General features: G+C 41.7%; 2 protein-coding genes and 1 long non-coding RNA gene across 6 annotated transcripts in view; all 3 read right to left on the reverse strand.

The window, feature by feature from the left end:
* ubxn4 (UBX domain protein 4) overlaps positions 1-6,139 on the reverse strand; it is a 137,342-nt gene extending 131,203 nt beyond the window's left edge. Inside the window, exons 1-2 of the mRNA XM_030428494.1 lie at positions 5,899-6,139; positions 4,980-5,082 (exon numbers count right to left, since the gene is read on the reverse strand). Coding sequence (XP_030284354.1) covers positions 4,980-5,082; positions 5,899-5,980 — 185 coding nt within the window. The 5' untranslated portion in view covers positions 5,981-6,139. The remainder of the gene's footprint in view (positions 1-4,979; positions 5,083-5,898) is intronic.
* Positions 6,140-32,644: 26,505 nt separating this feature from the next.
* Positions 32,645-111,036, reverse strand: mmadhcb (metabolism of cobalamin associated Db). 4 transcript variants are annotated; one of them, XM_030428086.1, is made up of 8 exons: positions 110,814-111,035; positions 110,343-110,401; positions 96,070-96,214; positions 93,728-93,945; positions 67,794-67,893; positions 63,158-63,288; positions 57,756-57,842; positions 32,645-33,386 (listed from the first exon to the last, which is right to left on the reverse strand). In XM_030428086.1, the coding sequence occupies exons 2-8, from the start codon at positions 110,370-110,372 to the stop codon at positions 33,192-33,194; spliced, it is 906 nt and encodes a 301-aa protein (XP_030283946.1). In that variant the 5' UTR covers positions 110,373-110,401; positions 110,814-111,035; the 3' UTR covers positions 32,645-33,191. The 4 variants fall into 4 exon arrangements, with proteins under 4 accessions (XP_030283946.1, XP_030283949.1, XP_030283947.1 ...); XM_030428087.1 differs by having other exon boundaries at positions 32,946-33,386; positions 110,352-110,401; positions 110,814-111,034; XM_030428089.1 differs by lacking the exon at positions 57,756-57,842 and having other exon boundaries at positions 110,814-111,036.
* A 4,283-nt stretch (positions 111,037-115,319) lies between these two features.
* On the reverse strand, positions 115,320-128,549 carry LOC115588487 (uncharacterized). Its single transcript, XR_003985369.1, has 2 exons — positions 127,542-128,549; positions 115,320-115,985 (listed from the first exon to the last, which is right to left on the reverse strand). It is a non-coding gene; the product is annotated as an uncharacterized LOC115588487 (long non-coding RNA).
* Between the last annotated feature and the right edge of the window lie 15,630 nt (positions 128,550-144,179).

Below are 144,179 nucleotides of genomic sequence, written 5' to 3' on the forward strand. Positions count from 1 at the left end.
CGCCGTTACCGACAAATAAATGTGGCGCGTTATAAACTGAAGCTACTCACTGAACACATAGCAGCCTCACACACACACAAACTAGCAGAGCTAAGCTGCAGCTATGGCGTGTCCGGAGGGAAAGTTGGCGATTTCAAAGTAGAAGTAAAGACTAGAGCTGCACAATATATTGTTTGAGCATCGTCATCGCAATGTACGTGTGCGAAATAGTCACATCGCAGGGTGATGTAGGAGGCAAATAAACTCATCTAGTTTCAAGGGTACCTGAAACACACTGTGCATGCAGACTCTGCATGCGCAGTGATCCACCAAACACATTAGTTCTTAATCAGTGTGCCGAAGCAGACCATGCCCCTGGACATGGAGTGAGTCGCTAGTAACAACATTGAAAAATGAGCAACAAACAAGAGAAAATCACCAAAAACGAAGACTTGGTGCCAAAAAGAAAAGCAATGTCAATGATCTGGAATTATTTCTGCTACAAGAAGGATGAAATTGATCAAACACGTGTTCTGTGTCGGCAGTGCCTTACATCTGTTGCCACAACCAGAGGTATCACAACTAATTAGTTTGACCATTTACGTCGGTACCACACAGCTTGCGTGACATTTAGCTCAGTTGGTAGAGTGAGCGTCCCATGCGCTGAGGCTCTGCAGCGGACCTGGGTTCGACTCCCGGCCTGGGTCCCTTTGCTGCGTGTCACTCCCCCTCTCTCTCGCCCTGTTTCCTGTCACCCTTTTCAACTGTACTGTCAATAAAGCCATAAAGGCTAAAAATACTTTTAAAAAAAGAGCAAAAAATTTTACTTTGTCACTTTCTAGGATGCATGATGGTTTAGGTTTGAGGATCTGCAGTGCCAGCTTGCTGTATCAATTGCCACACTGGTGCATCTCTACAACAGAGCTGCTTGGTTCTGTGTGAACAAACAATGGTGGACAACATTATGCTGCCTGTAAATTCATCTAGCATGACTGATTTGAGAGTGTGTTAGTGCTGGTCTGGGGAGGCATACCCTTGGAGGGTCGCAGAGACATCCATTAGGCTCGATGTCACAGTCAACCGACTGCAGTACCAATTCTTAGCGTGATAGTCAAATTTTACACAAGTGCCCAAGGTCCCAGGTTGGACTCTAACCCTGGGCGGCTGCAGCGAGGGGAAAGCCTCTGTACATGGGATACCAACTCTACTAACTGGGCTAATAGGTGACCCAGGTTTCACAAATTAAAAAGACACTTTGCTTTAGATTTTGTCTTTTTCGAGGGAATCCATGACATGAACTAAGAGATGCACATTTGCAGGAACAATGTAATTTTCCTCAGCTGGTGACATTGTGTTCATTAGCAGGGTTATCGGAAAATTGACTGACACCTCCTGCTTAAAACCAGAGTTCAGAAGGATCGTGAGGCATCGCTTTCACGGTCTGTATTCATATTGAAAATCAAGATCAAGCAAGCTTTTGCCATTCTGCTCCACGGGAGGTTTCTGTCCTCCCTGAGTTCACCTTAGGACACATGCGTTACCGTCAATGTCAATTTAAAATCACACCTCATATGAACTTATATGTACAAAGGCCTCAAGAGCCCCCTTGCTGTTGGGCAGGCACATAGAAACCTCCAGGATGATGCACTTGGTGAATGTGCAACATTTTTTATGCACATGTGACAACAGCGCTGCTACAGCTCCATCCTCGGGGAAACACTGCCAACAGAAAAAGCTGGAGAAATAAGAAACTGCAAACTTGTGTAAAATAAATTAAAACCATACCCCCCGCCAATTATTTATGAGGACTTAATTTGCAAAAAAGAAAAAACCATAATGCAAAAAACCAAAAACCTGACTGATACTACCTGGAGGGCGCACACTAGGGCTGTCCGATAAATTATATTTTCATCGTCGCGGGTGCTGCCGTGGCCCCTCTCCCGTCCCAAAGCACTCACAGGCGACCCAGTCCTCACTCAGCAGTCCCTCCCAGCTGTAGTCAGAGCTGGAGGAGATGTTCACCTCTCTGTGTCCATAATGCCAATTGCGCAAGTGCGAAGTGACCGCTGGCTGATCTAAATGTAAAAATGTTTCTGTCTAAAATAAGTCACTGCACTAATAAGTTTATTTGTAGTTCAACCAACCTCCATCGATACCTACAATACAACCATAAAGACCTACAGAACAATTCAAAACTATCGTTAGCCGTTAATGGTAGTTAATGATAACGTTAGTTAGATTAAACTTCATTAAAAGTTCCAACTTTCTTTTTATTAAACATTTTATTTATATAACATTTAAATATGATACTCGTCTGATAGTATCAGAGGCGCAGTATTGGCAAACTGAACCAGTGTGAATAGATGAGCTGGCTGCGCATATGGAGGTCGTGTCTATCGGATGGTCCCTCAATCAACTTACTACAGAGAAATGTCCCACAAAGCAACGTTACAGAACCAAACTGGGGTAACGCAGTTACTGTAACTGTCTTTGGCAACGAGGAAAAAAATACCACAGCTGTACGTGGAGAAGCGTCTGTCCTCCCGCCTGTCCTACCTACTCCTCGTCACATTTATGCCCGAAAAACAGCGTCTGTCACCAGCAAAAAACTTTAACTCACAGTGTTTGTGATGAAAAAAAATCTCCACGACCGTCAGCCCGCCAGACCGAGACTTCAGTGAACTTTCCCCCAGAAAAAGCCTCCATCTACATGAGTGAGGGAGTCAGACAACGACCAGTTTACTAATGGCAATTATGTAATTATGTAATTTATAGTGAAAAACGTAACTTTGTCACTTTCTTGGATGTTTGGTGGGTCAGGATCTCAATCACTCCTCCTTGAACCGGCACCTTATCGTGGTGGAGGGGTTTGAGCACCCGAATGATCCTAGGAGCTATGTTGTCCGGGGCTTAATGCCCCTGGTAGGGTCTCCCAAGGCAAACAGGTCCTAGGTGACGGGTCAGACTAAGATCGGTTCACTCGCCCCTGATGAAAGCAAGAATACCAAGGACGTGCACGTCGCCCGGATCGGCGTCACCGGGGCCCCACCCTGGAGCCAGGCCTGGGGTTGGGGCTCGCAGGCGGGCGCCTGGTGGCCGGGTCTCTGCGCACGGGACCCGGCCGGGGGCAGCCCGAACGAGCAACGTGGGCCCGCCCTCCCGTGGGCTAACCACTCGCGGGAGGGTTCAGAAGGGGCCGGTGCAGAGGGATATGGGTGGCAGTCGTGGGCGGGGGCCATGGCGGCCCAATCCCCGGATGGTGACTCTAGCCATGGGGACATGGAATGTCACCTCACTGGGGGGGAAAGAGCCTGAGCTGGTGCGGGAGGTTGAGCGGTACCGACTAGATATAGTCGGGCTCACCTCCACGCACAGCCTGGGCTCTGGAACCCAACTCCTTGAGAGAGGCTGGACTCTCTTCTACTCTGGAGTTGCCCGTGGCGAGAGGCGGCGAGCTGGTGTGGGCTTGCTTATAGCCCCCCAGCTCAGCCGCCATGTGTTGGAGTTCTCCCCGGTGAACGAGAGGGTCGTTTCCCTGCGCCTTCGGGTCGGGGATAGGACTCTCACCGTTGTCTCGGCTTATGGGCCGAACAGCGGTGCAGAGTACCCGGCCTTCTTGGAGTCCCTGGGAGGGGTACTGGAGAGTGCTCCAACCGGGGACTCCGTCGTTCTCCTGGGGGACTTCAACGCCCACGTGGGCGATGACAGTGTTACCTGGAGGGGTGTGATTGGGAGGAACAGCCTCCCCGATCTGAACCCGAGTGGTGTTTTGTTACCGGACTTCTGTGCTAGTCACAGTTTGTCCACAACGAACACCATGTTCAAGCATAAGGGTGTCCATTTGTGCACGTGGCACCAGGACACCCTAGGCTGGAGATCAATGATCGACTTTGTGGTCGTGTCATTTGACCTCCGGCCGTATGTCTTGGACACTCGGGTGAAGAGAGGGGCTGAGCTGTCAACTGATCACCACCTGGTGGTGAGTTGGATCCGCTGGCGGGGGAGGAAGCTGGACAGACCTGGCAGGCCCAAACCTATCGTGAGGGTCTGCTGGGAACGTCTGGCAGAACCCTCTGCCAGGGAGATCTTTAACTCCCACCTCCGGGAGAGCTTTGACCAGATCCCGAGGGAGGCTGGGGACATTGAGTCCGAATGGACCATGTTCTCCACCTCCATTGTTGACGCGGCTGTCCGGAGCTGTGGCCGTAAGGTCTCCGGTGCCTGTCGCGGCGGCAATCCCCGAACCCGGTGGTGGACCCCGAAAGTAAGGGTTGCTGTACTGCGTCCACCAAACAACTTTTTTCTTGTCTCAACCTCTACAGCAAGAACTTGGATGTATGGCATTTTTTTTTTTGCCCTTTTTTTTGCTGAGTTTTCTGTGATCAAGTTCATGCAGTCAGTGTGAATGTATATTAGTTAGGGGCGTTTCACTCACTATTTAAAGGTATGGTAAAGTATGGGCTTTAACATTTGCAAAAGGTGTGAAAATGGAGTAATATAAAATCTTGTAATTTATTTGCATTTCTGTAATGAGTTTTAACACTTGGAAAAAAGAAAAAAGTTTTTTTTTTTTAAGTTTCAAGGAAATTGAAATAATCTTTCTTGGTGAAATCTACAGTCAAAATAGGATAGAAAAGTAGGTTTTTCAGCTCCAAAGCTATATTTTGCATGACCTGTGGGACATTTTTTATGCCGGACCAAATAGTTTCTAACTGTGATAGAACTACATCAATACCTCAATAAGATTGTTCATTTGAATCTTTTATTTTCTTATTTTTTGGATTATTGTAACAATTCTACATCAACTATTAATGTGAATACATGTTGCCAAGTAGGCCTATTCTTAGGGTTTTTGAATGTATGGGAATAATTTCAACCCAACCCGATGACAAATAAGTAATTTGGTGACACTATAATACAAAAAATATATAGTGTAATAATATAAAAAAGTTATGAATTCTGGGTGAGTTCACATAGAATGACCCTTAAGACATGAGTACCTCTTAGCATCAACTTTGATAGCCACACAACAGTTCTGTGCCGCCTCTGAAACACTGTCCTCCTCCCAGCTGGACATCAACTGCGCTGACTGTTCATCTTCCCCTGAGAACAGCACAGCACAGTTCAGAATCAGAATACTTTATTATTAATCCCCGGGGGGAAATTGTTTTTGTTCCAGATGCTCCATGCAAAGTAGAAACAGAAATATAGCATGAATGGAAACAAGAGACATTAAGTTATAAATAAAACAATTAAGTAGACAATAAAATAAAATAATAATAATAATGATAACATTATTACAGTTACGTTATTTAATTGCAATACATATAGTTTGTATCAAGCCATTTTCTCAAAAGTTGGATAGCTTAAAGCTGAAGTTGTGAAACAGCTATAGGTAAATGCATTAATGAAATAACAAAAAAATGGCATTTTTATTCATCTTACTAAAATGTTATTAATAGGCCATAATTTGAAGTGTGAAACGACTTTTCTCATCCTGTTTATAATGTCACATCAACAAGCGATTTGTTATACATTTTGCTGGATGGCCAAAATCAATTAGCATGTGCTTTTTTGGCGTTAGATTAATCTGGATAGGCTATTTGGGACACTAGGCGCAGTTGTATGACACTGCCATTTCTACTTTTAACAACATCACATAGGCCACTAACCAGCACTAATAACAACATGTTATTGTTCACGTTACATCATTCTCGAGTGTGTTGTGTTTTCTTGACATTATCCTCACTGAGTATTTTAATCACTTTATTCAGTGAATATATTTTGTTGGCTGGCTAAAGGCTTAGCATAGCAACCACGTCTAAAAGGCTAGCATGCTAACGCTATCGTTTCGATAACACTTGGTGCCAATGCACGGTAGAGTTAGCTGGCTGGCTAGTAGAAAAAGAGATAACCCACCTGAAATGACAACGACAAACACGCAACTCTGCTGTTTAGCCGAAATTATTGCATCGGGAATTGAGCCCTCAAACCAAAGCATTTTTACAAGCGGTGATATCTGTCCCTGGTTTTGTGACGATGTTTACCAGCGAAGCTACGTCAATTCATTAAACGAAGCTGCTTCTTTCTATTTCCTAACCTGGACACTGAGCACTGTGCTGATCTGCTGCACAGTGATAGGGGCTCAGACACTTCTTCTTCGAATGTCGTTTCGGCAAACTGTGCGCTACGAAGCGTAGTGGCGCCCTCCACTGTCAATTATTGGTCACTTCATTTCATGTCCGAGTGTACAAGCCAGTACACAAATCTACAGTACAGAAATCTATAGAAGGGTGGAAGAGGGGGGTTATGAAACATTCGGCGCTTTGGGATTTCTGGATTTCACAAACATGGAATTAGAGTCTACTACTACTTTCGTAGTTAACTAGCAAAATTATAGCCATTGTAAATTTTACGCGATTAAGGGGAAACATGGCAGGTAAAAACATCGTTTTTTATGCACTGGTCAATTATGAGATTTTGGGTCAATTTGCTTCCATAACATGTCTCTTTCAGACTAGTGGAAAGAAAACATCCGAAATACAATACATATGCTTAAAGGCCGTTTTCTCAAAATGAGTTTTTTCTCATACTCTGAGCCAAAAATCTGCACTTCAGTAGCACCTATACACCAAACTTTCCAGTTTTATTCCTATCTATATTCTGAAGGTTTTAACAGAGGGGTTTGTTCATATATATTCATAGCCTGATTTATATAACATTTTATTCCTAAAAACAGCGCGAAAATGGTTATTTTATGGCTGTTGACAGTTTTTTATGATTTATGGAGTGATAAAAAGAGATATTCAAAATTCCCTCTGTACAAACCATTGGCTATAATATGTCAACAAAATGAAAAAATATTTTTGAACCTGGCTTTAGAGGTTTAGAGCAGTCCCCTCTGTTGTTTAGAGGGGAGACTGCAATAACTTCAGGTCATGTGACATCGGATGTGGCGCAGAAACCACTCCCATCCAGGTCATCGTGGACACATTTTAACCAGCATGCATCACGATTTAGGCAGCGCTGCGCAGCGCCTATTGACTTGAAATTTGACACAGAAGTCCAGCTCCATGTGCTCTACAAAAAAGCCTCTTGGACCATAAAGCTCCGCCTACTTAGATTTTTTGCCAATTAGCATAATGTGTAAAACAGTAAAATGAATAGAACTTTTGAAAGATTGACTCTATCAACACCAAATTTGGTATACGGGGATATATTCGGGGGGATGAAAAGACACATTTCTACTATAAATGAGCCAGATTGGTCAAAAAACATGGCCGCCACGGACCAATGTATTTTTGCAATGGGCTAGGCTTAGAAATGATTGGCCATAACTCCCACACCCTATCATCACAAAACGTGGTGGGTAGGTTCACATCTGTACTGGGAATCTGCCTACCAAAGCATGTTGAACTCAACCTATAGGGGGCGCTATAAATGCTACACATGCGTATCTCATAGACCATTGAATGGAATTTTACCAAATTTGGTATGCATACTCTAGGGACGAGTATTAAGTAATATCTTGGGCGGGGGGGGCGGGGCTTGGTTATTATTTGTTGTCTGCCGCTTGAGCCCAAATTCCCGTGAGCTGGAATGGGCCAGAAACTTGAAACTTGGCCCAAAGATTGGAAATGATGTGCATCAACTTTTATAAAAATATGAGCCCAGTCAGCCAGATGGTTTAATTAAGGCTTGAAAATGTGTTTTTGGGAAAGCCACGGCCCTCACACCGTAAGTCTGATTGACTTGAAATTTGACACAGAAGTCCAGCTCGATGTGCTCTACAAAAAAGCCTCTTGGACCATGAAGCTCCGCCTACCAAGATTTTTTTGCCAATTTGCATAATGTGAAAAACAGTAAAATGAATAGAACTTTTGAAAGTTTGACTCTATCAACACCAAGTTTGGTATACAGCTTCGGGGGATGAAAAGACACATTTCTATTATAAATGAGCCAGATTGATCAAAAAACATGGCTGCCACGAACCAATGTATTTTCACAATGGGCAGGGCTTAGAAATGATTGGCCATAACTCCCACACCCTTTGCCCTATCATCACAAAACTTGGTGGGTAGGTTCGCCACAAGACCGGAAATCTGCCTACCAAAGCATGTTGAGCTCAACCTACAGGGGACGCTATAGATGCTACACATGTGTATCTCAAAGACCATTGGACGGAATTTCACCAAATTTGGTATGCATGCTCTAGGGGTGAGTATTAACTAATATCTTGAGTGCCATGTTGATAGGTGAAAGTGGGCATGGCCTATTCGTCATTAACCATGATTGTTTGCGTTTTATTAATTTATGGCGAGCTGGAAGGACCCAGAGACACGAAACTTGGTACATTGAGTATAAGGGTGTTTTCACACTTGGTCTCTTTCAGACCTTAAAACGAACTCAGACCGATGACTCAGCATTTTTTGCACATATGTGAACACAACAACCGTACTGAGACCCCTTTTGAAACGAACTGTACTGAGACCTCCTCGGGAGGTGGCCTCAGTGACCTCAGTGACTTTGAAATTGGGTGCATGCTTTAAAGGGACACTGTGCTGTATATTGCAAGGTTTAAAATAAAAACAGATTAGGAATTTCTCCATTAGTGTAACATAACTCAATTATATAGTATGAATATTTGCTAAGGATCTGTTTTGCTTGGTAACCTGAGGAGTTTCGTCTTTGCAGGAGCAATTCTGAAGTATTTTGAAGCCGCAGAACAGGAAGCAGTACTGCTGCCTTCAGCACCAGAGATTGACAAGCAGCTCTCATATGCTGGCAAGGAAGCAGAAATTTTGAGGGGTAGATCTGCTTAGAACACAAGACTCAGATGATACTGATAATCATCACAAAGTGGTGTGATTGTGTTATATAGTTCTGTATGGTTCCTTTAAAGTATTGGTTTTATTGTTGGTTTGTTTTCATTGTTGCATTTTTATTGTATGCTGGTTTATTGTGTTGGTCCTGAAGGGCTTGTGTTACATTTGAAAGGTTCCTTACTACCTTAACAGTATTATTCTTGTTAGTTTTTTTGTTTTTATTGTTTGCATATTGATATGGATGCTGGCTCATTGTGATTTTCTTTTCTAAGTAATAGCCTATTTTATTTTCTCTACAACTTTAACTTTAGTTTTGGGTGTATGTATGTTATATGTTTAATGTCAACTTAAAATAAAATAAAATTGAGGAACACTCCATCAGTTTCTTTTATTGACCTATCAAGGATCCCTATTGTTTACCTTGTATTATCATTTTCTATCAGCTCAACTTACTAGTGTGGGTCAACTTAAGATGTTTGATTTTAATTTGAGAGAGGTTTTCACGACTCTAGCCTGTTTTCCTCTTAAAATGTAATAGATTGTTGCATCTTTATGGATCACCCAAAAAGGGTTAGGAATCTATCCATCGTAGTTTGACAAAATAGGGGCCCCCAAACAGCATCTTGCATAGGGCCCCCAAAAAGACAGAAACGGCCCTGGCAATGTCTGTCTGTCTCTTGAAACATTTTCACAATGTTGTAGAGGCAGCAATTCTGCCAAATAGCAAGCCATGACAGATTAACGTCATGTGATGAAGAAAATTTGACTATTTTTAGAATTAATAATAAATTAGAATTAATAAGAAGGAGTGCAGTGATGGCAGTCGGTGCCCTGTCACACACACACACGTGCAGTGATGGCAGTAGTAGTAGGCTACATCATTTCACTCACCCTGTCACTCTCTCTCTCTCTCCCTCTCTCACACACACACACACACACACACGTGCAGTGAGGGCAGTAGTAGTACATCCTTACACACATACTCACACATACACATTCTCTTCATCACAGTCTGTTATTAGAAAAAAAGCAAGATTTGATATTCTACTATGATTTTTCTACTACAGATATGAACAGCAGCATTGATGATGCCGAAGAGGAAACTGCTGGACCAAGCTCAACTGATCCCCCTGTACCAAATACATTCAGATCTCCTGATGCCAGTACTTCTGCCAGAGCTTCCTGTAGCTCTTCAAAGTCCAATAAGAAGAGTGTCACACAGGAGATAACAAGTCTCATATCTTCTGTCTTGGAGCAACAGAGAAGGGACCACAAGCTTTTCATGCTTAAAGAAGACCAAAGGCTTGAAAGAGAAATGGAGATGTAGAGGGAGCGGTACAGGCTCCACATGGATATGGAGGAGTGGCGAAGGCAGGCACAAATTGAAAGTGACCAGGCGACAATGCGATTAATCGCATAAGTCCTAACCACGGTTGCTACTCAGTCCAACCATCCAACCAACCCAACCAACTCACTTCACAGACTGACACCAGTACAACATACAAACACCATGGCTTCAGGTGGCGATAATGCATCAGAGGTCGACACAGAACAGCCACTGTCCTCAGTTCTTCACGAACTTAATAGGTTTCACTAGCCGGAGAAATTCTTGTAGTTCCTGTTCTTGCAAGTATTTCAGCCATAGATGTTCAAAGTTGTCAGATATGTTGCCTGATATATGTTTGTGACAAAGGTGACCAGATGTGTTTTTCAGTTGTATTTACAATGCACTTTATTTTTGTTGAAAAATGACTGACCTGTGTCATTGATAGGCCAGATAAGCCTTTTTTGTTTCCATAGATTACCATTTATAAAGAAAAGAAAATGTTTATTTTATGTAACTAATATATTTGTCTCATTAATAGGCCAGTTTGCCTTTTTTGTTTACACGGCCAGTTCACAAAATGATGAGCAGATGTCAGTCAGTCAACATACTTTATTTGTTAACATACTGGATGATGAACAAGTTCATACAAGCAATAAAAATTTTGCCTATCATAAACAATGCACATTGTGGCACTGATTAGTAGTTCTGAATGGGCAAGTAGCTTTTCTGTTAACAAGAACAAAATACTGTTAAGTAAAGAAAACTTTTAACTAAATACACAAAACCCATAGCCTAACGAATGCCTATGGCTGGGGGTCAGACGCTTTGCACAAAGTGAAACTATGTAAGTAAGTAAGTCAATTTTTATTATTATTTATTATTTATATAGCACTTTTTTCAAATCAATGTTTGCAAAGTGCTGTACAGGGTACAGTAAACATAAAACAAAAGTAAAACATAATAAAAAACAAGCATAAAAGTAAACAACAAGATAAAGTAAAACAAGCATACATGAACAAATACGTGCCAGGGAAGATTACTGTTCAGTTGTAGGAAATGCAAGACGATAGAGATGGGTTTTAAGAAGTTTTTTGAAGACAATTAGTGATTCAGCTGATCTGACAGAATGGGGTAGACTGTTCCAGAGGGACGGGGCCCTGACGGCAAAGGCGCAGTCACCCTTAGATTTGAGGAGGGACCGGGGTATAGATATGAGGCCTAGGTCGGAGGATCTGAGTGGTCTAGAGGTGGAGTAAGGGTGTAGGAGTTCAGCAATGTAGGGAGGGGCAAGACCATGAAGGGCCTTGTATGTGAGAAGTAGTGTCTTAAAGTCTATTCTGTATTTTACTGGGAGCCAATGAAGGGAAGCAAGAATAGGTGTGATGTGGGATCTGCGATTGGTATTGGTTAATAGTCTGGCTGCAGCGTTTTGCACAAGCTGAAGGCGAGACAGGGCTGCACGATTGAGGCAGGTGAAAAGAGCATTACAGTAGTCAAGGCGAGAGAAAATCAGGGTGTGGATTAGAAGTTCAAGATGGCTGGTTGTTAGCATCGCTTTGATTTTTGAGATGTTCCGGAGTTGGAAAAAGCAGGATTGTACAAGTTTGTTTATGTGTGAGTCAAAGTGTAAATTGTGGTCAAAGATACACCCAGGTTTCTGGAGGAGGGTTTGAGATTGGTGGCTAGGGGGCCGATCGACGGCTTTAGTGCAGGGATGAGATTATTAGGACCAAAGAAGAGAACTTCGGTTTTGTCTGGATTTAACTGAAGAAAGCTGAGAGACATCCAATCCTTGATAGCAGTCAGGCAGTCATGGAGGGTACTGATATTGGCCATGTCATTGTGTTTAAAAGAGAAATAAAGCTGCAGGTCTTCAGCATAATAGTGATGGGATATACAATTGAACTGGCTGATTAAATTGCCCAGAGGTAGCATATACAGTGAGAAAAGGATGGGGCCAAGATTGAACCTTGCGGAACTCCACATATTATAGGTGCAGTTGAGGACATGAAGTTGTCTATGACGACCTGACACGTCCTGTTTGATAGGTAGGAAGAGAACCAGTTAAGTGCAGAGCCTGAGATACCAACCCACTTATTTAGGCGATCGACCATGATTGAGTGATCAATGGTGTCGAAAGCGGCAGTTAAATCAAGCAGAACCAGAATTGAATGTTCGCCCTTGTCAGCCCGCATGAGGATATCGTTTGTCACTCTAAGCAGAGCTGTTTCTGTACTATGAAAATGACGAAAGCCGGATTGAAATTGAAAAGATGGGTCTATAGTTGTTTGGTTGGGTTGGATCAAGGGTGGGTTTTTTCAAGATTGGTTTGATGCTTGCTATCTTAAAGTCATCAGGGACGGAGCCAGAGGTGAGAGAGAGGTTAATAATGGAGAGTAGGCTAGGGCCCAGGGTGGGGAGGACCTCTTTAAGGAATTTGGGGGGCATCACATCTAAGGGGCAGGAGGACAGATGCATGTGAGATACAATGTCAGTGAGATTGTGCAGAGAGATAGGGGAGAAGTCAGACAGAAGAGTAGGACAGTGGACTGGTGAGTCAGTGGAAACTATGGGATTATTAAAATTGGAGCGAATTATGTTAATTTTGTTTAGAAAGGAAGACAGCCAACTTTAACAGTCTAATGGGGAGGAGGCAGATACAGCTGGATGGGCAGGGTTTATAAGCCGGTCAATAGTGCTGAACAGGAACTGTTAAAAGTACCCCATGTTATTTGATTGCAAATAAAATTGTTCTTAAAAAAAAACATCAGCAATACCTCCTCCACGGCCTGTGGGCCTCGGGAGATTGAAGGTCATATAATCCGAAGGACAGAGCTCTATTAGTGGGGAGCAGTCCTCAGGTTTAAGCCAGGTCTCAGTTATTAACAAGAAATCCAGATTATGAAATAGAATAAGATCATGAAGAATAAAAGATTTGTTGGACAGAGATTGTATGTTACACAGCATAAACATAGCTGAAGTGAAGGGATTGACTGTGAGTGAGTTTCTGATGGAAATTTGAGTCACATTGTTAGTGTTATGAGCAGACTGACGGTGATAGACACTTTTAGGAGGTCTGTTATTAATTATAACAGGGATGTGTTGAACTGGAGGAGGATCCGGATCCGCCCGGGAAATGTGAAAGTGGCTGATGCATCAGGCTACTAAACCTACTGATGCTAATGACAAACTCAATTATATAAGTAATCACCACAACCTAGGCCTAAAAAACGACTAAGGATTTAAAATTAGATTTGAGCAAAGTATGATGTAAGTGCCCTGCGAATTTCCTGTCCAGTCCCATGGTCAGGGATGGGCCCACCCCCCTCTATTCCCTCCTCTGTTCCATCAGCCACATCTTCTAAAAGATGTGGCTCCAGTTCTTCCCCTCTGCTCTCACAAATATTGTAAAGTATGCAACAGGCGGTTACCACCTGAGTTATTTTGATGATGTTGTGGTCATTTCATTTCAGTAAGCATCGCCAGCGAGCTTTTAGCCTCCCAAAAGACCCTTCAACACACATTCTTGCTCGACTCAATTTATAGTTGTACCGTCGCTGGTCTTGGGTTAAGCCGTGTCCTTCAGGGTGGGGTTTTTGAACCCATGGCAACAGTGGGTAAGCCGCATCAGCGACTATTGATATAGGGATGCCAACTCCGTGGAATTCTTCAGTCCAGGGTGGGAAGAGTCTGCCAGACTGCCCTTTCTGGAAAAGAGTGGAGTTGGCGAACACTCTAGCGTCATGTACTTTTCCTGGCCAACCAACATTAATGTCCCAGAATTGCAATTTGTGGTCAACAACAGCCTGGAGTATAACTGAGTAGTGACCCTTGCGATTGTAATAGTTGGCTCTGTTGACATGAGGGGCTATGATGGGCACATGTGTGCCATCAATAGCCCCAGCACACTGGGGAAAACCCCATCTATCCCTGAAGCTGTTAACCACATCCCTCAAAGCAGTGCCTCTTGGGACACTGATGAAGCGTGACTTGAGAACATGTACAATGGCAGGGACGGTTTCATGTGTAATCATGCAGGCAGTGGAGAGACCTATACCAAAGAGATGTGAGACTGAACGGTATTCTATATTAGTAGAGAGCCTCCATAATACAACAGCAACGCGGTGCTCCACTGTCAGAGGTACCCTGTACCGAGTTCTCTGCCGCTCAAGATAAGGCCTCAACTGCTTGCAGAGGTAGTGGAAGGTGTCCCTGCCCATCCTGAAATTACGCCTCCAGTCAGTGTCAGTCCAAGCACTTGTGCTCTCCCACCAAATACGAGACCTTGGTTTTGTCCAACAAGCTCTGTTAACAAATGTCAACATTTCAAATGTCAAACACGTCATGCGGTCTGTCTATTTCAGCTCTATATATCTATCTATTTATCTATCTATCTATCTATTCATTCACTAATGCCTACCTTTCAGATGAAAGCTGAAGTGTCAAAAGTGTTGCTATAATCAGATGTTGTCTGATCATTTTTTGTCGCAACAAAGTTCTTCTCCGCCATGCCAGTCTTCTTTTTAGTCTCCTCAATCGCTTTTTGTGCTCATATGTAATCTGGATAACTCTGTTTTCCCAATGAATATGCGCAAATCTAACCAGAAAACACAGGATGGCAAGCATGGCAGCAGACATTTTGTTCCAAGTGAAAACTACCCAGAATTCAGTGCATTGGGGGTCTAAAGTACCAGGTGTGAACAGAAAGGGGACTGAGGCCCCATCAAAGCTGAACTGGACCGAAAAGAGAACCCGGTCCTCTTTACAATGTGAACACAAAAAGAACTGAGTTCTTTTTCTGTTGGTCCACTTTTTGGTCCACTTACAGAGGACTGAGTTTGGTTCGCTTAAAGCGGACTATATGTGAAAACACCCTAAATGACGTCCAAATACTGCTCCAAAAAGTTGATCCCAATCTGTCAGATTGAGGCGCTATAACATAGGGTGTGAACTTCGAAAGGCTCTCCCCGCCAAGCCATAAGTGCTATTGACTTGACATTTTTCATACACAACCTCCTGAGGTCAACCTATAGGGGGTGCTTTAAATGCTACAAATGTATATCTCAAAGACCGTTGGACGGAATTTCACCAAATTTGGTATGCATGCTCTAGGGGCAAGTGTTAACTAACGTCTTGAGTGCCATGTTGATATGTGAAAGTAGGTGTGGCCTATTTGTCATTAACCATCATTGCTTACGTTTTATTGATTTATGGCGAGCTGGAAGGACCCAGAGGCACGAAACTTGGTACGTTGAGTATACATGACGTCCAAATGCTGCTCCAAAAATTTGACCCCGATCCATCAGATGGGGGAGCTATAACAAAGGGTGTAAACTTCGAAAGGCTCTCCCCGCCAAGCCATATGTGCTATTGACTTGAAATTTTTCATACACAACCTCCTGATAGTCCTCTACAAAAAAGCCTCTTGCACCAAGAAAGCCGCTATTACAGATTTTTTGCTAATTTGCAGAACGTTAAAAACTGTAAAATGAATAGAACTTTTGAAAGATTGACTCTATCAACACACAATTTAGTATACGACTTTGGGGGACAAAAAGACAAATTTCTAATATAAATGAGCCAGATTGGTCAAAAAACATGGCCGCCACGGACCAATGTATCTTTGCAATGGGCGGGGCTTAGACATGATTGGTCATAACTCCCACACCCTTTGTCCTATCATCACATGGTGGGTAGGTTCACAACAGGACTGGTAATCTGCCTACCAAAGCATGTTGAGCTTAACGTATAGGGGGCGCTATTATCATGGCTATGTGTTGCACAGAGCTTTGAGGAACACGGCGGCCAATGTCATTGACTGCGGGGGATGAGGGTCAGGGTGGCCGGTTTGGGGCAAAAGGGGTTAGAACCCGCGAATTGCCACTTGCTGCTATATTTGTATATTACTTTTTTCTATTGCTATTTAATATGTCTAGGTTGTTCCTCTTATTTCATTGTGTTGTTATTGTCTCTGTGTGTAATGCTGCTGCTACACCGTAATCTATCTATCTATCTATCTATCTATCTATCTATCTATCTAAACATTTTTTTTTCATGTCATTTCAACACATGCAAGGATGATCAGCTTATATATGTTACATTATTTCAATTTTCACTGAAAAACATTTGGCATAAAAAATAGTTTCCAGTGTTCAAGAGACATCATAATCACATTCACAACTCTCCATAGTGAGGGCCTTAGATGGGTGGGAACTGTTTGAGGTGATGTTATCATGCATAGCAGGAACAGTCTGGTATATGTTGGTAAAACATCACATTGGCATATGTAAGGAATCAAACTGAGGGGATGCCTTTGCAGGCTAGTTGAAACCTAATTTTATTAAATCTGGAAGAGGACAGAAAAGTGCTATGTCATTTTACCAGGTAGTTTTTGAAATGACTGGCAGTTATTTGCCGTGTGGGTAGTATTGCTGTGTGGTTATGTAGGTTGGTAACTACACTTACAGTAAGCAAAAAGAAAGAGGACAAGAGGGCTGACTTTCCTCCTGAAAACCAATTGTTGCAGGAAAGATGCTCACCTGTGGTGTGCTGTTATATTCTTTGATTGGCTGTCTCAGTCTCTTGTTGGAGTTAGCTACCTGCTTGAGCAGTCTAAAGGCAATGCCCTGCCTGCCTGGAGCAAAGTTAAGACAAAGACATGCAAACGGACACTGCAAAGAATCATTAAATAGTTGGTATTGTAATCTTTTTTAAAGCTGGATCTTAATTTTCACTACCCCCAAAATCGTCTTGCCATTATGCACTTAGAATATTAAAGCAGTATAATACATATGTTTGATATATAAAGCAGAAATGTCATACAAAGTCTCTTTGTAATAGTATATTATTTGAAACTGGTGACAAAATGATGACAAAGTTATCAATGTATCCAACAATTTACCTGAATACTTTTTTTACCGATGGAGGGGGACTGCTTTTTCACTTGATTCAGCTGCAGTTCAGTTGGCCTCCCAGGTCACAAGCAGCATCTTTAAGGGGTAGACTGGAAGGTCTCATCCACTTACATTACTTAGACAAAGCCGAACAGGAAAAATCAGATACTGCTGACTGACTCTTTTTCTGTTTTTCTTTTCTGTAGTTACCAACCAGTAAGTCTTACTGTATAAGTTATAAGATAGGCCTGATTAGTGATAATTAATCACACCATATTCAAGTACAGCAGCATTTTCTACACATCAGACAAGTACAAGGTGAGCTAAGTATAACACATTTGCAATGTATTTATTACATTATTCAAGACATTTTCACTGCATACTTATTGCTTTTGGCTTCTGTCAAGCTAGCTCCATCTCCCCTTTCTTCCATCTATCATCTCTTCATATCCATTTTACCATAAAAACAAACAGAACCGCAGGCAATGCTAAATACTCTGCTTTGTGTAAAACACACGTTTAAATGGAATATTAATATACTATACATCTCTTAAGTGAATAGTTTACCGGGTGCTGCCCTGATAACCAATGAGACGTGTCCTTAAGTATGAATTAATATTTTCTCTGCTCTGTCCAAGCATATGGACCATATGTTGACCAATTTGTGTGTAGCCAGCTGAACTCTAGAAGAAATTAAATATATGAATATAAAACCAACAAGCACAGTTATGTTGAACTACCAGCACAGAATTGTTTACAGATTAGACAGCAGTGGACAAAACTAGGTTTGTAGATTTTATCTGTCCATAATGCAGGAGGGAATCAGTCAGCAGGTCAGGACGATGAGATAGTCATGTCCTCTGTGACTAAGGCAAATCTTCAGTGGTAAGACCACAGCCTCACCACACAGATCACAACCTCTGTATAGATGTGATTGAACAAGTATAACATGATTTTGAGTTAATGTGTCAAAGTCTTTTCCTCGCAAGACTAAAGTCTGCATCCACTATTGCTCTCACATCCCTATTGACCCAGAAAAAAAAACAGGAGTGATCCTGGCTTTGTGTCTGGTGCATCAGAAAGGGTTTAGGTCAGGAAATACAACTAGGGAATACATCCTTACAAATTCTTAGACACTGAAAAATATACAATGTCACTTGGCTTTCATTTCTTCTACTATTTCTGTTTTACTACCCTTTTTAAGAGGGGCAAATGCCTAAACTGGGATATCAATTCTCTTATCAAGGCTCTGCAGGGAGTGTGAACCTTTGGATTAAGCAGCAGTCACAGAAAACATTACGGTTTCATATCTTCCATTTAAGGCAATGGTAATCAAACTGCTCCTATCAGGAAGATGGTTCCAAAGTCATAAAGGTCGAACTAACAGACTTATTAACAGCTTCCTTCCACAAGCTGTTAGATTGATGAACTGCTGATCTGGAGCATGTGCAATGATGCACTTCACGAGCCCTTAGTCATAGTTTTAGTTTTAAATGATTGTATTTACATATTGTGTGTTATTTATTATCTTATGTTATTGATCCTGGAGAAACATAATCTCATTGTTGTTGAGCTGCCTTGTTGGTACACAAAATGACAACAAAGCTTTGATTGATTGAATACTTGATATGGTTCACTAAGAAACTTTTCCCTATAAACTAGGATTAATAAGTATCTATTCATTTTGTACTGTATAATCCTAGATGGTTCCATAAAGGTTTACTGTTGGTTAAGATAATTGATGAAGCAATACAATCTAAGAAGGTGTGTACACTTGTGGTTACACACCTTCCTCTCTGATTGTATAGCCTCATCAATCAGTCTTTCAGGAAAGCAACTGAAATGCTCGCTGCACAAACAGGACTTGAGCTGAGCTCTGATAAACTGACTAACATTTGCATATGTGATGTTGTTTCTCCAGATCAGGATGTTGCAAAAAGCTCTAGCAGAGGGAGGGATGGAAGAGGCTGTCTCTGAGTGCTGCTGGCCAGAGAACATACCTTAGCAGAGTCCAGCATTTACACTCCATCACCCTGCTAAAAGAAAGACAAAATTGAAAACATAACAGAGGGACTACTATAATAACCGCCATAACAGCAAAGTCAAAATTACTTGAGTGTGTTACCTATAACCTAAAGGTTTGTTATTATTGGAATCACCAAACAGGCACAGATAAGAATTGTCAAAACCAAACCACAAAAGTGATGAGGGTCAGGGTGCTGCAGTGTAATAGTACTTGATATATATATGTATATATATATATATATATCTATATATATATATATATATATATAGATATATATATATATACATACATACATATATATAATTTGACAGACATATTAACTACAACAACACCACACAATAGCTTTGCATGTGGCTCAGCAAGAAGCTGATTAGATAACATGATCACTGCACAGGTGTGCCTTAGGCTGGCCACAATGAATGGCCACTCTGAAATGTTCACTTTTATTCAGCATCTTGATATGCCACACCTGTGAGGTGGGATGGATTATCTTGGCAAAGGAGAGTGCTCACTAACAAAGATTTAGACAGATTTGTGAACAATATTCGAGAGAAATGGTTCTTTTCTGTACATAGAAAATGTTTTAGATCCTTGAGTTCAGCTTATGAAAAATGGGAGCAAAAACAAGTGTTGCGTTTATATTTTCGTTCAGTGTATGTATATACACATATATGAATATATATAGCCAGGCACATATAAATTCAGTATTCTCAGAGAATACACACTCAACATTAAGATTAGTAAATGATAATTATTTTTTCTATTCTTCATTTGCATATGTTTTTAAGGTAATTAGTAACGGAATACATTTTTAAAGTGAACCTCCCAGTCCTGTATACAGCTTTATATAACAATAGCAATAGATATATGCCGTGAATATTGTTGTTGAGTGAAACTATAGAATTAATTTTGTGTTCATTTGATTGCTGCTATATTGTACTTGTAAAGCTGGTCCGAGATTTCTTTTACAACAAGTAATACTTCAAATCTGTCTTTGAAAATGCACATCTAGAATTCTGCTGGGTCAACCTTATCTAGTTACTGAAAGGGACAAATACATATTTTTTACTGTAATTCTTATCAATTACTGGAAAGAACAGCACCTGCTCCAGTCAATTTCTTAGAACATATGCTGTTGGCTGCCTTTTCCTATGCATGTAACTGTACTCCCTGATTGATAAGTCCCTTATTAATGCAAGATTTGTACCCCGTTAATTGAAGCTTCTCTGTGTCCCAACATACATTGAGTAAACCAGTCATCATTTAAGGACGGCAACCCCTCAACCTGGGTTTGGGGAGATTTTCCGAGAGTCCTTGTTGTTGTACCCCCACTGTTTCTGGAGAATGTCAGAGCTTTGAAGTACACTATATTGCCAAAATTATTTATTAACCCATCCAAATTATTGAAATCATGCCCCCTGTGCAGCAAGTCCAGTCGTGAAATTTTCTCACTCATAAATATTCCACAGTCAACTGTTACCGCCACTGGACTCTGGAGCAGTGGAGACGCGTTCTCTGGAGTGAGGAATCGCACTTCTCCATCTGGCAATCTGATGGATGAGTCTGGGATTGGCGGTTGCCACCCATCCAAACGGTACTTGTCTGACTGCATTGTGCCAAATGTAAAGTTTGGTGGAGGGGGGATTATGATGTGGGCTTGGCCCCTTAGTTCCAGTGTAAAGAACTCTGAATGCTTCAGCATACCAAAAGATGTTGGACAATTCCATGCTCCCAACTTTGTGGGAACTGTTTGGGGATGGCCCCCTCCTGTTTCTTGGCTGTGCACCAGTAAACAAAGCAAGGTCCTTAAAGCTATGGTCTGTAATGTTGTTCAGAAACACATTTTGTTATACTTGGTGAAATGATCCTGCTATCCTGAGAGTAGTCAATAAGTTATGTATTCAGAAAAAGGATCGAAAATAGTTGCAGGACTGAGAAAAATCTGACCAATCCGTGCCAACCGGCCCCGGATAGCACGGATTGGGGGTAGAAGAGGAGGTGCCACTTTCAAATCTTGCTAGCTCTCTTGCTAGCTCTCCAGGATTGTAGACCCTAGCTTTAACCCTCTAAGACCCACTGTTGTAATATTACAACGTTACCTTTAGCCACCCTAAAAAACAATCTGTTATATTTTATCTTGTTTTTTTACCACATTTACATAGTTATTGGGTCCTATTGTTCAGTCTCACAATGCTATTGGATAGTACATTTGTTTATAAGTCCCGCCTCATGGCCATGAACTCACACAACCTCTCATGGTTTCCTTCGGACAACATTGCTTTGTTTCATTGGACTAAATTCATCAGATTCAAGTAAGTAAAATGTCTTTTATATTTTTTTTTGTTGTTATTACAATTTCTAGAACATGTACATATGTAGTTTTTGTAGAACAGATTCATCAAATTTCATTTAGAGCTTGTTATATAATTGTTGTAATATTACAACGTTGGGTGAGTGTGGTAGTCAAAATAGCAGGCCTGTTGCAGTGGGAACAAACAGGTTGTATTCCCTCCACTACACCACTGCCTGAAACAGAGTGTTTTTTTATACATGGACAGTATACATACTACCCTTGTGTTGTGTTCTGATCAGATTTGACTGATTTAAAAGTTTTATCTCTAAAAAAATGTAGGTAATTTGATCAAGCTGACCTAAAATTCCACAACTTTGTCCACAAAGAGGATATCAACAGACAATTCAGTTCTAAGAAAGGTGAACATTTTCCTGAATGTGGATGTGTGGATGTAAGTGGGGGTATGCATGTTTTCCTTTTAGTATGATAATTAGAGGGTATTACAAGCAGTATTGTCATGTCAAGGCAGTATTGTGTGACTTAATGGCTGGTGATTGGGATGCACATTTCTTTTAGCATGATAAGTAGAGAGCATAGGCTAAGCCATTTACATTTACATTTAGGGCATTTAGCAGATGCTTTTGTCCAAAGCGACTTACAATAAGCAGACAGCATTGTCTGCCTGGAAAACATTGGGGAATTCACTATGTGGGAACAGCCAGGCAGGTGCGCCTGCCCAACTGTGACCTTGAAGACGAGAAGAGCTTGAAGAAAAAGGGGAGAGGAAGCGATGACGTCAGAGTGGAGGGGAATCACAACATCTGTGCTGTCAAATGGTCTGACAACAGGGCCATCACACTTGTGTTATCCTTTGCTGGACCTGAACCTGTGCAGAAGATTCAATGCTAGGACAAAGCCAGCAGAAGCTACACTGAACTTGAGAGGCCTTACATTGTTGGTGTCAACATCAAGTACAAGGGAGTTGTGGATTTGTTGGACTCATTTACAGCCAAATAGAGGTTCCCCATCAAATCCCGTCGCTGGTACATGTACATCTTCTGGCACACCATCATCCTCTATCTAGATGTCTAGCAAAGAGACAATGAACAGGTGACAGTTTCAGGCACAGCCAGCATCCTCTCTCATCCTGGTGAACATGGCGCTCCAAACTCCAAAGAGAGGACGACCATCTTCAGGCAAAGGGAGCCCAGCAACAGTGACATCAGGAAGCCCTCTGACTCCTCAGAAGAGACCATCCAAGAGAAGTGCACACCTCCCATTGCAAGGACCTAGTTGCGAATTTCCCAGTGAAGACAGGGAGAGGAAGCTGCAGACACTGCACGAAAGGATACACTAACGTGCAATGCAGCAAGTGTGATGTTCACCTTCGCTTTTCAGAGGACAACAACTGTTTTTGGGACTTTCACTATGAATGAAAGTCAGCCATGAAAAGAAAAAAAGGAATGAAGAAGTCACTAGAAAAAGCTATTTAATAAAAAAATAATAATAATTCTTCATAAAAATATGAATGTGTGATTATTATTAATGTTATATACCTTTATGGGGCTAAGTAAGCAATCAACTCTGCAAATGAACCCTTAGTTGTTCGGAATTGTTGTTCAGAGAACATGAGTACACATACAGAAATTCTGCTCCCACCTAAGCCCAACGTTGCAATATTACAACATTTCTCTAAAAACGTACATAAACATTTTTTTTAAAACTCTTTCATTTCTGCATCAGAGGCCTCCTACAACAACATCTGAAGGGTCAAAAAAATTTTTTTTTAGGTTTTTCTATATTTGGGTCTTACAGGGTTAAACCTTTAAGGTACGCACCAAGAAAAAAGCAGAGGAAAAATTATTTCTTTGCATTTTTTATTCAATTATGATAACAATAACAACAATCAATAGTTTTTTTTAAATTAGACCCTACAGTATTTCTGATACAGTCCTCTACCAAACGGTTGAGACCTCTGTTCATAATTAAAGAACAACATTCAGAATAAGTCAATTTCTTGACCAATAAAAAATCTGAATTTTTTGGATGCCTTTATTCTGCTCTCTCTCTCTCGCTGCTATTGATTGCTCCAAACACATCAAGTGTGTGTGTGTGTGTGTGTGTGTGTGCTGGTGCAAAACTTCACACAAGATTTTATTGGAATTTTTTCTTTTTTTTTTTTCTTTTAATGTCAGTGGAAGAAAAAGAAAACCTCCACTAAGCTCTACAGACACTGCTATGAATATGGTCAGACTACTTTAAACCACTGTGCAGTAAGGTCTTCTTTGTAGAGTTTTAAAGACGATATAAAACAAATAGAACAGATTTGTGACATTTAGCATGTTTGGAGTGTATAGTTTGTGTGTTATATAGTGTTAAGTGTAGTGTGTTTAGTGTGTAGTGGAGGAGGAGACTGCTGAATGTGGAGCAGGCAGTGCAGCTCTTCATTGAGCTGGAGGAGCTCAGGCAGACCTGAGCCTGAGGCACTTATATAACTTTGTAAATTTCAAAAACGTATGCACAAATTTAGTAAACAACAATTTATATTTGCATTATAAGTAATACAAATAGTTCGTTAAGCATATTTTTGGTCTTCACAGTGAAAAAACTACCATTTTCCTACTTAGTCCATGAGCCAGGGCCCCAAATTTGGGCCATCGGTATCATCTGGGGGGACAAAGTCTCATAGTGATTTTTGGGAAGGTATACACCCCAGTACTAGAAAAATCACGATAGCAATGCAGGGGTGGTAGCGAAATCACTTTTTTCAGCTCATGAAGTTACTAACCCCCTAAAATAAATTCCGTTTTTGAAATCTGGTGTATATCTGGTTTAGGCTCATGGTAGGGATATTGTCAATATTCTATAATATGGTGCTTGGTATCGTTGGAAAGGGGACCTTTTAAGCTTTTATTTAAGCCCAGTACTGAATCTGTCTGACAAACACAGACGTCACATGACTTCTTTAAACCAGAAATAACACACATTTTCTCACAATTTCCGCCAAAACTGTATGCTATCTTTTATCCCTGTGGCATGAAAGAACACCAGGGACACAAAACTCAACAACTTCAATACTCAAGGCACTCTGATGATTCAGAAAATGTACCCATACTATTTATTTGTTAGAGAACCAAATTAGACTTGTGCAGCCAGCACAGTCTTTAAAATAGAATGGAGCCAATAGAATGGACAAATAGATTACCCTATTAGTCCAGGGCCAAATGGCCTATTTATTCATGTACAGTTGTAATAAAAAGTAATTGTTTCAATAGTGTTGTCATCATAACACTTGTAAATGGTTTAACAAAATGTTACTATCATATATTTTGATATTCACACACTTTCAGTTAGAATGTCAGAAAGTAGCTCATGCACAGGTTTTTCTTAGTTTTGTGAAAATCGTTGGTTGAGTTGAGTGGTTATAACAACACTATCACCTATGCCATCTTCAATCAACTTCCAATGAGTTGCAGGGATATTAAATGTAAATACAAAATATTTTTTCTCTTGTGCTTGTGAATTGATGGGGAATAGAAAGTGGGAGATTATACCTATAGCTGTACCTGTAACAGTAGCTAATGTTAGCTTGGTGGTTTTTCAAGGCTAGCTATCTAGCAGGCTTGCTAGCTTGCAGGTTAAACAGTGTAACTGTGCGTTCAGACCAAAAGCGCGCAAAGAGGGAAATCCGCCTTGTCTGCCTTGTCCACTCCACCTCAGTCCCTTATGTCGCTTTTGTCACCCTGTTCATTCTTACTTCTAAATCTAAAGGGCCCGCATGCCACTCGCGTTAAACACCACCACAAAACTACTGCTAGCACAGCCCATCCATTTACTGACATTGTTGATCACAGAAAGTTACTTGTTTGAAAGTTACTTGATAAAGTCATTAACTAGCATGCTATCATGCTACGTTGCAATGCTAGTATGCCACAATTTCTCTCCTTTCTTACAAACATATTACACAATTAAAAGCTCTCCAGGCAAACCAACGACTAGACGCATCGGCCGTCTTTAATTGATCCCTATTAGAGTTAAGATTCTCTGCCAGAGCTGAGCCTGACGTCGAGGGCCGGGAACTTGATCAAGCATTTGTCAGGCAGGTGCTAGAAGGAGGACTCAGAAGCAGAGGGGCGAACGGTTCAGACAAGCTTTATTTCAGGACCAACTATCCCCTCGTCAAAAGGAGCAATAAATCAAACAGGCTATAAACACTCTGTGAATCTATGGCAGTCAAACAAGAACAAAAGAAAAGAACAAGAAAAATCACTCTCACGAGGAAAACTAGGACTACCGTCTACACTGATCTAAATAGCAAAATCTTCTTATGAAACCTTAAACAACAAAAATTCACTCACCATGAGGAAAAACAAAAGGCTATCAAAATTAGCTAAACTGCACTGGGCTGAAAAGGATACAAAGAAAAGGCACTCCAACGGAGGCGAGTAAGGCTACAAACAGAAATCTAGCTCAAAAAGGCTGACCAAAAAATTACAAACAAAAGATCACTCTTTCTCAGAGGCAAACAGAAAATCGAGAACAAACTTGAGACTTAGCGTGGCGCTGGCAAGACTTGGAAGGAAGGCTGGATGTACACGGACAGTGACGAACGAAATACTCTGGCGACGAGGACAGGGGAAGACAAAGACTATATACACATGAGGTGGGATGACACAGGTGGAAACAATCAGGGATCAGGGGAGACGCCAGACCGGTGACACAGGAGGAAGGGCAAGTGACCTGAAACGAGAGGAGAGTTACTTTTCAAAATAAAACCGAAAATTCACAGGACAAAAACCCAAGACAAGACATCCCTCACCGCGGTGTGACAGCATTTGTGTGTTGTTTTTTTAATAACTCAAAATAATGAGTGTATTTCCAGCTAGAAAAAGCGCATCTATCTCCTCCCTCCATTTTTGTTTGTGTTTGTGTCGCTGCATGGTGTACACGTGAGTTGACCTCATGTTGAAAAACGTGGCTTGTCACATACGTGACATCACTCCCCGAGACGCAAGAAGAGAGCAAAAATATATATTTTTACTAAGGAAAATGACAAAAATAATAGTAACGCACAGTGACTTGAATAAGTACTTTAATCTGATTACTGGTCTGGAAATATTAACGCGTTTGATTACTTGTTACTGAAAAAAGTGGTCAGCTCAAAATTAGTTAATGTGTCTTTGTCGAGTGTGTTAAGTGCGGCACTTGTTGCATTATTCCTTCAGATAATTCTAAACAGATTAGTTCAAACAACTCGGAATTGTATTTGAGAATGTCAGTTATAACAGCCCACGTATTAACAAATTGTCAGGTTTAAATTGGGCTGGGCTCATAATTACAGTTAATGTGTCGGGCCGGGCCAGGCTTGGACACAACTACATAGGGTCGGGTCAGGCTTGATTTTGTGGGTCTAAGGTCTAATCCCTATACACGAACAGGGTCAAATTTCTCTGGGACCAACCTCACCGAGGGATGACAGCAGAACGACACATCCCCATTGGTTTTTGCATGGCTTTTCCACCTAGACGCATCATAGCTCATTACATAAAGTAGGAGGATTTTAAACTTTTTTTCCCTCATAATCCGCCTATTTTACCCGCCTCCGCCTTCCACTTTCCCTCCTTCTCTGCCTGGCTCCCAATAGAACGTGAATGACTTGAATGAGTGAGTGAATGAGTGAATGGATCATTTTCAGTAACAGTAACTGCTACAGTGCAGGCAAGCTAGCTATCAGTTGGACATCTTCCAACATTTCCAAGAGGATATAAGTGACATCAGGTTAAGCTTATGTTATGATGGGTTGGGTTTAAGTAATATCAAGTAACAAACCTCATGTTTCTTTTTTTCAAAACAATTGTTCATTAACCTGTAATGTTTACATCACCACCCTTGTGATTTATTTTTTAGTTACTGATGGTGGGATTCTCCTGCACAATAGAACTGATCATACACCATGAAACATCAAAAGAAGATGATAAAATCTTTGGCCTTAAAGACTATGAAACCTGGGAAACATTGCTTGACGCAGCCAAAGTGAGAAACTATGCCAGTATTACAGATGTTGCTAAAGACCTTGGAGAAGAAGAAGTCCCAAGAATAACAGAAAATGCCGGAGCCTCTTCACAATGAAAAGAGAGTTAGAGACTCTGAAAAGGAAAGCCACAGAAAAACATTACAGATGAAGCTGGACAGAATAGCTTCTCACAGTAACTAAAAACAAAATCACAAGGGTGGTGATGTAAACATTACAGGTTAATGAACAATTGTGTTGAAAAAATAAAGAAAAGGTTTGTTACTTGACATTGCTTAAACCCAACCCATCATAACATAAGCTTAACCTGATGTCACTTACATCCTCTTAGAAATGTTGGAAGATGTCCAACTGATGTAGCTAGCTAGCCTGCACTGTAGCAGTTACTGTTACACTGTTTAACCCATAGACATATACATAGACACCTCATTGAGCGCTGGACTGTATTGTCGATGTCGCCGCCATATTGGAGGAGGCAGCTCCGCCCTGTGAACTAATATGAGTCAATGGAGTGAACTTTATAATGTGCCTTCTACGAAGTGCCATAAGTTAATGCCCCTCATTTACACATTCACACACGAACGGATATATTCAGGAAACAGAGAGGAACCAAAAACAACGTCTGTAACGTTCTCTGATGATTATGAACGTTAACTACTCCGTATATGTTTAGTATACAGGTCGGCACCAAACCATTGTATAATATTTTTATGAGTGTTTACAGCTGCTGATGTATGTAACGCTGTTACTGTGATGTAACGCTGTTACTGTGATGTGGTTATTATAGACACAGATACAATATTTAACTGTCATGTATCATCACAGTAACAGCACTACATACATCAGCAGCTGTAAACACTCATAAAAATATTATACAATGGTTTGGTGCCGACCTGTATACTAAACATATAAGGTGTAGTTCAGAGGAGGCTTGTCCATAGAGGCAGAGGAGGTTGGTCCTCCTCTATTTTTGAGAGGCAAGAGGAAGATCAATTTTTTTTTAAGAAAGAGTAACTGGTTGAAATAAATCATTACCAAATCTTAGTATCATTTATAAAATATTATATATATATTATATCATTATAAAAAGTTTCTTCTTTGGAAGAAAATCCACCTAAAACGGTTGAACAGCGACAGCTGCAGACGGAGGAGACAGAGCAGTCTGTGAGAGGAGCAGGTAGCAGGAAGGTGGGGGCTAGAGGAGGACGGAGGGGGTCTGTCCTCCGTGGGAGGGATCTCCTTCCATTCACTTAATGCATTTAGGATTTTTTCATGCTGATCTATGATTGGCTAACACACGTAAAATGACGTGCTAAGGGGGGGGACGTCCTCCCTTACCAATCAGCAACCAGAATACAAGGTTGACAGCAGGTTGGTCCAATAACAGTTCCCAAATTTCATTCTCACATTTATACAACCGTAAACAAAAAATACTTCTATGTATTTTACAGCTTTCACTGCCAGCAATGCTCAGACAAGAAATATGGAGTTTTCAGCGATATTAGAATCGGATTCAAAGAAAATATAAGCAAATTTCTGAAAGAAAAAAAACTGTTCGGAGAAATCAGAGAGAAGCAGTCAGAAAGATAATTCATAGTTTTCGTTTCGTTCGTCCTGCTGGAGGACATAACGTTAGCGGCACGACTGGGACACAATACAGAGCAGCAACACAGTTGTTTTGGGCAATTGTGATGAGTGATGAGTGTGATGTACTGTGCTGTCATGGAATATATACATTGACTGCTACAGTAGCACGGTGGGTAGAGCAGTTGCCTGCCACACAGGTGTCTGGGGATCAAATCCCAGAAGGGGTACACATTGGTATTTTTTTTGTCTTGTATATTAGCCCACTGTAGATTATTAGCTGGCTGGGGACACACCGGCCCATGTTAACCGATTGTGTCGTTCACACACAACAGGCAACATCAACAGCCTTTTGCCATTTAATAAAATGTTTTTTATAGAAGTCCTGTAAGTCATTGTTTTATTGCTTAATTTTCATTGAATATAAGAAAGTAGGGATAAGTAGTTGACTTGTATAAAATAACATGACACCGTGGACTGGTTTTCCTCCTGTCCTCTCCAAGCCGCCACTAGTTTAGTTAACGTTTATAATCATCAGAGAACGATACAGACATTTTTGGTTCCTCTCTGTTTCCTTAACATATCCGTACTTGTGTGAATGTGTAAATGGGACACATTAACTTATAGCACTTTGTACAAGCTTTCTGAAGTTCACTCTTCCTCTTCCAGCCTCTTCCAATATGGCGGCGACATTGACATACAGTCCAGCACTCAATGAGGTGTCTATGTATATATGTCTATAGTTTAACCTGCAAGTTAGCAAGCCTGATAGATAGCTAGCCTGCAAAAGACACCAAGCTAACATTAGCTACTGTTACAGGTACAGCTATAGGTATAATCTCCCTCTGTCTACTCCCCATCAATTCACAAGCACAAGAGAAAAAATATTTTGTACTTAAATTTAATACCTGTTGAACTCATTGGAAGTTGATTGAAGATGGCATAGTTGGTAGTGTTGTTATAACCACTCAACTCAACCAATGATCTTTTCACAAAACTGAGAAAAACCTTGTCAAACTGTCAAAATCCATCAACATTTCGTGCATGAGCTACTTTCTGACATTCTAACTGAAAGTGTGTGAATATCAAAATACATGATAGAAACATTTTGTTAAACCACTTTCAAGTATTATGTTGACAACACTATTGAAACGATTACTTTTTATTACAACTGTACATGAATAAATAGGCCATTTGCCCTGGACTAATAGGGTAATCTATTTGTCCATTCTATTGGCTCCATTCTATTTTAAAGACTGTACTGGCTGCACAAGTCTAATTTAGGGCTCTAACAAATAAATAGTATGGGTATATTATACATTTTCTGAATCATCAGAGTGCCTTGAGTATTGAAGTTGTTGAGTTTTGTGTCCCTGGTGTTCTTTCATGCCACAGGGATAAAAGATAGCATACAGTTTGGGCGGAAATTGTGAGAAAATGTGTTTTATTTCTGGTTTAAAGAAGTCATGTGACGTCTGTGTTTGTCAGACAGATTCAGTACTGGGCTTAAATAAAAGCCTAAAAGGTACCCTTTCCAACGATACCAAGCACTGTATTATAGAATATTGACAATATCCCTACCATGAGCCTAAACCAGATATACACCAGATTTTAAAAACGGAATTTATCTTAGGGGGTTAGTAACTTCATGAGCATGAAAAAAGTGATTTCGCTACCACCCCTGCACTGCTATCGTGATTTTTCTAGTACTGGGGTGTATACCTTGCCAAAAAACAATGATAGCATTTGTCCCCCCGATGATACCGGTCAACCCCCCTGGCTCCTGGACTAACTCGGATTTTATGTTTGTGTGATTTTAGGTCCATTGTCTTAATACAGTATGTCAACATAAAATATAGCTGTACAGTCACACATGTGAGGTTGTGCTGAAAATAATGACACCAAACAAGGCAAGGTAAATAGTTTCTAAGGTGAAATATAATGGTAAAATCAAAAATAGTCAAAAATAGCCAATTATACCACAGACCTCAAATTTATTCTTGATATTTACCATATACAGTACAGAAATGGTGAAAAAATTATATTGATAAAATATTTTTCATCAAATATGTAATTTAATAACATTAAATTAATCATTTTAACAACACTAACCCTTTTGTTCATTTAAATAGCTAATTTTATTATAGCTAGTTAGCTAATTAGCTAGCTCCTCTTCCTTTACCATAAAATGACAACTCAACAGTTTGGTAGAGCATGTTTACAAAAAATATTTGACCCTTATAAGACTTATTTTTGTTGAATTAAGTTACATAATTCTGTTTAACAACTCATCTGAAATGATATTTCAACAAAATAGTCTTACTTTTGAAAGTCCCGCCAATATCCGTCATCACAGGACAAGTGAATTTTTGCTGTCACTTCCTGTTTGAAGGAATGCTGAAAAGGGATACTGCTCACAGACACAGTGCCATCTAGTGTTGTTTTTTAGCATTGCACAACTACACCAAACAGTAGAGATGGCTCATTCAGGTTGACTTAAGCTTGATGCATTTATCAATGAAATACAGTGACTTAAAGTGTGGTCCACCAAATGGATGAGTAGTACCTAGACATGGATGAGAAAGTTTGGTGTGGATGAACTTGACTGGCCTGCACAGAGTCCTTACCTCAACCCGATAGAACACCTTTGGGATGAATTAGAGCGGAGACTGAGAGCTAGGCCTTCACGTCCAACATCAGTGTGTGGCCTCACAAATGCGCTTCTGGAAGAATGGTAAAAAATTCTCATAAACACACTCCTAAACCTTGCGGAAAGCCTTCCCAGAAGAGTTGAAGCTGTTATAGCTGCAAAGGTTGGACCGACGTCATATTAAACCCTATAGATTAAGAATGGGATGTGTGAGAAAATTACATAGTCTTCCTTTTGTTATCAAATGTACTGTAAGGACAGGAGGGGGGAGAAAGATTGTCACACTGCCTGAGGTGTCAAAAGAGCCACAGGAGGGGGCACATCCCCACATGGAAAGATACACAAGTTTAGATAAGATGACTTTTGCTGTCCCATCTGTTACATCAAAGGGTCACTGTCCTGGGAAAACAGGATACACCCAAATATCAAAGATTCATTATTCTGTAAAGAAGATGTTTTATGACTGTTGTAAATGAAGGTAACCTCCTCTCTGTTCTGTACTTAAGGGATAACAATTTAGAGTTCGTGAGAGAAGGCTTTAGCCTTCTCTCCACGCTGCGTGTTTCATTAAATGACATCTGATTCATACGCTGAAGTCTGAAGTTCTTCGGAGACTTAGCAACTCTCTACCTCACAAAGGAGAATTTCCACTACAGATGTCACTTCAGTTCATATGCGAGTCAAGGCAGGTGAGTGAATTCTTTTGGCAATATAGTGTATGTTTTATTGTAATTATTTTATAGGTTCTTCTGTGTATCAATGTTGTTGACACCATATCCCCAAACTTAACTTTTTTTTTCTAGTTTTACGTACCCTGTACTTACAGAAATACTTTGAGAATAATCAATTGCTCCTTTCCTGTAAAATCCCAAATTAATACTCCCTTGTTGCCTACAGTTGTAGTACACTATACCTGCATTTAAGTAGCTTTAGGAAACAGTAATATTTTATAGAATGATTAAGCATGAGTTGAAGGAGAGAGGGATAGAAGTTTGATAGGCTCATGATCCTACAAAGAGGGAATCGACCAATTGCAGTGCAGTAAATAAAAACTTTATTCAGATGACAGCAGCATTTCAGTACTTTAGAATCTATAAATATATACATATCAACACTGGAGATGAGCATTTTTCGTGATTTTCATTGACACGTACTTGTTTGAAATTATTTTTAGAGCAGTCGAGTACTGCTCTAAAATTAATCTTCAAATGCATTTTAATAAAAAAATGGAGAATAGGGTCCAAAATGAACACCCAAAAATGTCATTAGGGGTTAAGGTTAGCCTACCTCAATACGAAACAGGGAAAAATTACAATTTATGATGAATTTGTTTTTTGTTTTTTAATCAAGCAAAAAATGTGATTCTGTACGCTTAATAAGTTCTCATGTCCAATTGAGTGCCCAAGTACTCATGCCAATCCCTGATCAATATCAACTTTTACTTATACAAACATGTTATAGAATGTGATGCTCTAAAAGATGGTGGTAATGATGTTATCGACTAAAGTTTTATAATTTTAACAGACATGCATTTTTTAGTTAAATGTTCAGTTCAACTGGCAACCATGTGTCCTTGGGTTTGTTTAGCTGCCCTGGAACTTCTTCATGATAAGGCTATTGGGTAATGCGTTGGTAAATATTACACCCACAAAAACATGTGTCCCCCACAAGGAGTGCCGGATCACTCTGCAGCAGCCAAGGTCCTCAATCTGAAAGCCCAGCTGACGGTATCGGTCGTCTGTCTCAAACAGTGTGTTGTTGGTGTATGAGCCAAAGAACTGCAAATGAAAACACAAACTTATCATATAGTCATTATATAGTTACCTGATCACATCCATCTCCATAGAAATAGCAGGTGCTTGCAACCCATATTTAAAAGATGTCAGGAGGCTGTGTAACTGGTAAAAAAAAAAAAAAAAAGGCACAATAATACTGAAAGGTATGTACAGATGTTGTAGCAACATTTTTATTCCGATGCCTATGATGTCTTTTTCAGGGATGTGCCTGCTTATTTCAGCAAGACGATTCTAAGTCACATGCTGCACATTACAAAAGCGTGGCTACATAATAAAAGAGTGCCAGCTGTAGACCGGCATTCCTGCATTCCAGACCTGGTGCATTATGAAACACAAACTATGAAAACTGAAGCCCCAGGCTGATATCATCAGTCAAGTCATACATCAAGAGACACACAGAGATTTAAAACTTCCACAATTACAGTCCTCGGTTTTCATATGCTTACTGAGTGTTGTTAGAGGAAAAGGTGGTGAAACAAATTGGTTAACATGCCCATGTCCAAACTTTTTTGGGACATGTTGCAGGTATCAAATTTAGAACACGTACATACACCAATCAGGTAGACCATTATGACCACCTGCCTAATATTGTCTTCCTGCCAAAACAGCCCTGACCCATCGAGGCATGGACTCCACTAGACCCCTGAAGGTGTGCTGTGCTATCTGGCACAGTAAGTTGGGAGGTGGGGCCATTATGGATCAGACTTGTTTGTCCAGCGCATCACACATGCTCGACTGGATTGAGATCTGGGGAATTTGAAGGCCACATCAACACCTCAAACTCGTTGTTGTGTTCCTCCATTCCTGAACCATTTTTGCTTTGTGGCATGGCACATTATCCTGCTGAAAAGGCCGCAGCCATCAGGGAATACCGTTTCCGTTAAAGGGTGTACATGGTCTGCAACAATGCTGAGTCTCTGTTTCAACTGGTGTGAAGGTGAGGACCTCGAACTATATGTGTTGATAGGCCAAGTAAAAGCAGACATGATTAATAATTTACACCATGCTTTTCCGTGAATATTCGTCATGTTTGGTGTGCGTTTGGTGCAGGAAGGCCCGGTAAAAACAGGCATTTCTCAGGAGCTTTCCTAATGGTGAAAAAATTGCACCACATCAACCAATCACCAGATGATATGGCAGAGCACGTGATTTTGTTGCTGAGGAACAGGGGGAAGTTGTGGGAGGGCCGGGGGCGAAAGAGAGACAGCGATAGAGACAGCAAGTTTTGTGACATTTAGCATGTTTGGAGTTTATAGTTTGTGTGTTGTGTAGTGTGTTTAGTGTAGTCATTTTTTTGTTTTGTGTGTCATAACAGAAGAGACTGCTCAATGTGGAGCAGACAGTGCAGTTCTTCATTGAGCTGGAAGGGGCTGAGGGAGACCTGAGCCTGAGGCATTGCCTGCATTTAATGTAAATAGTTATATATAACTTTGCAAAATTTTTACACAAGGTTTTGAAATTTACAAACAATTTATATTTGCATTATAAGTTATAAAAATGGTTCATTAAACATGTTTGTGGTTTTCACACAAAAAACATGTTTGCCCCCACACACCGGCCCAACCGTTGGACGTCTGAAGCGTTTGGAGAGACTCGGACGAGGTCGGGAGCAAATATGTTTGGTGTGTTCAGCTGCATCGGAAGCTTTCGGAGCCGCGCGGACGTTGTCGGATCTGACTGAGCATGCGAAGTCTGAGTAGGTGGGCCGTCGGACGTCTGAGCCATTGGATTCTCTGATTGGCGGTGTGCCAGCGAATCAGCGCAGTGTGTGGGAGGGGCGGAATACTGTGTGCGCATTGGTTTTCTACGCACTCCATTCCGTCATTTCTTGTTTTCATGCTTTGGAGTACTGGCACGAGACTAGTTGTTTTTATGTCCGTTCAGGACGAATTAATCTGTGTTCATTTAGTAATGCCTCGCTGCATGTTTAGAATGCAGCTGTTTTTGTCTGAAATAGTTAAGTTTCGTTTTGATCGAAAGTAAGGAGAGTTGCGTGCATAAACCTCTAGTCCAGCGTCTTTAACACTGGAGCCACCGGCTTATTGCATCTCGCGCAAGCGCAGAATGTACACGCTACTGTGGAGCTGGCAGCACGTCGAAGCGGTGTGTTCAATGCGACTTTTGTGCCGAACGTGTCAGACGAGAGGCAACAGAGTGGTCGGATAAGGCAGTTGGATGTCTGGGCGGTGTGTGGGAGCCTTCAAAGATCAGGATCAGACAGAGAGGATCAGACGAGAAAAATGTAACATCATTCCTGTCACAGGGTACCATCTGAGAAACTCAGGAGAATCTTTAATAAACATCATATCCCGGTTTACTTCAAACCTAGCAACACACTAAGGCAGACACTTGTCCACCCTAAAGACAAAACATCCAAGCATAAAGAGTAATGTAGTTTATGCTTTTCACTGCAGCCACGACTGCACAGACAAGGACTGCACAGACAAAACAACCTCTCCATGAAAGAATGGCACAGCACAGGAGGGCCAATTTCTCAGGTCAAGACTCTGCTGTCCACTTACAGGTGAAACTCAATAAAATTAGAATATCATGCAAAAGTTAATTTGTTACAGTAATTCAACTTAAAAGGTGAAATGTATGTACTATATAGACTCATTGCATGCAAAGCGAGATATTTTAAGCCTTTACTTGTTATGATTTTGATGATTATGTCTTGCAGCGTATGAAGACCCCAAATTTAAAATCTCAGAAAATTAGAATATTACATGAAATCAATAACAAAAGGATTTTAAATACAGAAATATCGCCCCCCTGAAAAGTATAATCATGCATATGTACTCAGAACTTGGTTTGGCCCCCTTTTCCATGAATTACTGCCTCAGTGCGGCGTGGCATGGATGCTATCAGCTTGTGGCACTGCTGAGGTGTTATGGAAGACTAGGATGCTTCACTGGCGGCATTCAGCTCTTCTGCATTGTTTGGTTTCATGTCTCATCTTTCTCTTGTCAATGTCCCATAGATTGTTTATGGGGTTCAGGTCAGGTGAGTTTGCTGGCCAATCAAGCACAATAACACAATGGTCATTGAACCAGGTTTTGGTACTTTTGGCAGTATGGGCAGGTGCCAAGTCCTGCTGGAAAATGAAGTCAGCATCTCCATAAAGCTTGTCTGCTGAAGGAAGCATGAAGTGCTCTAAAATGTCCTGGTAGACAGCTGCACTGACTCTGGAGTTAATAAAGCACAGTGGACCAATACCAGCAGATGACATGGCTACCCAAATCAACACAGAATGTGGAAACTTCACACTGGACTTCAAGCATCTTGGATTGTGTGCCTCTCCATTCTTCCTCCAGACTCTGGGACCAAATGAGATGCAAAATTTGCTCTCATCAGAAAAGAGACAGACCAGTTCTTTTTTCTTTAGCTCAGGTAAGATGCTTCTGACGTTGTTTGTTGTTCAGGATAGCTTGCCAAGAGGAGTATGACATTTGAAGCCCATGTCCAGGATCCGTCCGTGTGTGGTGGCTCTTGATGCAGCTCCCCCACACTTTTGAAGGGCCTTTTCCTGACAATCCTCTACAGGCTGCGATCATCCCTGCTGCTTGTGCACCTTTTTCCCTTCAACTTAACTTTCTATTAATGCGCTTTGATACAGCACTTTTAGAACATCCAACTTCTTTTGCAATGACCTGTTGAGGCTATTGTTGAGGGTGTCAATGATGGTTTTCTGCACAACTGTCAGGTCAGCAGTCTTCCCCATGATTGTGAATTTTACTGAACCAGAATGAGAGACCATTAAGGCTCAGGAACCCTTTGCAGGTGTTTTGGATTAATTAGTTGATTAGAGTGTGACAATTTGAGCCTACAATAATGAACCTTTTCAACATATTATAATTTTTCATAAGCTGTAAGCCGTAATCTTCAAAATCATAACAAATAAAGGCTTGAAATATCTCACTTTGCATGTAATGAGTCTATATAATATCATAGTTTTACCTTTTAGGTTGAATTACTGAAATAAATGAACTTTTGCACGATATTCTCATTTTTCAAGTTTCACCTGTACATCTGGAGGAGACAAGTCATTCCTTTGAGGACAACAATGTAAACATCTTGGCCAGAGAAGAAAGATGGTTTGAAAGAGGAGTAAAAGAATCCTTCTTTGTCAAACTGGAATGACCATCTTTGAACAGAGGAGGTGGATTATGACATTACAGTATTGAGTTCCCTCCCCAGACAGCTTAACAACCATTCTCACCTGGGCTCACCTAGCCCTAGCAACCCACATGAAGGCCAGTTGGACCAACGACCCACAAGTGGCCTTAACAACTCTGGAACTTAGAGCTCACATGTGTCCTTAACAGCTTTGTAAGGACACTCCCACACAGAGTTAAACCCTCTGGGGTCGATTGATGCGCCGGCGCGTCAAAATTTCATGTCCGATTTCATGTGACGTACCAGGAAGAATCAGCCTTGTTGCGACTCGGTTCCGTCTTTTTGTGTTGGTGCAGCCTTCAAACTTTATTCAAGTTTTTAAATTGTGTTGATAGGCCAAGTTAAACCAGACATATGATAAATAATGCACGCCACGCTTTTTCGCGAATATTGCCGTCACGTTTGGTGCGCGTTTGGTGCAGGAAGAAGGGAAAAAGACAGGCGATTCTCAACGAAAGTGCATCCAAGAAGGAAATGTTTGCAAAAACAATCACATGACACCCCTTCCTATTGGTCGAAAGGTGTACCGTCTAAACCAATCAAAACATGGCATTTGATTGCTAAGGAAGAGGGAAAAGTTGTGGGAGTGGCGGCGGCAAAAGAGAGGGAGTGATAGTGACGGAGATAGCAATAGTGATAGCAAGATTTGTGATATTTAGCGTGTTTGGAGTGTATACTTAGCGTGTCGTGTAGTGTGTAGGGAAGTGTATTTAGTGTGTTTAGTGTGTAGTGTAGTCGTCTTTTAGTTTTGTGTGCCAAAACAATGAGGCGACTCCTGAATGTGGAGTGGGCAGTGCAGCTCTTCTTTGAGCTGGATGGAGCTGAAGGAGACGCTGAGCCAGAGTCTGGGCCAGAGAGCGAGGACTCTGACGATGAAATAGATGATCCTACGTATGTTTTGGATGAGGAGAGAGAGGAAGAGGAGCCTCCGACGTCCACACAGAGCGCTCCTTGCAGGCCTGCACATCGGAACGGACGGCGCAGCGTGCCCACGAGGTCCAGATCTCCGCTGGCTCAGGCAGCAGAGACACACCCTCGCTCTGAGCCCTGGAAGACAGCGGGGGGATGCTGGCGCTGCCCCAGCAGTGAGCCGGTTTCAGCCAAGGAGAACACCAGGAGTCCAACTAGAGACACTTTCCCCCTACAGTCCAAGAGACCCGTTCTTGTTGTTTTTTGCTACTGATACAGTCAGGACAATCTGCAGCAACACAAACAAAAAGGCTGCAGAAACAATTAGGGTGTAAATATCAGTGGACTGACGTGGAGATTAAAGACTTGTACAAGTTTTTTGGCCTCCTCATATACATGTCATTGGTGTCTCTGCCAAGTCTCCAAGATTACTGGAGACATAATCACATTTTGTCAGTGCCCCTGCCAGCCAAAGTGATGTCCAGAGACAGGTTCAGATCCATATTATGGAACTTCCACCTCAGTGATCCTGAGGAGGATGCACAGAATGACAGAAGGAAGGGGACACCAGGCCATGACAAACTGTTCAGTGTCAGGCCTCTTTATGACGACGTCATCAGTGCTTGCCAGGCTTATTACCACCCGAGGAGAGAGCTGGCGGTGGATGAAAGGATGGTGGCGACGAAGGCAAAAATGGGCATGACACAGTACATGAAAGACAAATCAACGAAATGGGGGATGAAGCTTTTTGTACAGGCTGAGTCGAGCAGTGGCTACAGCCTCAAATTTCAAATCTAAACTGGCAAGACAAATGCTGCAAGTGAGCATAGGCTGTCTTACGATGTGGTGATGTAACTTATCCAGCCATCCTGTCTCGGTACTAGGTACCATATTTACATGGACAACTTCTACAGCAGTCCAAAACTGTTCATGGACCTGGCTGGGATGAAGTTTGGAGCATGTGGCACCTACAGAGACAGCAGAAGGGGATGCCCAAGATGGAGGGCAAATGCTATCACTGAGAAATACGAAAGAGGATCAGAGATGGATCAGAGAGGGGCCACTCGTCTTTGTGCAGTGAATGGACACACGAGAGGTATCTGTGTGCTCCACCATCCATCCTGCTGTTTCAGGTGACACAGTGCAGAGAAGGGTGAAGGATAGAGCTGGGCGCTGGGCTGTGAGAGACATTCCCTGTCCCACACTCATCACGGCCTACAATAAGAATATGGGAGGGGATGACCTGTCCGACCAGCTCATCCAATATTACTCCACCCACAGAAAAACTGTACGCTGGTACAAGACCGTGATGCTGCATTTCCTGGACATTGCGACGACAAATGTATTCATCTTGCACCGGGAGATGAGCATGGGCAGGTGCAGCCTATGATACAGAAAGACTTCATGGTGGAGCTGGTGTGTCAGCTGTGTGGCATGGACAAGACAGGTGTTCCCCAGAGCAGGAGAGCTGAACACATCCCTGTGCCCATTGACACAGCCACTGATCCTGGCCAAAAAGCCACCAAGGGCAGGCTGAGGTGAAAACGCTGCCACCAGGTGGCGAATAAGAGGAGGGACACACCCTGGAGGTGTCAGGACTGTGATGTGCCTCTCTGTCATGTACTGGACAGGAACTGCTTTCTTGAGTGACACAAATAATTTGGTGGCATCCTATTGTGGAACCTGAATATTTTGTAAATAGATTTTTGTACATTTGTAAAAAACGCCTGAGGAATTGCCTGCATTTTAATGTAAATAGTTGTATATAATTTATATAATTAATATAACTGTTGTTTACAAAATTTCTACATAAATTTTGAAGATTACTAATTATATTTGCATTCTAAGTGATGAAAAGGGTTCATTAAACATGCTTGTGGTTTTCACATTAAAAATCTAACTTTTTCCTACTCGGATTTTATGATTTTTGGGTGATTTTAGTATGTTAATACAGTATGTCAAAATGAAATAATAACTGTAAATTCACACAGTTGAGGTTGTGCTGAAAAAAGGGACACCAAACAAGGCAAGATGAACAGTTTTTAAGGTGAAATATATAGGTGAAAATCAAAAGTTGTCAAAAACAGCCAATTATACCCCAGACCCCAGAGGGTTAAAGGACTGCAAACTGCCTTTCATATAGTAAAAACTGATGGGGCCTCGTGGATGAGAGGTGAAACATCTTCAAGAAACTGAAACAAGTCCAGTTGCCGACGATACAGCACTTAGAATTTATCTGATTATAGTTTACAAAGATACAGAAAAGCTAGACTTTCTGTACAGGTGGAGCTGGACTCTTTGTACTGATTATGCATCTATCACATTGTTGAATCCTACTCAGACCTCTAAACATGAGTAGACAACCTTAAGCAGTAGGGATGTCTGATAATATCGGCCCTCCGGCTGAAAATGTTTCTGAATTTCTGAATTAAAAAAAATAAAAATAAAAAATACATAAATATTTTTATATATATATATATATATTAAAATCTATTAAAAAATTTAGCCATCAATACAAGGCTGACTTGCTATCTTGCAAGGATCATACAAGCTGGCTTACATAACATGATAATAACAGCTGTTTAAAGTTTTGTTCCGATTAATTAATTCGGCGCTACCCAAGCCAGCCGTAGTAAGTAACGCACTTCTGGCCATTTTCACAAAAATAAAACACCCGTTGTCCCTTAATTATAAAGAAAACCATAAGGATAGAATTTGCGCTTTTATTTTATAAACAGGAAGCGAACCTCCCCTTGCTATGGCTAACTTGAAACCGCCGTAACTCTGTTTTAAATTCCGCTATCCACCTGTTTCCTCAGAAGCCTATGGGGGCTGCCATGACAGATAACTACTTCCGCCGGCGGTTTTCTGCTTCCGGTTGCCTTGCAACTGCATGATGGCCGCTGCCGCTAAGCTAGCCCTAAACAACTAGCGTTAGGTCATACGTGCTAAATTGTTTTTAAAATGAGCTCAGGTACAACATGTGCTGTTGTTGGTTGCCACAACAATTCAAGTTTTTTCCGCAATGCCTCGTGTAGTACATCACCAACTTAGACAAACTTGTCCGTGCCCTGCGCCCTACACGCCATGCTGAGGAAGGAGGAACGGAGACTAGCGCGGCTCGCGGCTTTGACACTAAAATAAATATTTGGGTTTCTGAATATCTTCCACAGTATAGCTGCTGCATGACTGCATGACTTCCCTGACCCGGCAGTGTCCGAGCAGCCACCTGTCTCCACGACTTAACTTTCCTTCAGCATTATCCACGCTGTATGTTTTGCTTGATTGACACTCTGGCTGGGCGCTACTGCTGCCTTCAGAAATATAAACTCGATGTTAGCTACATCGCTAACGTTGGGCTAATGCCGGGCTAAAGCTTCATGTCATCTGCCCACTCCGTGAGAACTGTCCTTATGACTTATTACAACATCTGTACTGTGTATCCACCTCCGATTTTTATCCATTCTGTCGCTTTCTTTGTGTTTAAAGCCAGTTTTTAGAGCGAGCATGACAGCTACGTTAGCGTAAACACCGAGGTCTGCCAGTTCAACCAGAAGAGCATAACCGAATACCGCTATGAACCATGGGTAAACTCACGAAGTCAGGAATAAGGTGGATAGCGCCGATAACATCAGGTTTTAAAGCTTTTTTGTGTGAGAAAGTAGCCGTTTAGTTCCCCGTTGTGCCGCCAGTTTATCCAAATAACGCTTGTTTGCACATTTGCTCCGACGTGGTGGGAGAAGTCCAGACCAGCCGCACCTGTAGCGGAGCGGCGGAGCAGCACAGCCCGGGTCTGCTGAGGTGATCTGCGGTCAAAACTTCACTGCCATACCAGTAGAAGAACATGACCCGATTAATTTACCTGCAGCTTTTTGGAGATTAAACACGGGCTGGATAGCTTCATTTCGGAAGATAAATGTAGGTATCATAGATGAAAATAAACATTTGTGGCAGCTACGTTAGCTTATTTGAATGAAAAGTGTAAAATGTAAATGGCATCCGACAGTGTGCAGAGAAAACACTGAAACACTGAGAACTGTAACTCAAAGTTACGACCTGCCCCCAAAACTTTCACCTGGTCCCTATTGGCTGTGAGCCCAAAAGCTCTGCCAGGATCACAATGCGGTCACTCCCACTTTAAAGCTCAGGAGACCTCACTGCATGTCGCATTTCCAGGTGGCTAAGTTGTGGAAAGACTCCGTAAAGTAAAGGAGCGCATTCTGAGCCTAGCAAGACAGTCAACGCTGGATTATAATGGGAACAGAGTCTACATATTTCCCGACCTGGCTGAGGATATACTGAAGCAGCGACATCGCTTTGACAGCATTAAGGCTAAATGCAAAACCCTGGGCGTCAGGTACGGATTCCGACATCCTGCAACATCTATTGTGATGGCGAAGGAGGGAGGAGAAACCAAGATGTTTGAGACACCTGAAGCTGTGGAAAGCTACCTGTCTGCTACTGTTGACAACTGGCCGGCTGGACAATAGAGCCATCTCGTATGACATAAAGGAGGAAAGTGGAATGGTTGTGGGATCCACGTCGGACTTTAAAGCGCAGCGTTTTGGGACACTTTATTACATTGTTGAAATATATGTAAAGGAAGCACTTTTGGACTAATGGGGTGAGTAGGAGGTGTACTGTGTTGCACAAACGGGTCAAGGAATAACAACACTGCACAGGGCTTAAAGGGATATTCCGGTGTAAATTTAATCGGTGTAACACACCACCGTGAAACTGTGTTAGACTCCCTCTCGAGAGATCAAGTTAGCAGACCACTAATTTACGGAGTTTTATCAACCGCAGAAACGACCGCATGACAACAATACACTGCAGTAAATGGGTCCAAATATAAACCCCCACCAAAAAGCCACAAATAATGCTCAGAACTGCACCAAACTTCAGCAACAGTACAAATAGGGTCTCAGCACATAGTCCGAGGCATCTAACCTCCGCTAGCTTAGCTGGATTTCCACTGAAAAGAACGGAATTGAGCATTTCTAATCGCACTCGGTAATCGTCGCGTCGGGACTTCCCCGACCCGGAAGCTGATGGAGGAGAGTTGAACTGTTTTTAGCATCCCAATAGCTTCCCTAGCTAAGCTAGCGGAGGTTAGATGCCCCGGACTATGTGCTGAGACCCTATTTGTACTGTTGCTGAAGTTTGGTGCTGTTCTGAGCATTATTTGTGGCTTTTTGGTGGCGGTTTATATTTGGATCCATTTACTGCAGTGTATTGTTGTCTTGCGGACGTTTCTGGGGTTGATAAAACTCCGTAAATTAGCGGTCTGCTAACTTGATTTCTCGAGAGGGAGTGTAACACAGTTTCACGTTGATTTAGACCATGGATTAAACTTACACCGGAATATTCCTTTAAGTAACCCGACGTGAACGTAAATGGTGACGTTTTCACCCTTTGAAGGGAGTGGGGAGGGAGGGAGACAGGAGAAGGGGGAGACAATGTGAGGTTTGTGTCCATGATTATGTTCTTTGTTGAGGCGGTTCAGGGAGCACATTTCTTTGTGACAGATGTTCATGTGGGGCTTAAAGAGATAGTTCGTGTTTTTTGAAGTCGGGTGCATATCTATAGTCGGGTCTGTTCCCTACTACCGTAATCACCGATCAGCGCAGCCTCAGTTTGGAGAAGTAGAGAGCCGCTCCAGCCCAGACGCTCAGCTTTATACTGCAGTGAACCTTGCCCAGATGTAAAGTGCATTTTAAGCACCTAAAACAAGGCTCACCTAAAAGAACCTATAACAGTTCAAGTGTACGTTTTGTAAAGAAAATTCACACTGCTTTACATCACCGTTAGACCACCCTTTGTTTTGGCACTACATTTCTCAACTGTCGAACCTCCGTATCCCTACGCATTAGCGCAGCTGCGGTCTGTGTCTGAAATTGTTAAGTTTCATTTTGATCGAAAGTAAACAGTTGCGTGCATAAAACAAGGATTTGATTGGACAAAGATAAAAAAGCAGGAATGTATACGACAGGGGGGGGGGTGCTGGTAACGCTGTTACTGTGATGATAAATGACACTTAAATATTGAATCTGTGTCTATAATAACTACACCCTGACATGTAAATGTAATTTAAAATTTGGACAACTGACTGCATAATATATGAATCAGAAACAGAAATGCTTTACAGCAGCTCCCGTTCAAAGTCAAGAATATGCAGAAAAATAGTAGTCGTAATAAAAATGATAATAATAATAAAAAACTATATATATGCTGCATATTTATAATAGAAGTCTACTGCAACTGTACTTTTTTTTTACCATTAAATGTTATTTTATACATTATCATATTTTATAATGTTCTGTCATGGAGTACATCACTTCACTGCTAAAAGAAAAGAAAGCAGCTCACTGCTAATCTAATTTATTTTAAAAAAAAAAAAACATCAAGGAAGAAGACGCGACCACTGACACTGCACGATTTTTTTCTTCGCCTTTTTCACGTATCGTGCTTGCTTTCTGTCAGTCATCACACTGATGATCGCCATGGCTCCGGTGCAGCAAACTTTCTGTCTTAAAATATGCAGAGGAAAACTCGGGAGAAGCAGCCGCTAGATGTTTGTCTGTCGACCCCAAGAGAGTGAGAGGTTGGCGAAAAAATAAAACAGAGCTTCACAGCGTCTGTCCGAGGAGGACAGCAACAGGACCAGGCAGCCTGCTGGAGGGAGGAAGAAGGCTAGCAAGGAGCCTGAGATAAACATGCGGGGATGAAGGCTAGCGAGGAGCCTGAGATAAACATGCGGGGATGAAGGCTAGCGAGGAGCCTGAGATAAACATGTGGGGATGAGTTATCAGCAAATGGGCACGGCAGAGAGTGTACGGCAAAATGATCAGGGCGACGGAGAAACAAATGTACGCCACCGTGAGTGACAGCAGAGATGAGGAGTTTGCTACGAGCGCTGGTTGGATAAATCGTGTCCTCCGCCGCACCAACTTAACTGGCAGAAAAACTATTGCCCAGAAGGATGCCAGAGAATTCACCAAGAAGCTGGCGAAGTTTATGACATTTTCATCCCGGATTTTTGTGAGGAGGGAATTAAACGCCTGTCCCAAATATACACCTGGTCTGTTAAAACCTATTGGTGGAAAAAAAAAGAAAGAAAAAAGAAGATTAATGTAAATTGAACGTCTAATTACAGATTTGGAGACAGACTATAAATCAAAATTAGACCCAGAAACGCTGAAGAAAATTATTTCACTTGAAAGTGAATATAATTCAATCCCTTCTAAGAAGACAATCAAAATTCTTAATTAGGTTAAGCAAAAACCTTTTGAATTGACAGACAAACCCCACAAATTACTTGCCCGGCAACTTAGAAAATTACAGGCGATAAGAGCTATACATAGGATCCAGTCAAAGGACGGTCCTATTTCAACCGAAGCCAAAGACTTAAATAACCGTTTGAAAGGAGTGATAAATGCTGCTGCATTAGATATGTTTCTAACAAATGCTAATCTTCCTATGTTAAGTGTGGAGGCTAGGAATTTATTAGAGGGGGATATCAAATTGGAGGAGATAAATTAGGTGATCACTCAGTTGCCTAATATCAAATGTGCGGGACCAGATGGTTTAATGCTGAATTTTACAAGGCATTCCGTGTGACACTCAGTCCCATATTGTTTCGCATGATCAACCATTCCATCCTCCAAGCAGAAGCTACACCAACATTATACAAGGCAAATATAGCTTTAATACCAAAGCCAGGAAGGGATAAGCTAGAGGCCGGTTCCTATCACCCATTGTCCCCTATTCCCATTGAGACTAAAATATTGAGTAAGGTTTTGGCAAATAGACTTAAAAAACATATATATTCAATCATACACAATGATCAAACCGGATTCATGCCAAATATACACATACAATCCAACTTAAGACGTCTTTTCTATATTATTTATAACAAACAGGACACAGAGGCATGTCTGATCTCGTTCGATGCTCAAGGAGCATTTGACCAAATTGAGTGGTCGTATATGTCTTCGACCCTTGAGAAATTTGGAGATAATTTTTTGAATTGGGTGAAAATTTTAGATGCAAAACCAGAGGCTTCAGTAATAACTAATCAGACTGTATCAGATCCTTTTACGTTACACCGCGGGACAAGGCAGGGATGTCCCCTGTCCCCCTACATATTCGCAATAGCTATGGAGCCGCTTGCCATTAGCATTCAGCAAAGTACTGACATAGCTCCTATCACCATAGAGGGTCGAAAACAACATCTTTCGCTATACACAGATGATGTACTGTTGTCTGTAGCCGACCCAGAAACCTCAGTTCCCCCTCTACTAGATCTTCTGGAAACCTTTGGTGCTTTCTCTGGGTTTACAAATTGAAATAAAAGTGAGCTGATGCCTCTTACTGCCAAAATAGAGCAACATTTCCAGGATACAGTCCAATTACAAATAGCATATAACCACATTAAGTACCTGTGAATCATTATTACGAGGAAACCTGAGGATCCGCTGCAAGCAAATTGTCATAAGATGATGGCTGAACTCATGGCGAATGTTGCATTTTGGAAAACACTGCCTCTGTCCATGGTAGGGAAAATTAATGCCGTTAAGATGGTAACACTTCCGCGTTTCCTTTATTTATTGCAATCAATTTCGTCTTTTATACCTTTGAAACTGTTTTTTAAAAATTAGACTCAATAATCATTCTTTTTTTGTGGAACTATGAATCAGTAAGAATAACCAAGAAACACCTAACCAAGTCTAAACTAGAGGGGGGTTTTGGTCTTCCCAACTTTAGAAGATATTATTGGGCAGCCCATCTTCATAATATAGCCTGGTGGAGAGAAACACTGCCAGGAAAGGATATTGAAACCCCAGAGTGGATCTGTATTGAACAGGCCTCCTGTAAGGGGACATCCCTGTGTGCATTGATCAATAGCCCAACCAAAATTGAAACGGCCCTGTATAGTGGAAATATTGTTATTCTAAATACCTTAAATATATGGAAACAGATTAGGCCAAAGCTCAAAATACCTGATACATATTTGAACAGCCCAATATGTAATAATCATGGATTCATACCTGGTATACAAGATAGAGTTTTTACTCGGTGGAAACAGAAGGGTTTAGCGACCATGCGGGATTTCTACGTCACCAGCAGTTTTGGATCATTTACTTAGATTGAAAATAAGTACGACCTTCCACCAAGTGACTTCTTTAGATATTTACAGGTCAGGGATTTTGTTAGGAGACATCTTCCTTACTTTGAATAACTGGATGGATATTGATTCTTTCAGAGCATAAACAAACATAATCCAATAGACCGGGGGGCAATCTTCTTCTATTATTAGATTTTGACTAGTACGAACAATATAAATACAGACAAAATCAAGGATGAATAGGAAAGGGAGATGTCTACCCAGATAGCTGAGGAAACCTGGGAGGAATGTCTTTGCAATGCTAGTAGGTGCTCCATAAATGTCAGACACATATTAATCCAATTCAAGGTCATTCATAGACTACATTTTACAAAAACAAGATCACATAAGATGTATCCAGATGTATCTCCTATATGTGGTACCTTTAAGACATATACACTGATCCACTCTTTGTAGTCTTGTCCAAAAATTCAGCCAAATATTTGACTTTCTGTCCGGAGCGTATGACATCACTCTGAAGCCAGATTCACTGTGTTTTGGGGGTAACACTTAATAAAGCTGATAAATTTCAATCTCAAGCAGTTTTATTTAATATGATCTTGGCAAAAAAGGCCATTCTTAAGATGTTTAAAAGATGAGTTGGTGCCCACTTTTGAGATGTGGCTTAGGGAACCAATGTATTACATCTGGAAGAGCTCAGATATCACTTAAACAAGAAGCCTGAGTTATTTATAAAAATTTGGAACCCAATTAAAACTTTCATGACTATCAATGTTTGATAATCTTATAATTCACCAGTTATTTCTGTTTTCCTAATATACATTTACCTTGCTCACATTAACATCCTTGTATTATTGCGATACAATGTTTGCCTTTGCCCCATGTGCCTAAATGCCTAAGTGCCTTTGCTTCGTAAACATCACCAATATGATATGTCTGTCTTTCTTTGTTAACTTACAACAGTGTCAGAGGAATTTGTATCGTAATGCAGAGGGTACAAGGAGTCTTGGTTTTGTTTGTTTGCCTGTAACTACCCTTCCTTTATGACCACTTGTACTTAGTTCAACATGCTGAGAATTTTGCTTACGCAGTGATTGAGGGGGGTATTCTGCAAGCACAATTTCTGTTTTTTCGACACACATTTGTGTATTATCATCAGTTAAGTACAAATTTGGTTGGTCAGATAACTTTATTTGAACAACGATTAAAGGACCAGCCGTATGAATGTTTACCCTGCTGTAAATGTTTGTTCTCGTTTTGTGGAAAAGCAATGAGCAAATGTTTAAAACTAATTGTAACTTAAATAAAGTTGAAACAACATTTAAAAAAAAAAAAAAAAAGCTGGTGGAATTTCACCTATTATATGATGCAGAGCCTGGTAGAGCAGAAGAGGGCTATAAATGCATTTGCTGATGATTATGGACTCCCTGCAACCCAGAAACTGACAGCAACTCAATGGGGAATTCTGGAGAAGACGATCACCCTACTCCAACCCTTTGAGCAGCTAACCAAGGACATCAGCTCTGTAGAGGCTACTGCTGTAGATGTCATCCCTGCTGTGGTGTCCCTGACCCTGCTGCTTACTACTGCTTACTTACTACTGGAAGCTGTTAGTGATCGCTTTTATTGTGTGCAATTTGAACCTCTTTATGCCATTGCAACCATGGTTGATGCTCGTTTCAAAGATCATTTATTTGACATGGATAAGAAGGAGGGACCACGCAATATGCTTCTGAAAGTGGTGAATCAAATGACCCATGGCAGCAATGGAGAGGCTGCTGGTGGCAGTGCAGATGAGCCAGGCCAGGAGGACCAGGACTGCACTCCTAAGAAGGCCCGAACTAGAAGCTTGAACCTGCGGGACATGTACCAAGAAATCCTCGCAGAGAATGAAGTTGAGAGGCAGAGGTGAGTAATTAATAAACTTTATAGTCAAACTAATTTAATCTGCTGAGTGCTTTACATGAAAATATACATAAAATGAATAAAATAAATATTTGGTTGTCAGTGCATTAAAGAAAAGTAAATAGAAGTGTTTTAAAGAAAAGAAAGAATTCTATTATATAACTATTCATTTACGTTTTTTTGTTTACTCTTTCTTTAGGTGCACGCATACCCGGGAGAGGCCACCCTTCAGAAAGGATGCCCTTTGGAGTACTGGAGGCTCAATCAGGCCCACTTCGCTGTTGTTGCTCGTGTTGCACGCAAGTACCTGACTGCACCCTGCACCAGTGTCGACAGCGAATGGCTGTTCAGCACTGTTGCCCACGTCATTGATGAGAAGCGAAATTGCATACATTGCGACAATGCAGAGATGCTTGTTTTCACACAGAAAAGTCTACCTTTCACATATGAGGACAGGGGGATAAAGAAATAGGCCAGTCATATGGACCAGTCAGCATCAGTCTTCTTGGAGCTTCATTTGTTGCACTTTAAAAGAGGGCTATGTTAACATTTTTGTGCCTTTCTTGTTTTTATTTGCACTATTTTGTTACTCATACAAAAGAGCAGGGCATATTGAGCCCAGTTTATAATTTAATGATTGTATTAATTGCCAAGGTATGGCCAGTTGCTCATTTATTGAACTTGGAATAAAAGAGGACTGTGATTGATTACTACTCTGGACTGAAGATATGCATCTTCCGTGTTTTGATGTTGTCTGTACTGTTGTTTGAGGCAAAATCTTTCTCTATAAAAATGTAAAAAATTATAAATATGGCAGTGCCATATCGCCACTTTTTTCCATAACTTAAGTTGAAGCTGTTCTCTTATTTTGCACAGACAAAGTTTACATTTAGAAAGCCATGTTTCATTTATGTATGCATCCAGTGGGGCATCGCAATAAAATTAGGCATTATGTGTTAATTCCACAACAGGAGATTATGTTCTGTTGTTACCTTAACAGTTTTGGTGTAAAAAGCCTGCATATATCAGTATTGAAAATTAAGAGTTGGACAAATATCTGAATATCTGCAGAAAAGCCAATATCGAGCATCCCTATCAAGCAGTCTTTATAGATTTTTGATACAGTTCCCAACAGCTTGCCTAAAGCCTCTCTATTCACATTTGTGCATGGTGTGGCATGGTTGCAGAACAATGTAAACCTTGGAAAAATAATTTCAACCTGTCAACTAATCTAACTTGCCCTTTTTATTAGTACTAACAAGTGACAGTTTCTGTTGCATCTTGCTGTACTGCACATTAATCGGGAGAACAAAATACTTCATAAAGTAAACTGCTACATTTAGCTGTTCCTGCTTATCAACCTAGTGCTACAAGAATATAAATGTGACCTAAAGATGTGTATATGCTGCCCTCCCCATTAATGGTCGCTGACTCTGAAATCAATTGGGAATGAGCAGATTGTACCGGTGTAATTTGGCTGATAACCTTAGGAGTATTGAGTTCAGTACCCAAGCCTAGTCCAAAGTACGCCTGCTATCGAAATCATGAATTTTTGCTTGGAAAATGTAGTTTTTAAAGTTCCAATTTAAATAAAAAAACAGTGCCGATTTTATCGTTTTTGGAGCGAGCGATGAGCGATTTCAGTGTAGCTGGCTGAATAGTGTTGAGCGACAGTGAGCAAAAAGGCCTGGAGCAGCTTTGAGTGGGAGGAACGAACACCACCATGAGTGATGAGCAGAAATTCTCACTGCTTCTCTGCTCACTTGATCTGTTGTGGCTTGCTCTTCCATGAAATCTCAGGTATAATGCAGAGATACCTTTTTGGACTTTAAAGTTAGGTGTAGTTCTGCAGTGTTGTTGATACGTTTTCCATGTAGTGTGTCCCTGTAACCAACTCAAATAATCATGTGTGGATCATTGAAAATGTAGCAAATTACACCACAAATCTGACAATGTCAGATATAGGGCTGGAGCCGACATGAGTGAAAACAGATTAAAGTTGATCATTCTTGACAGTGGTCACTTTAGTTAGTTAATTCATCAATTCACCAAGTATGTAGCTTTGGTTGTTGAAATGAAATCTGTGTGTCAAGGATTGGTCCTTGATGTGGTTCAAAATAGGACATCATGATGACTCTGACTATGCACACAGATGGTAGAAAATGACAACCAGCTGATTTTTTTTCTTTTTTGACCAGCAGGTTTTCTTTTATCATCGTTTCAAAAAGATTTGTTGTTCACAATTACACATTACAAAGGAACAAATCTATCATTTCCTAAATGCATCCATAATGACTGTGCTGCATCCTTTCACATTTTAATGCTTCAGAGATGCAAGATGCGCACCTATGACTGGTTCTGGGTATTTCAGTTTGCTGATACTAATGCGCATACAATACCAAAATAATACAAGTTTTCATTAACTTACTTTGAGAGATCAAAAAGTGTTATCTGTTAAACACTATTTTGAGTCTAACAAAAGAAGCTAAAGCTATCCAATGTTAAATGCTGTCTAAACAAAAATAGCTGTACAAGAACTTGGTCTAAACAAATGCAGTCTTAATCTGGCAACATTCGACTTAAATCAAAAAGAGACCAGAGCTCGGGAGCTCCGGGACAGAACCAGAAACACAGAAACTTGGGCACATCAGGAGAGAGCCTGAAGAAAAGTCCGCGAGGTAGTTGGACTCTGTGTTGCCCAGAGACGGCCGGCACACGGATCCTACAACGGTATTGTGGCTGGACCGTCCAGTCCCGCCTTCCCGCAGGCTGCTGCCATTACCTTCTCAAATGATATGCAAACCATGCTCTACTTGCCCCTCCCCTCAGGCCCCTCCCTCTCGACGCCAAAACAGTGACAGAAAGTTGAAACTGAAAATCAGTGACTCTGAAAAAATCTGACATTGTAAAAAAATCTGTCACTGAAAAAAAAGTGACATGAAGAAAAAATCTGAAGATTGTCACTGAAAAATACAAAAAAATCCCAATAAAATAAAATGATAAGATTTTCAGATTTGAATTATTTTAGTTTCTTAGTTTCTTTTTTCAGTGCCAATACTTGTTTCAACTGTTTTCAATACAAATGTTTCAATGACAATGTTTCCTTTTTCAGTACTGGTTTTGTTTTTAATGCCAATGTTTTTTTGGATGCCAAATTTTAAAGTCACCGTTCTGGCTCCATAGAAATGGAAGAAAAATTATGAACCAAACTGTTGATACCGATGTTGTGGTTCTAGCTGTGGCAGCAGCTCAAGGTCTAAAGGCAGGGGATGAGCTTTGGTTGGCATTTGGTACTGGAAAGAGTTTACCATACCTAGCAGCCCATGAAATCTCAGCTGCACTTAGGCCTGAGAAGGCATGTGCTCTTCCTGTGTTTCATGCTTTGACCGGCTGTGACACAGTATCAAGCTTTGCTGGCCAGGGGAAAAAGACTGCATGGGCTATGTGGGCTGTCTTTCCAGAGCTTACAAATGCCCTATTAGAATCGTCTTCTGCCCCACATGACATTCTACAGGAGGTAATGGCAATTATTGAAAGTTTTATAATCCTGTTCTATGATCGAACCAACACATCCACAGACATAGACCAAGCTAGAAGGAAGTTATTTGCAAAGAGGCACAATTTGCAGTCAATCCCTCCTACAAAGGCTGTCCTAAAGGAGCATGTTAAGAGGGCAGTCTATCAAGGAGGCCATGTATGGGGTCAGATGCTGGTGTCAACACCAGAGCTTCCTTCTCCTTGTAGATGGGGCTGGTTTATATTGTTTTTTATGTGTTGTTTCTACTCTTTTTTTTACTATTTATCAAGCTTTATTTGCACTGAAATGACTGCACTTAATTTCGTTGTACTTGTTACAATGACAATCAAAATACAATCATTTATTAATTCAATTCATTCATAAAAGGCATCTGAGGGTCATTATGAAGCATTTTGGACATGCCTGCCTGATGCAGGCCAGTCCAGCTATGAACTTATCTCCTGCAAATTTAAGAAGGGTTGTGTTAAGCAGTGTAAGTGCAAAAAAGCTGCCTTAGACTGCACAGCTCTCTGTTACTGTGGAGGAGATTGCTGAGAGTCTTCCTCGATTGACCCCATGTTTGGACAGTTACTATTGTCAGTTAGGCCTATCTTGCATTGTGAACTACCAAATAGGCTAAATACTAAAGTTGCCACTTGAATTCCTAATCATAAAAATGTGTGATTTACCCCAATATCATTCATATCACAGGAATCCATGCAACTTTGAAGCAGTAATTATTTTCAAACCAGTCATGGTGGCCATCTTGAAAAATAACAGCCATCTTGAAATGTATTTGTATCATTCATGTACAAACTCCAAAAAGGTAAATACATGTAGCTAATTATATAATCAATATCATATTTTAATCAACACACAAAAGAAAATTCACATGGAAATGGTAGTCAATGTCAATGTCACAGCCGCCATATTGAAAATTTGCGATGGCCCGATATCAATTTTTTTTTTTGACTGTCTTTGGCTATAAGTGTACCAAATTTCACACTTTTATCACAAAGTGCACGATTCTTTGGAATTTTGCTGTTAAGCCACCCCACTATTATATCCATGCGTTCCCTGAATTGTGTTAAGTCTTGTGATATAACATATGTGATATGTTTTTCTTCCGCATATTCGCGAAATGTCACAAACCTACTTTTTCGAACTCCTCCCAGCCGATTTCACCGATTTGCACGAAACTTTGCACACAGCATCTGTGGACCCTCCTGACAAAAAGTAAACAATACTTAACTTATTAAATAACAACTCCGTGCGGAATTTATTCCAAACAGGAAGTGTTGCATATCTCCACGTTGGTGTGTCCCAATGACATGAAACTCAGGAGAGATCATCAGAGAATGTTAGACATTTTTTTTGGTTCCTATCTGTTTCCTGAATATATCTGTACGTGTGTGAATGTATAAATGAGACATTAACTTATAGCACTTTGTAGAAGAAGCTTCATAAAGTTCACTCCATTGACTCCATTCACAGGGCTGAGCTGCCTGCCCCAATATTGCGGCGACGTTGATGTAAGTTCAGCGCTCAGTGAGGGGTCTATGTGTGATACCTTCAGTTTATTGCCGGGAATAATGACTGTATAAAGTATGGTATGTTTCAAAGGGTCTGATTGTGAGACTGCCCCAAATTCACTACCAGCAGCTCTTCAGAGTGGTTTCATTATGATTCCGGTTAATGTTAGTGCATGTTCGCACTGGATAAAAAGGTACGGCTGATTTGACTAAGGAAACGCAACCCACAGCTGGCTTGACTACAGTACAGATTTCCCGCTGTTTCTGGGAAAAAAAACAAAAAAAAACACAGTCTATGGCACCCACATAAAAGAAAATGAAAATGCAGTTTGGATGATTTATTATTCATTTTATTTATGAGTCAAAAAATGCAGCTATGGGGTGCCGTTTAGCTCAGTAGGTAGAGCGGGCGTCCCATATACAGAGGCTTTGTCCTCGCTGCAGTGGACCCGGGTTCGACTCCCGGCCTGGGTCCCTTTGCTGCATGTCACTCCCCTTCTCTAATCCTGTTTCCTGTCTGAGTCTTCAGCTGTCCTATCAATAAAGCCAAAAAAGGCCAAAAAAAAAAAAAAAAAAAAAAAAATATATATATATATATTGATAAAAAAATGCAGCTATATTCTGAAAATGAAAAAGCATTTGGATTATGGTACAGAGTTGCTTCGATACTCCTTAATGTAGGTGGGGTTGTGAATGGCATTTTTTTTTTTTTGGATGTCACGCCTTTCCCTTTTCCAGCACTTGGAAACAACACTAATGCATTTATTAACTGACTCACTGTGAACTATACTGCACATTGCTGCCCACCTAAATCTAGGTCGCTGCTGAGGACTACAGCCTCCGTACACGAGGCGCAAACGTCACCAGGTGAGCTACCAGAGCGCCTAAGATCTGACATTTACTAGATTGATTTAAGTGGAGAACTAGTGCTTTACTTAAATCAATCTAAAATTAGCTTTTGAAACATTGTAGAACGTTTTCCCTGAAACCTGACTGAAAATGTTTTTATTTGTGTAAATATGCACTGCTGGTTTTTGTTGCATTCATATAGATTCCGGCTGAAAAGTCAGTCATTAGGTTTTGCAAAAACTTGTGGACTCTATGTTAGCTCGAACGCATGTTGACATTAAACATGAAACTTTTCACGAAAATTGTAATGATGGTATTATCATTTGTAATGAAAAAATAGTATTGTAGTGAACTGGACAGACAAAATTCACTATAATCTGGGTAGTTTCCCTCTCAGTGACAACTGACTGTCGGGCAATGCACCGTAGCCTCAAGAAGGACGTCAGGGCCTGGACTGACTCCTGCGTGGACTGCAAACATGCTAAGGTCACACCAAGGTCCCCCTGGCACAGTTCTCTGTGCCTGCGAGGAGGTTTGACCACGTGAACATTGACCTGGTGGGACTACTGCCCCCCTACCAATGGCTGTAAGCCGTAGTACATGTCCATAGACCACATCAAATCTGCTCACCTGGACCTGGACCTGGCATTCCAACCGCCGTTACGGCCGGATCATCTGCCATCCAACATGCTGATGTTTATCCCTGTTAGAGTGAATTCTGGGGGGATGTATGTAGTGACTGGACAGACACAATTCACTATAATCTGGGTAGTTTCCCTCTCACTGACAACTGTATGTTGGACAATGCACCCTAGTAAGCGTCAGTATGTAACCATGGCAACAGAGATTTGGGAGGGGCTAAGTATACTAGCAGTTTTTTGTATAAATAAATAGCTGAGAAATGCAGGACGCAAGATCGAAGTTGTTCGTGTCCATTCGTGTCAAGACTTCTACAGTATTACATTTGAAACAAATGAATATATGATGATAATATTTTGACTAGTGGTTTCAGATTAATAACCCTACTGTATATATTGTTATATGTAATAAATAAAATATCCACAAGTTACAGTGAAATCTTGCATGGCCCTTGCAACCTGACTAAAACACATATCGTGTCTGTGAGGGTTCAAGGCTCAAGGCCTTAGAGGGGACATTGGGATTGGAGACTACAGTTTGTCTCTTTATCCCCTCAATAAAATGCAATTTGTAGCACAGTCAAGTAAAGCTTGATTTATGTTTCATAGATGCATGCCTTACACCGTAGCCTATACCGTAGCCTGATGTGCTACCATCCAGAAATAATACTACAAATCACAGCCACGCAGACCGGCATGACTGTGATTGTTCCCAACCCTCACCCTTGGTAGAATTGCATTTCTAGCTTCTCCTGCTGGAACAATTCCTTACAAAGCAAATTAATTTCTGGATGGACTGAAATTGTACTGATTCAGCAACACAGGTGTTAACAAGACTGATTGACTGACTAACCCACTGACTAAATATGTGGTGAGACCTCTGTGGTCAAGGTTTGATCTGAGAAAAAATAAAAACGATTTTTGAAAATTATCTTGAAGATGTCTTAATTCCACCAAACAAACTACCTTAAAAGATTTGATGAGGGATTCATATTTGATAACAGTATTTGGAACTGCTTCCAGATTCAATAAATGCTATCAAACCCCTTCCTTAAAGGGATATTCCGGCGTAAATTTAATCCATGGTAACACTGAGTAAGATCCCCCCCAAGAGATCAAGTTTCTCGACCGCCTCAGAAAAGACTGCACGATAACAATACACTGCAGTCTATGCCTCCAACCAAGAAACCACCATCAAAAAGCCACTCAAAGCCACAAATAATGCTCAGAACAGCACCCTATTTGTACAGCAATAGTACAAATAGGGTCCCAGCACATAGTTCGAGGCATCAAGCATCTGCTAGCTTTGCTGGATTTCTACTGAAAAGACAACAGAACTCACCACTCTCCTGCAGCAGCTTGCTCTTTGTGGGGAAGCCCTGACGAGTCGATTACCAAGTGCAGTTACAAATGCTCAATTCCGTTCTTTTCTCTGTCAGCTCTCGATAATAACTGTTATAAACTGGTAGATAAGACACATATGACCTTTGATTGCATTTCCAAGGAGTAATAATTATACATTTTTATCCTTGAGCTGCAGAACTCTAATGCACTCGGTAATCGACTCGTCAGGGCTTCCCCACAACGAGCAAGCTGCTGCAGGAGAGTGGTGAGTTGTGTGTTACACCATGGATTAAACTTACACTGGAATATCCTTTTAACTATGTCACCCCTACAATATTAATTGTGGTATCTTACCCCCAAGCCTGAAGATGGTTCAATAAAGTCAGCCCAGAATCCCTCTTTCTGCAGGGCGTAGCAGATCTCCTTTGCTCCATCAACAAACTGCACAGAAGAGGAACAACGTAGTCTCAGTCAGTGACGTCATTATTAGTAATTGTGTTTCACTGATGATTTACTGATTTGATTTTGTCAACAAGTTGGTTGGTTGGTTGGTTGGGTACTCTATTAATCCTTGACAGGAAATTGCTTCATTGCTGCAGCCATTATTAGTCACACATGCATACATACATAAATAAAGTTAAACATACATATATAAGGTTAAAGAACATTCAACCTGTCCCTACAAGGGTCACAAGTGCTAATTAAAAAGTCTCATTGCAGCAGGGAGAAAGGACCTCCTGCTGTGGTCTGACTTGCACCTTGGCATGATCAGTCTTTCACTGAAGGTGCTCCTTTTGATCACCCCCAGTGCATTGAGTGGATGAGAGGGGTTTCTCAAAATTGTCCTCATCTTGGACAGCATCCTGTCTTCTGTCACCTGCTGGACAGTGTCCAGTTTGAAGTTCACCACAGAGCTGGCCTTTTTAATGATTGTATCTACTCTGTTCCTATCTACTGTGCTGTCCCTCCTTTAATAAGACCAGTGATTACTGTGTCGTCAGAACATTTCTGGAGGAAGCATTCACTGGTGTTGTGCTTGAAGTCTGCTGTGTAGATGGTATACAGGAACGGGGCCAGGACAGTCCCTTGTGGTGCCCCTGTGCTGCTCTGGATTGTGTCAGAGACCCCATTCTGAAGGCGTACAAACTGTGGTCTGGAGGATAAATAGTCCAAGCACCATGAGACCAATGATGGGTCCACCTGCATCCCTCTCATCTTCTCGCCTAACAGCCGAGGCTGGATCGTATCAAAGGCACTTGAGAAGTCAAAAAAAGTGAGGGGGGGGCTGTCAAATCTATTGAAGAACCTGTTCAGGTCACTGGACAGATTCTGATCACCGTCCATTGCAGAGCCTCCCTTCTTCTTCATGCCTGTGATGTTTTTCATACCAGCCCACACCTGCTTGCTACCTTCTCGCTGCAGCCGTTTCTCAAGTTGATGGTGATTCACACAGAGCGAAGCATCTCCACCTTTCGCTGTGTAATTGACACAGAAAGCCGGCACTGCGGCTCCTAAAGAGGCGTGACGGTACACGTTATGTTGATGACGTCGTCGGTTCCCGGCTGTCCCCCCTGTAAATCTCAGTCGCAGACATTTTCTAATCATATGGATGCTGTTATAATGCGTAGTGATTGAGATACTGACCCACAAAACATCCTGGAAAGTGACAAAGTTACGTTTTTCGCGCTAGATTACATAATTATACATAATCACCATCAGTAAACAGGACGCTGTCTGACTCCTTCACTCGCGGGGATGGAGGCCGTTTGCTGGGGTAAAGTTCCCTGAAGTCTTGGTCTGGAGGGCTGACGGTTCGTGGTGATTTATTTTCATTACAAACACTTGGTGAGTTAAAGTTTTTGCCGGTGACAGACGCTGTTTTTTTCAGACAGAAATGTGATGAAGAGCTGGGAGGACAGGTGGGAGGACAGACACTTCTCCACGTATAACTGCAGTATTTTTTTCCTCATAAGTTGCCAAAGACAGTTACAGTTACTACGTTACTTTTGTTTGGTCATGTAATGTTGCTTTGCGGGACATTTCTCTTCTAGTTGAATGAAGGATCTGTGTAGTGATCAGACTGTCTGAATCTATAATTCCTTTTTTCTTTGCAAAGTAGCTCTCCGAAGACGTTTGTTTTACACTCAAATTAGCTTGAGGGCTTATTTTTTAGGGTACACTGTGACTGAAACAGGTACGTGTCAAGTGCGCCAACAGGAACAGACAGATCTTATTAAAAGAGAAGCCGTTTTTCGAAATAAAACAACTTTCCGAGTATGATGGTCAATACAACGGAAATAAAATAACGTATTTATTCTTTTTCCGCGCCCCGGTGGTTGGGGACCCCTGGTCTAAATGACATGCCCTCGATACGTGCAGCTGGCTTATCCATTCACACTGGTTCGGTTCGTAAATAATGCGCCCTTGATACTACCTCCAGGGGCAGATCAGTGCCAGAGCGAAATTCCACCCCTCGCCGCCTCTGAGAAATTCACACAGAGGCGAAGGTGGAGAATTGGCACAGGATCCCTGCATCCAAACGGCAGTGAGAATGGGGCTAGTGAGGCAGCCACCTGTCCATCCTAAAGACAAAACACCCAGGCATAAATAGTAATGTATTAATGCTGTTCAACACAGCCAGGACTGCACAGAATGAACGAATGGCAAGAGAAGACAGATGGTTTGAAAGAAAGAACGAAAGAAAGATTTTATTTCAATTATTGGGACCCACAGATGAGGTCATTTATTGTGGATTTCAAAATGGACTCTGAACTGAACTCAGTGTCCCAGAATTCCCCATTCTTCACACCTAGGTGCAAAATTCAGGTTTGATCTACTATTGGTCAGGGTGACGGACCCCCTGCGGATCAGGTAGTCAAAACCCCAGAGCATTCATTGTTCTCCCTCTCTCACTCAACGCCCTCTACTCCTTCAACTTCGGATCTTCAAGGGCTCCTCTCCACCTCCCCCCACGGGGCTGCCTGCCTTTAAGATCCCTTCTTCTGGGCCCAACAAGCTGTGGAGAGCTGCAAGCTGCATTGGCAGCAGGCCCAAAGAACTTCTCCTCACTGCAGCGACACAAGGTCCTGCCAACCTGAGGATCTGAGGAACTCCAAGCAGGTTAGCACCAAGCTGCTATCCTTGCAAAGGAAAGGAGCGACCAGTTTCCTCCTCTGCCGACTTTCATCAAACCTTGCACAGCAAGAACAGCTTGTTCAACATTGGAGCTCAAAATTCTCCTGCGACCACCAGCACCTTCTCTTCAAAGACTGGTAACGTTGAACTGGGCTTAGATAGCAAACCATAGCACGGCTAAGCACAGGAGTTTAAACTCTGGTTGATGTAATGTGTTCAATTTATGTGTTTGTTCAATGTTGTGGTGTTATTGTGACCTCAAGTCAAGTTATTGGTAGTTTGCTTTTCCGGACGGCTAATTCGACATTAGTCGAATTATGCTTCACACAGACTCAGGGTCTCTGCATGCAACTAACCATCTTCTATAACAAGCACACACATTACTTGAGGCTAGAGCATATCACACCCACATGTGATATCATTGACCGCAATTGTTTCTATGTTCTGCCAGGCTGCCAGGCACTCACACACACACACACACAAACACACACTTGTATATAGTACATGTTAGATTGTTTGTTTCCATCTTTGTGTTAAATAAAATACTTTTTAACCTTCTTGCTATCTATTTAATATTGTACAAGAGTGAATGTTGCCAACCTCTACACTGTCAAGAACTCCAAAATCCTTCAACCGTTAATAGCTGTTATGGTAAATTTGGTTGTAGTTATCAAGTTATTCAGTAACCAGAGATATAAACAGTTCAGTACATTTTTATGAGACTGATTTAGTAAAATTGCTATCTTTTCCCTTATTCAAGGGTGGTGCCCCAAGGTGATCCAATGCAAATTGGATCATATTATTTATCATAATTAACAATTGTCCTAAATAATCATCAATTATTATTGATAGCCAAAGTCCCCCTTTTATTGTTGTTAAACACTCCATAACTGGGCCTTGTGTGCCTTGCGAGGCCTAACATAATCATTAATCACTGATGTCTGCACTTGGTGCTTTTACACGTTACATCATTAGTTTATTGTGTTTTTGTGGGCATTCTTAATGCCATTTTGGAGTTAGTGATTCCATGAAAAACAATTAAAAAATGTTGATGACTCAAATCCTTTCAGCCAATAAGCGCTGTCATTATTTTTAGAACACTGCCATGGATAAATAAAGAGAAGACAGAGAGTGACAGAGTATTTCTCTGGTGCTGGGCCTGGGGAATGACTGTATAAAAATGCAACCTTACAACTTTTGTATCTAAAAGAACCTTAGCCTGCATAAAACAAATGACTGTTTCTTGAGAGGACTTTCTAAAGAAAAAGGGAATTTAGATTCATCTTACTGCTTGTATTGATTGATAAAAGAGTAGCTGCTAGGAGTAATATAGAACATTTAAGATGCCATACATCCTTTCTGCCTTGTATTCACGAGTATTGATTGTGGTGGTTTTCAGACTAATTGACATATCAGATACAGGGAGTAATACACTACAAGCTCAAACATGTGAGACGTGACTCGTGAAGGAGGTGGTCCAAGTTTTTTGTGTCCTGATTTGCAACTTAGAAAAACAGAAAGAAAGACAAAATGCTTGTGTGTATGTATTGGGAATTCAGAATACATGTGTATTGACTCTGTATTTTGATTATGGTCAGAGTGCTACTACAGATGACAGCAGAGGAGGGAAGGAGAAAGGAGGCTTGTCTGCTCTCATTGGCTGTAGTTGTTCCTGGCTCACTGACCTGTCAGTGATTCAGCCAGATATTAAACCTGCTAGATATCCAGGAGATGTCAGCAGCACACCTGCAAGCTGTTCCTGAGCGTAGGTAATCTGCCTCTGATGTGATCTTTTTGTCAGTGGTTTAGGCAGTCTGGGTCTCCCATCCACAGTCGCCCTGACCATCCAGGGTACCTCACCCACTTCCAGGGCTTACTCTACACATTGGCAGCTTTTTTTGCTGGCTGATTTGAGGCCAAGGACCCCAATCCACATTTATGATACCTACAGGGTATTTTGGATTTCCTACAGGAGCTGTTCAAGAAAGGTCAGGCTGCATCCAGTCTGGGGGGTTTTGCAGCTGCAATAGCAGCAGATAATTGCTTAGACATGGCTAGGAATCATCTGCTTGTTAAGCACATTTTATGGTAAGACTGCAAGCTGGGGTCCATGGTCATTTGCCAGAAGGTTTTTTTTCTTTGTACAGAGGAACATCTGCACTTTTTGTGTCCTTTGCAAACTCCAGTTTAGCACTGGGGTGTTATAGGGGGTGGATGCTATGTGCCTAACTCCTAAACTTCAATAGCTGTGAATGAGGTGCCAAATAATTTGTTGAGATTAGTTTTAGAGCAAGGTTGGACTCCATAGTGCTTGTACACCAGGGCTGACCAGATTTTGTGGTATACTGTTTTACCAGATACTAAGTGAGGTGTCTAAGCCTTACTTGTTCTTCTTCATATCATCATCATCATCATCATCCTCCTCCTCTTATCCCTTTGAGTATCAGCACAAGTATTAGTAACACAACTTTACTCTATAAAGTCATGAGGTCACCAACCCCATCCTAACTGTATGTAGTATATATAAGCATAACTTTGACCAAGCAGTATGAACTGCCAAACAATAAAAACAGCTCATCTACAGCAGCATCATTACTGCTTGATATATCATAGCAGCTCACCTTTTCAAGCATCTGCTCTCTCTCCTGCTCCACCTCAGAGCACCACGATGTCATATCATTCTGTGTCTTTTGAGTGACTGTGACGACCGTCATTTCAGAATATGGAGCCTCAGGAAACATGGACTGGAAATCTGTTTGTCACATTATCAGGAGACATACACATCAGACAGAAACAACTTATCAGCAATAAGGGCCATTACAGATGCAAGAATTGGCTGGTTTTAAGCATGATCAGGCTTGACCAGCCAACCAATATCAGACATGTCTGATTCATGTTTAAACATATGCCTACCGCCCCCCTGACGGGACACCAGCCCAAACTAAAAGAAAGAATCAAATATTTTCTTCTATTTACCTAATGCGTTTGTTTTCAACTCAGTTTGAGAGTTTTACTTTTGCTGTCCTTTACAGCCATGCTTTCTGAGAATGTTCTCTCCTCTGCTGCCTTAAAGCGAAACTCTCGCCAAAAAGCAACCGAGGCTTTATTTGGGATTGAATATGAGTCAAACCTTCGTGTGAAAGCATAATTACGACGAAAGAGGCACTTTTAAGATTTACCGTAGTTTCGGTTTTGGGCACGTTAATTTTGAACGCAAGACATGCTAGCATCAAAATCGCTATTTTTAGAACACTAAGAAGGCTCGACACAACATGAAACTTTGCTCGTAGCATCACTAGGGTCTCTACTCATGAACAAGAGCATTGAGAACATTGTTTGTGTACAAAGAGTTTATGAAAAAGAAGGTTTTTGAACTACTCACGTTAGCTGCTGCACCTCCTGCGCGTTGCCGTCATGACAAGCAAAAAGTGTCGATCCCCGAGTGCGACCTGACAGGCACGCTTGAGGAGCGGTTCACCATTACTCTCCTGCCTGTCAGGTCGCACTCGGGGATCGACACTTTTTGCCTGTCATGACGGCAACGCGCAGGAGGTGCAGCAGCTAACGTGCAAAGTTTCATGTTGTGTCGAGCCTTCTTAGTGTTCTAAAAATAGCGATTTTGATGCTAGCATGTCTTGCCCCATGCACTCCCGTTCAAAATTAACGTGCCCAAGACCGATACCACGGTAAATCTTAAAAGTGCCTCTTTCGCCGTAATTATGCTTTCACACGAAGGTTTGGCTCATATTCAATCCCAAATAAAGCCTTGGTTGCTTTTTGGCGAGAGTTTCGCTTTAATCAGTCTACGTTTGTATAGCACCAATTCACAACCAAAGTTATCTAATGATGGTTTCCATTTGAAGCAGGTCTAGACCATACTCTTTAATCAATATATTTTTAGAGACCCAACATTTCCACCATGAGCAAGCCATTGGTGAAAGTGGAGAGTAAAACTTTTTTTTTTTAACAGGCAGGAACCTCGACGCAGTACCAGACTTAATGTCTGGTACTGCGTCACAGGCACGAGCAGGCAAAAGCTGAGCAGAGACAGAGACATTACTCCAGTTGACAGCAGGGCTTTAGCTTTTGAAAGTTGTGGTAAAAATTTTACATACACTTGAATTAATAATAGTGATTTACTGTACATGATTAACCAGCAAACCTGCCTTACCTGAACGGTACTGGAGGAAGATGAGAGAGAACAGACCCAACAATTAAGATGAGCTGAAGGCTGCTATCAAAGGAACCTGGGCATAACACCCCAGCAGCGCCACATTGAATGCATAAATGCACATACTTTTCAGAAGGTTGCCATTTCTGTATCATAATTCCTTTTTTCATTATTTTTTTTTTTTGCTTTTATGTAATATTGTAATATTTAATAGACAGTGGTTTTCGATCATGTGGTGTAAACCGTAATCACCTAAATCAGAAAAACAAAAGACTTTAAATATTTCACTTTATGTGTAATGAAAAAAATATATGCACCTGTATATCATGGCAATCTTCAGTCTCATCTGTCTGTGATGGAATGAGAGGAATACAGATTTGAATACGGAACACAGAAATTGAGATTTGAAACAAACCTCATCTTAATAGGGCTTGTTTGACACACCCATTAGACTCCGCCACAAACACTACAATGGGAATGTTAAGAGCTCAGCACTGATCTGAAAGAGCACATTATTGTTTTGAAGTCAGCAACGTCACTTGGAGCCATTTTAAAGCAGTTACAGGTCCCAATATCAACTGTACAAACAGCTGTTTGCAAGTATAAAGTGCATGGCACAATTGTGCCACTGCCACCATCAGGAAGAAAATGCAAACTATCACCTGCTGCTAAGAGAAAATTGGTCAGGATGGTCAAGAATCAACTTAAAACCACAGAAGAGCAAATCTGTAATGAATTAGTAGCTGCTGGAATACAGGTGTCAGTGTCTGGTGTTTTGCATCAACGTTGGTTGAGTGGCTGCCATGCACGACACAGCACAGCACCTTAAAGCTTGACGGAAGTTTGCTACTGATCACATGGGAAAAAAAGGAAAATCCTTCTGGAGAAGGGTTCTGTGGTCAGATGAAAAAAATGTTTAGTTGTTTGGCCAGAGTGAGCAGCAATATGTTTGGAGGCATGAATGTGAGGTCTTTCACTCAAAGAACACTATACCTACCGTCAAGCAGGGAGGTGGTAGTATTATGTTATGGGGCTGTTTTGCTGCCAGTGGAACTGGAAAATAAATGGAATAATGAAGAAGGAGGATTATCTCCAAATTCTTGAGGAAAACATAAAATCATCAGCCAGATGATTGGGTTTTGGGTGCAGCTGGGTTTTCAAATGGGACACTAATTCCAAATACAAATCAGAGGTGGTAAAGGAACTGATCAGGCAGTCTAGAAGTGAGTCCTGCACCCCATCAAGAACATGTGGACTCTGCTGAAGAAACAAGTCGGTGCAAGGACTTCAAAAAATTTAGTCGAATATTACCGATCCTGTCAAGAGGAGTGGTTAAAAATTGAGCCAGAGGGGTGTCAGACACTCGCGTATGGCTATCAAAAGCACCCAACTGAGGTGAAAATAGCTAAGGGATAATTAAATATATATATTTTTTAAAAGATTTTTTTGGGGCATAGACACCTTTATTTGACAGTGGATAGACCAGAAAGGGAAGAGAGATGGGGGGTGTGACATGCAGTACAGGTCCTCCGGCGGGATTCAAACCGGGGTCCACTGCGTTCGTGGCATGCGCTTTAACCACTCTACATATACTACATATATATCAATATAAAAATATAAAAAATATATCAAATTACTGTATGTATTTTTAACACAGCAGATTTGGAAGACCTACAAAACGTCATAAACGTTTTTTGTGACAAAGTGTTTTACTCATTCCATTACAGAAAAATTAGGGTTTTACAAAGCATTGGAACTCGAGATTGCCATTATGTACTGTACATGTTTTTTCACCTTCACCTGTTTCCTTTTAGAAAACATTGTAGCAGGGGGTTTATAAGGTAGCCTATCTGACCTCCTTATCCCCCATCGCCCCTCCCGAGCCCTCCGATCCTCCTCCACTCTCACTCTGACTATACCACCATCCAGACTCAAAACCTTCAGAGACAGAGCCTTCTCCAGAACTGCACCCCGACTTTGGAACTCTCTCCCCCAACCAGTCCGTGACTCTCCCTCACTTACCACATTTAAATCCCGCCTAAAAACCTACCTCTTCTCACAAGCCTACGATCTCCCCTACCCATAACCACCTTCATTCATGCCCTCTCCACCTGACCCGCCCCTCTACACTCTCCTTCCACGCTCCTCACTCATCAGCCCCCCCACCGGTCTTCAATCCATCCCTGCCACCTCTTGACTACAGTTGTACTTGTTTTGTCCATTTGTCTGTACCAGTGTTTTTTCCTCCACGCCCCTCCATTGCTTTTGTTCCCTGTCGTGCTTTGTGTTTTGTTATCTTTGTATGCTATTTGTGTATCATCTTTGTTTGCCATTTGTGTGCCTACCTATGTAAGCGACTTTGGGTCCTTGAAAAGCGCTATATAAATTAAATTAATTATTATTATTATTATTATCTGACGCTGTACATCACTGACGTCATGTTGCACATCATGAATGCACCAGAATTTTTGAGCCATTCGGTCTAATTACCAGAAGTTAGCTGTCTCTGGGAGCAGAGGATATCTTCCGAAGGATATACTGACATGCACGCACACCATCTCAAAGGTAAGAGACAGAGAAGCAGCTCTGGTTTAGGAGTCAGTGAGGGTCGTATTTCTTATCAGACGGTTGGTTGTCTGATTTTTCCCCAGGCGGCATGTATCCTTAGGTAAGATACTGAACCCCAAATTGCGTCAAATGGCTGTTCCATCAGTGTGTGAATAAGTATACCGTGTCAGCACAGAAATATTGTGAGGGGCTTCAGACAGGAGGCGCTGTATCACTACTCATGAGCATGTTGGCACTTTGCATGCCAGGCTCTGCCATGAGTGTATAAATTGTGTGCGAACAAGTGAATCTGAAAAGCACTGCAAGTGTTTTCAGTAGTTGGTTGATAAGAAAGGCACCAGTCCATTTCATTTCCTTCTTAATGCGTTGTTCTTTTTTAATTGTGGTAGTGTAAAGTGTAATTGAGTAATCTTTAAAAGCGCAATATGAATAAAATGTTTTGCTACTATTACAATTATTACTACTACCATTATATTATTTTTACGACGAGGCCATTTATGCAGTGTGCAATGCTGTACCTTTCTTTAGTAGCTCCGGGCAAGACTGTATGGCACACTCCACACTGGAGTACTTTTCAGCTCTACTGACATTCAGAGACAAGGCTGGATCATCTTTTTTCTGTAGTGAGTATACACACACACACACACACACACACACACACAAAAAGAAGCAAACAGGTGTCAGAAGAGCAAGTGAAGAAGCTATTAAATACTACTGTTTGACATTTTGGTTCCCTAACCGTGGCCTCACTTTAAACAGAATTTAATTTGATGAGTTGCATGAGATAATAAAAGCAGCATGAAAAAGTGAGCGGACAGCATGTCCCTTCAACTTCATAGGCACAAACACATACATATACAGTGTTTTCCCTTTTAATTTTTTTTGTAGCAGCAGTGGTCTGAGTGGGTAACCTAGCAAGACTAGGGGGGTCTGGGGGTATGCCCCCCGGAGGAAAATTTTGAAAAATAACTCTTTAAAAAGGTAACTTCTGGTGAGATTCTAGAAAAAAAAAATTCAGAATCAGAATCTAAGACATGAGACAAAATAGTGTAGAAGTTGACACTGCTGCTTGAAAATATGTTAACCTCTTGAGCATTAGAGAACTTTTTTACCATTATTTTCTTTATATTTTTTTTTATGGAAACTGAATCTGTTTCAGAAATCAATGAGCCATCTGACATGGAAGCTACTGAGAAAAAAACATAATTTCTGCATATTAATATTCATATAAAATAGAGGAAGCACAAAAATACATAAAAAACGGTGTGTCTCATTTCTTCAGTTTCGTAATACAATCTGCTGCTGGTTTGGAGTCACTGGGTCACATGACATGGAAGATATTGAAAAAAATTAAAAATTATTTTGTATCAATATATCTATGTTAAATAATTTAATAACGGTCCCTAAATCAGTTTCCAGCAATTCAACATGAGGCTCTGGGAGGTGAGCTAACCATCCTACTGACTGGGCGAACCTCAGTAAAGTCACAGCTGGGAACTGGGTGAATATCCGTCGAATATCCAACCTAAAACTAACTTCATCCCAGTTCGATGAGTTGCCTGTTGCAGCCTTTGAATATGATGACGGGGATTTCAGTCACTCAGCCTAAACGGTGACTTGTTGAAATTACACAAACAGCAGTAATGACAATAATGGTCGATTTCAAGACAACTTAGGGTGTAGTGCTTTCACTGTGTGCAACTTAAATTTGCCATTTTTTTGAGGCGTCGCTAAAAATCCAGTGCCATGCTGCCGCATAATGCATATAGGGGAGACACTGCATATACATATTCATATACACCGATAAGGCATACAATTATGTCACCTGCCTAATATAACTTTTGCTGCCAAAAGAGCCCTGACCCGTTGAGGCATCCAGCTCCCCTAGAACCCTTAAAGTTTGCTGTGGTATCTGACACCAAGATGTTAGCAGCAGATCCTTTAAGTCCTGTAAGTTGCGAGGTGGGGCCTCAATGGATCGGACTTGTTTGTCCAGCACATCACACACATGCTCGATTGGATTGAGATCTGGGGAATTTAAAGGCCAAGTCAATACCTCAAACTCGTTGTTATGCTCATCAAAACATCACCCTTTTTGCTTTGTGGCTAAGCGCATTATCCTGCTAAAAGAGGCCACAGCCATCAGGGAATACTGTTTCCATAAAAAGGGTATATATGGTCTGCAACAATGCTGAGGTAGGTGGTACATCCGGTTGGACGAATGAACGCTGGCGCGGTTTGCTGCCGCTGCTCGCCGATAACTTTTAAACTTTTTAATCTTTTAAACTTTTAAACTCTTCTACTGTTGGACTGTGTAACCAACTCTAAAGTGAGAGACTGATCCGACATCTCTCTCTACATCATTGATGATTCATCTCTGTGAATCTGCGTGTCATTAGCCCACTGCTGCGCTAACATTAGCCCACTGCTTGGCTAATATTAGCCCACTGCTTGGCTAATATTAGCCCACTGCCTCGGCTTTGAGCCCTTTACCTGGTCTGTTCACCAGATTGCCTTAGTCACCTGGGTTGTCATCTACAATGCGGGCTGGTAGACTTTCTATCTGGATCGCTCTCATCTGGTCTCTCCTGTCGCTCCTCCAGCAACCAGTGACAGGACTCCTCCAGTACTCAGCTGCTGAACTCCATCGGATCTGTATTCACCTGCTCAAGCCTCCGCCGGCAACTCGCCTATGTCCGGACATCGCTTTCCTGCCTCGTTGGAGATACATCCATCGCTGATCTAGTCGAAGCTTCCACTTTGACAACTCCAAACCAATGGACCTGGTCCTCCACACGACGCCCTCCGCATAACACCGGCCGGGTTGTTGACTACACAGCGCTAGCCAGCCTTGCTAGGTCGGCTAACGCTACTGGAAAATACGACAACAACCCGGTCCATTTCGGTCTATTAAACATCCACTCACTTACGAACAAGGGGCATCTTGTCCAGGATCTCCCCATTGACCGTAAGTTTGATTTTCTTTGCTTGACCGAGACATGACAACAACTAATGACTTTTCCCAACTCAACGAGTCCACACCCCCTGGGTTTGTTTACACCTCTCAACCTCGTGGCTCCGGCCGTGGTGGAGGTCTCACGATAATTCACAGCGAGAAGTGGAAAGTCCTACCGGCATCTGCTCCTACCTTCAACTCATTTAAATCAACTGTGTGTCAACTTTCTGGTCCTGTTCCTACCATCATTGCAACTGTTTACCGCCCCCCCAAAGCAAATATTAACTTCATCCATGACTTTGCTGCTCTACTTACCCACCTAGCTGCACTTTCCCCAAATGTGATTCTGCTGGGGGACTTCAACATCAATCTCCCTCTGACCCGTGACTTTGCATCCTGTCTTGACAGCTTTGGCTTCCAGCAGCATATTGACTTTCCCACTCACTCAAAGGGTCAAATTTTGGATTTAGTTTGTTGTTCCGGTCTCATTCCTTCCAACTGTATTGCAGATGAACTCCCTATAACTGATCACTCACTCTCTCCTCAACACAGCCCCCACGTGTCATCTCATTCCGTAACTTCAAGAACATTAATCCTGATGCACTTTCTGCTGCCATTAACTGCCTCCTGACCACTCAAATCCATCCACCCCCGACGATTTGGCCTCCCACTACAACGCTCGCTCTCCTGAAAACTAGGTCCGTCTCCCTTTCCACCTCTGCCCCTGGTTCACTTCCGAACTATGACAGATGAAAGCCAAAGGTCGACAGCTTGAACGACTGTACAGTAAAGTCCAAGCCCTCCACCTGTCAGTTAGATCCCCTCCCTACAGTTCTGGTGAAAGCCTGCCTCCCCGCTCTGCCATCATCCACTCCTCACTCTCCACAGGAATTGTTCCTACACTCTTCAAAACCGCTGCCATCACTCCAATACTGAAAAAACCTAGTGCTGACCCTAATAATTATAATAATCTTCGTCCCATCTCCAATCTCCCTTTCCTCTCCAAAATCCTTGAAAAAACTATTGCTTCACAAATTCACCTTCATCTAACCCTTAACAACCTGTACGAACAATTCCAGTCTGGTTTCCGCCCCCTCCATAGCACAGAATCTGCACTGATCAAAATCACAAACGACCTCCTCCTGGCAGCTGATTCTGGTCTACTCACTATTCTCATCCTCCTCGATCTGAATGCGGCCTTCAACACCATCTCTCACACTATCCTCTTTAACAGATTAATCTCCATTGGTATTTCACACACGGCCCTTGCCTGGTTTAAATCCTACCTCTCAGGCCGCACTCAGTTCATCCAACTCCAATCCTTCAGTTCCCACCCGTCTCCTGTCATCTTCTCGTCATCATCTACCTCCTTCCCCTTAGCAATATCTTCCGTAAATACAACATCCATTTTCATTGCTACGTGGATGACAACCAGCTCTACCTCTCCAGCAAACCCAATTCCACTCTCCCACCTTCCTCCCTTACTGACTGCTTCATTGAACTCAAATCATGGTTCTCCTCCAACTTCCTCAAACTAAACAGTGATAAAACTGAATTTCTTCTCATTGATACTAAATCAACCCTTTCAAAAGCTGACAGATTTTTCCTCACCATCGACCATTCCTCTGTCTCCCCATCCCCTCAGGCTAAGAGTCTGGGTGTCATTCTTGACAGCACATTATCCTTCCAATCGCATATCAATAACATCACCCGGTCTGCCTATTTCCATCTACGCAACATTAACCGCCTCCGCCCCTCCCTCTCTCCCCACTCCATTGCCATTCTTGTACACGCCTTGTCACCTTCCGCATTGTTTACTGTAACTTCCTTCTCTTTGGTCTACCTCACAAATGGCTCAGTGACGAATAAGGTTTTAAGTTGACCAAAAATGTAAATAGGTTAAAACTGAGATCAATGTAGTTTTTACCTTTTATGAGGATGTTATGTACTCGTTTTTTAAATTTCATTTTCAAAAAAATGTATTCTATGTGTTTTAATTTAGAGTTACTTGATGACACCAGTCAAAAATGTCCTACTGGATAACGTTAATGAATTTTTTAAAATATTATTATATTAGAACTTTTATGGTCAATAATGCTTCATAAATATGTAAAGAAAGACAGTTGCCAATATTTAAAGCTCAGAAAATGAAACTTAGACAATTCCTTTTTTTCATTATAATGTGTTTGCTATAGACATGACCCTACTCGCTCAAGTTCTCACCTACATTTTAATGCTGCAAAGTGATTCAATCTGCAAAATGTCTGAAAATCCTTAACAGTACTTGGCATCATACTATTATTGTTTTCTCAACTCCATAAAATGAAATTATGCATTTTAAGGCATTTTAATCAGTGTTATCCCACCTGACTGAAATCGTCACTCGGTATGACACCTAATGTTTCCACTTGGAATGTCATCTTTACACAACCTAAATATTATTGATGTTCATCAATTATCCATGTTTACATCAAAGTAACAGCGGGACAGTCGACTCAGGGACACAACCTATTTTAAAAACTTTAAGCAATTTAAAGTGTTCAAATACTAAAAAGTGCTTAAAAATACCATTATTAAAAAGTGCATAAGTTTATGATAATATCACAATAACAATGGAAATTATACAAATAAAAGCATGAAACAGTACTACTGCCAAATATGTGTCATTCTGTATAACAGATGACACTGTGGGGTAACAGAAAATAACTGTTATCCTATATGACAAAATCATTATCCAGTATGACGAAACTCTGTTGGAAACTCAATCAGGCAGTTGTTTTGGCTACCTATAGAAATCTGCAAACCCTCAACATTAAAGTATATAATTTCACATAAAACAAACAAATTTGCATAAAATCAACATTATATATGTTTTTAGCGTTACCCCATATGACACAGGATTTTACAACATAGTGTACCAGTGACTGAAAAGAGTAAATAAAACACATTTCAAGAGAGACTTATTAACCTTTCACTATTGTTTGGGGGTCCTTTCGGGTCTTCCTGACGGCCTAACTTCCTGTCTGATAACGTGTGCCCCATAATGCCCCATAAATTTGATTAACAAGATTGCTTGTTATTCCGGATGACATTGGCTGACATACCAGTTTTGGGACGAGCTGCTCAAAAGCATAACAATCCAATGGATGTCTAATTTTTTGTAACATTTTCATATATCAAAGGCAACACTCATACAATAATGCCTGGGGCAGAGAGTTTTTAATTTATTTTCTTTTAAACTATTTTGTAGCTTTTTTCCATTTCACCATAAGGTCCGGACAGTTATCCGGTATGACATTTTGTGATCATTGTGTCTAATAACTCTTAAACTTTGTAAAACCCTCAATACATGTTCCTATCATTAGATAAGCAGAGATGAATAGATTGAATTAATGTGTTTTTTATTTTAAAAAATTGTGTTTTTACTCCATGAATGTGCTTTGGACATCAAAATTGCACATCACGTCATTGTGCCAAATACCTACATAAACCTCAAATGGTTCAGAACTCTGCAGCTCGGATCATCACCAGAACCCCCTCCATTCACCACATTACCCCTGTTATGCAGCAACTCCACTGGCTCCCAGTCAAACTCCGTATAGACTTCAAAATCCTCCTGTTTACATTCAACGCCCCCTCCATAACCTTTTCCCTTCCTTACCTGTCCGAACTCCTCCACATTGCCACCCCTTCCCGTTCCCTCAGATGTGCCTCCTCTGTCCACCTCTCTGTCACTCCCACCCACCTTGTCACCATGGGGAGCAGGGCTTTCAGCCGCTCTGCCCCCCGACTCTGGAACTCACTGCCACCGGACATCAGGAACCTGGACTCTCTCCCCCTCTTCAAATAAAGACTAAAAACTCACCTTTTCAGAATTACATACCCTCACGTAATTGTCCACATTGTCCTACTCTATTTTTCTTTTACTGTTTCTTTTTAATTATGTAATGTATGGTGTTCCTCGAGTGCCCAGAGAGACTGCCTCCGCCGGCTTGCACTGCCTCCACCGGCTTGCCTTTTTCCCCATAGTGCATTCCTGGTGCTCCCCAGGTAAGCAATGCACCCGCCAATCCACATGATGTAAAAGAAAACGTGATTCTTCAGACCAGGCTACCTTCCTCCATCACTCTGTGGTCAAGTTCTGAAGCGGCAGAATATTGCCCAAAGCTTCACACTGCCTCCGCCGGCTTGCCTTTTTCCCATAGTGCATCCTGGTGCTCCCCAGATAAGCAATGCACCTGGCAATCCACATGATGTAAAAGAAAACGTGATTCATCAGGCCAGGCTACCTTCCTCCATCACTCTGTGGTCAAGTTCTGAAGCTCATGTGCACATTGTTGGCACTTTTGGCAGTGGACAGGGGTAAGCATAGGCACCCTGACTTGTCTGTGGCTATGAAGCTCCATACACAACAAACTGTGATGCACTGTGTATTCTGAAACCTTTATATGAGAACCAGCATTAACTTCTTCAGCAATTTGAGCAACAGTCCACCAACCCCCAATCCACCGCCTAAAGCACCAACAATGGGCACGTGAACATCAGAACTAGCATCTTGCTGCCAGATTCCACAGTACACCTTCAGGGGTCTAGTGGAGTCTATGCCTCAATGGGTCAGGGCTGTTTTGGCAGCAAAAGAGGGACCGATACAATATTAGGTAGGTAGTCATAATGTTATGCCTGATTGGTCTGTCTGTCTGTCTGCGTGTGTGTATGTGTCTATGTGTGTATATATGTGTGTATTAGGGTTGGGCGGTAATACGGTAATACGTTATACCGCGGGGTCTTAAAAATAGCAACGGTATCAGTTTCAATACCGTCATTAAAAAATATGCATGCATACTTATATAGGAGATGAGGATAAAATATTAAATATAATCATTTTCAGGCATTATATAAATTATATGTCCAGGAGCACTTATGTGTGGTTGTCTCCACGTGACAACGTGGAGACGAGAGAGACAGAGAGAGAGAGAGCGAGAAAGATGTCGTTTGGTATGTATGTATGTATGTATGTATGTATGTATGTATGTATGTGTGTGTATGTGTGTATGTGTGTATGGATATTCGACTAGGAGATAAATCGGTAAAATCGAATAGTTCCAGTGTGTGGTTTAAGATGATTTTTAAAAATTTATTTTCACTATAACCTGCTCTGCCGCCGCTCCCCATGCGCTCCCGTAGTTAATAGTGGGCTCCGCCTTCCCCCCGCATTGACTTTCCACAGAGAAACAAACACAACAGCATGCAGCGAGCCAAGAGTTCATTTCTAAAAAGGCACCGTCTCGTCAGTAGTTTTGTTCAGTAGTGTCAGACCTCAAACAAATAACAGTCCGCTGCAAAATTGTTTAAAGGCTATTGTAACTAGAGGCAGCGGACCAACCCATTTATTTCAACCTCTCAAACAGATGCATACATCACAGTGGGACACTTGTTGTTCACTACAAGTTGTACAGGAGTGCTGGAGCCCACAAACATCCGTTATAAAGCAGCCAACATTAGTGGAATCATTTAATCATGTGAATTGAATGATAACAAACCAACCTTTGAACATTTTGAGCTCTCTATCTGAAAATGTAACATTCTAGCTTCATTTAGTAACTAACAATGAGTGATAAACAGGTTATTTAACCCTAGAGGTCAAATGTTTCTACTGTCTGTCTCTCCTTGAATAACCCTCTTTTACCTGAGTGAGAGTATGTTCTGTTTAGGAAGTTTTTCCTTTATGATTTGGTGGGCTGCTCATCCTGTCGGTATTAATCAATGTACACTTAAGCCAGAAGAACTCCCTGCAATCTAGATAAAGAATACATAATAAGAGGAGTACACTGTGTAACCTTACAGAGGTTAAACAGAGGTTTGTATCCATTAGCAAGGCTGAATGGTCAAGAATTTGCAGGAAAAGCTGAATTTTTCAAAAGCTGAAAAGGCAGAAATGCTGAAAAGTAATAAGCTGAATGGGCTAATTAAGTCGAAGTTCATTTTGATAGCTGAACAGTTTCTCCAGCTGAACATAAAGCTGAATGTATGAAGAAGCTGAAAAGGCTGAAAAGCTGAAAAGTAAGAGGGCTGAAAGGGCTTTAAACAGTTTCTCTGGCTGCACATGCACGGCACATGTTGAAAATGCCCTCATAGGAAAGAATGGGAAAACTCCTGTGATTTTTCAAAAACATGTAATAGCAAAATATTTAAATACTAAGTAACAAGAGTCACTGCTAAACTCTGTGATGTCTTTTATATGTCTGTAGAGTGAAAAATTAGGTAAAAGAGACAAAACAGATTTAGGCTGAAAATTAACACTAGCCATTTTTATACTGGGCAGGAAGCCACCAATTTGGTGTCTTTTTTGCGGCTAGGTCCGTGGATTCAGACAGAAGGAGGGTACACTTTTTTCCACCTCCATTGCTATGTAAATCCGAGCTGTCAATGTGCTGGCAATTTCGTGAGAAGGGCAGAGGTGTCGATGACATGCACTGCAGTGCGACCCACAGCCGGGGAATTTTAAAACCACGAAACAGCTGATCACAGCAGTCAGTACATCACTTCCACCGAGGAAATCAAGATGAACTGGACAGCTGCTGAGATCCGGGAGATGCTAGCGTTTCCTCGGTCTCTTTAGCTGTTTAGTTGTGTCCGCTTGTTTTTGTAGCGGCAAGCTACTAATAGTGGCTAATTTCAAATTAAAAGCCCCCCGCTAAGAACCCAGTTCTAAACTCCAATGGGGTGCAATATAAAGCTAAAACTGTGATGATTTCAAAACCGTACCGTTCATTTTAAAATACTGAATGCATGCCCAATAGTTCTAGGTCTTGTGACTCTTGAAAAGTTGGAATGGTGTCTCTAGCTCAACAGGGACAAGAAGAGTTTGAAAGTCGATGAGTTTTGAAGAGGATTTGAAGATTTTCCCATGTACTTGCATTCACACTAATTAGACCGCGACCAGAGCGCCAGCTATTGGCCGATTTGCACCAAATTTTGCACAAACCCTGCACACCGTGCAGTGGAACACAATTATGATCATTTTTGTGGTAATCTGACTTTATTACGTAAAGACATGCAAGACTGTCTGTTTTCACCAATTGTTGTTTTATATTTTGGGCGTTTTTTGGACTATCGCAATTCTTTGTAATAACTTTTTGTCCACAGATGCTATATGCAGAGTTTCGTGCAAAGTTTCGCCTAGGAGGAGTTCGAAAAAGGAGGTTTTTCAATGTTCGCGATTTTGCGAATGGAAAGTTACCGCGAAAGTGGGCATGGCCTACACCACACAATTCAGCTACGACATGTTAATTTTGCTGTTAAGCAAAACATCCTCGCAAAGGGCGGGGCTTAGCGTATATTGGCCCCAAAACATTTTGAGCTCATCCCTTAGTGGCAGATTACAGTCACACGCTGCTGTGTGCATGAGTGAATGTGAAAAACCTTACACCCCCCTCGCACCCAGAGCATCAGGCGTATACATGAATTTTAATACATTTCAATTTCTTTAATTTCATATGCAGAAGAACAAGTTTTAATATCTTGTTTTTGTGATTATTGAAAATGAACGTGGTAGTGGAGTTATTTAAAAAGAAGTGATGCCATAAAGTTATCCTGGAACAGCACTGGCTTTTTTATAGATGCTTCCACGTTGGGCAGAATCAGCTTTTCTTGATCTGTGGTTGTGTTCTTTTTTATGTGGACTGTGCTCTCTGCATCATTTGAAATGAGGGTTCATCCTTAATGCCTTTCAAGATATAAGAGAAAAAAAAAATGAATTCAGGGAACATGTAGATATAAGGTTTAAACATTTACGACATGTTAATTGTTTTGTGTTGTTAATATCGCCACCTGCTGTTAATTTTTGGTGTGAGAGTTAAGGGGGCCAGTCTATACCACCCCTTTGAACTTCACTTACATAAGTGCTATGGTGCCAAATATTTAATTAGACTGCCACTAGTGCCTCACCTAGTGGCAGATTGGTAAGTTCTTTGTCAGATATTCTCAGGAGGCAATTCGCAATAACAATGCCAAGTTTCATGTTACGCCGCCTAGCCGAATTTGAGATATAAAATACTTAAATTGAAACAGCCCCACCTAGTGTTCATCAGCCAAAATTTTGCACAGAGCCTTGGGGGTTTATGGGGAAGTAGAAACCTCACTTTCATGTCATACGACCAGACCTATGTGCAGATATGCAACACTTCGTCTTTGGAACAAAATCTGCAGGAGTTATTTACTAACTTGAGTATTCTTTGGAATATCAAAATGATTTTAATAACTTTTTGTCAGGAGGGTCCACAGATGCTGTGTGCAAAGTTTCAAAAATGGTGAAATCGCCTGGGAGGAGTTGGAAATAGTAGGTGTGCGATAATTTGCAAAAAAAAAAAAAAAAAACATGGATGAAATGGGTGTGGCCAGTTGTGAGTCACGGGACTCGACACAATTCAGTGAACACATGGATATATGGTTTTTGACCATATATCCATATCCATATATCCACCTAGAGGTGGAAATTCACAAAAACAATAGAAAAATTGTTTTTGTGAATTGTTATGTTGTTATTAAAAAACATTTTAAATTGTTATTCGCCAGGTGTGATGTACATTCTAAGTTTGGTGAGTTTTGGGAGATGTTCATGCAGTGAAAAATGCGATCATTTGGGACAAGAAGTCGTCACTAAAAAAACAATAGGGACCTCGCAGGTCGAGATCTGTTCAGGCCCCAAATATTAGCACATCACCAGTAGCCTTAGTGATTTCCAGATGAAGAGGAAGAGAAACTTGAACATTTTAGAAAATCTGTTTTTCAGTTTTCTTTTTTGACAGAGTACCAAGCAGTTAAATTAATCTGAACATTTAAATCACTGCCGCTTGAGCTCAAATTCCCATGAGCTGGAATGGGCCAGAAACTTGAAACTTGGCCCAATCATTGGAAATGATGTGCATAAACTTTTATTAAAATATGAGCCCCGTCAGCCAGATGGTGGCGCTGTAAATAAGGCTTGAAAATGCATTTTTAGGAAGGCCACGCCCCTCACACTGTAAGTCTGAATCACTTGAAATTTGACACACAAGTCCAGCTCAGTGTGCTCTACAAAAAGGCCTCTTGGACCATAAAGGTCGACTGACTAGATATTGCATAATGTGAAAAACAGTAAAATGAATAGAACTTTTGAAAGATCAACTCTATCAACACCAAATTTGGTATACGGCTTTGGGGGATGAAGAGACAAATTTCTGTTATAAATGAGCCAGATTGGTCAAAAAACATGGCCGCCACAGACCAATGTATTTTTGCAATGGGCGGGGCTTAGAAATGATTGGCCATAACTCCTACACCCTTTGCCCTATCGTCACAAAACTTGGTGGGTAGGTTCACAACTGGACTGGGAATCTGCCTACCAAAGCATGTTGAGCTCAACCTATAGGGGGTGCTATAAGTGCGACACATGTGTACCTCAAAGACTATTGGATGAAATTTCACCAAATTTGGTATGCATGCTCTAGGAGCAAGTATTAACTAATATCTTGAGTGCCAGGTTGATAGGTGAAAGTGTGCATGGCCTATTCCTCATTGACCATCATTGTTTCCGTTTTATTAATTTATGGCGAGCTGAAAGGACCGAGTCACTTGATACTTGGTACGATGAGTATAAATGACGTCCAAATGCTGCTCCAACAATTTGATCCCAATCCGTCGGATGGGTGCGCTTTAACATAGGGTGTAAATTTTGAAAGGCTCTCCCCGCCAAGCCATAAGTGCTATTGATGTGAAATTTTTCATACACATCCTCCTGATAGTCCTCTACAAAAAAGCCTCATGCACCATGAAAGTAATTTGCATAACATTAAAAACAGTAAAATGAACAGAACTTTTGGAGTATTTATGCTATTAAAACACTAAATTTGGTATATGGCATCGGGGAACCGAGCCAGTAATTTCTCTTATTTATGAGCACGATCGGTCAAAAAACATGCCCACCGTTAAGCAAAACATCCTCGCAAAGGGCGGGGCTTAGCGTATATTGGCCTCAAAACATTTTGAGCTCATCCCTTAGTGGCAGATTACAGTCACACGCTGCTGTGTGCATGAGTGAATGTGAAAAACCTTACACCCCCCTCGCACCCAGAGCATCAGGCGTATACATGAATTTTAATACATTTCAATTTCTTTAATTTCATATGCGGAAGAACAAGTTTTAATATCTTGTTTTTGTGATTATTGAAAATGAACGTGGTAGTGGAGTTATTTAAAAAGAAGTGATGCCATAAAGTTATCCTGGAACAGCACTGGCTTTTTTATAGATGCTTCCACGTTGGGCAGAATCAGCTTTTCTTGATCTGTGTTGTGTTCTTTTTTATGTGGACTGTGCTCTCTGCATCATTTGAAATGAGGGTTCATCCTTAATGCCTTTCAAGATATAAGAGAAAAAAAAAATCTAGAGAAATACTTCACACAATATATTTCAATCCCAACTTCTCAACGGTTGTGAAAAAATATAGTTAGTTTTAGTTGAGTTACTTGTTGGGATATTCAGAATGAACTGAATTTGAAAATAGGCTATCTCTCAAAATACATTCTGTGGTGTCACATAACAAACAAACTGTTTGAGAGTTAGTAAATTTCTTACTGTGACTTTCAGTTACCAAAGCCGCATTTATTATTGTCAGTGTTCCACAAATAGGTCTTACTATTTAGGAAAACTGGTGCAGTGCCCGTAAGAAAAATGTATTCCTATAGAAAAGTGGGAGGTTAAGCAGCATTTTCATGGATGGCCAAATGAGGCTGTGTTTGAAGGTGGGACGTCAGGGATATTTAGGTTTGTTGTGAAATCCGATATTCTAGGGTATAATTGGCCGTTTGTGACTATTCTTGATTTTGCCATTATATTTCCCCTTAAAAACTATTTGATTGATGTCATTATTTTTTTTAGCACAACCTCACATGTGACTGTGCAGTTACTTTTTTATTTTGACATACTGTATTAACACAATGGACCTAAAATCACAACAAAAACATAAAATCAGAGTAGAAAAAGTTAGATTTTTTTACTGTGAAAACCACAAATATGTTTAACAAACCATTTTTTATCACTTATAATACAAATATAAATTGTTGTTTGCTAAATATGTGCATACACCTTAAAAATTTACAAAGTTACATGTAACTATTTACATTTAAATGCAGGCAATGCTCATTCAGCAGTCTCCTAATTGTTTTGACTCATTAAACAAAAAACCGACTCCACTACACACTTAACACTACATAACACACTAACTATACACTCCAAACGCGCTAAATATCACAAATCTCTCAACTCTCAGTATCGCTGTCTGTCATTCATCTGCCTACATCCCTCCCACAACTTCCTGTTCCTCAACAACCAAACTTACTGCTTGGACACTTTCGTGACAAAAGCCCGTTTTTACCGTTTCTTCTGCACCAGACACAAAGCAAACGTGATGGCAATGTTCGCGAAAAAGCGTGGTGGACATAATTTACCCCAAGTCCGGTTTTGGACGTGCCGGTGAGTCCGGACTGTTGCCTCGATCGGGATGTGGGCTGTGTAGCTAGCTGCTAGCCACTAGCTAGCTGCTAGCCGCTAGCTACACACGAACATCCACAGATCTGATTCCACTTTGTTGTCCGCGCGTCTCCGGATCTCCTCAGACCCGAACAGACTCGGTCCGGGCTCGTTTAGTGTAATTTATCCACAACAGTCAGTTTAGATGCACAGGACGGGAGCGAACCGCTGGCTATATGTCCGGTTTTGGATGTGCCGGTGAGTCCGGTCAGTTGCCTCGATCGGGAGGTGGGCCGTGTAGCTAGCGGCTAGCAGCTACACACAAACATCCACAGATTCCGATTCCAGTTTGTTGTCCTCGCGGATCCGGATCTCCTCAGACCGGAACAGACTCGGTCCGGACTCGTTTAGTGTGATCTATCCACAACAGTCAGTTTAGATGCACAGGACGGGAGCGAACCGCTGGCTATATGTCCGGTTTTGGATGTGCCGGTGAGTCCGGTCCGTTGCCTCGATCGGGAGGTGGGCCGTGTAGCTAGCGGCTAGCAGCTACACACAAACATCCACAGATTCCGATTCCAGTTTGTTGTCCTCGCGGATCCGGATCTCCTCAGACCGGAACAGACTCGGTCTGGACTCGTTTAGTGTAATCTATCCACAACAGTCAGTTTAGATGCACAGAATGGGAGCGAACCGCTGGCTATATAGATAGATAGATAGATAGAATTACTTTAATGATCCCAGACTGGGAAATTATTTTGTTACAGCAGTAGTGGGTCCGCAAATAAAACATTTCATACATAACATAAATAGAATCCAATATATACATAGTGTATATATACAGTGCACAGTGTGCTATAAACAGTAAACAATAATATATACAACAAAACAGTAGAGAGACCAGAGTTCTCTGTCAGGCAGAGGTGAGAGAGTTGTTGTATAAAGTGATGGATTGTGGCAGGAAAGATTTCCTGTATCTATTGCTACGACAGCGAAGCTGAAGCAGTCTTCCGGAGAAGGTGCTCCGCTGTCTGACCAGTGTGAGTTGGAGAGGGTGGAGAGGATTATCCATAATGGATAACAGTTTTTTCAGTGTCCTCCTCTCCACCACAGCCTCCAGAGTGTCCTGTTTGCAGCCAATCACAGAGCCAGCCTTCCTGATCAGTTTGTTGAGTCTGTTGGTGTCGCTGGCTCCGATGCTGCTTCCCCAACAAACCACAGCAAAGAAAAGTACACTGGCCACCACAGACTGATAAAAGATCTCCAACATCTTGCTGCACACGTTGAAGGATCTCAGCTTCCTCAGGAAGTAAAGTCTGCTCATCCCCTTCTTGTAAACAGCTTCAGTGTCAGATCTCCAGTCCAGTCTGTGGTTGATGGTAACACCAAGGTACTTGTAATCCTCGACCACCTCCACATCCTTTCCCAGAATGCACAGAGGTTGGAAAGCCGTCTTCCTCTTCTTCCTGAAATCTATCACCATCTCTCTGGTCTTGCTGATGTTAAGCTGCAGGTGATTCTGTCCAGTCCACTCCACAAAGTTGTCTACCAGTGCCCTGTATTCCTCCTCCTGTCCCTCACTTATACACCCAACAACAGCCGAGTCGTCAGAAAACTTTTGCAGGTGACACGACCCGGTGTTGTACTGAAAGTCAGTGGTGTATAAGGTGAACAGGAAAGGAGACAGTACAGTCCCCTGTGGAGCTCCTGTATCACTAACCACCGCATCAGACAGAACACTGCCCATACGGACAAACTGTGGCCTGCCTGTCAGGTAGTCAGTAATCCAGGAGATCATTGTGTCGTCTACACCCATCACCCGCAGCTTCTCCCCCAGTAGCAGTGGCTGAGTGGTGTTAAAAGCACTAGAGGAATCAAAGAATGTGATTCTCACAGTGCCTCCTCCACCATCCAGGTGCGAATGGGCTTGTTGCAGCAGGTAGATGACAGCGTCATCAAGTGGGGCTGGTAAGCAAACTGCAGAGGGTCTAGCAGGGCTCTCACCTGCGGCCTCAGGTTGGCCAAAACCAGTCTCTCCAGCACCTTCATGACGTAAGATGTGAGGGCCACTGGTCGATAGTCATTGAGGTCTGATGGTGTCGACTTCTTTGGAACAGGAACCAGGCAGGAAGTCTTCCAAAGCACCGGTATTCTCTCCTGACCCAAGCTCAGGTTGTAGAGGTGTTGTAGGACAGGAGACAGCTGGCTGGCACATGTCTTCAGGATCCTGGGGCTGATACCGTCAGGGCCTGCAGCCTTCTGCTGGTGGAGTCTCTCCAGCTGTCTCCTAACCTGGCCTGCAGTCACAGTCATGCGGGGGAGGCTGCTGGTGTCTTCAGTGGAGGACGAGGAGGTGGAGGAGGAGGAGGAGGAGAGGTGCTGCACAGGAGAGCTCACAGCAGGGGAGTGAGGGGGGAGGGGAGGAAGCATTTGGGGCAGTGAGGGTGTGTGGGGGTCTGGAGGTGTCAGGGAGACGACAGAATGCTGTGAGCTGAACCTATTGAAGAATCTGTTCAGCTCGTTTGCCCTCTCCAGGCTGCCTGATGACTGTCTGCCGCTCACCTTACACCCAGTGATCTGCTTCATACCAGTCCACACATCCCTCACATTGTTCTGCTGGAGTTTGGCCTCCAGCTTCCTCCTGTAGAAATCTTTACAGGCCCTCAGCATATCCCTGAGTTCATGCTGCACTCTCCTCAGTTCTTCCCTGTCTCCAGACCTGAACGCCCTCTTCTTCTTGTTAAGAAGGGCTTTCAGGTCATTGGTGATCCACGGCTTATTATTAGGGAAGCAGCGTACAGTCCGGGTTGGCATGGTGGTGTGTTCACAGAACCTGATGTATTCTGTGATGGAGTCGGTCATGCTGTCGAGATCCTCTCCATGTGGCTCAACAAGTGCATCCCAGTCTGTCGACTCAAAGCAGTCCTGTAGTGCGTCAGCAGCCTCCTGAGTCCACCTCCTCACGCTCCTAGTGTGGACAGGCTGCCGCTGAACAAGGGGGATATACTTAGGGGTCAGCAGAACCAGGTTGTGGTCAGATCTTCCAAGAGGGGGGAGGGCTGTGGGACTGTATGCATCCTTAGCATTTGCATACAACAGATCTAGTGTGTTACAGTCTCTGGTGGGGCAGTCAACATACTGGTGAAATGTTGGAAGGGTTTTGTCCAGTGAGACGTGATTAAAATCCCCAGTGATGACAATAAATGCATTAGGATGCTGCGTCTGTATCTGGGCAACAGCGGAGTGGATGACGTCACAGGCCAGCGCTGCATCAGCTGAAGGAGGAACGTACACATCGATAATGACGGCGGACGTGAATTCCCGGGGCAAATAATAAGGCCTCATCCCCACAGTCAACATTTCAATGTCCGGGGTACACAGACGTTTCTTCACGTGAACATGTCCGGGATTACACCACCTCTCACTCACGTACAGTGCAATCCCTCCTCCTTTCTTCTTTCCGCTGCTTGTCACGTCCCTGTCCGCCCGAACAGTGCTGAAGCCGGGAATCGCCACGCTGTGGTCCGGGATGTTTGAGTGAAGCCATGTATCCGTGAAACACAACACACTGCACTCACGATATTCACTCTGAGCCTTTATCAGCGCGGCGAGCTCGTCCGTCTTGTTCCCCAGAGACCTCACGTTTCCCATGACGATCGCCGGTACAGCCGGTCCGTGTCTCCTCCTCTTCACCCTCCGTTTGACTCCAGCTCTGCAGCCACAACGTCTCCTCCGCAGCTCCTTCAGGACCTCAGGCCTGGTTCCGGGCAGCAGTGCAGGTTCACACAGCGCAATCAGCTGGTCGCGTGTGTAAACAATGTGCTCAGTGATGCGCTCCTGCCCCTCCGTTGCTAGGGCTAGCAAAACCATCACAAAAAAAGTGCCGTAAAAGTTTAAAAAAGAAAAAAAGAAAGGTGTTCGTCTTCTCTCAGTCTCTGGAGAAGAGTTGCCAAAAGTTCAGCGAAAATCAGTACAGAAATACAACAAAAACTACGAAAAAACTTAAAACCCCACGGGAGCTGCTGTTACAGGCTGCCACCTAGTACGGCGCCATAGCAACCGTATATATACATATATATACACCGCTCCAGCTCGCGCCGCTGCAGGTACAAAGCACCCATGCGTCCGCCGAATCAGGAGGTGGGGGGTCGCGGTGGGCTCTGCAGTGATTGGCTCTGGTGCGCGCGTGGCCACGGTGTGCAGTGATTGGCTCTGGTGCGCACGTGACTGTAGTGGCTCCGGTGGACAATGCTCGTGGAATTTGTAAAGCATTTATGAAATAATTTATTAACGGTATCATTGCAGTCCAAACAAATGCGAAATAGCACACCCTTGAACCACGAAGCAGCCATGTTGAAACTCTCAGGTCAGTCTGATCCTGATCCGCAGAGATATTTGAGGAACACACACATACACACACAGACAGACAGACAGAGGTTCCTTGTATTTATAGATAGATGCCCTGAATTATGTCCTTGCAGCCCCACCTGTTGAAACTATGCGGTAAATACTATCATTTTGATTTAGTTTGATTTTATCTGATTTAAACACATGAAATATTAGTCAACATAACGTTTTAATAGACTGGTGGCTGTTCAGGTGAGGTTAAGATAAACAGAAAGAGCAAAAGTCTATATGTTGTGAAAGGAATCAAGCAGAGAGAAAATAATGACAGAGTTAGTCTACCCAGTAGGCCTATCCTATCTGGGTGCTTATTACTGACTCTTTTAATACATTTTTCCAAAGGATCTGCCCAGCCATTAGTCCTTCTGCATTTAAAACAAAATATCTAAGGTACCATGACAGACTCAGTTCACTGTAATTCCACAGAAAAGTTGATATCAGACAGTTTTTGGGTGTTACCAAGAAGAGCATTTTGAAGACTAGTTGTTACTCATCTGTGCTGGTTGCCCGCAGGCTAAAAGTCATCAGAAAACTCTATTTGTTTGTTCTTTGTTTTCTTTTTACATAATAGCTTCATCTTTGAAGATAAACTATGCTCTTTTTGACCAACAAACTTACAACATTTAATTTGACATTTTCTGCTAGTGAAAACATTTGTGGAATAATATATTTTAGAGTAAATAAATTGTAGTTTTTCCACTAGAAAATCCTTCTATCTAATCCTCCATCAAATAAATCTGATTTGATTAATTTAATAACAAATAGAAAATGTAACATGAAAGTGTTTATTACAGGCCATTAAGGCAATGTCTTAGTATAAATAAACAAATAAGATTTGAGAAAATTGGATCAATAAATATGATTTTATTTTGAAGGTTGGATTTATTATGACCCGGAAGCAGTCATGTAGTCATGATAACATCTGGCCCGACCAACTTCCTTTTCTCACTGAACGTCGAAGAGGTAAGTCGCTCAAAACTTGCCTTTCCTCTCACAAGATTATAAATTTAATCACACTTGACAAATATCGCTGGAAGCCAACTACATTATAGCGGAGTGCGTTTATGATGTGTATGTGATGACACTGAGGTTTAAACCAACGCAGTTAATAATACCGCGACGCAGTTTTAACATGCAAGGTTTTGACTGCTTTAGGTAGCGGTAGCATTAGCTTTCGTGCTAACAGTATTAGCTTTCGGGCTAGCGGTAGCATAGCATTGGCTCTCAGGCTAGCGGTAGCATAGCATTAGCTCTCAGGCTAGCATAGGTTATACACCCGCCCCATGAGCGGAGTGTCTTCACTGGGTCGGGCAGCTGTCGTTTTAGCTAAAGCGTAGCTATCACTCAGTTCTGTGAGTCGATTAGCTTAAAGTAGCAAGGTAGCTGTAGCTTTCAGGCTTCGTGTGGACGGTCGGCCAAAACGATGCAATACATGTGCATTTTCGCTAAAGAGCGTTTTCGTGTGGACGGCCTCTTAGCCGTGACATTACCATGCATCCGGCCTGTGAGCCGAATAGGTTCACCCGGCTGGGCAATAACGCACGGTTGCAGAGTAACAAGCTACGCCTGAAGCCTCAGTATTATTCAGTCAGCTAAAAACTTGGCTTTTGTTCAGGTATTCAGGAATAAATCCCGGTCCAAAATACAGTAGCGGGAGAAACGTATTAACTGTGTTGAAGAAGAATATTGTGCATCACTTACATTTTAAGATGTCAGTGTTTTATAATGATACCCCATTTTGTAAATATGAAATTGAAACACAAGAACACCTTCTCTTCTCTTGTAATGTTTGTTTTATTTTGGGATGCATTTTGTCGTTCTGAATAAAAATTACTCTGTCAAAAATAACGTACAGTAACATAAGGTTTGGTGTCATTTTAAAGGACTCAAAGTTGGAATTACTCTCAAATAACCTCATAATATTGGCAAAATATTTCATTCATAAATGAAAATTTATAAATGTAATAATGGATTGGATTTGTATGGCGCTTTTCAAGTCACCCAAAGCGCCTGACAGGGTTCCAGGTTCCATTCATTCACACTCAGTCATACTGGTGGTGGTAAACTACGATAGTAGCCACAGCTGCCCTGGGGCAGACTGACGGAAGCGTGGCTGCCATTCAGCCCCTACGGGCCCTCCGACCACCACCTCAAACATACAGCAGTCATACACATTCACACGAGGCAAGGTGGGTGAAGTGTCTTGCCCAAGGACACAACGACCATGAAGCAGTTGGCCGGGCGGGGATCGAACCGCCGACCCTCCGAACATAGGCCGACCCGCTCTACCACCTGACCCAATTGTGTTCTATTTTCTTAAAAGAGCTCTCTATATTTTGTGACTCACTTAAAAATATAAAGTCCAAAAATGCTCAATGTTTATATCAACATGTATTTGCTCTTTCCGTTTATCAGACCCCAGAAAACTACATTTGATGTATGTATTGTGATATTATGATTCTAATTTGTTATGTTTGTATTTTTATTTACCTTCCTTGTATTAAGTGTTTATTTATTTTACCTAATTTTGCTTATTTTAATTTGTACTTTAAATATATATGTATTTTTTAATTTCATGGCTTTCCTGTTCCATTTGTTACTGTGTTAAATTCTACCCAAATGCTGACATGTTTAGCTCAGTTTCAAAGTGTATTTTGTATTGAAATTTCTTCTGCTTTTAGATTTGTTATACTTTTAAATTAAATTTTAAACAAGGAAAAAAAAAGTTTTATAATGGATACCTATCTGTAATGCTATTGTGCCTTTTAATAATTAATGGTAAATGAATATTGTAAGCAAGTGGTTAAATGTTGTTTCCAATAGGGAATGGTTAAAGTCATACAACCTCTCAAATAGTATCAATAAACGTGTTATTTCTCCCAAATCATTACATATTCAGGTATAAGCTTATTTACATACTTGTGTTTAAAATACTAGACATGATTATGAGAAATCATTGTTGATTGAGCTGCTCACTTCTGTGTTGCATGTTTTAATCAGTCTTCTTGAATGCGACGTGACTAAAATCTTACTCTTGCTAATGCTGTTTAATTTTTCTGTCGTACATGATCCTACACGAATGTGTTTCGATGCATGTTTTGTCTGTCACTAATTGTAACTGTCATTTTCTTTTTCCGTGGGTATCTTCTATCTACATCATGATCTGAAAACTTGCCTCGACAAACTTATAGGTATGTATTAAAAGGTGATGGAAGAAGGATTCTTATACTTTTTAGAGTAGTAATACCTGACTTAAGTAAAAGTATTTTAGTCTTATTAGAACGTACTTTATTAAAAGTTTTGTTTTTTTTTTAATTCTGAGAGTTTAAAATGTTGTACAAAAGTGCAAGTTCCAGAAAAACATTGCAAAGCAGTTTCTATGATTGATGGAAAAAAAGCTTAAAATGCCTTTATTTTACATTGCTACAATTTTTGAAGCACCACTGGTCTTCATTTTTTGGCTTTTTTCAGCAGTGAGTTACACATCTGCACACAATCACTCTCATGAACTGAAGGAAGGAGGGTCTTTGTCAGTATAGAATGTGGGAAAGAAGAATGAATAAAATTAATAAAAATGAATAAAATCAAAAATATGAGAGTTCACACACCTACTTTGTTCATTATTATCATGATAAGTTTCAACATACTAGAATACATTTTAAATTTTTTTGCTCCATCCATTAACAATAAAGAGACCTGTGGCCTGTTGTTCTAAACCTAGATAAGGGATTAAGCCAGGATATGTTGGTTATCCTGGTTTAATTCAGCCCCAAGTCGGTTGTTCAAAAGCAGGTTAAATTTATCCTGACAAGTTACAATGGTGATTTATTCTTTGAAGCTAGCCTGCTCCAGACCAGGCTAACAGCCAGGCTTAGTTGATTCTGTTGTCTTTATCTGTGAAGTCAGCAGTCACTCTGATCAGGAATCCATGTGTTTCATACAGTTATTCAATGTTCTTATGTACATATTGGCCTGATTTCTAAACAAATAAAATACATTTACAATAATCAAAAAACATTAAACATTTACTATTTTTTTTTTTTTACTAGGCCTATTCATGTGCTTCTCACACTGAATCTTTGCATTTGCCAGCACTGCCTGCTTCTTCAGATGCAGGGCATACAGAGGTCTGACGGTATGCGAATTCTGTAAAACACATAGCACAGAATTCACTGTGGATGTTCATCAGACAATACCCAGTATTTTCGCTGTATGTGTCCATCTATCATATTTTCTATTACCACTAGTACTATATCTCTGGCTTCTAATTAAAACCAATGGAGCAAAAATAGCAATAGATTTTTATTTTTATAAAATATGTTACAAAATATATTAGGTCTAAATATTGGTTGAGGTAAGAAAAGAAGAATAACACAGTGAGTGTGAGCAGGCACATTTCAAATAATTGATACACCTCATCTGAACATTGTTATCAGCAATTTACTGAAGCACCAGACTGCATAATGTTCTTATATTTTATTCATTTTCAACTGTTGTACTTTTGCCCACTTGTATTTGTGATGTAAGATTTTTTCTTTAGATTATAAGAGTTTTGAGCAATGAATCAACTTCCACTGCTCATCATTAAGGCAAAGTGAACAACTGTGAATTTGTGAAAGGAACTTGAGTTGTGATTATAGTTTTGGATTATTCAATTAGTCTGCAGTTGTCCGCTGCGCTCTCTGAGCTTTATGACAGCGGCTGTGCCTTTTTTTTTCCTTTCTTTTTTTTTTAGAGGTATGTCACCTTTTGTCAGCATTAAGATCCGCTGTTCAATGGAGGAAAGTACGCCGCACCTGTCCTCTAATCGGTGAATCTGTGATCAATCTCTGTGCTCTACTGACAAGAGAATTAGTTACACCTGGCTTGACAAAGCCGCTCCTCCTCAGCCTGGCTCGGCGTTCGAACAACCAATTACACCAGGATGGACTTATGAGACTTTGTCTAACCTGGCTTTTCCACTCATCCTGGATATCTTTAGCCTACTTTCGGACGACAGGCCCCTGAGATCTCTCCCTATCTACCTTTGTTTATTTACTTTTTTCTTCTTAACACTCGTGTTAAGTGCACTGCTAATAAGGATATCATACAACTTCATGTCTGCATCTGCCATGTGTTTGGCTTGCAAATTATATTTGAGACTCAACGTTCTTCAATGGTATTTCATGTCGACAGTATGTGCAGATAACTTCTGTCCTATCGACTGAACAATCTGGCAGCATTTTGAAAGTGAATTTGCTGTTCATAAGTTCTTTCTCCATTTCCTTTCACTTTTGCTTTTCAGTCCACCGTGTTTTTCCCGAACGCCAACCCTGCTTCTTCTTCTTCTGATTCCCTTTCTTATTCTTCTGATACCCTCTGGACCAAGACTACAGGTGCCATTGACGGCTGTATATATACTAGTGCCCGTAGGAAATAGGTATTCCTATAGAAAAGTGGGAGGTTAAGTAACTTTTTCATGGATGGCAAAATGAGGCTTTGTTTGAAGGTGGGACGTCAGGGATATTTAGGTTTGTTGTGAAATCCGATATTCCAGGGTATAATTGGCCGTTTTTGACTATTTTTGATTTTGTCAGTATATTTCACCTTAAAAAACTATTTACTCGGTGTCATTATTTTCAGCACGTCACATGTGTGACTGTACAGTTATTTTTTTATTTTGACATACTGTATTAACACAATGGACCTAAAATCACAAAAAAACATAAAATTCGAGTAGAAAAAGTTAGATTTTTTTACTGTGAAAACCACAAATATGTTTAACAAACCATTTTTATTACTTATAATGCAAATATAAATTGTTGTTTGCTAAATATGCGCATAAATTTAAAAAAAATTACAAGGTTATATGTAACTATTTACATTTAAATGCAGGCAATGCTCAGGTCTGCCTGAGCTCCTTCCAGCTGAATGAAGAGCTGCACTGCCTGCTCCACATTCAGAAGTCTCCTCATTGTTTTAACTCATTAAACACAAAACCAACTCCACTACACACTAAACCAACTACACCAAACACTACATAACACACTAACTATACACTCCAAACACTAAATGTCACAAATCTCTCAACTCTCAATATCGCTGTCTCTACACCGACCGTCGTTGCCTGTCATTCATCCGCCTCTGTCCCTCCCACAACTTTCTCTGTTCCTCAACAACCAAACTTGCTGCTTGGACACTTTCGTGACAAAAGCCCTTTTTTACCATTTCTTCCTGCACCAGACACAAAGCAAACGTGACGGCAATGTTCGCGAAAAAGCGTGGCAGACATTACATACCCTAATTCTGGTTTTGGACGTGCCGGTGCGTCCGGTCCGTCGCCTCGGGAGGTGGGCCGTGTGGGTGGGCTAACAGCAAGCTACACACAAACATCCACAGATTCTGATTCCACTTTGTTGTCCGCGCTTCTCCGGATCTCCTCAGACCCGAACAGACTCGGTCCGGACTCGTTTAGTCTCATTAATCCACACCAGTCTGTTTAGATGCACAGAACGGGACCGAACCGCTGGCAAAATCCCGGTCCAGCTCGCACCACTGCAGGTATAAATCCACTAGTTTCTTAAGGTATGTCGTGGGTTTGAGCTCTGCAGTGATTGGCTCTGGTGCGCACTTGACTGTGGTGGCTCCGGTGGACAATGCTCGCGGAATTTGTAAGGCATTTATGAAATAATTTATTAATGGTATCATTGCAGTCCAAACAAATCCGACGTCGCACATCCTTGAACCACGCAGCAGCCATGTTGAAAGCCTCAGGTCAGTCTGATCCTGATCCGCAGAGATATTTGAGGAACAGATACACACATACACAGAAAGACATACAGAGATTCCTTGCTTTTATAGAGAGATTATACTTTTATGATATTATTGTTTGATTAATTAAGTTGACAGCTGTAAGAGTATTTACTTGATTATTTTGATATTATTTATGGATATGGATACGTATGGTTGAATTTCTCCCTGCTGTCCTTAATATGTATTGCATCCGTGGTAGCCAGAGGGGAGTGACCTTATTGTTTAAATGTATTCATTCAAATGCATGATTGCAGACACAGGTGAAAATCAAGGTGAGAAGGGGAGAGCGGTATTGTTTTTTGAGCACACACCCAGGCAAACTTTTTGTTATTTTATAAGGAGAAAGTTTATGTTTAAGACTGAACGAGTGCATTACAAATAAAATGGATATAATGCAACATAACGGATCTCCGTGATTGTTTGCAACAAAGAGTGGCGCATCAGAAACCACATCCCGACGAAGGCAAGTGTCTAAATTAACTGAAAATACGGTAAGAAGACATTACATATACCGTATGACGTTAATCTTGAAAATTAAAATGTGTTTCTCAGGATATCTGCATGAGGTCAGCATACATTGTATTTCCCCATGTGATGGTTTAATCTGACATTCACACGTGTGATGATCCTTGTGCATGTGTGAACATTTTTGTGTGGATCACATATTAACTATATTCTGTAACACTAATGTAAACAGTGATTAAACTGTAAAGATGGAAAGATATTTGTGGTGCATGCCTAGCAGTTTTTCCTGATGTCAGAAACAATAGTGATGTCAATATTATTTCACTTACAAAGAAGTCTCTGATGAACTGAGTCAGTATGAACTCATGTCTCTCACTGCTGGACAGGGGACACAGCACATCAGGAACCACATTGTATGCCAAGTTCTTCTTCTGCTCTGCTACTCCTTCCAGGTGGCAGTCAAAACCAACATTACCAGGTAGTTGGAAGCGCTGGTCTTGAGGTCCAAAAGGCCCAATGCCCTCGTCAGACCACACTGTACGCAGTCCTTAACAAGGGAGGAATGTTAGGAAAAGTACATGACAAAGTTACTTTCACAGAAAATACATGTCAAAAAAGTTTTAGTGTAAAACAAAACTTGTTTACCTCTGCCATTCTGTCAAGTTGCAGTTTACATTCATGTCTGTACATTAGGGCTGCACGATATTGGAAAAAACGGACATTGCGATTTTTTTTAACCCTACGATATGAAAAAATACAGGATTTTCATCAGATGACCTGAATAGCGCTTTATGTTAGGCTACATTTCAAAATGATAAGCATTTATATTCAATATGAGCTCATTCATGCGTGCTTACGCCCTCTCAGAACTTCCATTCCCCATGCTGGCTTACTTTCACTTTTAAAAATTATGTCCGTCTAATTTTCCTTCGAGTGCAGGTCGAGCGTCGGTAACAATTTATAGCGGGTCGGCTCGGGTGCGGAATGTCATTTGTGCTACTGTCGTAAAACGGGTTGGATGCAGTTTTAAGTATGGCGGGTACGAGTGGGCACGATTTTGCAAATTAAGACCCGTGCAGGACTCTGCTGTGTGGTACCGACGTAAATGGACAAACAAATTAGTTGCATTACCTCTTGTTGTGGCAACAGATGCAAGGCACTGTCGACACAGAACACGTGTTCGATATCATCCGTCTTGTAGCCGACATAATTCCAGATAAGTGACGTTGCTTTTCTTTTTGGCACCAAGTCTTCGTTTTTGCGATTTTCTCTTGTTGTAGCTCATTTTTCAATGTTGTTACTAGCCACCCACTCCATGTCCAGAGGCATGGTCTGCTTCAGCACAATAATTAAGAATTAATGTGATTGCCAAGGGACTACAGATGAAAATTAGCTTTTTTGCTAACTCTGGCATATTTACATTTTGAGTGTAAACTGAAAATGTCAATTGATGTGCATTGTCCCTTTTAAATAAACAAACAAATAAATAAATTGGTGTAACGCTGCGCATGCAGAGTCTGCATGCACAGTGTGTGTCAGGTACCCTTGAAATTAGATGAAGTCATTTCCGTCCTACATATCGTGCAGCTCCACTGTACACACTCATGTACACTACGCTCATACACTCTTATTCGCAAAAAATTCCGCACCGATACCACTTTATTGAATAAGGCCTTACGTTGCATGAAACTGAAGACCGTGATCAGAGAACAGCTTGTCATTTATTGTTGTCATTTCGATGAGGCGAACTGCAGTTCGAGTCCCGAACAACATGCTATACTATAAAATCGCTATTTTTAAAACACTAAGAAGGCTCGACACAACATGAAGGGTTAAGGTTACCACGAGCTAAAACCAAGCACCCACCAACTTGCAGTATGTCATCCATCAGCGGAGGTGTAAAGGCCCCCACACACCGGCCCAACCATTGGACGTCTGAAGTGTTTGGAGAGACTCGGACGAGGTCGGGAACAAATATGTTTGGTGTGTTCAGGTGCATCAGAAGCTTTCGGAGCCACGCGGACTTCGTCGGATCCGACTGAGCATGCAAAGTCTGAGGAGGTTGGACCAGCTGTTGTTATGTCCGTTCAGGACGAATTAATCTGTGTTCATTTAGTAATGCCTCGCTGCATGTTTAGTATGCAGCTGTTTTTGTAACACTAGAGCCACCAAGCCGGTGGCTCCAAGCCAGTGGCTCTAGTGGACTACCACAGCCCCTTTTTTTCTGGTCATGTAGCATCAATTTTAAAATGTTTGTGTCTTTCTATTGCACTGTGATGGGAGTTATGGCTTCACTGACATTTGGGATTCCAGTGAATAATTTCCATTTACAGGAAACTGATAGAGAGCCTAATCACATGCTGCAACAACCTCAAAATCACCTGAAGCTTAATATCAGACAAAACAGTGAGCTTTATCATGTTATCCTAGTAGGCATCTGTGTGAAATTTTAATAAGTGTATACATTCTTGAGTAATGGCAAAACGTTTTGAGGTCACATTGATCTTGACCTTTGACCACAGAAATGTATTTCGGTTAACCAATTCTAACAAATTAGAAGAAATTCTCTCAGGGTTTTCATGAGATAAAGCATTCACAAAAATTGGACAGTTGGGTGGATGGACAGATAACATGGAAAATATATGCAGAAGCATAAAAATCAATGGTATACCCATGTCAGAAGTAGTGATGGCTACGTGGGGTTCATCAAAGCCCAGGGATCCAGCAGTAGAAAAGGTTCTGGCTCCAGCCACACGATGCACCAAGACATGAAGACCTGGGAGGTAAGTGACCAGTCTGGCTCTGCTGCACATCACCTGAACACATCACATGCAATCACATCTATCAAACATCTCACCTACATAGTACTGTATATATTTTGAGTGTGTACTCCATTCACAATAAAACATTTTTTAAAAACATCATCTCAATAAAATATGGATTTCAATTCCAAACTACAAAAGACCCCATGCACAGCAGTGCTTCTCTTCTGGTTGCAGCCAGTACAGACCAAAGCAAATGATATTCCAGCACAGACCAGGATATGATTAACACTATTAACAAGTGAATTAAAAAATGAAAAAAGAGCGAACTATGAGTTTCGCATGATGTACTTACACAGAACTGTGGAGAGAGAGATAACTATTGTAAAAGCAGGAGATGGTGTGCTCTGCTGTTGTCAAAAGTAAAACGAAAATGAATATGTGCTTTATAACCTCCACCTCACCAACAAACATCTAATTCTGTGTGACAGAAATTAGTAATTTCTTCTTTTGTTTTTTTTTTTACCATGGCCATGATTCACTGTAAAGAATCATCAAGCATTGGTATGGCAGGTTTTATAAATCAGAATATTTTTTGGCATACGCACATTTCAATTTGTATGTACGCAAACATTTAGTGTGGATTCCCCACAGAGTTTAGTAAATGGGACCCTGGGTTACAGATGTGTTACACAAGTATACACCATCTTTGAAATTTTTTGAAAAGTTTGTTCAGTATAACTTCAGAAGAGCACTTTCTAGGGCTGTAACGATACACCAAACTCACGATTTGGTTTGTATCACGATTTTTGAACCACGATGAGATACAAACCTTTATATATTTTTTTTTTAAACTAAACATTTTATTTTTGTAACATTTCAATAACTGCTGTATATGATACTCGCCTGATAGTATCAGAGGCACAGTATTGGCGAACCAGTGTGAATAGATGAGCCGGCTGCACGTATGGAGGGCGTGTCTATCGGATGGTCTATTAACTGCACAGGTGCCTTACTCAAATAAATAAAGAGAAACGTCCCACAAAGCAACGTTACAGAACCAAACTAAGGTGACATAGTAACTTTAACCGTCTTTGGCAGCGAGAAAAAAAATACCGCAGCTGTACGTGGAGAAGCGTCTGTCCTACCGACTCCTCGTCACATTTCTGCGCGAAAACAGCGTCTGTCACCGGCAAAAAACTTTAACTCACTGAGTGTTTATGATGAAAAAAAATCTCCACGACGGTCAGCCCTCCAGACCAGGACTTCAGTAAACTTATCCCTGGAAAACAGCCTCTGTCCTCGCGAGTATCGGAGTCAGACAGGTCCGGTTTACTGATGGCAATTATGTAATTTAGAGCGAAAAGTCTAACTTTGTCACTTTCCAGGATATCTGGTGGGTCAGGATCTCAATCACGACACATTAAACAGCATCCATATGATTATAACTTATCCGAAGGTTTAGATTGACAGGAGGACACCGGGGAAACACCTTGAAAACACACACGTCATCATGACGTGTACCATCAAGTGTCTTTAGGAGCCGCAGCACAGCTTTCTGTGTGAATTACACAGAGGTTTGTCTTTACTCCAGCGGTGCTTCGCTCTGTGTGAACAACCACGGTGGAGAATTAGTGTGTGGTGTTTCCCCTGATAATGCTACACTGTCTCTATCCATCTGGGAGCAGGCAGTCGGGCAGCATTGGAGATCACAGCGGTAGAACATCCAACAGGTATTTCAGCCAAACCATAATGCTGTCGTTACTTTAACCAAGTAGTTTTTGTGTTTAACGTAAGCACAGCGCTGTGGCGAGAGAGAAACAAACATTTCAACCACAAGAATCGTAAAGAGCCAAGGGACAGCGTGAGGCAGACGCAGAGTGTGTGTGTGTAACTATTAGCTACTAGCTTGGTTGTACACACAGACAAGCAGTCACACTCAAACTCCCAAGCTACTATACCTACCACGCCATGTGAGGACATCATAGTCCTTAATAAAGCAAATAAAAAGATTGCTGACCTGAAAGAGGACATCCGCTGGCTCTCTGATGAACTGTAAAAGAAGGACTCACTCCTGTCCAGTTTCATGGAAGTGGCATCTGAGCAGTCCAAACAAATCACTTCCCTCAACGCAACCATCCAGGACACCATAAATATGACCCTGCCGCCAACCTTTGACTTTCTTCCTGCTCAACTCCTAACCATCAGGAGTCATGGCCTGAGGTGGTGGTCCGTGGTAGGTACAGTCGGGCGGCCCGGTCTGACTCAACTCCTAACCATCATGAGTCATGGGCCGAGGTGGTGGTCCGTGGTAGGTACAGTCGGGCGCCCGGTCTGACTCGCCACCTCACCTGGACCTCTCCAACCACTACATGGTACTGTCCGATGATGCCATGGCCCACCCAGGTGACCCGGCTGTTGCTCTGGCTGCTCTGACTCGCCCTGTCCTTGACCCATCGGCGAGCACGACACCGGCCGACACTGTCACTTCACCTCTACGGGAAAACAGTGTTCAGGCGGCCGGCCATTGACCAAAACAACGTCATCTTCTCACTGTAAGATGTTAAGGGACGCCGTACTCAGACGGTCTGGATGTCTTCCTTGCCCTGAGCCGAGTGGGGATCCTCTTTCCGGGCTCAAGGCCCCCGGGCCCCCTTCACATCACCAGACTGTCCAGGTCGCGCACTCCCGGGCCACAGGAGTCCACAGCCGTCACCCCCGTCTTCGTCTTCGTCTCCTCTTCACCCCGACCACACTAATAACCAGGGACTCCATCATCAGGAATATTCGTTTCTTTAATGCTGTCACTCGCTGTTTCCCTGGAGCTACCGTACCCGATATCCTGGACAAGCTCCCAGGGCTGCTGCTTTCACTCCCCTCCTCTATCAGCCGGGTGATAGTTCAAGTCAGGAGCAACGACTTGGCTCGTCAGCAGTCAGAGCTGACCAAAAAGGATTTTAATGGTCTTTTATCCTTTTTAAGTTCCTGTGGAAAGTCTGATTTATTTCTAGCCCCATCCCCACAATGGTCCGTGGAGCAGGGCAATTTAGCAGATTACTCAGTCTCCACAGCTGGCTCCAGTTGGCCTGCAGAGCCCTCAACATTGGTTTTAATGTAACATAGATTTTGACTAAATTTTGACAAGACACGGCTCCAAATGTTTTTTTGTTTTTTTTTCCTGCGACCCATCGACTAATGAAATTTTGGTCGGCTAATGAGTTTTTGGTCGACCAGTGCTTGGTCAACTATCTGGGGGCAGCCCTACTGACTATTGACTTTTTCTTCTTCCTCTTCCTCCCCTCCTTAACCTGCCCTTCCTCTGTCAACAACACCAAACCATGTCCCACCTGATGCCACTAGCTCCCCTTTGTGGGAGGATCAAAATGTAGCCTTTCCTGTTCCTGTCCACATCACGAACAGAGTTAACGTGAAACACCACCACCACCAACTCTTACATCCATACACACACACACAGACGTTTGCTAATCCACCCCTGACCCTGAATATGGCACTTTTAAATGTAAGATCTCTTTTAAATAAGACATTTCTTATTAATGACAACATTTTAGATAATAATATTGACTGCATGTTTTTAACAGAAACATGGCTGAACACTGATGGATCGATAACCCTCATTGAAGGCTCGCCACCAAATTACAATTTTTCATTCTCAAGCAGAATAGACAGAAAAGGTGGCAGCACGGCAGCCATCCACTCAGCATAAATTGGTTTTAAAGACATTACATTTGGACACTACACATCCTTTGAATATCACACTTCGGTTTTCAGCAAACCACCCATACTCTGCATGACAGTTTACAGACCACCCAAACGATGCACTTCTTTTATTTCAGATTTTTCAGAACTACTCACAATCATTCACACTAACTATGAGAGGGTCATTGTATCAGGTGCTTTTAATGTACACATGGACAATCAATCAGACACTTTTACCGTGGAATTTAAACCTACTTAATTTTATGAATTTTATTCAACATGTTACCCTGCCTACTCATAACAGAGGACACCTTTTGGATCTTTTAATTACCGACGGCCTGTCTGTTAACATCTCCTCAGTGATCGATGTAGGTCTGTCGGATCATTTCTGTGTCTTTTTTAATGTTTGTGATCTTATACAACAGGATATCCTGGAGCGAACTGTCAGGAAACGCTCTTACTAATGAAGTGCAAATTTTATTAATCTTTTACGTGACACTCCTGCAGACATTTTACCCGCCTCATGTGATTTTCTGGTCAATAGTTTTAACAGTAAAATGAGGTCAATCCTTGACACAGTTGCTCCATTCTGAAAAAGACCATTACCAACCCAACTCCTCCCTGGCAAAATGAAAAAACTAACTAAAGAGAAACTTTAGAAAAGCCAAAAGAAGGTGGAGAAAAGACAAATTAACAGTGAACTACCAAATCTACCGGAACAACCTCAAAATCCTATTCCCAACAATTGGCCATCTTATTAACCCTGTTTTTATTAAGTCTAGCAGTGAGTCGTCCATTTCTAAATGTGAAGATTTTGCAGATCGCTTCAGAAGTAAAATTGATGATATCAGATCACTTTTATCCAAAGATCAGAATCTCAATGTTTTCATTACAGAACCTTTATTTTCACATGAGGAAACACTAGAGAAGTTTGTCCTGGGTGATGCTGAGATGCTTGGCAAAGTATCTTCCCAACTAAAACCTAGAACCTAAACTCAAGATCCTTCCAGCGGGGGCTTTTAATTTGAAAGTAGCGACCATTCCTAGCTTGTCGCTACAACAAGCTAACACAACCAAAAAGCTACAGAGACCACTGAGAAGCTAGCATCTCCTGGATCTCAGCGGCTGTCCAGTTGCTCATCTTAATGTCCGCAGATGAAGCGAAGGACTGACTGCTGTGATCAGCTGTTTCTTGGTTTTAAAACTCCCTGGCTGTGGGTCGCACAACAGTGCAGGTCATTGACACCGCCGCCCATTTCCCGCAGGGGCCGGCACATTGACGCCTCGGTTTTAGATAGCAGGTGAGGCGGAAATAAGTGTACCCTCCAAGGCGGGCAATCAGATCTTGGAAAAGGGTTTTTCAAAGGCAAAAGAGGGATTCTGGATAAGATCAGATCGTATAATTCAATCTTACATTTGATCTGGATCAAACCTTCCCTTTGGGTTTTTCAAAACTTTGAATTCGGTTTGGGATCCATTTGATCCAGAAAAACAGGATTATCCTTTCACGGTACCTTCTCCTACGGTAACGAACAATTCCCGCCATGTGGATGCCTCTGTATGCTAGGAGACGTGGGTGCAAAGACATGATTTGTTTAACTGGTCTCATCCATTAACGGGCAATAAGCTGAGTGGTGTAAGCCTAATTGAGCACAGGCCAAAGCAATCATGCTCAACGCTTGTAAGGTCAGTGTTGGCTACACCAAAGAGTTGGAACCATGGTCTTAAAAGGGCCTAATTTCAGTGTGGCAGAAACCTGTGCACTGCTGGGGGGTGTTCAGGGCAATTTTGCATTGATAGTAGGAGGTTTCAGCCCTGCAAAGGGTGGAGAAGTATCCAAGAAAGGAAAACACAGCATCTGGGAGGACATTACCAATCATGTCAATGCCACTGGGTCTGGCCAGAAGAGGACAATAAAACAAGAGATGTTGCGATGGAAGAACCTTAAGGCCAAGGCAACGAAAGACCTTACTGAAGCCAAAAAACCCCAAACAGGTAACAAGCCATATAAGAGGGGGGAATTCACTGATATGGTCCTTGATATAAAAGGAGGAGAAAAATCAGAGGCTCTGCATGGCATTGAAGGCATAGAAGCAGATGGAGAGGCCACAATTACAGAGACTATGATAGAGGAATGCGAGCAAAATTATCCTGTAGAGGAAATGTTTGTGCTGGACCTGATTCCAGTGATTGAGGAGGAAGATAGATCCCCAGTGGAAGTAAGGGAGACAGTCCAAGACCTTCCTTCAAGAAAATGCAAACGTTCCTCAGCTACAAACCAGGATGGTGACTGCTATGAGTTGCTTCTGAAACAGGAAACCGAAAGAGCAGAAGTACAAATTCAACTGGGTAAAAAACAAATCTTGCTTACCCAACTGCAGCAGACAAAAGTGCATATGGAGATACAACTCCTAAAGGAAGAGATGAAAAGAGATGGTATCTGTCCTGTGAATGATTTTTGACTATTGGATAGTATTTTTTGTTTTGTTATTTAACATTAGAAAAAAATAAGGACTGTAAAATGTCTCTGTTTATTACACTGTTTCTGTTTCCTAACGGCTATTTGTGGCCACTGGTATTTTGCTTACCTGTTGTTCTTTGCTAAGCCAGAAGGCTACACTGTTGGTTCCATTTAAGGCTCTGGTAAACAGGATTTGGTAATCTTGAAATTTGGTATTTGGATCACAGTGATCCAATCAAATGCTCCTTTAAAAAACTGGCATAAAAGTAAGATGGATCAGGTGATCCTGGATAGCAAAGCATGGAATTTCCAAATCCAGATCAATTTGATCCAGATTAAAATGTTTGAAAAACTGGGCCCAGGAGAGCTGCGCAAAATCATGACAGGCATGAAAACTTCCACATGTGTCCTGGATCCCATCCCATCTCACTTCATCAAGGACTCTTTACCAGCCACACTCATCACAGAAATAATCAACTCCTCCCCCAGGTCTGGCTCAGTCCCCCGTTCACTCAAACTGGCTGCTGTCACCCCCATCCTCAAAAAACCTGGACTCAATCCTGACATCATGTCAAACTTTCGGCCCATCTCCAATCTCCCCTTTCTGTCGAAAATACTGAAACGTATTGTTGCCACACACCTCAAAGCCCACCTCTGCTCAAATTACCTGTTCGAACCATTTCAATCCAGTTTCCGTTCCAAACACAGCACTGAGACAACCCTCCTGAAAGTCACCAACGTCATCGTCCTCCTCGCAGACTCCGCCTTAAATCGTCCCACAGCATCACTGGCACTGCACTCTCCTGGTTCAAATCATAACTCACAGACCGACAACAATTCATCCATATCAACAACTGTTCCTCTCTCCCAAGGCATCCCCCAGGGTTCGGTGCTTGGTCCTCTCCTCTTCATACTCTACCTGTTCTCCCTTGGCAACATCATTCGCCACCATGGTCTCCACTTCCACTGCTATGCTGATGATGTCCAGCTGTATATCTCCACCAAATCCATCACCCTGGCCACTCACTCCGCTCTCTCCAACTGTCTCACCAACATCAAATCCTGGATGCAGACCAACTTCCTCAAACTCAACTGTGACAAATCAGACCTCATCATCATCGGCCCAAAATCCCTCACCAAAACCACAGAGTTTCCGCCTCACCATTGACAACTCCACCCTGTCTCCATCCCCCTACAGTCGCAACCTCTGAGACATCTTTGACAATAACCTCTCCTTTGAACATTAGATAAACCAAATCAACAGAACTGCCTTCTTCCACCTCAAGAACATTGCCCGACTCCGCCCATCCCTCTCCTCCTCTGCTGCTCAAATCCTCATCCATGCCTTCATCACCTCCAGAATCGACTACTGCAACAGCATCCTCTATGGCACACCATCCAAAACTCTAAATAAACTACAGTACATCCAAAACTCTGCTACACGTCTGTACATCACTCCTGTACTCCAGAACCTCCACTGGCTCCCAGTTCGACAGCGTATTCAGTTTAAAATCCTCCTCCTCGCACGCAAAGCCCTCCATAACCAGGCCCCTTCCTACCTCACCGACTTGCTCCATCGCCAAGATCCATCCCGCAGCCTCCGCTCATCTGATGCAAATCTCCTGACTCCACCTCCCAGGACCAAGCACCGAACCTGGGAAGACAGAGCCTTCTCTCTAGCTGCCCCCACCCTCTGGAACTCTCTCCCAAAACACTTCCGTGACTGCACCGACCCTCCAACATTCAAATCACGTACAAAAACACACCTTTTTAAAATGGCTTTTAAAGTTTAGCTCAGTGTGTTTTTAGTGTACTCTTTTATATTGTTTTGATGATTTGATGTTCTTTTTCTGTACAGTATCTTTGAGTATTTAGAAAAGTGCTATTAAATAAAATGTATTATTATTATTATTATTAGGGGGCCAAGCCCGAGGAGCCGAGGGAACGGGTATGCAAGCATACGCGTTTCCTAGGACCAGCAGTGCTAGGAACCCTATTGTAATTGTAAAGATTTTTAGGACCCTATTGTTTTTCAAAGGATTATTATTTTTCTTCTCACAAAATGATCGCATTTTTCACTGCCTGAACATACCCCAAAACTCACCAAACTTGGAATATAACTCACAACTGGCGAAAAATTTTATAATCTATTGTCGTCCTGAATTTCCACCACTAGGAGGCGCTGTTATTAAGGAAAGTGCTTTTTGGCTAATAACTACGTCGCAAAATGTCGTAAACCTACTTTTTCGAACTCCTCCCAGGGGATTTCACCGATTTGCACGAAACTTGGCAACCAGCATCTGTGGACCCTCCTGACAAAAAGTTAGTGAGGGATTCTAATTAAAACAAATAATTTTAAAGTTATTAAATAACAACTTCCTGCAGATTTGGTTCAAAACAGGAAGTGTTGGATATTTCCACAGTGGTCAGGTCTAATGACATGAAACTCAGGATACTACTTCCCCATGAGCCCCTGAGGCCCTGTGCAAAATTTTAGGCGATGACCACAAGGTGGCGCTCTTTAAATTGAACTGTTTTATATCTCCACATCTGTTCATCGGATTCACATGAAACTTTGTTAATGTCAGTGCCCTCCTGAGGCGAGCTTATGAAGGGTTTACCAATTCGACATTAGATGGCGCTGTGGTGCCAGTTTAATTTTATATTTGGCCCTGTGCCCACACCATAATACTTATGGAAATGAAATTCATGGGGGTGGTCTAGAATGGCCCCACTAACTCAGACACCAAAAATGACCAGCAGGTGGCGCTATTTTCCACTATTTTACAGGTGAAAGCGTTTTTGGCCCATAACTCCCACATAATGTGTTGCACATTGTTAAACCTCACGTCTACATGTTCCCTCCATTCAGCTGGATTGTGTTGTATAAGCCATGCCCACTTTTGCGATAACTTTCCATTCACAAAATCACGACAAATGAAAATCCTACTCTTTCGAACTCCTCCCAGGCAATTTCACCGATTTGCACGAAACTTGGCACACAGCATCTGTGGACCCTCCTGACAAAAGTTATTAGGGGATTCTAATTAAAACAACAATTTTTAAAGTTATTAAAGGAGTCATCACCTGGTTTTTTACATATCCAGTTCCTCTTGGATCGCTTTGGATCAATTCTTAAAACTTATTAGAATTTTATTTTTTTTTTTAAAAAATCAAACATAGAGCTTGTTTTGACACTTTTTCATACCGCGACTTTCTCACGCGAGATTATGCGCGAGGTTTTGACCGGTCCGGATGTGCATTGTATTAATATGTAATGAGGCGCGCGTTGATTGGCCGCAGGAAGGACAGAGCCGGAATGGGGGGCGAGCCTGCATGCACACAGACTCCAAAACATAAACAGCCCCCTGTCATGGCGCACACACTAAATGACGAACCTTACGGAATTCAGGCATTTATGTACGAGCCGGAGTCGGGAACCGTACGGGAGAGTGATGACGCAGAGACGGTGGAAGAGACACGTTTACAGCAGGATGTCTCTGAATGGTAAATTCTTTTTTTTTCCGTCTTACTTTTCACACTCGTGTTTTACATGTAAGACCTGAGTTTTAATGCTGGCGGTGACGATGTATGGCGTGAAAATGACAGAGAAATAAGCAGATTCGGCGTGCTCACTCTGGCTGAGGACGGCTGTGAGCCGATGCATATGCAAGTAGCCTCCTGTGGTAGCGTCACCACAGGAGCAGAGTCAAAATCTCGTGCTTTAGGAACGCGCACTACTGTGCGCTATTCCTGTTCAGAAAAAGAGCCAAAGCGAAAAAAATAAGCCACTTTCAAACTCCAGCTTTTCAGGCAAGTTTCAACAGAGGTCCAACACCAATATGCATGATTTAACGAGAGAAATTGCGATTTCCGGGTGATGACTCCTTTAAATAACAACTTCCTGCAGATTTGGTTCAAAAGAGGAAGTGTTGCATCTTTCCACAGTGGCCAGGTCTAATGACATGAAACTCAGGATACTACTTCCCCATGCGCGCTTTAAATTGAACTATTTTATATCTCCACATCCGTTCATCGGATTCACACAAAACGTTGTTCAGTTAATGTCAGTGCCCTCCTGAGGCAAGCTTATGAAGGGTTTACCAATTCGACATTAGATGGCCATGTGGTGCCAGTTTAATTTTATATTTGGCCCTGTGTCCACACCATAACACTTATGGAAATGAAATTCATAGGGGTGGTCTAGAATGGCCCCTATAACTCACACACCAAAAATGCAGGTGGCGCTATTTTCCATGTTAAAGCGTTTTTGGCCCATAATTCCGACATAATATGTAGCACATTGTTAAACCTTATATCTTTGTGTTCCCTGAATTCAGCTGAATTGTTTGGTGTATGCCACGCCCACTTTCACAAACGGTCCGTTTGCAAAGTCACGACAAAGGAAAAACCTGCTTTTTTCTAACTCCTCCTAGACGATTTGTCCGATTTGCACGAAACCTTGTATATAGTATCTGTGGACCATCGTGACACAAAGTTATCAAAAGAAATTTGATAGTCCATAAAAGGCCCGAAATATAAAACAACAAACTCCTGCATATTGTGTTGAAAACAGACAATCTTGCATATCTTTACAAAGTACTGTCTAATTATCACATAAATGTTCATAATTGTGTTCCATGGCCTAATGATGGTCTTTGTAAAATTTGGTGCAAATCGGCCAATGCGTGGCACTCTGGTTGCAGTCTAATTAGTGTGAATGGAAAGTAAATGGGAAAATCTTCAAATCCTCTTCCGAACTCATCTACTTTCAACCGCTCCTTTTTCCTCATGCTTTGAGCTACAGACATCGTTCTACCTTTTAAAGAGTCAGAAGACCTTGAACTATTGGGCATGTATTCAGCTATTTAAAATCTTTTACCATTTTGAAATCATTACAGTTTTAGTTTTACGGAATTTTAGGGCATCGTCTGATTTTATAATGGGTGTGTATTGCGTGAACTAGAGTGCGTGACATCATCCCTAGAGTGGAGAGCAGCTAGAAAAAAAATATTTTGGCGATAACCACTACATTTTTTTCCAAAAATGGCAGGAGTTTGGGAGGCATTTTTCCACTCATTCTTATGGGGACATTTTCTACTTTGCCTCTGCTACTGCTCCAGCATGTGTGCAGCCACAGAAACTGTAAGAAAGCTCTACAGGTAAAGGTCCAACAGCACCCTCTACTGGTGCAAAGTCAACTACCAGTAAACAAGTCAGGACATGCTCAGTCATACTGAAATGCAGCAGACCAGTCAGTGAGCAGACCATGTGAAGCCGCATGGAATTTCTGTGTTTTTCTCTAATGATGTTGCGTAGTTATGGATAATTTGATCATTGTTGCAATTTGTGTTATTTTACATGGATATGTTGTGTGAGTTTGAGTTAGCTCAGTAGCCTGTGTCTCAGTAGTAGTTAGCTGCACTTTGCTTGCACTGCAGCTACATTTGGATAGTGAGGACTTAATGATGAATATTTCATTTGTAATGCCAATTTTGCAACTTAATCTATTTGTTGTGATTGTGACCATGCTTATTAGAGTTTAAAGGTCGAATTATTTAATTAACAGTCAGTATATAAAGCTATCATGCTGTTTAGCAGTCTATAGGGCCAAACACTGTACTCCTCTCATTATTTGTTCTCTATGTAGACTGAAGAGAGTTCTTCTGATTTCAGCATACATTGTTTAATACCGGCAGGAGTAGAAGCCCACCAAATCACAGGAAAAACGTCCCCAACGGAAGGTGTTGCGTTGACGAGCCCGGCGGCAGCATGCATCGACAGCAGCATGCTCCGACACGTGTGTACTGCGAGGGCCCGTTCATCGCTGCTTGCAGCTTTAATTAGGGCCCGAGCAGGTCATCGACCTGCAAGGTACCTATTGCAATTTTAAAAATTATTAGGGCCCGAGCAGGTCGTCGACCTGTGAGGTCCCTATTGTAATTGGAAAAATTATTAGGGCCCGAGCCGGTAGACCTGCGAGGTCCCTATTGTATTTGGAAGGATAGAAATTTTCTCCTCCAAGTTTGAATGCAGTTTTGGATGCCTGATCATACCCAAAAACTCACCAAATGTGGAATATAGGTCACATCCGGCGAAAATTACGATCCTGCATTGTCACTGGGCGTGGTCATGACCCGCAGGCTCTGTGGCGCACCCTAATGTTCTTCCCTGCCTTCCACATGAGCGTAGACAAAAGAAATTCGATACGCAGATTCCTCATGACCAGACGCACAAAAAAGTCTGGGGGTCCCATACTGTCACTCCAACAGGAAGTCAGCCATTTTGATGTGTGGCGGCATTTTTCCCATTTTTTGCGGCAAACTTTAGTGGGCGGGACGGTGGAAACCATTTTCCCCATTTTTTCCCCTCGTCTCCTTTTTGAAACTGAGAGCTACTCAGGCGGCTGTGGATCAGTGGGTAGAGCGGGTTGTCTAGTGATCAGAAGGTCACTGGTTTGAAACCCGGCTCCCCCTAGCTGCATGTTGAAGTGTCCTTGAGCAAGATACAGAACCCCAAATTGCTCCAGATGAGCAATTGGCACCTTGCATGGCAGCCTTCACCATCAGTGTATGAATGTTTGAGTGAATGTTTGAGTGAATGTGTATAAAGCGCTTTGAGCTGTCCAGTGTTTCCTCTACATTCATTTAGGAGTGGCGGCCCGCCACTCCTAAATCCTAGCTGCCGCTCCTTCAAAATGTTATTATTTTTTTTTTATATCAATTATTATATAATTATAATTAAAAGTAATGTTTAAGTACAATTTTCAAGGAACTTTATTCAAGTGCTTCAAATATCTGCTACTTCATACTCTGCTTTATATTTAAGAGATACATTTAGTTACTAGTTACATTACTGATTCACTGTGCGGTACACTGTGTGAGAGGATGATGCAACAGAGCCAACGTAGCGCATTTTGAAAAATGTTTATTTTTTGCAATCTGACAGAAAATTCACTGTTATCGATGCTGAAAAAATGCTAAATATCAGCCTGATAATTGGTAGGCCTCTATTATTTGCAATAACTATTTCAGGGGAAGTGCTCAAACAAAGTGACAGCTGTCTTGTATGAGTGTCTCCATTCTCAAAATCTGGGATCCAATTTGACTTTCAACTTTAAGGTCACAATTCTATTCGATTGTCGATATAATCTTATTATTTTTCAGCACTGACAGCTATGCTATTGTTAGACTTTGATTTTTATTCCCTGACAACTGTCATTTACTTTTTTTTAAAAAGTGCACTTGATCGCACCATGACGTCTGGCATGGTGGCTTATATTTGTTGCCATATGAAGCAATATAGATTTCAAACATGCACCTGAATACACTATGAACACCATTTTGCACTTGTTGACTCTGTTTCGATCCTGCATTTGATTTTGATTGTCAAAATTTAGGGCTCGTTTTGATCAATTTTCGATTTAATATCAAAATAGTTTTGTGTGAACAGAGTTACAGTGTTCTAAAGAAAAATAACTTTTACTGACAAAAAAAATTGATCTGCAGGGATTTAATTTTGAGTCAAAGCTGACTTAATGCTGTGAGGGCAAACACGGCTATTCAAAGAAATGATTGTTGGAGCATAAAAAGGGTCATTTTAAATAATCCTCAGTAACAAACTAATATCCAACTGAGATTACGACTCTGACATACAGTAAACCTTTAATAAATATTGCCCTTTGATATAGTCTGAATCAATGAGGAAATAAAACAACCTACAGGGTTTTTAAAGTACATTTTTTGTTGCTACTGTCATAAATGTGTACATTCAACTCTATTAGTATTATAGAAGTCAGAGTTAAATGTAGTATTGGTCATTTTATTTAACTGCATTTCTGATTTTTTTCCCCTTCCCATTTAGTAACATGAGAGAGGACAACCATTAAAACAACATAATTGCTGCCTTTTAACTCAATGCTTAAGCGTGACGTTGATTAAACACCTCTATGTCTGAACTGAACAGTGTAGGCATCTCAGGGCTAAACACATTTCTAATACGCACTTGACTTACACGGGCCATCCTTGTCTGCATACGTTTTCTTGCAGTGTCCACTTACGTTTCTGTAGGAGCAGATGATGACAGGTCAGGAGCTATTCCAAAAAGGACTATTCTACTGACATAACTAATGTTAGAACCTTAACTAGGAAAAGAAAAAACGCGTGGATGTCTTAGCTTTCAGCGTCAATTAAACCGTCAATGAATATTCTGTGAGAATCATCAGCTTCAGAGACGACGACACAATTCCTGCTCGCCTACTTAATTACAACGTTTCCTGCCACATACTATGTCAAGAGAACTGCTACTAAAGATAGTGCTTTTTACAGCGCCATATCACAATATTTGGTTAACACCTCGATCCATCTACTGCACTCTATCCTCTTGCATCACTGAATCTGTCGGATATTTTAATAGTAACGTTGCTAACGCTACCGACTACTGGGAGCCAACAGAGAAAAAAAAAACTCAACTTACCTTAACTTTCAAGCTCAAACGAACTTGTGACTGACAGCGTTAATTATTGACCAGTTATAGCGTTAAGAGACCGATACAAAAAGACGTCATGTGATATTTTGATTACACGTACTGACGCTTTTAAAGACTAAAATAGTTAAATACTTGGATTAGCACAAACTGAAGCTCGACCATTCTTCCAATGCTCGATTCACCTTGAATTGGCGCATGCGCTCTTGAGAGACTGGTCTCCTTTGGCGGTTGACAAACTATTTCGACGCGCATTACCGCCACCCAACGGTCAGGAGGAACCTTTTCACCGTTGATATTGTGTGAAGTTTTTGTCACATTACAGTTGTTCTCGATTGTTTCCATACATTTTCTGAAAGCATGCCTCATGTTTTCAGAACTCTACACACAAATCAAAAATCGCACACACAATGGGCAAAACCCCTCAATTCTCCTGCAAAATGAAACTCTACATTCAAAACAATGTTATTTCTTCTCAAAATGGTATTTTGTTTTCAAATGACACACACAAGCCATCAAATGAATAGACATTTATAAGAACCAACTGAACACTGTGCTCAATGTAAAACACTATGATGAATGGAAAACACTTCTTCTTCATTCATCATAATGACTTAGGCCTTTTTTGTTCAGTGTTACACTTACTACACTGAGTACGTACATAAGTGTGTTGTAAAATATTTGAGAATATTGTTTTTATACCCAGAACACACAAATACAGGGTAACAAATATATTTTATTTTTCCCACAAAAACAATGTACACAGTGTACATCCCAACCAACACATAGTTGCACATACAACAATATACGGTCTACATACAAAACAACAGAAGAAATTACTGTACACAGTTACAGTAAAAATTACAAAAAAAACAAACAAACTGTGCAGCATGCTCTCCTCTGTTTCGGTATGGCCATAGCACCTCATCCACATCACAAGCAATGTTTTCCCTGGCCAAGCAGCAAGAGAAATATCGCCTAGCATGGTGAATCCAGCCGTGAAAAGCACCAACTGCTATATATCCACATGCATCTTCCATAGCTTGGAGAAGGGGTATACACATTTGTGGATTTCGGTCATACACTTTCCATTTTCAGGCAAAAAATAATTCTCAATAGGATTGAGGCAGGGGCGCTGCCAAGGATTTTGGGCCCCATGAAAAGAAATACTACTGGGTCTGTGTATAGCCGGCCATAAGGCCGGCGAAAATTTGTTATGCTGTTTACTTAAAACTAAATATTTTTGACTATAATTTCCTATATGTGTGAAAAGAACAACATGACAGTTACTTGGTAGGGGAAGCACTGAACACTCAGAATAACGGAATTTAGATTCATTGTCTGCAAGTCTGCAACTTTAGTGGTTAAAATACAAAATTCTTTTAAATTAAATAACCTGAAAAATACAAATGCATGACATACATGAATTATATAGAATTCCCTGTAATACCATTTGAAATAGCATCACCATCACCAGATTCAGGTTTCCTCCCACCATTCTGTTTTACTGTCAGTGATTTGATCAAAAATAACAAAAGAAAATGTGATTTTCACAACCAGTACCCCGCTGCTCACTGTCTCCCTCTTGTAGCCCTGCATTTAGGTCTAATTTATCTCCAAAATTACTATTATAGCAATACCACACAATTTCTCTTTCAAACATGCACATCACACCCCCCCCCCCCCCCCCCCCCCCCCCACACACACACACACACACACACACACACACACACACACATACACACACTTAGACCAGCCACTGCACTCAATGTAAAAACTGTATGCTGTCTTACATTATGTTTTTGTTGTTGTTTTTATTAAGTTTGTTATATGTTTATATTTTGTTAAAAAAATGTATTAGAAATAATAATAATTCATCTCCAAAACTGTACGTGGTAGAATTAGAGTTGGGGTGGAAAAAAATACATAAATGAGGCTCTATGGTCGTTGCGATTTAATATTGTTAATGTTTCTCTGATTGGATTGAGAGCAGTCACTTAGTCTGCAAGCACCAGAAAATTTCTCCCCTTTTCCTACTGCAAAGCAAGGGGTGAGAGTCCCAAACTACTGACCAAACATAGTATTTCAGTGAGTTTATAGTTCAGTTTCAGTGATAGCTAAATTTCAACAAAACAAAATAAAGTTATAGGCTATATGCTTTTTAAACCATTTAAATCATGTGTTTTTATTTCAGAATGATCTTTATTCATTAATTTCAATTTATCTTTTTTTCCATAATAATAGATTAATTCAACACAGAGCTGCTCACCTCCTTCCTCAGTTGTGGGTAGGCCTACTGGGGCTGGTTCAGGGGTAGGTGGGGGTCCTGGGGCTGGTTCAGGGGTAGGTGGGGGTACTGGGGCTGGTTCAGGGGTAGGGGGCTCACGGGGCTCACAGACAGCTGCGGCTGCTGCTGCTGCTGCTGCACTTGACGTGTCTGTTCAAACATGCATCATTTTTGACAGGAGGGGTGGTCAACTGATTACAGTTTTTCTCAATTGTTTACACACATTTTCTGAAAGCATGCCTCATGCTCTCAGAACTCTACACACAAATCAAAAATCACACACACAATGGGCAAAACCCCTCAATTCTCCTGCAAAATTAAACTTTACATTCAAAACAATGTTATTTCTTCTTAAAATGGTGTTTTGTTTTCAAATGACACACACAAACCATCAAATGAATAGACATTTATAAGAACCAGTTGAACACTGATGTGCTCAGTGTAAAACACTATGATGAATGGAAAACACTTCTTCTTCATTCATCATAATGACTTAGGCCTTTTTTGTTCAGTTACACTTACTACAGTCAGTACATATATATATATATATATATATATATATACATATATACATACATATATATATATATATATATATATATACACACACATATATATATATACACACACATATATATATATATATATATACACACACATATATATATATATATATATACACATATATATATACATATGCATACTATGGCATACCATTCAGGAAATTAATCTTTGAATATACAGAATGAAACTTTGAATATATTGAATGAATCCTTGAATATATGGAATGAACCTTTGAATATATGGAATGAAGATCGAATAAATGAAATGAACATTTAAATATGAACCTTTGAATATATGGAATGAACCTTGAATATATTGAATGAACCTTGAATATATTGAATGAATCCTTGAATATATGGAATGAATTCTGGAATCTTTGAATATATGGAATGAAGCTTTGATATACTAATAAAAAAAAATTATGAATACTGAATCAAATTCAAAACCTAGTTGTATCTTTTTCATCAAAGTGATAGCCTTCTGAATTCTCTCGTTTTACAAAATAGCATCAGTTGAAATATTCCAATACTTTCTTGAACTAGAAAACTTTTTTCTACAGGTTGTACTCCAAATGACACTAACAGTTTGGAGACTATATCGCATCACCTTGAGGATCATATTTCGATTATTGCGACATTCATAGTTTTTATGAGTTATAATGTTCAAGAATACATTGCCATATCGAGGATGCTGTCTGTAAACATCCGAACACTGTACAACCACAGGAAACAACTCGGTCTGGTGGACTATGGGTGTTTCACTGGCATTGCAAATGTCGATCTGGATCGACTTATTGCTGAGATTCTCAGACGAATTCCCGGTTCCGGGGAGACCTATATTACTGGTAGTTTGAGAGGATGAGGAACCAGAGTTCACCGTTGGCGGGTACGGGAGTGTTTAAGAACAGTAGATTGAGTGGGGCGAGCTTTGAGAGGATGCAGGGCAGTTCAACGGAGGGTCTACAATGTCTCTGCCCCGAATTAAGTGTGGTATGTGTTGTTTTATAAATGTGAGTAACACTAGTTATTTTCCCTTGCTGGTCACTGATGCAATTCATAAAGATATATCATGTATTTAAAATTTATATGAAAACGTGCGATAATGCATTAATGTTTACTTGATTGGACAGCTGTAGAGGAGACAGGAAAGGGGGTAGAGAGAGAGGGAAGACACGCAGCAAGGCCACAGGTGCTGCTACTTACACAGTATAAATGGTTGTACAGCAAAGTCAATGAAGTTAAATTTGTATGTACATCAGGTATGGTTTATTACGATAGTAATAATAATAATTATATCACATTTCTTCTTATTTCAGGAATTTTCTTTTTTTTAAATATATGTCTATTGTTTTTCAAATTGAAACAAGAACACACGACAACCAGATAATAGAGAAAGAGAGAAGAAAAAAAAAAAAAAGAACCCTTCCTCTCCCACCCTGAAACTAGCAGAAAAAACAGAAAAAATGAACAAGATCAGCACATCATGAGTAAGAAATAATAATAACAACAGGGGCCACATTTATGACAATAAAAATAGACATACACATTTAAAAAGGAAAGAAAAAAAATGTAAGTGAAAAGTAAAATGAGAGATACACACAGTAATGTCAGGCCTAGGCTGGAAGGAGGACTCAGAAGCAGGGCGAGAACAGTTAAACCAAGATTTTATTCTGAACACCTGAGTTTCTCCTGAGAGATGAGTGACAAACCAATGGCTATGAAACTCTACATAAAGCAGTAACATAAAAAGGGGAAAAGGGAAGGGGGACAAGGCGAGGAGAACACAAAAAACCCAAAACAGAAGGCGCTCCAAATGGAGGGAAAAATAAAAGGGCGAAACTGATCTACTCTGACGAGGACTAACTATGAAATTTAAGCAATGAAGAACGCTCCAAAAGGGAGGACACAGGGGCAACAAAAGATTACTCTACACTGATATATCTAATAACAAATAACAGAAAGCGCTCCAGAGGAGGGAATCAAACAACAACCAAAATACAAAAACAGAAAACACTCCAAGGGAGGAAAATCAACTGCAAACAAAACCTAGCTTCACTCTGAGCTGGAAAAAGTTACAAAATAAGGAATCACTCTTCTGAGGAAAAAACAAAGGAATCGAGAATACAAACACACTCTTGGTCTTGGAAACAATGGCTGTGGCAAGGGCTTGAGGTACACGCAGGACTAAATACTCTGGCAATGAGACAGGGGAAGACACAAACTATATACACATCAGGGGAGGGAGCACAGGTGAGAACAATCAGGGATTAGGGGAGACGTCAGACCGTTGACACAGAAGGAAGGGCAAGTGACCTGAAACGAGAGGAGAGTTATTTTTCAAAATAAAACATGAAATTCACAAGACAGAAAACCCAAGACAAGACGACCCTCACCGCGGTGTGACAAGTATGGTGTTTCACAGTGATCGGCACAGTAGTCCTTTCCTTGAAACAGTTGCAGTATCGGGTCCCAAATCTTATCAAACATGTCTCCCTTGTCTTCATTATAAAGTCTCAGTCTTTCCAGGTGAAGCATATTTGCCATTTCTCTCAACCACAGATCGTACGTGGGTGCAGTGTCTGACCTCCATGTCCGGAGGATTAGCTTCTTCGCAATCACAGTACCAAATATGATTGCCTTTTTCTCATATTTATTGGCGGAAGACAAAGGGGTAGTTGCCCCAAGAATGGCTACAAGTGGATCAGGATCCCAACATTTCCCATAAGCCATAGAAAAGCAATGAAAAATACTTTTCCAGTATGTATACAGTCTACTGCATAACCAAAAAGAATGTGCCAGATTACCAGTCATAGACTTACATCTGTTCCAAATGGGTGAAACATCAGGAAAGAAACTGTGCAGTTTTTCTCTAGAGTAATAGAGCCTATGTAATGTCTTAAACTGTATAAGGCAATGCCTGACATTCACACAGCAATCATGTATACTTTTTAAACATTCATCCCATACATCATCTCCCAGTTCTGTATTTAGCTCATCCGTCCATGCTTGTCTAAGACTCACTGTGTTCAATGGAGTATTGTTGTGCAGGATCCAGTAAAAGAACGAAACAGCCCCTTTAGCGGCAGGGTCAAATTTATTTATTGCCTCAAGGGCCTCATGCTCCACCAGGGTTTCAAAGTTGGGTAAATACGTCCTGACATAATTTCGAATTTGAAAGAATTGAAAAAGGCCAGATTTAGGAATGTCATACTTAGCTACAAGTTGTGGAAATGAGGCAAAAATGCCGTTAATATATAAATCACCTATGTTGCAAATGCCTTTCCGCTTCCAGAGGAGGAAAACACTATCAGTCAGGCCTGATAAAAAAGAATGGTTTTCACATATGGGGTGTCCAAGTAGTTTTTGGGGCCTCGATATAGTGTTTTATCTGCTTCCAGATTCTTATGGTGTTGCCAATTACGAAACTGTTATTAAAGCATGTCTTCTTAACAGCTGTGGGACTGTTAAGAATGCAGGGCAGGAATCTGCCTCAGATAGAGGGCCCTTCTTCCACCATGTAAGAATAGCTAAGTGTGCAGCCCAATAATACAATTTAAAATTTGGTAAAGCGAAACCTCCCATATCCTTTGGTTTTGATAGGTGTTTTTTAGAGATTCTAACTGTTTTATAGCTCCAAATGAAAGGTATAATAATCGAGTCTAACTGCTTGAAGTATGATTGCGCAATAAAACATGGGATGGATAGGAAAAGATGGAGAAAGCGGGGCAATATAATCATCTTGATTGCTTGATTTCATCTTCCCGACCATGGATATTGGGAGAGTTTTCCAAAACTCAATATTGGATTTGGCTTGCTCAATTTTGCTTTGCCAGTTTAGTCGGAGTAGATCATTTGGATTTTTAGTGACGGTTACTCCTAGATATGTAAAAGTTTTGTAGGATTTCTTAAATGGAACGGATTGCAGATATGCCTTGTTAACTGTTGCGGAGATTGGCATTAGTTCGCTTTTCTCCCAGTTGATAGAGAATCCTGACAGACTGCCAAACTTGAGAGTCAAGAAAAGAGATATTGATACTTGCAGCTGGGAAATGTACAAGAGAATGTCGTCCGCACAGAGCGAAAGATAATGTTTATAGCCAAACATGTCAATGGGAGAGGTTAAAGAGCTCTGTCTGATACTAGCAGCAAGTGGTTTGATGATAATCGCGAACAAAAAGGGGGAGAGGGGGCAGCCTTGACGGGTCCCACGATGAACTGCGAATGGAGGGGAGATATTCTGATTAGTGATAACTGATGCGGTCGGTCGTGAATAAATTATTTCAATCAATTTTATGAAATAGGGTCCAAATCCAAATTTTTTAACACAGACATCATGTAGGGCCACTCTACTTGATCAAACGCACGTTGTTCATCCAGTGAAATAACAACCGCCTCTCCTGGATGCTTGGCATATAAAATGTTGAACAGGCGGCTTAGATTGAAATACATGTGTCTACCAGGCATAAAGCCGGTTTGATCTGGATGTACGATGGAGCATATGCATTTTTTAAGTCTATTGGCCAGAATTTTTCCAAGGATTTTTGTTTCAATGGATAATAATGAAATTGGGCGATATGATGATACCATCTGGGGGTCACGGCCGGGCTTTGGGATTAGCGAGATATTAGCTTTATATAAGGTGGGTGGCAGACCCGAGGTGAGCATCGTATGGTTGAACATGCGTAAGAGCAGAGGTGACAACTTAGAACCAAATGTTTTGAAAAATTCTACGTTAAAGCCATCTGGGCCTGGTGCCTTGTTATTGGGGAAGGAAGAGATAACCTGGGTTATCTCATCCAGATTAATATCTTTATCTAGCAGATCAACCGAGTCCAACGATAATTTGGGTAAATCCGGTGGGCCTGGTCCACTTCTATCGGAAGGTTGAAATGCTCCTCTCCAAGCAGTTTAGGAAGCAGCTTAGATATAAACTCCGTAGGCCGGCCATTTTCCGTCTTTTCCTTAATCCCGACAACACGGATGTTCTGCCTGCGGGAGCGGGCCTCAAGGTCGTCTAGCTTATCTTGTTGTAACTTGAAGCTAACGCGTCATATTGCCTCTCCAGCACCTCTAGTCGCCTCTCATGCGACCCGGTGGCGGCCTCAGTAGATGACACCCGCTCGCTGACTTCATTTAGTGCAGCTTTAAAATCCGAGATAACTCCTTTGAGCTCAGTGAACCTCATGTCGACCCTGCTACCCAGGATGTTTATGGCTGTCAAGATGTCTTCAATGGTAGTAGGAGCCGGGGTGATGTCTACAGCAGCACCAGCAGTTGGTGCCGTTGATGTATTTGGACTGCCACATCATGTCTGGGGTGATGCTGGTAGCGAAAACACTGATGTTGCACGGTTCATTATTGAGAATCAAGGAGCAAACAGAGCAAGTTTCATGGTTGGACATAGTGTCCATAATCAAAGGATCGAAAGATTGTAGGCAGAAGTAAACAGGGTGGTGTCAGGATACTAAAAGACCTTTTCCTCTTTACGGAGAATTTGGACTGTTAGGCAGTACTGACCCTCTTCACATTACAGCTCTTCACCATGTTTATCATCCAAGAATTAACAGATGAGTGGATGAGTTTGTGAGACAGTGGAACAACCACAGTTTAAAGACAATGGCGAGTCGGTCCCCACTGCAACTGTGGACAATTGGAATGCTCCAACTTCCTCAGCGTCAAAGGCCACTCAATCGTGTGTCTGTGCAACCCCCTTTTGCTCACCAGTGGAATGTGGAGTTAAGGCCCATCAACCCCTTCACTGATGATGGAAATCATGGAATCGAACTTTTTGTCAAAGCATGTGAACTGCTCGAGAGACAGTCTGCTAGCTTGGATAATTCAGTTGTTACACTATGGCGGTGTCACACATTGTCACATATTGACACATATTCACATAAGTAATTTTTTTTTTTTTGTGATCAAATTTTTTATTGATTAACTGAAATTAGCAGGATACAACACATATTTTACATAACAAAACAGATAAAAGACTCCAACAGATACAAAAATATATGCAAGACAGAGAGTGTTGGATTCAGCAGCATATGGTGAAAGCAAGCACATATTAACTGGAGCATGGGGGAATGCCGGGACCAGCCTCAGCACTTCCACACCTCCTCGCAAGATTTAATCCACACTTTCAACTTTACAGTCGCATCCATCACAAGAACCATATATTACACAACACACGACCTGCAAAATTTGCTTAAATTGTAAAAGCCGCCAAATTAATCAAAAACTTAAGACAATACATTAACTAAAAATAAAACAGACAAAACCAAATAAAGATGTAAAAGAAAGATGTAAAAGATGTGAAGTCTGATAGCTGAGAGGAATCCGTGTACCCTTCGTTCTATGGTTTTTCCGTTTCAAAACCAAATTAAAATAACAGAAAAACAACTTTGTTTTTCTGTTATTTTGTTTTAAAACCAGAACGGAAAAACGGAAAAACAGAATAACACAAAATCACACATTTTGTAGCTGTTATTCTGTTTTAAAACAAAAACAGAATAACGTGAAAATTTTGTTTTTTGATTTTTACTGTTTTGTTATTGTGATATTTGGAAAATTCGGATTTAGGAGCGGCAGCGCAGTAATTGTAATTCATGTAATTCACACTGAAAGCTGCGCTGCCGCTCCTAAAGAGACGTGACGGTAGACGTCATGATGATGAGATCGGGGTGTTTCCCCTGCGGTTATTTATCAAAATATACACCAGCAGGCGGTCGAGTGGTTAGAGCGCATGTCATAAACGCAGCCGACCCCGGTTCGATTCTGGCCGGAGGTCCTTTGCTGCATGTCACATCCCCCTCTCTCTCTCCCGTATTTCCTATCTGTCTACTGCTTAATAAATGTGTCTATGCCAGAAAAAATCTTTAAATAAAAAATATACACCTGCGCCCGGCGTTTAAAGGGGACCCTGCGGTTAATTGAAACCCGGCTTTTATTTGGTAATAAATGGTACATTTATACGCTGGAGCGGCGGCGGTGGCCATGCGCATCCGCGATTCATTTACAGCCTGGAGGCGGAGTGCTGTGTGTCTCCTCTCTGCTCTGACTGGACTGCTGCACGAGACTACTTAGAGACTGACCGCCTGTGAGTGCTTTTGGATGGGGGAGGGACTCACGGCAGCACCCGCTGCTCATTGAGCACAGTAACTGCAGAGTGATACGTGCTTCCAAGTCAGAGTCTCCAAACACCAAAAAAGTCTCCAATAACACCAGTAAAAGTCGGTATTTGTCGGTAGGGGAAACACCCCGACGTCATCATCATGACGTCTACCGTCACGTCTCTTTAGGAGCGGCAGCGCAGCTTTCTGTGTGAATTACATGAATTACAATTACTGCGCTGCCGCTCCTCAAGCCGAATTTTCCAAATATCACAATAACAAAACAGTAAAAATCAAAAAACTTAATTTTCACGTTATTCTGTTTTTGTTTTAAAACAGAATAACAGCTACAAAATGTGTGATTTTGTGTTATTCTGTTTTTCCGTTTTTCCGTTCTGGTTTTAAAACAAAATAACAGAAAAACAAAGTCGTTTTTCTGTTATTTTAATTTGGTTCTGAAACGGAAAAACCAAAGAACGAAGGGTACACGGATTGAGAGGCCACCTTAGCCCAGAACTGTTCCACCGGTGGACATTCCCATATCATGTGAATGAAAGTACCTGGAGAATTCAAATTGCAGAGGCTGCAAGACGGATCAGTTATCAGTTTCATTGCATATAATCTACGTGGAGTGAGATAGGTTCTATGGACATAATTAAAGTAATTCTGTTGGTGATTCGGATTGCGGGACGCCTCCCTGATACCCGTCCACACCTGCTTCCAGTCAAAATCAGCATCCAGACTAGGGTAATCACTTCTCCATAACCTATCTAGTGGTAAGTCAGTATAAGAAGCTTTCAGGAAAAAGGAGTATAATTTGGAAACCAAGCCGCTATTAACTCTTTGTGTTATGATCAATTTATAAAGAGGGTGAATAGATAAAGCTTGCTTTAGGGCAGGGATTCCCAAAGTGTGGTGCGCGCACCCCTGGGGGTGCGCAAGCCGCCACCAGGGGGTGCGCGAGATGAAAAATGTAATGGTGGTCTGGTGTGAAAATATTACACAGTGTCTGTGCGTTCAGACCGAAAGTGCACAAATAGTAAAATCCACCTTGTACACTCCACCTAAGTCGCTTAGTCACCCTGTTCGTTCTTGCTTCTAAATTTAAAGGGCCCGCGTTAAACACCACCACGCAACTACTGCTGTAGCACAGCCCATCCATTTACGTTTACATCGTTGATCAGGGAAAGTTACTCATTGAACAGTAACTTGATAACGCACGCACACACACACACACACACACACACACACACACACACCTACACACACACACATACACACACACACACACACACACACACACACACAGCCACTGGAGAAACTGCTATTTCAGGGGTGGACTGGCCATCGGGAGTACCGGGGTTTTTTTCCGGTGGGCCGATGGATGGCCGTTTGTTATTTTATTCATTTATTTATTTATTTATTTCTGCTGCGCCTAGACGTTTCTCTGTCGACCCCAAGAGAGTGAGAGATTGGTGAAAAAATCAAACTGAGCTTCAGCGTCTGTCCAAGGAGGACAGCAGCAGGACCAGGCTGCCTGCTGGAGGGAGGAAGAAGTCTAGCGTGAAGCTGGAGATAAACATGCGGGGATGGGTGATCAGCAAACGGGCACGCCACGAGAGAGTGTCCCGCATGATGATCAAGGCGAAACAAATGTCCGCCACCGTGAGTGACAGCAGAGATGAGGAGTTTGCAGCGAGTGCTGGTTGGCTGAATCGTTTCCTCCGCCACAACAACTTCACTTGCAGAAAGATGCCAGAGAATTCACCGAGAAGCTGGCGAAGTGTGTGACATTTTCATCCTGGGTTTTGAGAGGAAGGAACTAAACTCCTGTCACGCATTGCCACCTGGTCCCAAATAAACGCCCTGGCTATTATTCGGTAATTTACGGTATGATAACTCTCCCGGCCGGGGAGAGAGACATGCATCACAGTGCTCAGCTGCAGACACATCAGAGAGGTGACGAGTTTCGAGTCCCAATTTCTCTGGAACCGACCTGACTGAGGGACGACAGCAGAGCGAGACATTCCCATTGAATATCGCATGGCTTTTCCCCCTTTTCCACCGAGACACGTCATAGCTCATTACATAAATTTGGAGGATTTCTTTTTTTTTTTTTTACTCCCGCCACCGCCTTTTCCACCTTTCCCTCCTTGTCCACCTGGCTCCCATCCATTGCATTAATATGGGTAAGTCTTTGTCGGTATTGATATTATTGCAACAAATATAGGCCTACTGGGAATACTCACACATCCTCCTCCCCGTCTCTCTCTCTCTCTCTCTCTCTCTCTCTCTCTCTCTCTCTCTCTCTCCCTCTCTCGCTGCAGGCTGAGCGACTTTTGCGCCGCGCTTGAAAAGTTCCAGATGGATCCTCTTTTATCCTCTTTTAATTTAGGCCTATCTTATGTTTCTGAGCCCATCCTCTTTGTTACTTATTTTGTGGATCGTGTGTAATTTTATCGCACTTGTAAAGTTTCAGATTGATCCTCTTTTTTATTTATTTATACCTGTTTCTGAGCCCATGCTCTTTAATGTTGTGGATCGTTTGTAACTTCATTGCAATTTAATTCAATGTTCTGTCGTTCTAATTTCCATAACTGTTGTGTTATGATGATGTTGATGTTAGCTCCACGGTTATTTAATACTGCTGCAATTTTTCTTTTACGCGGCTGAAAAAATAATATTTATGTCAAAATCGTGCTTTCTGTTACTGAGCCTGTCTGTCACTCATCCTCTTCAAAGTGGAAGCTTGTGCGTAACTTTGTTGTATGATATTGAAACTCTGTTGATGTTGTTATCGTCATGCATGTTGTGGTTATTTGCGCATGATTAAACATGAGTCTTTATATGGCGATAAAACAAAGGTTTGTTGCGTATTTTTTTGGGGGGGGGGGGGGGGGGGTGCGTCAGCCCGGTTGGGACGTAGAAGGGGGTGCTCCGCAAAAAAAGTTTGGGAACCGCTGCTTTAGGGGAATACTGTGTGCATTAAGAGCACGTCTTAGTTGTAAATAAAAAAAGAATGAGGAAGGCGGTAAGGCATAGGTGTCTCTCACATCTTGAAAGGAGCGCAGCCCTGACTCATTAAAAATGTCACCTAGATAGCGGATAGTACTATTACTCCACTCGAGACGCTGTGATGGGTCTGCCTCCAATCATAAGACTCTTATTGTGGAGTAGCGGAGAGAGCGTGTGCCACTTGCAAGATATTTTGAACAGGGATTCAACTGTGTGCCAGGTCTGGATAAGGAAGGAGACTATTGGACCAAAACGAAGCTTACATTGTGAGTTGGACATATTGAAAAAAAAAGTGCCCCTTGCAACGTCAGTGGTTGAACAATGTCTTCCTCCAATTCACGCCAAGAAACCGACATATCAGCATTAGCACACACAAAAAGAGGTCTAAGGACAAAGGAATAAAAATACAATTTAAAATCAGGAACTGCCAGTCCTCCGTCTCCTCTACCTCTCTGCAAGGTTGCCAGTTTACAGCGAGGCCGCTTTTTATTCCAAATAAATTGTGAAATGCTAGAATTAATTCTTTTCCAATAATTAGCCGGTGGTGCAAGGGGAATCATAGAGGACACGAAATTAATCCTGGGTAAAATATTCATTTTCACAATGGAGATGCGGGCTTGAAAAGAATTGGGAAGGCCAGTCCATTTATCTAGATCTGATTTAACTTTATTCCAAATTTCCAAATAGTTATGGGAAACAATGCGATTCAGGGATGGGAAAATATGTACTCCAAGATATTTAAATTGTTGTACAACAGGGATATTAGGTGGGAATTGTAGTTCTCTAGCTGTGTCATTAAGGGGTAACAAGGCAGACTTATTCCAATTGATTTTGAAACCAGATAGATCACCGAACTCACTACAGATAGAGAGCAGAGTTTGAAGGGATTGGACCGGGTTCTCCATAAATACAAGTACGTCATCAGCATATAACGCCAGGTGATGGGAGGTACGACCTACTGAAATAGGCTGCATGGTAACAGATTGACGGATCATCTGAGCTAAGGGTTCTAGAGAAAGCGCAAACAATGCTGGGCTCAAAGGACAACCTTGCCGAGAGGACCTGGAGACGGGAAACAAAGCAGAAGTCAGTCGTCCAGTGAGAACTAGAGCAGAGGGCTTGGAGTACAGGACCTTGACCATATACAGAATTCCCCCCAAAACCCATTTTTTCCAGCACAGCCCATAAAAAGCGCCATTCTAGCCTATCAAAGGCCTTCATCGCGTCCAATGAGAGAACTGCCGATGGAGTATTCTTAGCTGCTGTGGCATCTACTATATGTAGGAGACGTCTAACATTATCAGCAGCCATCGTGGTCTTAATAAATCCTGTCTGGTCGCTATGAACTAATGCAGGCATGTAAATTTGTATGCGTCTTGCAAGCACTTTTGCATAAATCTTAAGATCAGCGTTCAGTAAACTAAGAGGTCTATAGCTGGTGCAATCAACTGGATCCTTATCTTTCTTTAACAACAAAGAAATTATTGCAAGGTTAACGTCTCGAGAAAAACAACCTTTGTCTATTGATGTTCTCACCATATCCAACATTAGTGGGCCAAGTTTATCCCAAAATGTGACATAAAACTCGGGGGGTATCCCATCAAAACCTGGAGATTTATTTCTTTGCATGGCTAGTGCTGCCCCCCTCAGTTCCTCCAAAGAAATTCGTGCATCCAGGTTTGCAGCATCATTTTCTGAGAGCCTCGGAAGGTCTATCTTATCAAGAAATTTAGCACACCCATCATTATCCGCTTGAATCTCAGATTGATACAAGTTAGAATAAAAGGTTCTGAAGGTTTCATTTATTTGTTTAGGGTCAGTTGTGATATTACCAGTATACGACCTAATGGATGGAATATCTGCAAAGGATTCATTGGATCTAATTCTGGAAGCCAAAAGATGGCTGGGCCTTGAGCCATGGAAATAATATCGTTGTCTAGTCCTATGTATTAGGAATTCTGATTGTTGTTTAAGAATATTTTTTATTTCCTTCTTAATAATGTCACGTTGTATTTCAATCTGTCTGGAATAATTAGTTTGTAATATTGAATCTAATCTAGCAAAGTCTGCCTCTAAGTTTTGTAGTGTAACAGCTCTAGCCTTGCGCATGTTCGAAGAGAATAGAGTGGTGTTACTCCTGATGAATCCCTAACGGCGTTCCAAAGAACTCTGGGATCTTTTACTGAGCCCACATTAATGTCCAAAAAGTCCTGCAATTGAGCTATAAACTGTGATTTATAAGCCTCATTCCTCAATAGTGAAGAGTTAAAACGCCATCTAGATGCTTTTTTAGACAGACCACCAATTAAAACATTGCCGTAGACCCCTTTGTGATCCGAAAGCGCCATTGGAAGTAGAGTGACATTATTGATATTCTGAAACAGCTGAGGTGAAGAAAAAAGAAAATCTATCCTCGAGGAGGTTTTGTGCCTGGCCGAGAAGAAGCTATAATCTGTCAAAGTTGGGTTAATGGTACACCAGACATTGATCAATCCTAAACTCTCCACCCAGGCCTGTAAGGCTGCAGTCGCCAGCTCCTGGTCCTTATTAGCAGTCGCACTAGACCTCTCAGATACCTGCCAGACAGCATTCATATCAGCATCAACAATAAATGATTATTCAGTCAGTTGCAACATTTCCTGAGTGAGTGTACTATAAAATTCCTTATCAAATTTGTTAGGGGCATAGGCTGAGATAATAGCTATCTTCCTTCCATACATTTCTATTTTAGCAATCGTCATCCTCCCCTTATTGTCTGACCATGTATCTTTAATACATTAAGATACAAACTTTAATATTCAAATTGCGTTTACAAACAATGGCCACTCTCCTACTTTTCGAGTCTGCTGAGGAAGATGCTATAGTGTGATAAAATCTGTTGGCCATGCGAGTTGAATCCTTCTTTAACAGGTGTGTTTCTTGAAATAAGGCTATGTCTATTCTCCTTTGTTTCAGCAAAGTTAACACACTGGTTCGTTTGTGGGGAATATTCAGACCATCACAATTCCACACCAAGATTGATAAGTCACCCATTAAATTGTATTATGCTCCAGATACTGCTCACAGATTTAAACAGAGTGGTAAGCAGCCAATCCCCGAAATATAAAAAAGACACATCCCTCACAATATTCCTATAAACCCCAAGGTGGCACCTTAACCCCCATGACAAAACAAATACACCTAAAAACATAATATCAAACCATACAAAACAATAAAGAAAACAAACACTTTGATGTTGATCCGCGATTGGTGTGAACATAGGGCCGCGAAGAAGCAGGACCCAACCCAATACTTAAAAAATCCAGTGAACAGTTGAGCAAATATAATGGACACAAAAAAACAGCAGTAATCCCCTTACCAAAAACAAATATACCAGCCCAGCCCCTTTGTTGAAGATAAACAAACACAGTAGGAGACAGAATCATCCCCATCTCACCTAGTGAAAAATAAAATAAAATAAAAAGTGCAATCCGGGCAGTGGGCTATGAGTCTGCATGTGAAGAAAATAACTCAGAAAGTGTGCAACAAAACCAAAAAGATTGTGCGCTTATCAATAACCATGAGCCGATTAGCGTGCATCTTAATGTCTGTGAAGGGTCTGACATGGCATTAGTAGCTAGGATTAGCCTGCAGTCCAGTCATAGCTAGCAACTTGTCAATAAACAAGTAGCATTACGGAATAAGGGCATAATGAAAACTCACAGAGTGAGGTACAGCCATAAAAGCTGGCTGTAGATATATTTACCAACTAGATGTCTGTATCATCACAGCCCGCTCCAGGCGATCCTCTCAGCAGGGACGTGATATATTCCTCGGCTTTACTCGGGGATTGGAAGGCTTCCACCGCGCCAGCTTTGGATTTGATCTTGAGGGTAGCCGGGTAGATCAGGAAGAACTCGATGCCATTAGCCCTGGCTTGATCCATGGTTGTGGAGAAGGCCAAACGTCGCTTCACTGTATGGGCGCTGTAGTCCGGTGAAAAACGTAGTTTCCGACCATCGATGATGGGAGGCTTCCTTCTTGCAGCGGCGAGGATATCTTGTCTGACTGTGTACCGAAGGCAGCAGAAAATCAGAGTGCGACTCCGCACATTTGTAGCCCCGGTACCGTTGTAGATGCGGTGCGCCCTCATAATTTCTCCCTGGAGGTTGCCAAGAGAGGGGAACCATTCCGGCAGTTTTTGAGTGAGAAACTGGATAGCATTAGATCCCTCCGTTCCTTCCGGCAGCCGTTGATCCTCACATTGCAGCGTCTGCTCCGGTCCTCCATGTTGGCTAACTTAAATCGCATAGTTTCCAAATCGGTATCATGTTCAGCTAGCTTGCTGGAGTTAGCTCCCACATTAGCTTGCATCACGCTAACCTCCTTTCTTATTTTACCAATTTCCTTTTTTTGCGATGTGAAGTCCGCCCGAATACCAGACACCTCGCCTTGCAGATTGTGGAGGCGTGCATCAAAACCAGCAAACCGGCTGTCCATACTAGCTATACGAGCGTCTATTTTTCCCAGCACGCCATCCACGCTGGTTAGCTTGGAAAGTATAGTGTCCATTTTAGCGTCCAACTCAGCCATTGCACCCTTACCCGATCTCAGAATCACCATTAGGCGAAGACTGCCCTGTATAAAAACGTCACGGTTCTTTACTCCACGTAAAAATAATTTGCTGTTCCGGAAAAAAATCACTCAAACGATCTTTATAAACAAAATTGTAAGCGATGGGCTGAGGAGCTGAAATCTACGCAGCCATCTTGTGCAACCACTCGCCGGACTCCCATAAATAAGTAATTTTGAGAAATAACACAAAATTGAACATTGTTATTTGGTTTCAAGTCTGAGGTCGAAATGATCAATCTTTCAGTTGTACCGTTTAAGGGATTTCAATAGACAAAAAGGAGTGTACAGGTCCGCGGACAGAAGATTTGCTTATAAAATACTTTTGCTTCATGACAAAATGTGATGTTATCACCTTGTACCAGGACCCCTAAACTGACACAAACTGAGATGTAGCGGAGCAGAAGTATAAAGTTTCATAAAATGCAAAGACTCTAGTAAAGGACCTGAAATCTGTATTTAAGAACAATACTTGGGTAAATTTACTTAGTTACTGCCCACCCCTGATTATATTATATATCATTATATATAATTTATTTAACCCTAGTGATGAAGATTCACTTATACAAATTCATTTTGTGTACGTTTTTTTAAATCAAAAAAATTTGAAATGTCTGGGATACACATCTCGTAGACACTAAAATGACAATGAACAAGTGCATACAAATTAGAACATACAACCATTTATTAAGAAGGCCTTACCATAACATTTAGAGGGAATAATCTGTGCTAATCACTCAATTGCTGCTCTGGGTCTTATCAGACGGTGGAGATAAATGACATACATCATACAGTTGTTCAGGTTGGAGGACTGGTTGACTACAATACAAAAATTAGTGCCTCACATTTATCAACTTAAAAGTTCCTCAAGTGCACATTATTAAATCTGAAACACAAAACCATGGCTTGAAATATATCTTCGAAAGTAACAAAGAACATTTCTACTTATAGTCCTTTATGCCTTTATTGAGGTAAATACTGGCTCTAGGTAGAACAAAATTAAATAACAGCAATTATTTTTAAAAAACAAATATCCTCATCATAACTCAAGCCCTCTATAATATTACCTCTCACACTCTTCCGAACCCTGGTGAATTACGTATGGCAAAATCCATATCAGATTTGAAAGCAGTGTATACTGCATGAACTGGAATGTGAAGAATGTTTTCACAAGTATTTGCCAGTGGAAATCGGGAATGGGTGATGAACTCAAGGCTTGGCTTTGGAGAGAAGCCCAGTGCTGGAACACTGTCAAGTCCAGTAAAGAAAACTAGAATATCCCCAAGAGAGGCGTCGTTTTCAACTGTAAGACATACAAAGAGAGTAACACAATTAAATGATGACAACATCTACCAGCATTTTCATAAAGTATTATACCACTGAAGTGATGCAAAGTGATGTAAGAGAGGAAAGTAGTTAAATTCCCCTAAACCAGCATTAGGCTTTAGTTTTTATTTTTTGAAATTACACAGTAATTTGACAGGATAGCTCATAATAGTGTTTTGTAAAACTATAAACTTCAATCATATACTTTATGTAATCACTCACATATTCTATGTAACCTGATGAAATATGCTGTGTTAAAATCAGGTTTGGAATGCTTTCAAGCTGCATGAAATAAATCACATAAACCTTATTTAAAAAGAGAGCTGTCACAGCCCAGAAGCTATTGGTGTCATCCAAGATGGACTTTCCAGTGGAGTAGCAGCTAGGTAGCCCTGGTAGCCCAGTGTTTTGTGCTAGGCTATGCTGTGGAAAAGTACCTAAAGTTCCTAATATGCTATAAACAACCAGGACACACTTATAAAACAAAGGCAGAGGATAAGCAGGTTCAAAAGCACCTGGCTGGCCTGAAATAGCACCCAACAAAATCGTTCCTAGTTAGCAAATCTTAAAGATTGGCTGAACCGACTTCCGGTTGACCCAGCCCAAGATGGCAGCATAGATAACTAGCTCCCGATCAGTACTCGAAGAAAACCCCGAATTCGATTATCTTGATGAAAATAAATACATCTGAAGGGGAGATGGAAAGGGAAGGAAAGCCAAGAAGACAAACAAACCAAAAGAAGCCGATATAATAGACAACATGGAAGACGAGGGAGAACACATGGAGGCCGAGGCGGCTGCGGTGATTCGAGCAGGACTGAAAGATATCGTTAAGGAAATCCAGGACTTTAAAACCGAACTGAAAATGGAGTTCACCACATTCAAAGAAGAAATCAAGAAGGAACTGAAAGCAAACTCGAGGATTTTAAGAAGGACATTAACCAGCGGCTCACAGAAACAACAACAGAGCTAGCTACACAAACTACGAGAGTCACGGAGACTGAACAGAGAATCGAAGAGCTAGAAAACTGGAACATGGAGGCACAAGAAGCTCTACTTCAATCTATAAAACAACAGAGAATACTACAAGATATGATGACAGACCAAGAGGGAAGAAGCCGATGGAATAACATCCGCATCTTTGGTCTAAAAGAGGGAGCAGAGGGCAGCTCTGTGACACAATTCATTGAACAACTTCTGAAAAATGAGCTACCTCTGCCGACAAACATGGAGCTACAAATACACCGGGCACATTGAACTTTACTGCTGAAACCAGATGCTGATAAACCCCCGAGGTCTATCATGGTGAACTTTCTTCAATACATGGTGAAAGAGACAGTGCTGAGGGAAGCCTAAAGAAAAACACTACCAAAATCGAGCACTCTTTTTTGACCATGACTACGCCACCGAGGTAATCCGGAAAAGAAAATAATACAAGGGTATTAAAAAAGCCCTGAACGAGAAAGGCATATGCTTTCAGACGCCCCTGACTAAAATCAGGATCCACTGGGAAGCTGGCCCACGGACATAGGAGAGCGCACAGGAGGCGGCAAAAGAGCTGAGCCGGAGGGGAATCACGGCAGAGGTGCCTAGGAGAGGTACAGCCAGGACCGGGATGGAAGGGCAACTCCAACGGGCATTACCATGGCAGCGAGTCGGCAACTCAGAAGATACTGCTCTGTGAACCAAGCAGAGGCTTCAGGAATTCCAAAGGAAATAAATGGGCAAAGAGGTATGTGAGTGCATTCAAAAGACTAAATACAAATACGGACGAACAGATTAATTTTGACTGCACTGCATGAATTGGTCATAATATTGATCGATTGTCTTCCTTTTTTATATGTGATCGGTAGCTAAGAGCATATCCTTTGCTAGGAGGTTAATGCAGAGACATTATGGACAATCAGACCAAACCTACCTGGAGAGGGGCCCCCGTATACAGCAGGATATTCCCCTCGCCCCAAGAAGGTAACGTGGGAGGCACTCTCATGGACACGTGTCTACTTTTGGAAGTTAAACTGTTCCCTGTTCTATATCAAACTGTTCTATGTTCTTACAGAGTTGCTGTTGGTTGGCATGGTTGCAATACGGACTCAAGGAAAGTACAAGATTTTACAAGAACAGTATGAGTAGTATCTCACTAGTGTCACTAAATGTAAATTAGTCCGGCAGATTAGTGAGATAATCGTTCACTTTGTGATACAAGCATCAAACTTGGCACAAATATTCTTTGGGAACCACTTTTTCCAAAAAGCCTGTTAGCCACGCAAAAAATCCAATATGGCCGCCAATTTCCAATATGGCCGCCATTGAAAGCCATTAGACTTGGTATTTGACCTGGATTGTGTTGAAGCCAATCTTGACTTCCCCAGGTTGGTTGATGCGAGAGAAGAGTCTGACACTGGATTGTGAACAAGCTGTAGTACTTTATTTAACAAAGATCTTTGGAGAACACCACACATAAAAGATATGCATTCAAGCTAAGCACCCTATGTTCTGAGTTCGGTCCGCTGTGACTCTGGGTTTCATTCTACGTGCTCCTCCTCTTGGGCGATCCTCTGAGCTCTTACCATTGGATAGTTTTACTCCTTCCTTCTCTATGATTGGCTACGTTCGTCTCTGGGGTACGTCACTCACTGTTGGAGCTTGTCCTGCTTTTACCCCAAACTGGTTCGCTCCGGTTTGCTTCAGAGCTATCTCTTCTAACAACGAGTTCCTGTTCTGTATCTTTTGCCTTCAAGGACGCTCTCCTGTTTTTCTGCATATGTGACAGGTTTACACACTTACACCTGCAACAGTATGTCTGAAGTTATCTACTGTTCCTGGAACTGTGTGTTCTTCACCCTTGAGTCACCCCCTGCGTCCCGTGTCTCATGAACACAGTGTACTTTTCCCTTCCACTGAATTGTTTCAGTGCACACATTATATTTCATCCTCATAGAAATGGCTCAATATCAATCAAAACGGAGTGAAGCTTCTTTCACCTGTACATTTACATCATTCAATATAGCGATTTTCCACAATTGAGATTGGATAATCACATTTTGATAATCTTGATATTTAAATATAGGTGAAAGGATCTGAGCTTTTCAACTCTTCGATAAAAAGTCAAAAAATGTGTTAAATTGTGAAGATAGACACAATGAATGGCAAAAATAACGCCTTTTTGTACACATTTTCGTTAGTTTGGTTCATTGTTTTCTCACTGTTTTTGGTATTTTTTGTTTGTTTGTTTTGTTACATTTTATATCAATGGAATATTTAAAATGAATGGGAAATGATCACTGGTTTGAACTGAACTTCACCAGGGCACACCTTCCAGGTTAAGTAAGTGCATGTTTTTCTTTTTTCATTTTGTCTTCTTTTTTTTTTGTATAGATTTTTTTATTTCAATAGAACAGTGAGGTTTGACAGAATGACAGCTTTGGTGATAATTTGCACTGTTCCTTCTCAGTGTTTCCTCAATGCCCCCTCCATCATCCAGCCGGGACATGTCTAACCTGACTGGCAGCTGGTTGATTGCTTGAAAGAGTGGTATGTTTGTGGCAATCATTAGAATAACCATTGCTCTCATGGATAATGAGTTGGAGGAGATTTCAACTCTTCCTTTAAATCTGTCTGACAAAGACAACACTTTCTCCAGTCAGTTTGAGATGCAGAACTCAGTGGATTAGAAGCAGCCATTATGTGTAATAGTTGAGGCCGAGGGGCTATCCTTTTACCACCTAACCATACAAAATACAAAAGCACATTCAGATATGGGACACAACTAGGTTCAAACATCAAAGTGCCCTACACCAAGCCCGATCATTCATCTAGTGCAATCTGTACACCATCCAGGTAATTAAAGCCCCATTACCCTTGGCTCAGCTTTCCCGCGCTGGCACATCCTGTCAATTCAGGTGCGGCTAACTATATTACAACTAACTAAACTACTAGTTGGTGTATATAAAGGGCTAATTAGATGGCATTTGGGACACTAAGCTATACTTGCTATAACTACAGTTAGTAGACTACAACTACGGTAAGTACTCTAATTAGCTGACACTGAACCTCATGCTGAGTCTCACAGCAATGATGCCACCAGTGTGCCCTGGTTGTGCTTTGACATCACGCCATCGGCACAATAAACTTCATCAGTAGTGACACTAGCCATTACTGATTTTTTGTTTGAGGTGTATTGTGATGTTCTGGGATGCATATCAGTAGAAATAACGCCATGGATTGTAATGGAATAACTCCACTAGCAACCATGCTAACTAATCAATTACGTGCAATGTAATGGCTAGCAGCTAGCGAACTAACATCAAATATATTACAGCCTGATCTTTGAGTTGATCCAAGCTCACAAACAGCATTTCTGGTATGTGACAAATGTATTGCACTTCCTTTTCAGCTCACTACATGGGCTGCATTATCTAGATATTCAACATTTAACCAAGTGTCCCAAATTTGACTAGTCAGAGCTATATTTTCCACTAGCGGGAGCTAGCTAGGAATAAGATGGATAAGCGCTGTCTGTATGGAGACTTATTATGATTCATGTAAACGCAGAACGTATGGTCAGGTGTGTTAGAGATACTTCTTTGACCACCTCAGGGAGACAGGAGCCGACTGATCAGTCCGACTGCCTTTGCTGACGACGGTCGGAAGTCAGATAGGTGTGTGAAGGCCTTTATGAAGACATTTTTCAACATTTTGCGATTGATGAAAACATTTTGACGTGGATCAAAAGATTTTGCATAATTGAAACTTCATATGTGATAAAATTTTACAGAAAACTGCGAATTTGAGCCGAACAATGGCCGCCATCTTGAAAACTAGCCTTGAAACAGTTTTTTTAGTTGCATCATTGGATTTGGCTACTCAAAATACATACAATTCTTTCTAGATCTTTTAAATATGCCCAGCCATTACCATTCTACAATAAAAAGGGGTTCTGGTACATTTTATGTGGCCGCCATCTTAAAAAATGGCCACCATGTTGGATTTTCAGGTGGCTAACGGGCTTTATTCTAGGTATTATTCATGCCAAATTTGGTGCTTGTATCACAAAGTGAACGATTGTCCTGGAATATTTGACTTAATCTGCCGGACTAAATGGGCTGAACAACCCAATTAAGAGAAGTAAGGTATTTTGAAAATGAAGAAACTTAAGGCGCAGGTCATCTTCTTCCAGGAAACGCACTTATCTCAGAGCATGAAAGAGAAAAGCTTAGGATATTTGGTTATGGAAACACCTTCTAGTCACGACGGAGAAGGCAAGATGGCGCCGTTGTGTGTGGCCGGCCGTCTACCTCTGCTACCTTTTCTGTGTATTGTGCTGTTTTTATCACTTTTATCTGACAAAGTGTCATCACTACTTGTGTATGATCGCCTGAGTCTCTTAAAAATCCGCGATTTTGTGGACAAACCACCGATCCAGGACTTTAACTATCAGTCAAAGCCACTGCTACCTGTTCTGGTGTCTGTACCCTCTTACCTATGGCGTCTACCTGGTCGGCTACCACTCAGCCGCCGCAGAAGACGAGGAAAGAGAGGTGGAGTAATATGCCGGCTGAAAGCTCACCTGGCCTCATCCTCCACGTACAACGCTCGTCACCCGCTGTTTGGTCTCTCGAGGGACTGCGCCGGCTCTGGCATCCGAGGCTCCGCGGATTACTCCTACCGATGGCTGCTGCCGGCCGCACCGGAGGCCCACTTCCCTGCCGCCGACCCCTGAGAATCCGCAAACGGGGCTGCGTGCTTGAGAATCTTCGTCCGGTTAACCGGGCCTCCCAACGGACGGATCAGCGTTTGGTCCGCATGGCTCTCATCAACGCCAGATCCGTTGTGAATAAGACTTTTATCTTAGATGACTTTTTTACTTCGCATTCCTTGGATTTCCTCATGTTGACTGAAACCTGGCTGAAACCAGGTGAAAACAGCGCATTCTCTGAGCTCCTCCCACCCAGCTGTTCTTTCTTCGGCTCCCCGCGAGTGTCGGGGCGAGGGGGGGGGGGACTTGCTGCTGTGTTCAATGACAGTTTTAAATGTCGGCTTCTTCCCACAGGTGCATACTCCTCTTTTGAACTACAATTGTTTGTGGTGGAGTTCGCAAGCCCTGTGTTGTGTGCAGTTGTCTATCGCTCTCCGAAATATAATAAGGGCTTTATTCATGAGTTCTCTGAGTTTGTGGCTGACATCCTCCCAAAATATGACAAGCTCCTGATCTGTGGGGATTTTAATGTTCACGTTTGTTGCCCATCTGACCAATTCGCCACTGACTTCAAAAGCCTGTTGGCAACTTTTAATTTAATTCAATCAGTGGATAAACCAACGCACCATCTTGGGCACACATTGGACCTTATTATTTCATTCGGGCTCTCAGTTTCCCTCAAGGAGATTTCTGAGACTGCAATCTCAGATCATCTCCCTATTGTTTTTGAACTGATAGCGCCCCAATCAGTCAGCAAACCTCTTGCTCCATCCCGTCAGCGACGTATCATCACTCCCTCCACTGCTGATGAATTTACTGCTGCTTTCAATGACTCACAGTTTCTTGCCTTGAACGGCTTGGCTTCCCCTCTCTGTCCCGATCATTTTCTCTCCTCCTTCCACTCCACCTGTGCTGGGATCCTGGACACCATTGCCCCTTTTTGGCAAAAATCTGCCAAACCAAGAATGGACCCCTGGTTGAACGACACCACCCGTGTCATCAGGCATCGTTGCAGGCAGGCAGAACGCAGATGGAAGAAAGACAAACTGCACGTGTCTCTGGAAATGTTAAGGGACTGCCTCACTGATTATCAGAGAGCTGTACGTGACGCAAAATCTCAGTACCTCTCTAATATTATTTCTAGCAGCAGTCATTGTCCCAAGGTGTTATTTGATACAATTAATGCTGTTGTTAACCCATGCACTTCTGCCGTGACAGATGTTTCAATAGCCACTTGTGAGAACTTTCTTCATCATTTTGTTGACAAAGTGGATTCTGTCAGAAAAGACACCAGTAAGAGTGTCATTACGAACACTAATAAGGAACTGCTTGCTGCCCGAGCTCATTCTGCTGTGTTTGACCAGTTTGAGTTGGTCTCCCTCAATTGTCTCGGTGACGTAGTGAAATCTCTGAAACCTACAAATTGCCCATTGGATATCGTCCCTGCTAAGGTGCTGAAAATGGTTTTTAATACTGTGGGGCCCAGTCTCCTGGTTTTTATTAAATCCTGCCTCAGATTAGGAACTGTCCCAGCTGCCTTTAAACACGCTTTGGTCAGGCCCCTTCTTAAAAAGCCTAATCTTGACCCCTCAGTGTTATCAAATTTTAGACCTGTTTCCAATCTGCCCTTTCTTTCCAAAGTTTTAGAAAAGGTTGTTTTTATACAATTACAGTCCTTTCTTGAAGACAACTCTGTTCTTGAAAAATTCCAATCTGGGTATAGGTCTCGTCACAGCATCGAGTCTGCACTGTTAAAGGTTCACAACGATATTGCTCTGTCTGTGGATGCCAAGTGCCCCGTTGTCTTAGTGCTGCTTGATCTCACAGCAGCCTTTGACACGGTGGACCATTCAGTCCTCCTGTCACGTCTAAATAATTATGTTGGCATCCACGGCACTGCATTGAAGTGGTTTACATCCTACTTGTCCAGTAGAACCTTCTCCGTCATGGTTGGTGACCTGTCCTCGTCCAGTGCTCCTCTCTCCTGTGGAGTCCCACAAGGATCTATTCTTGGCCCTATCCTCTTTTCATTATAAATGTTACCACTTGGGTCAATTATAGCCAGGCACAACCTCTCTTTTCACTGTTATGCAGATGACCTACAAATCTATCTGCCAGTGAAGCCAAATAGTAACAGTGCACAATGTTCTTTGCTTGATTGTATTTCTGATGTTAAGCAGTGGTTGGCCCAAAATCTTCTTCATTTAAATGATGATAAAACTGAATGCATTGTGTTTGGGGATACTGTGACGGCTGGCTTTGGCACCTTGTCTTCAAAACTCAGTTCAACCATCAGAAATCTGGGAGTGACCTTCGACAGTCATCTGAGGTTTGACAAACAAATCGGCAGTGTTGTCAGGACTGGTTTCTTCCAGTTACGTCTTCTGGCCAAAGTTAAAATGTTTTTAAGCCGTCACGACCTTGAGAAAGCCATACATGCTCTAATAAGTTCAAGGATAGACTACTGCAATGCACTTTATGTTGGCGCCTCCCAGTCTTCTCTTAGTCGCCTTCAACTTGTGCAAAACGCTGCTGCCCGTCTTTTAACCAACACTAACAGACGTGTGCACATCACTCCTGTTCTTAACTCCCTTCATTGGCTTCCTGTCCTTTATAGAATTGATTTTAAACTTTTAATGTTTGTTTTTAAAGCTCTTAACGGCCTCGCCCCATCGTATTTATCTGAGCTTTTAACTGTCCGTAATCCTGGTAGAGCTCTGAGGTCAACTAACCAACCATTGCTGGAAGTGCCTAGGTCAAAATATAATCACTGGGGTGACCGAGCATTTTCTGTTGCTGCTCCCAGGCTCTGGAATAAGCTCCCCGCAGAGATGCGTGTTATTTCTGACCTGGGCCTCTTCAAATCCAAGCTAAAACCTATTTATTTAGGATGGCTTTTAATACCCAGTAGCGTGATGACATTTTTAAAATCTTATTTTATCTTATTTTATTTTATTTTATTGCTTTCACTGTTTTTATTGTTTTAAATTGTTGTTTTTTATTTATTCTTTTTACTTATCTGCTGTAAAGCACTTTGGCACACCGAAAGGATCGTTGTAAAGGGCTGTATAAATAAAGTACATTTACATTTACATTTACATTCTATAGCACATGCAAGAAGAGTTGCAAAAGAGATGTTGCAATAATGATTCAAAACACAATCAATTTTGAATGCTTGAATGAAATTAATGATGAAGAGGGGCGATTTATTCTTGTTAAAGGGAAATTGGAGAACAAGATTGTCACATTAATCAATGTATATGCCCCGTTAGAAAGTGATAAATATTTTTTTAAACCTCTGTTTACAATTATAGCTTCAGAATAAGAAGGTACTATGATATGTGCTGGGGACTTTAATGTGATTCTGGATCATTCTGGATTTTAATTATATTTTTGACCATCATTGACCCATGTTTGTGAAAAGAACAACATGACAGTAACTTGGTTATTGTTCACTGTCTCCCTTGTAGTCCCGCATGCAGCTCTAATTTATCTCCACAACTGTAGACTCAGGTGGTGGCATTGGATTTGGGGTGAAAAAATACACACTAGAGGCTATATGGTCGATGTGATTTAATCTTCTGATTTCCAGAAAATATAAACAGATCTCTGGTTGTATTGAGTTGTATTGAGTCACACAGTCTGCATGCACCAGAAATGTTCTCCTCTGTTCCTACTGCAAAGCCCCCCCCCCCCCCCCCCCCATTAATACATGAAAATCATTCTGAAATAAATATAGATTATAGGCTATTTTTACCTGACAGACAGCTGCTGCTGCTGCTGATGCACTTGTATCTGTTCAGATGAAGTATCATGCTTAAAGCTAGGGTCTGTAATGTTGTTCAGAAACACATTTTGTTATACTGGGTGAAATGATCCTGCTATCCTGAGAGTAGTCAATACATTATGTATTCAGAAAAAGGAAATAATCGGACCTCTGTGGCAGCTGCAGGACTGAGAAAAATCTGACCAATCCGTGCCATCGGCCGGATAGCAAGGATTGGTCAGATGCACGGATTGATCAGAAGCCGAATGTCTCGTCCTCTGTCCCTCCCTCCTCCGAGCGTGCACACGTTACATTTCACTGATGCCAGAAATATTCAGCACACTCCTCTGCAGAAATACGGAGTTACAGGAGAAGACGTTCATTTGGTTACAATGGCAGAGAAAATGCAGCCAGCGTTACTTGTAACCGCTCACCTCGCTAAAAAGGCAAGGAAAAGAAAGCCTGAGGCAGAAAAGGCTGCCACGAAAAAGGCTCTGGATAAAGAAAGAAGTGGTATGGAGTCAACATCGGTGCAGCGTTTGAGCAGTGGAGACAACTGGGGCATGTGAAGGGCTTGAGAAGTGATGCAGAGGTTGCTCTCTTTCTGTTGGACAGGTAATTATTTGTTTGTTTTAGGGGGATTTGTTATTTTCATGAAATATGTAAGGTTTGCCAACTTGGCTATGTTTGTAGCTCGTATTAGCCCAATGCTAACGTTAGCTTCTTTGTGTGTTGTTTTTAGCCATGAGAATGGCTAATGAGTCGGCCCAATTTCCACTGGATACGGTCCGCTGCGTTGCGGCTCAGATCCGGTTTTGCTCCGCCTTCCGGCAATCCCCACCGGTTGCGGTTTGAGTCCGCGCGGCGCAGTACGGTAGACAGCTGGCCTCATGATGTGTGCTGGTGTCAACACGGAGTATTTTATTTTGAAAAGTAACCGGATGTAGTTTGTTATTTTGGCGCTTGACTTCCTGTCTGCTCCATGCAAAATTCAGCTGAATTGCTGCGTCTTGCTTCTGCATCTCCTTCTCCCTGCTGAGTTCCACTGCCAGATGCGCCTTCAAGTTTGTGGGGGAGTGGCTTTGGACGAGCACTGACGGGATAGGGAGGGGGGATGGAACTTAGAGGAGGTGCCACTTTCAAATCTTGCTAGCTCTCTTGCTAGCTCTCCAGGATTATAGACCCTAGCTTTAAAGGAGAACTTCGGTCGATTTAAACATGCAGCTTCATTGCTCAAGCTACCCTTGACTTGCCAGTACCGAAGACGCGAACAAATTTGGTCCAGCCATTACAGAGCTCCGTGAACGGAGACGTAGCATTGAACGCTAACAGCATGGGGTCAGAACTTCAGACTGTGTTTTAAGCGTCTTAACATGCTCCACATCTCACACCAAAAGTTATGCAACATCAGCAGACACCTTAGCACACAGCACTGTAGCGTGTATGACTCAAAATGAATAAAAAAGTAGTTAAAACAATGTGTTTGTGCAAGGAGCTACTTACCTGTTTGTTGACATCCGTGTGCTCCAGTAGCTAGACCAAACTAGCATATCCATCGAGTGTGCACTTAACAGGCTTAACAGGCTATTGTAAGGCTCATGGCTCATGACAGGCTGTAACATGGACATGTACATTATGAACATAAACACGAAAATGCTGGATTACGTTTCCGTCTCCGCCAGTGAGGGAGTAAATGCACGCTCGACGGATCAGCTAGTTTAGTCTAGCTACCGGAAGACGCCGATGTCAACAAACAGGTAAGTAGCTCCTTGCACAAACACATTGTTTTAACTACTTTTTTATTCATTTTGAGTCATACACGCTACAGTGCTGTGTGCTAAGGTGTCTGCTGATGTTGCATAACTTTTGGTGTGAGATGTGGAGCATGTTAAGACGCTTAAAACACATTCTAAAGTTCTGACCCCGTGCTATTAGCGTTCAATGCTACGTCTCCGTTCACGGAGCTCTGTAATGGCTGGACCAAATTTGTTCGCGTCTTCGGTACTGGCAAGTCAAGGGTAGCTTGAGCAATGAAGCTGCATGTTTAAATCGACCGAAGTTCTCCTTTAACTCTGTCACTTTCCAGGATGTTTGGTGGGTCAGGATCTCAATCACTTAACATTATAACAGCATCCATATGATTATAAACTGTCCGCGGGTTTAGACTAACAGGGGAACACCTGGGGAAACACCGACGTCATCAACATGACGTGTACCGTCACGCCTCTTTAGGGGCAGCAGCGTCGGCTTTCTGTGTGAATTTACACATGTGAAGGCGGAGATGCTTCGCTCTCTCATCGGCGGAGAATTGGCGAACCACTGCTCCGGAGATAATGCGGAGACGATGTGTAAAAAGGGCTAGTGTTGGCATGAAAAGCACTTTTCTCGGCTTTAACATAGAGCTGGTGCTCTAACAGTCTTTTCAAAACTTGGTTGACATGAACTTGGTGTGTTTTGAGATCAGGAGAATTAATCAGAATGTCATCCAAATACACATAGACAAAGTTATCAATGAAGTCTCTTAAAACGCTCACTCCCTGGCACAGCTCTCCCCCCACCCCCGGATCTCTCCAGATCTCCAGTTTACATGAGGGTCGTGGTGAAACAGCCATGGCAGTCCCAAAATCAGAGTGTGAGCAGGCGGCGTGATTAAATCTTCGTGGTCATTGATACATAATTGAACAGGTTCAGTGACATGAGTGATGGAGAATAGTCTTTCTCCATTTAGCGCCTTAGCCTTAATGTATTTAGCTAGAGGTTCAGCTTTAAGACCCAGGTGCTCCGCTAAACCCCAGTTCATCAAATTAGTGTCAGCCCCTGAGTCTATGAGTGCTTTTAGTTCTGTAGTGGTGTGATGGGTTACCTTGACAGTTGTAAGTATACATGACACTGCGTCTGGTGCCGTGAATTGACTCACCACCACTGATTTCTTGGCTGGGCAGGTGGCAACAAGATGACCCAATTCCCCGCAGTAAAAGCAGCGGCTCTCCAACTGTCGTTTCCGTCACTCCTCTTGAGTCAGCCGAGTCCTTCCCAGCTGCATAGGTTCCCCTTCTTCCTCCGGAGTGGGGTGACGGCGCTGGTCTAGTGTTGAGTGGCAGGGAGACGGCCAGCCAGGTGACTGCAGGTGAGGGGTCTTTTCCCTCGTCACGTAGTCTCTTCTCTGTTGCTGCTTAAGCTGACTCATTCTGTTGTCAGTTCGGATGGCGAGCGCGATGAAGGAATCTAAATCCTTAGGTAAATCAATGGAATGAGGAAGTCTTGAATAGGAGCTGCCAGCCCCCTTCAGGAACACATCGTACAGAGCCGTGTTATTCCACCCGCTTTCTGCCGCCAGCGTACGGAAGCAGATGGCGTAGTCACATACCGTGTCCTTGTCTTGTCTCAGCCAGCTCAGCTCTTGTGCCTTCTCTCGGTTGGTGGTAACAGGGTCAAAAGTTTTGTTCAAGGCGTCCTCGAAACTAGTGAGTGAGGTGCAGGGTGGTGAGTTCTGGACCCATTCTGCAGACGCCCAGGCTTTGGCTCTGCTGGTCATGTGGGAAACCATAAACGCGATCTTGAATCGATCAGTGGGAAAAGCGTGAGGGAAGTTCAAAATGAATCGAACAGTCAATGAGAAAAGTTCTGCATAGTCCCATTTCCCCAGAATATTTTGCCAACTTACTGCCAATACCTACAACCTGCATGGTCTGTACAGGCATGGTGACGGTCGATGAGGGCGGAGTCACCGGGGTTGGTGGAACTGCAGGAATTAGAGGAGCTGCTTGGGCTGGCGAGGCTGCTTGGGCTGGTGGAGTCAAGTGGGTGTTTAATCCCTGAAGCTGGGCTGTAAGGTTTCCCAGGTGAGCTGCCATCTCCGTCTGAAATTCTTCATGACGATTTAGACGGGCTTCTTGGGCTCTCCTCCAGAGGATCTCCTCCAGCTGACAAGCCACTGCTGAGTCCATTCTGGCCAAAGTGCAGGGTTTCCCTGCCATTATACGGCTTAGGCGCGGCGCCCAAGCATTTTTGCCTCCCGCCTAAGTAGGGTTCTCCCCAGACGGTGGAACAGCGCTGCTGCGCCACTATACCGCTAGGTAGGTCAGCGCCGCTATACTCCGCGCGTGACGGTGACGAGCGTCCGTCCGTCCCCCGGTTGACAGAGTTGATGATCGTTTGTCCGTGTCCCCCCCCCCCCGGACAGACGGTGCGCCGCTACACTAAAAATTTCTGGGGAGAACCCTGAAAGTGTACTGTCAGGCCTGGACTAAAAGGAGGACTCAGATGCAGGGCAGAATCAAAGTTCAACAGGCTTTTATTCAGGCATACAGAGCAATAACCAAATAGCCTATAAAACCTGACTACGCTACCAGGGCGAGGATGAAAACAAAAGAAAAGGGAGAAAACAAAACCACACCAATGGTGGGATCTCAACAAGAACCGGAGAAAAACAAAACTAAAACTGACTAATCTCAAACTAATAAATTACAACAGAAATCGCTCACGAGGAAGAAACACGGCTATAAAAACTGAGATAAGCTATAATACAATAGAAATCAAAATCGCTCCAAAATGGAGGAAAGCACAAGGCTGAACTGAAAACAGGGATCAGGGGAGACGTCAGACTGGAGACACATGAGGAAGAGCAAGTAACCTGAAACGAGAGGGGAGTTAGAATTTTCAAAATAAAACAGGAAGTCCACGAGACAAAACACCCAAGACAACTGTCACACCGCAGCCTATCGATAAATCGGTTGGGCTCTACTATTTTTCATAATATTCTTTGTGTGTCCTCCAAGGAATTTAGATGGTTAAAAATTCCAAGGGTCATGTGGGTCATGTAACTTAAAATGACCCTGCTTAAAGTGTATTGTGAGAAACATGAGCAAACCCTGCCTGAATAAACTCAGTCCACTGCATACAAGTTAAAGGTGTATTTACTCATGACTTTTATACAGGTGTAAAAAGAAGTAGGGAGAGAAGGCAGATAACTTGATAAAATG

The sequence above is a fragment of the Sparus aurata genome, chromosome 9 (genome assembly GCF_900880675.1).
Source record: "Sparus aurata chromosome 9, fSpaAur1.1, whole genome shotgun sequence".
NCBI classification, from domain to species: domain Eukaryota; kingdom Metazoa; phylum Chordata; class Actinopteri; order Spariformes; family Sparidae; genus Sparus; species Sparus aurata.

Bases quoted from the DNA above. Each gene is read 5' to 3' on its own strand.
- mmadhcb (XM_030428086.1), bottom strand. From the start codon at position 110,372: ATGCAGACAAGGATGGCCCGTGTAAGTCAA. The intron at 93,946-96,069 runs GTATACCATTGA...TCCCTTGTTAAG, and splicing joins CATCACTACTTCTGACATGG to GACTGCGTACAGTGTGGTCT. The intron at 63,289-67,793 runs GTACAGCATTGC...TGTGACAAACAG, and splicing joins CCCGGAGCTACTAAAGAAAG to ATTTCCAGTCCATGTTTCCT.